Genomic DNA, 104,826 nt, shown 5'->3' with positions numbered 1-104,826 from the left:
TCCATGAAATCATTCATTAAAAGTTAGGGGCAACAATACAGGTTAACAGTTAGGAAAATGAACAGGCATATGCCTGAATAAACACACGAGCCCTCAGCTGACAACAAAAACACAGTGCTGAGAACTTGCCTAATTTCAGTGGAGAGACCATTCCACCTAGTAGAAACCACAACAGAGAATGGCCTCCCCTGTACCACAACCAAGGAAGCCTCGCTAGGCCTTAATACAGTAAGTAGAATGTAAGGAGCAAGAAAGGATGCACAAGAAAGCAATCACTCAGATAGCTTGATCCTAGCTATATGCAGTCGGCCCCTGCCATAGGCAGACTTGCCTTCCACTGCTTTGAGCTTATGCGGAAGGCAAGCCCTGGCAGAAATAATGGGGTGCATACTCTTGTCGTGCGCCCCACATGCCACCCCAAGCATGCGCCCCTTTACTTTCTATGGGGCTTGAGCATATGCACTTCCCCATAGGCGGGGGGTCCAGAACGGATGCCTGTGTATGGGGAGAGCACACTGTAGTTCCTTATATGCCAGAATGACAACTTGAAGATGTCTCTGTATCTAATAGACAATCAATGCTGACCTTTCAATACATGAGTTACATATACATGGTAAGAGACGTCATTAAGCAGCCTGGCAGTTGCATTCTACACTAGGTGCAACCCCCAAACCAAGCCCAAAGATAAACCCCAAATAAAGCACCTTTAACAATAATCCAATATGTATTTTGTGCCAGTCTAGAAAACTAAATACACATATAACCAATCAGTCTTTTGAGGGGAAAATTTCCCAATAATTAAGTACTGTGATGTATATTGATACTCAGCTGTTATTCTTGTGCCATCAGCTAGTTTTTAGCCAGTTGCGCCTTAGGTTTTGAGAGCTATTGCAGTTAGATTTGGTTGTGTGGTTGCCTGGGCATTTTAGCAAATAAATTGAAGTAAACATAATGATCAAGAGACGTATCAGTTATTGTTCCTAAAGGCATTTTATATCTTTTCATTCTAGGTCTGCAACAGTGTATTTAACAGCTGGGATCAGTTCAAGGATCACTTGGTAATACATACTGGTGACAAACCCAACCACTGTACCTTATGTGATGTGTGGTTTATGCAAGGCAGTGAACTACGGAGGCACCTGCAAGAAATCCACAACATTTCAGAACGGATAGTAACTGAGGACATCCTTCCAGTGGACAGTGACTCCGTTGCATCCATGACTATCATAGAGCAGGTGGAACAAGTCCATGTGTTGCCTGTAATTCAGGTCCAGGTGGATCCAGCCCAAGTAACTGTTGAGCAAGTGCATCCAGATTTAATACCGAATAATCAAGTAAAAAGTGAGCAAATAGCAGAGCTACAAGAGCAGGTAGAGATTAGCTACTTAGAAGTGGAGCACATTCAAACAGAACAAGGCACTGAAGTCCACATGGAGGAGTTAGATGTGGAGCATGTGAATCAGTTACAAATGGAAGAGGTTCAGGCACAGCTTATAGAAGAAACTGATCTAGAACAAGTACAATCAGGATACAGGGAACAAGGTGATCTAGAAGCCAATGGACCTGCTCAAGTGGATGAGTTGGAGGCACACACAGCAGATCATGAAGAATCTGATGAATTAAAAACTCAGCCAGTAGTGAATATGCAAGAGGAAAATGTGGAGACCTAGGAAATTGTGACTGCATTACTCGTCTTGGGGTGGGGGGGGGGATGTAATACCAAATTATTTTTGTTAATTTTGTTTGACATTTGCACCACCAGTGGATGGCTCCTTTGTATTGATGCCCTTAAGGAACTGGACAGGTGGACCAAAGTTAGGCTATTTGATTAAACTGCCCTTGTGCTTCTGGGAAAAAAGGATCCCCCCTTTTGGTTAAATGAAATACAACACCACAGTACTAAAACTTTCCTAGAGATGGACAGCTTTGTGTGAAGTTTTAATTGTCAAGTTCTGCAAGACTACTGCTAGGTTGTATTGTTTGTCATAGTGAGGGACTTCTGAAGTAAGTTCTGTTTTAAGATTATGAGTTTAATGCTTAAAATAGTAAAGTCCCAACATTCATATGGATTACCTAAGAACAATTGGGTGATCTGCTTCGACGGGTAATTCCTGGCCCCTTTAATATTTTGCAGTAAGCTGCAGGCTCCTTGTGTTTATGTTCTTAACTTTAACCACTGTCTCCTCAGCCTAGAAATTGATTGGGATGGAGGCAGACTGTACCAAGGTTTCTTAAAATAAAAAAGACCCCTTGTGCCTTCTCATAACTAAGTATTTAAACTTCCACAAAGCTTTTAGGTTGTTGACAAAGCTAATGCAAAAGAGACAATGTAGATATTGCTATGTAGTGCTTTGTAATTTAGCTTACAACTGTTAGTTGCCAGGTTTTTATTTTTTGTTTGTTTTGTTTATGTTTTGCATTAATATAAATGTAGATGGGGGAAAGGAAGTAGATTCAACACTGGCAGTTTTTTTAAAGGGCCAATTACAATAGGAAAATTCAGCTACATCTGCAACAAAGTATGAGATGGCTGAATGGTTGCACTGGCATCTTATCACCAGATTTTTATTTTTAGAAAAAAAAGTACATTTTATATTTAAAAACAAATCTTAATAAAAAATTCAAAGTAATTGTGTCTATTCAATGCATCAGGCTACTGTTTTATTATTTAAAGGTTTTTTTGACCCTTTACAAAAGATCTTGTGCTTGAAAGATTGAAAAAAAAAATCAAAAGCCATAAGTATGAATGTTTTAACTGTGGATTTATAAAAGTAGGAGTGTAAATATTTTAAATCAGTATTATTGAACAATAAAACAGTACCAACCACATGTTCTCAATTAATGCAGATTTTGTTTGTTCTGAAATACAGATTCTTAGGACTGTTTTGAATGTTACCATATAAGCTTGGATTTGTCACTAATGTAATTATTACGCTAGGGGTGGTATGTGGCCCAATCCCATTTTTTGCATGCCACAGATGCCCACCTCTACTATACACTGTGGAGTCTATAAGGAGATACAGCCTTTCCTTTCATGAGCATGCTTTATGTTGTTTTCAGCTTGATATTTATTGATGCCAAATGACAATTTACTGCCTGAAGTGGTGGGAGGGTGGTGAAGAGGTTTTCTGCTGCAGGGGGAGAGACAAGTGGTGGCTGGGAAAGAACAACAGTAGGAAAGGATACAGAAAAGTTCTCAGCCCAACCAAGGGGCCAAAACAGACGGCCCTGAAGGCCATTTTTCTAAGAAAGCTGGGTGGGGGCTGTGGCAGCCGTGGCCCCAATCTGGCCAGCTTCTGCCCCAAATAAGAACAAAAAAATTATAGTGTCTAGAAACTATAACCAGGTGTACAGAATTGGCGAGATTCAGAATTAATTACTGGATTTTAAGGAAACGTGTGTATTATTAAATACACTAGAGGGCAACGCTGGACTTTTTAATACATGGAGGACTGGAAAACCTAGCCAGGGCGTCACTACACGCTTTTCTTCATGAGAGAGGATTATGCCAAAGTCCAGAAAACCTATATTTGACACTACAACTCATAGAATCTGCTAGCCAGATGGCTATAGAGTTGTAGTCCAAAAAAGTAACTTTTCTAGACCGGGCTGACACCAGACCTGACACTCTGCAAGCCAGCATATTACAATCTGAACCATTTAAAATGTTTCTAGGATGCTTGTTTCAACCTCCAGTGGTTCTCAAACTAGTCTTCCAGATGTTCACAATGTCAGTTCCCACTATTGGCCATGTTGGCTGAGACCTCTGGAAGGTGAAATCCAAAACGTCTGGAAAATCAAAGTTTGACAACCACTGTTTTACATTACACAATATTCTTTGGATGCTGCAAAAGTTCACAGCTTTGTTTCAGAGCCTCATTTTATGACCCATAAGTCATAGAAAATACTGTCACTAATTGCTCTTTATCAAACATTAGTTAAGGGAACAATATAATAAGGTTTTTCTTTGGGAGAGCAAATATGTGCTACTGACTAAATGCAGTGGTATGGCAGGTAAATTTAGATCCTGTACAATATCTAATGGGAAATGAGGCTGGAGATGGTCTCTGGAATTGCTTCACTTATGAAGGACACAACTAATATTTCTCTTCTGCCCATTGCCTCATGTTTTACAATTGCATCTGCATTGTGAATATGTTACAACAAACCAAATTGTTTATTAACCCTGATTAAAAAGAAATACTCTGAGCATGTGCAGTTTTCCATTTGAAACTCACTTTAATTACAGCACAGTCATGCCTATAGACATGAAGTGGGATTTGCTTCAGCTCCAATTTTCAGCATATTTGTTTGCAGAGAATAAGCACCAGCTAAAGGGTTGTCTACTTTAAAAATAAAAATTGATAATGGCTCTAATTTTGTGCATGTCTGCTTAGCCATTTTGAGAGAATGTTGTAAAAAATAATAGAGGATAATAGCATAAGCAGTGCCAGTCCTTGTGGGTCATGGCATAGCCAAGGCTGCCATAATGCTGGGTGCTGTGTGAGGGGCATCCACCTTTCCCACCTCTACCACCAGACGGGAGGACCTCCACCTTTTCCACCACTGTAATACCAAATATGAGGACTGTAACGTTTCTCCACCGCCTCACAATTCTTTCCTTCTTTGTGACCCAACACCTCTGTGGATTTTTAAAGGTCAGTAGCATGGATGGATTTTAAATCACAGGCCAAGTGAATAGTTAAGCAAGAATAAAAGTTTATTTTAACACAGAATAGGCAAAGGTAACTTTGACATGAAGTGGTTACCATGTCTTCTTTTGTTACGTATATACAAGTCTGGTTTTAACTTTCTAATAATAACTCAGCCGCACAGGCTATACTATCATTCCAGAAATTAGGTAACCCAAACCCCTCTTTCTGAGTCTGGCTACACTGAGTCTCTCCTCCTAGACTCTCCAGAACTAATATTGTCCCTCTCGGACCTAACAGACCCTTCCTTGGTCTATTATCCAAATACTGTTCCCTCAGTCGCTAATCCTAACCATCTCCCCCACTGAACTCCAGCTTCATCCCTCAGGATTCCAAACCCCAACTGACCAACCCAACTGCCAAGTGGAATCTTCAAACTCCTCATCAGCACCTGATGGCTTAGGGTCTCTGGCTTCTGATGGCTGGTTTGTAAGTCAGTTTGTCACACACCTCCCCCCCCTTTAATAGGTTCATTGACACACATAACCAAACGGTATATGGCCAAGGAACTCTCAGTTATAAATTATACTTACCCATTATATATAACATTCTACAAACAACAGGTAAACATCATCCTAATTCCATAAATGTCACTTAACACATTATCATATCAACCTGGTTACAAACCTTGTCTCTCTTCCTTTTACCCCTCTTCAAATTGTCGCGAGACCATCGGCCACCACATTTCCTTACCCTTGACATACTGAATAGCAAAGTCAAAGTCCTGTAACATAAGACTCCACTGAATAACTTGCTGTTATTTCCCCGCATCTGATTTAAAACAACACAAGGGAGAGTGATCTGTTTGATCATGAACTTTCTTCCCCACAAGTATGGCTTAAGTTTATTTACAGTCCACACTAATAGCCAAACATTCTTTTTCTATTGTGGCTAAATCGTTTTTCTCCAGGCAGGATTTCTTACTTATATAGAAGATTGGATGGATCTGATCCTCTTCCCTTCTTGGCTTAACACGGCACCCAGACCAACATTACAGGCATCCGTAGAACTATGAAAGCCTTGGTGTAATCCGGAGCCATCAGAACCGGAGCCGTGGTCATCAGACGTTTTTAATTCCGTCACATTCTGCTGACCAGAGAACTTTAGCAGGATTATCTTTTTTTTGGTTAAATCGGATAATGGTCGGCAATACTGCTAAAATTTGGAAGAACTTCCTATAGGTCTGTTACAGACTGCCAAATAAAGCGCTTTGGGTCTCTTTGGAGGTATGCTATTTAAATGATGCATGGGTCCTAAGAGTCCAGAGGTCCGCCAAAGCCACACTCCATCCTAAGAACTGGAGTGCAGCTTTGGTGCAGCTTCCGGATTCTTAGGATGATGCATCATTTAAACAGCATACCTCCAAGAGACCCCAAGCAGCTTTATTTTGGCAGTCTGTACGGCCATAGTATCCTGCCAACCCAGGAATGACCGCACACCTTTTTTTGAAGTGGGCACGGGCCAGTTAATAATAATAAATAATAATAATAATATAATAAAAAATAATAACTTTTTATTTCTATACAGCTTTTCCCGAGATCAAAGCGGTTCACATATGATAAATTATATGAAATATGTCATATTACAGTATAAAAACAGCTATGGCTTCTACTTTAGAAGTTTCTGCCTTGATGGTCCCGCCACCCACCATACAGCCTAAATATCGGCTCTCTCTTTTCCCTACATGACACTTTGAACTTTTGACAGTCATTCCACTCTCTTTCAGTTTCCCCAGTACTTTAGCAAGATGTTGTATATGTTCCCCTCAAGAGTTACTGAAGATACCGATATCATCGATGTAGGCTACCACACAATGTTTTAACTCCGATAAGATGTTGTCTACCAATCTTTGAAAGGTGGAGGGTGTGTTCTTTAACCCAAATGGCAACACTGTAAATTCATATAAGCCCCTATGTGTAATGAAGGCAGTTGTTAACTGGTCTTTAGGGCACATAGGCACTTGCCAATACTGTATCCCTCAGTCAAATCCAGGGTGGTGATATACTGAGCCCATCCCATCTTTTCTAACTGACTCAACCCAACTGCCAAGCGGAATCTTTAAACTCCTCAGCCAGCACCTGATTGGCTAGTGGATCTCTGGCGTCTGATTGGCTGGTTTGTAAGTCAGTTCATCACAAGGACCTTCTAGATACTTTCTTGGTCCTTGTGTGAAATTTTATTTGTATAACCCCAACACTGGAAACCAGCACCCTTGAGTAACTGGTGCCACCAGACACTGGATGTCTGAACTCATCCAGGTGTGTGTAACCAGGGGCACCGGTGTCTAATAACAAAATGATGTATTAAATGGAAGTGCATCATATAGTTAATGATTACTTATTTAACACATCTAAATCCTAATTGACCCTACTAACTCTTTCTCCGTTTCCTCATAATCCTTGCTGAACCTAAATGCCCTGAGTCTAACTAATCCCAAATCTCCCTCTCTAACTCTAATTCCTAACTTTGACAGACTCATAGCTCTCACTTTCTGTCATACACACCAGCCTTTTTAAAACCTCACACACTCTGCCAAACCCGCCACTCACAACACTCCCTAAAACTCTTTACCTTAATACACACACACACACACACACACACACCATATAACCATAGTTTACCATGATTTCTCTAATATAACACAACAACCTTCCCCCCACAAAAGTCCATAACATCATATTGTAAACTGCTCAGGGAGTGCTAATTCACTGATAAAGCGGTATAGAAATGTTATTGCTATTGCTATCACAGCCCACACTTACAATGATAGAAGTATAGACTTGGAACTAAGCGACCACAAGGCCCATCCAGATCCAAACCCTGCCATGCAGGAATAAACAATCGAAGCACTCCTGACATATGCCCATCCAGCCTCTGTTTAAAAACCTCCAAAGAACCTCCACCAGCAGTAAAATAACAAATTTAATGATAATGAGTAGACTTTCAACCACTGTCTTGTGAGTGAGAATAGTCAATCTAACCATTGTGAGTTGCTGGCTCAATGATATCTGTCCACTATTTCTACATCAACTTCAGAGTTTTAGCTGCAGACCAAGGAGTTGGCAACTTGTGATCCAGATGTGATTGGACTGCAATTCTCATCAGCTAAGGGTGGAATTATGTCCTAGGGGTAGGAATTTTGCTGCCCTCCAGAAGTTGTTGCCATCCCAACATTGGTTATGCTGCCTCGGAATTAATGGGAGGTGTAGCTTAACAACATCTGGAGGATCACATGGAGGCTTACTCTCTGGCCTTCATAGACCTCTTCACTTCTACAACTGTGTCATTGTGGTTTCCCCATCATGGTTTAGGTGGAGGAGGAAGAGCTAATGTCCAGCTCCCACATCTGTCCCACCAAACTGAAAACAGCCCATTAATTTTGGAGGGTGGATAATCAGAGGCTCAGCAGATCTGCCTTTTATGGGCATCTGGTAAATAGGGGTGGCTGGCATTTCCCATGCTATGCTGCATGGCTGGGACCCCCCAATCTGGGTTGATAGAGGGGTTATTCACACGTTTTTTGTAGCAGAATGATGTTAATAACCTCACTCGTACTTTCTGGGTTTGTTACTCACATTATGGGAGGAAGTTGATCTTTACCTGTGCAAGTTTGGAGCAGGAGCAGGAGCTGGCAGCAGTTTTTCCACATTCATGGGAGGCCTTCACACCTAATCCCAGTGAATGTGGAGGGACTACTGTATTTGAAACCTGTTCAAGGTATGCAGAGTTTAATTTGGGTCTGTTTGCATCCATTAGTCACACTGCTGGTGATGCAAATCTTTTTCAAAAATTTAAGAAAAGACTTGGTATCGATTATCCCAGGCTAAGTGGGGGTTTTGGCAGCCCCCCCCCCCCAACAAAAACTGAATTGGGCACATTCGAGATGCATGTGAACAACCCAAATTCATCCTGTATTATTTTCAACATTCCCAGATTCTCAACTGTGTAAGAGCACTCTTCACAGTAGTCATATTTAATTCATTGAGACCATTAAAAGAAGTGGACTCCTTTGGCTTCATTTTACTCTATAGTAAAAATGGCAATACAGTAGTCGTTAGGTAAATACAGACAGACACGTGCACTAAAACCTACTAGATATTGAATATTTTAGAGTTCTCAGTTTCTCTTCATTTCTTGTTTTAGAAAAGCCATCCGTGAATGGAGCTGTCCATGGTTATGAGGGAGAAATAGCATTGCATATACAGTATAGCAAGCAGAGCTTTTAAAACCTGTGCTATGAATTTATTTCAAGGAATGAAAATTCTGCCTGAAACAGAACTAATTTTACATTTTTGGATTGGCAAACTTAGTCCCAACTTCTTGCTTTAAATTTTGGGAAGTCCCACTCATTTTCTTCCCATGCTCTTGTTCTCTTTTGTCTGTCTGAGGAAAAGAGAAAATTGCCAGGGACAGAAGAAGTAATATTAGAACAGCCTTTCCCAATCTGATCTTCTCCAGATACCAGGACTGTAACCTCCATCATCCGTATCCATTGTCGATACTGGCTAGAGATGCTGGGCACTGTGGTCCACGGCTCCTGGAGGGATGGAGATGTACCAAATGTTTCTAAAGCTTGAGATTTAAAAAAGAAAAAAGAAATTAGATTTTCCAGAAACATACGAAAACAGAATTCAGCTGTGTTTCATACGCTACCCAGAGATCTTTGAACTTTGACAACATATAAATATTTCTAAATAAATAATAAATACATGATTGTCTATGCTACTGCGTAACCAGATCTATTTTCCCAAACAGGCTTTAACCACAGCAACCTTAATGATGAAGGAGGTGATGATGATAAGTAATCACAATAATGGATCTCTGTCAAGAGAGCTCTGGTGCCACGGCAACAAACTACAGTTCCCAGGATTCCCTAGCACTGAGCCAGAACAGTTAACTTGGTCTCAAACTCAGTTGTTTCTGCAGTGTGTTTTGGACCTGAAAGAAAGCAGCGAGTAGCATGAGCTTTCCTAGATTGCATCTGAGGAAGCAGGGCCATGTCTATGAAAGCTCATGCTACCTGCGAAGGTGCTACAAGATCCCTTTGCATACATGTTAGATGATGTAGTCCAGCCTGCTCAACCTGCTCTGTTAGGTTTAAATTAAAATGGGAATTACCTCTGAAAAAACAGCTTTTAAAAAATGCAAGGATGGAGTTGTGGGTGTGTTTGCTTGGTTGTCCAGTCCTCACATAGGCTGCAGCCACACAGCAGAAATAAAGCACTTTGACACCACTTTAACTGCCTTGGCTAAGTTCTATGGAACCCTGGGATTCGTAGTTTGTTGTGTACCAGAGCTCTCTGACATGGAAGGCTAAATATCACACAATACTACAAATCCCAGAGCCAAGATAGTTAAGGTGGTGTCAAACTGCTTTATTTCTGCAGTGTGGATGAGTCCTTAAAGTGGGGTCAAACTGCATTATTTCTACAGTGTAGCTGCACCCCTTCCTGGTGCTCACAGACGTCTAGTTCCCCCTCTTTGACCCTTGCAGCAAGGGGTGAATCCTGGGATTTGTAGTTTGGCCAGAGTTCTCTTGACAGGGAAGGCGAAATCTCTCTGTGAGCCACCTTGGATTCCTCCGGGGAGAAAGCCGGCATATAAATGAAATAAATACTTTATAAAACAAACCCCAGCATAAACTACTGTGGCAGTTAAAGCAGTGCCAAACAGGATTGTTCCTGCCCTGTGACAGCATCTGCCAATATGTAGTGGTATTATTGCACTTTAACTGCTATGGCTGCCTTCTGGGATTTATATTGGCTTTCTGCCTGTCTGCCTAAAGCCAAAACACACTGCAGAAACAATCCAGTTTGAGACCGCTTTACTGGCCCTGGCTCAGTGCTAGGCAATCCTAATATTATAATTTAATAATAATAATAATAATAATCATCATCATCATCATCATCATCTACAATTATTATTGTATAGGGCCATGGGGCTATACAATAATAATTGTATTAAATAATTGTTAAATATTAATATTATTATTATTATTAGTATAACAATAATGATAAATATTTAATAATAATTAAATAAGTATTTTATTAATAATTAGTTTATTATTATTATTAAAATAAAATAATAATAAACTAATTATTTAGTTATTAAATATTATTATTTTATATATAATTAATCATTATTATTTAATAATAATAATAATAATAATAATAATAAATAAAGTTTTTATTTATATACCGCACCTTCCTCAGATCAGGGCGGTTTACACAAGTTACAATTACACATACAATGCATTAAAAACAAACACCATACAGTATACAATAAAATAAAGGGAATGGTGAGGGGGGAGGGAATCAGGTCCAGCATTCTTCTCTCCCTCTGAGGCCTGGACCAAGGCAGATGGACCGGAGGGAGGGCTCTTCTTCTTCAGGCTAGCCCCTGATGGTACTGGGCCAGCCTTCTCTCTCCCTCAGAGGCCGAAAGATGACAGGGAGGGAGGATTACAAATAATTACAAATAATTATTTGTAATAATACAAATTATTATTGTATAGGGCCATGTAAATTCATAATAATTGTATTTAATAATTATTAAATATTAATAATCATAATAATTTTTATTATTATTATTATTATTATTATTATTATTTAGGGCCATATAAAATAATAATTGCATCTAATATTTATTAAATATTATTATTTAATAATAATAATAATAATAATATTTAATAATAATAATAATAATAATAATAATAATAATAATAATAATAATAATAATAAACTACAATTCCCAGGATTCCCTTGCCCTGATTTGGAGAGAGGCTTCACTCAGCCAACTAGGCCTCCCCGGTTGCTATTGAAACGAGCCAACGCTCTCTCTGTTCGAACGCCTGCCCTGGACCACGCCCCCTCTGAAAGCGGATTGGCCAGTCTCTCCCAGACCACGCCCCCTAAGCGAGGTGATTGGTCAGCCTCTTCCCCGCGCTGGCTCGCTCTGGTTTTGCCCTCCTTCAGGCGCCGCTTGCGGCAGTAGCGCCTGGAGGGCTCTGAGGCAGCTGCAGAATCTGGCTGCTCCTGCAGTCAAGACCCGGCAGGGAGCTGTAGCATCATCGCCTCCTCTTCCTCCTCCTGGTTCCTTTTCTCCGCAGGTAATAAGGGTGAGGAGCCAGCATGGTGTCAGGCTGTGGTTGCATCCGCACTGCAGAATTAATCCAGTTTGACACCGCTTTAACTGCAATGGCTCAGTGCTGTGGGATTCTGGGAATTGTAGTTTTGCTGTTGTGTGGCTTTTGGCAAGGTTTCTTCAGAAGGGGGGAATTGCTATTACCATCTTCTGAGGCTGATGGAGTGTGACTTGTCCAAGGTTGCCCAGTGCGTTTCAGTGGCAGAGCTGGGATTTGAACCCTGGCCTCCAGAATCATAGTCCAGTGCTCAAACCACTATAATATTATGTGGGGTACTATTATTATTATGGGTGGGGTGTGCATATATATACATATATATATATATATATATGTATCCTATGTGACCTAGAGTCACACAGTACTATATACCCAACTCTCTTCCATGCCAGCATTCTCTGAAGATGCCAGCCACAGATGCCATCAGGAATAAACTCTTCTAGAACAGCCCGAAAAACCCATGAAAAACTGTCATACATATACATTATGTGTAAAGTGCTGTAAATTTACACAGCGCTGTCCGTACAATCGGTTAAAAACAGGTAACACACCATATTGCCTCTGAAATTACCTTCAATGGGTTTCATGGCTGTGCAGAATTTGAAAAGGTGGCAGAGTTCTGGAGTCCAGCCAGTTCACAGGGCAGATCTCCAAATGCTGAAGCCGAGAGAGTGTGACTTGCCCAAGGTCAGCCAGTGGGTTTTTACGCTCGAGTCGGGACTCGTCTCCAGAGTCATGATCCAACATTGAAACCACTGTCTCTGGCAGAGAAGGCTCAATGTCTCGCAAAACTACAGTTCCCAAAACTCCATAGTGTTGAGCCTTGGCACTTTAAATAGTGTCAGACTGGATTATTTCTGCATTGCGGATGCAGCCCAAGACTCTGGAGACCATGCAGCGCCATTGAAACCCAGTGGTGGACCTTGAGCAAGTCACACTCTCTCAGCCACAGAGGATGGAAATGGCAAAACCCCTCTGAACAAATCTTGCCAAGAAAACAACCAGATTGGGTTGCCATAAGTCGGAAACAACTTGGAGGGCACACAACAACAACAGCAGGGGTAGTGGTGCCTAGTGGGGCTTCTCTCTTGCCTCGGTTTCCAGCAGAGATGTGGTTGGAGCTCCTCCTTCTTTGCAAAGTACCATAGCATCCAAAATGCACTAAAGAATGATGCTTTTATTTGACCAACCAAAATGTACAAAATGCATGATGCAAGCTTTCAAAGCTCCACTGGCTTCTTTGTTAGGCCAAGGTATTAAAAATCATATGGAAGAATATATATGTGTGTGTGTGTCTATGATGATGATGATGATGATGAAACCATTGGAACTTTGAAAGCTTGCATTGGGCATTTTGGTTTTTCCGAAGAAAGGTATTGCTGTTTCTTGAGTTTTGGATGTTGGTGTACTTTGTTGTGTGGCCAACATGGCTATCAATGAATATTGTTCTTTGCAGGGTTCCTTGGAAGTCAGTAACCTCCCAAATTAGCTGTGAGGGTTAAATGGGGAAAACTGGAGTCCCTTTGGATGTCTGTGAGTACCAAGAAGGGGTGCATCTGCACTGTAAAAGTAATGCAGCTTGACTCCACTTTATCATTCACACTGCAGAAATAAAGCAGTCCGGCATCACTTTAACTGCTATGGCTCAATGCTTTTTAATCCAGGGATTTGTAGTTTTGTGATTTTAATCCAGGGATTTGTAGTTTTCCCTGTTAGAGAGCTCTGGTGTCCCACAAAACTGCAAGTCCCAGAATTACATAGCATTGAGTCATGGCTATTAAAGTGGTGTCGTCAAACTGCTTTATTTCTGCAGTGTGGTAGCAGCCCTAAGCAGTGTAACACCACCCTGTGGATCTGTGGGATTTGTAGTTTTGCAGGGTCTTCAGCCTTCTCAGCCTCACAAAACTAGAAATCACAGGCTTCTGTAGGATGGAGTCATGGGAGTTAAAGTGGTGGCAAACTGCATTATTTCTACGCAAGGAGACAGAATGAGTGTGGAAGGGGGTCTCTCTCTTTCTCTTTGCACCCTTCCTCCAAATGGTATCTCTTCCAAGTGTTTTGTACTACATCCTCCATCCTCCTCCTCATTGGTAATGCTAGCGGGGGGTGTTGGGAATTGTCATCCAATAGATCTGGAAGGGCAGACCACTTGGGACCAAAAACTCCTAGAGCCCTATAAATAATGATAATGATGATGATGATAATCATCATCATCATCATCATCATCATCATTTCTTACCCATCTCTTCCCATGGATAGCCTGGGTGGAGCAGCAATTTGGGGCATTATGAAAAGGGCAGCAAGCTGTTAGATATAATGTCGTTATAATTTTTTCCTGGGTGGAATGGGAAGAGGTGTTTGAGGTGTTTCTTGTCTGCTGTCCCAAAATAACTGTGCTGCTTTTGAGTACTATATACACTTTAGCTTGAATGGGCGGAGGGATGTGCATGCACCATTTGCATGTTTTCGGCCAGCCCTGCAAACTCCAAAATAAGTTACACAGGAGACTAAAAATCACATGTTGTGTGTGTCAGAACTGTTTTGTGATCTCCTTGTAATAAATGTCACTTTAATTATGGAGTATTGCACAAATAAGGCTCATGAATACTCCTTAAAATAAGGAGCAGGTTGCAAGCCTTTGCGATGAGGTTGGCTCTAATCCACAGTTTAGGCAGCAATGAAAGTCACCAAGGAACATTTTGCTATTCTGTTTGTGGGACTTAAAAGTTAGACAAATGATGTAAAGGGTGTGGTTGAAGGCATGGTACAGACACAGGTTTTTCATGGAATGTAATATACATTGCTGCAATCAGTTGTTTTACATGAAAAAAGTGTTTGCTACAGCTGGTGTTAGCAAGTAAGGTAAATGAAGATGGCATATTCTGGGACCCTGGCTCAGTCAGGTTTCGTAAAGATAATAATGCCAAGATGTTTGGAAAGAGACGTATGTCTAATGTCATCCATGATTGTGCATGCAAAAAACACACAGGTATAGAACACCCTGCTGAAGAGTATACAGTGGGCTCTTGGTATCCGCTGGGGTTTTGTTCTAGGACCCCCTGTGGATACCAAAATCTGTGGATGTTCCAGTCCTATTATATACAATGGCATGGTGTCCCTTACATAAAATGGCATAATCAAGGTTTGCTTTTTGGAATTTATATAGTTTTTTCATATTTTTAGTCGTGGATGCTTGCATCTGTGGATAAGGAATCCATAGATATGGGGATGTGTATGCTAGCATGACCACTTTGGTTGGTGGGGGTCTAAGAGAAAAAGAGCTTATTTATTCATATAAATCCAAAACACACTGCAAAAATAATCCAGTTTGAGAATGCTTTAATTGCCCAGTCTCAGTGCTAGGAAATCCTGGGAATTGTAGTTTATTGTGGCACCAGAGCTCTCCGGCAGAGAAAGCGAAATTCTCACGAAACTACAGTTTCCAGAATTCCCTAGCAGTGACTCAGGGCAGTTAAAGTGTGGCTTTAAAAGAAAATGCATCATTTCTGCAGTGTGTTTTGGGCCATAGAGAGAATGGCTGGATTGGCAACTTAATCTCAGTTCAGCTACTTGATTTACAGATTGATTAAACAGAAGCATAGAGTTGGAAGGGACCCAAGGGCAATCCAATCCAACCCTCTGCCAATGCAGGAATCCACCATTAAAGCATCCCTGATAGTTGACCACCAAACCAAATTTTAAAACACTCCAGTGCAGGAGAATCCACCACTTTCTGAGAGTCCATTTCTCTGTCCGACAGCTTTTCCCACCAGGAGCTTGTTCCCAAATTTTAATTGGACTTCCCTTTCTTCTCATTTGAATCCATTAGTTTGGGTTCTATCCTCAGGAGCAGCAGAAAACAAGTTTGTTCCATCTTTTAGATGATAGTCCTTCTGATATTCTGATACATAAATAAAATAAAAGTGCATAATCGTGAGGTGGCTTTTAGATGAGGTGTGTGTTGTTGTTGTGGTTTGTTGTTTTTTATTAATGTATGCAATCATATACTGTTTTTATTTGATGTTTTAATTGTTTTAAAACTTTGTGATTTTTTAAAGATATATTTTTATTTGTGAGTCACCTTGGGTCCCTTTCTAGGAGGTAGGTGGTATGAGAAACAAACAAACAAAGAAATAAAAGTATTTGGCTATTATATCACCTCTCAGGCATCTCTTCTACAAGCTAAAACCTTCAACTGCTCTGGTTTGTAGACCTTTAACCATCTTGGTCACCCTCTTCTGGGCATACTGTTTGATTTATGCTCTGCCTTTCCTCATAAGAGCTCTGACTAGCTAACAATCTTTCATTAAAGTGTATAGTTAAAATGAAAAATTACTGAAAATAGCTAATGATAGCTTGCACTGGACAGGAAAAGGCTAGATTATGAGGTGCTGGAGTAGTCTACATGTCTCTTTTTTGCCAACCACCCACAATTTTTTTACCCTGCTTGATGGTAGGGCCAGCCCTAAATAAGAGTTGTGGGAGAGGGTACCAGGCAATAGGAAAATAATATAATTGTGATCTGGCTTTTTAAAAAATATGTATTGTATGGAAAAAGTAGCCATAAGAAAGAGTTCACTGTACATGTAATGAAGAGGGCTGTTTACAAGGGGAAATGTCAGCCAGACACCTTTCTTCCTTTCACAGTTCACCTTGTTGGTAAACAGATGTGATCTTCCGATGAGTAATCCACCTCTTAATGAATCTGAGCACTGTTTGTGACTCAGCCCCTTGACACAAACAACAGCAAAATGTGTATGTTTGTCTTTGCTGACAATGCATCCTGGGCTAGCACTGCATGAAAACAGATCTGTTCTGAAGGGAATAATAGAATACATTTTCTGTTCGTTGTCCTGACAACTATGGCTGGACACAGCATTTTGTTAATCCAGGCAGATTAATCTAATTTCAAGATTAGCTCATTGGTATCAAGGATCAGAAGCAGGGGGAGACTCCTATCTGGGATCAATGCCATGGGATTTTTTTTTAAAGCCACACTTCTCTGTTTATGTGACACAATATACATTTCTGTCTTCCACTAAACCATAATTAAATATGACAAGAACAAACTTTCTATCTCTTTTTGGAAACACCAAAGAAGTTGCAGAACTGGATGGTTACCATCTGATCCTATGGTTTAGCATGACATCCAGATGGCAATTGTGTAATCCCAGAGTTTAGAAAAAATGTGCTATTTAGACATTTTAATTTAGAAAAGTTACTACCCATAGAATCTCTCAGAGAACATGGCTGTTGTCTCTGTAGGTTGGAGGAAATGGTGTATTCTGAGCAAGTGTTAAACATATACTGTAGAGTTAAGGCTGGTCTAGGACAATAATGAAGTTATTGTATGTGTTGTGTGTGTAACTGGAGTGTCATCAAATTGCATTCTGGATACAATGGAATTCCTTGCAAGTTCAAGCAGAGCATGGAGGGTGTCTTAGAAATGGCAGATAAAAGTAGTTTGCTCACCTGTATTCATCTCCATCTGTAATACATAATTACACATGTTGTAAAGAACTGGCTGTATGTGGTGAAACCAGTCTCAGTATCTTTTACAGTGCAAAAAGCTTGCACAACAAAAAAAGCAATGTAGGTAGTGTTTCCTGATGATAGTTTGAAAAACATTGCCTTGAACGAAATGATCAAGGAAAATTTGTCTGTATCGCTGAAATTTATAATCCCAGTGAAGACAGTTTTATCTGATATTAATTTCACCTCATCTTTGTGAAGCCAGGAAGTAAAAAGAAATTTAAGATTTACATCCCCCGGCACAGAGTTAGTGGGAGATCTGCTAAAATGGCTTGGTATGTTACTGATATTTCCTAAAAATGTTTTCCATTGTATGCTATATGCCAGTCATCTGATCTGTCATTTGATGCCAATCCATCTCTTGCTTATTCAATCATAATGTTGAATTTGCCACAGTTTTCCTAGTACCTGTTTGATGGACTCTTTCTTTTATGTTTTGCAATGGGATTTTTAATAGGTTATAATCAAATTTAAGTCTCACACACTCATATGGGAGTGTACATCATATGAGGTTTGGTTGGCATGAGAGGCCAGTATTGCAGGATTAACTTTGGAGGAAGATGATGCTTTATATCTGTGCATATAACCGAAAAAGTGGCCTAATGGGTGGTTTTCTTTTTGTTCTCTCTTGAATAACACAGTCTCAGGATGAGGCAGGCGGCTAATCTCTGGAGAATTAAGTAATTGCTCTCACAGCTTTGCCTCAGAGCTTGCCTTTTGCTGCTGTGCATGCATATGCCGAAGCACAAGGTTGTGGGAACTCTCCAAGGGTTATGGGAATTTTTCAGACGCTCTTTCTAAGGTGGTGATGGTGGCAGCCTGTGCTGTAATCTCATGGAGGAGTCTAAACCTTGAGGCCGAAGGGCAGACCATTTGCATGTTAATGCACTGGTAGAAGGCCTGTAGAACTGGGCTTGCCTCCTCTTTCCTCAATCTTTATGTTCTCCAGAACAATGGGCAGAATCAAGTCAGTGGCTAGAATTCAGTAAGAGCCCACTTTCCTTTCTCTCTCTTTCACAGCAATTGCTTACAAATGATTGATTTCTTTATTATGTTTCTCCTGCTCACCCATCCCTTTCTAAGAGAGCTCACAGCTTTGTATGTTAAATAGCCATCCATTCACAATTGTGGCTGAATGAACCAGATGTACTTAGCTTTGGAGAGATGTAGCAAAACAAGCTGCTATTCGATGTGCTGTTTTTAACATACACATCTGTTAACAGTTGGAGGTGTGAGTATGGGGTATTTAACTGGTCCATTAAGTACCATACTGACTTTCTCAAGTTAAGGAAGATACACCTTTTTTTAGACCATCCCTGTGTGTGTCAGGGATTACTGAGCAAAATATAAGGAAATACATATGAATTTTTACTTTGCATTGTAAGCTAGCATGTTGACTACTGTTCCACTTTTGGTACAGAGCAGGCTATGAACCAGAGGTGGAGACCACGTGATCTTCCAAATGATGTTGGATTGCAACTCCCATCATTGCTTATGACTGAGTGGTTGGGCAGATGGGGTTTCCATCCAGCAATATCTGAAGGGCCACACGTTTTCATCTCCCTTATGAATCTTAAATATGGAGATGAGGGATAATTTCCTGTGATATTAGGGAAAGATGAAGGTTAAGAGGCAGTCTCGTTTATCAGAATTTGCAGAGAAATGCACTGAATCCCTTATACATTCCTCTTAAGACTTAACTTCAATACAAGGAAACCAGGCAGTTTTCTCCATAGTAGGACTCAGGCAGTTCACAAAAGAATCAGTTAAAGCCCAACAATCCTTTTTAAACTGTTTATAACAGTATAGTGTTAATTAAAGTGCATACAAAAGTTAAACAAGGAAAAAGCATATCCCAAAAAAAGCCTCCCAGTGTCTGATTACATATTAAAAATCTGCTTAAACAAAAAAGTCTTTGCCTGCTGGCAAAAGGAGAGCAGGAAAGGGGCCAGTAAGCCGACATATTGCTAAGCTAGCTTTCGGGTTTACCTCCAAAGATGAAACTGCTTTACAAATAACAATACCATAACCAGCATCCACATTTGTTTTACATCAGGCTACAAGACCTGGGACTGTGAAGCAATTAACACCCTTTGAAGATATATATTTTGCTCTATGTGATCCACGTCAACAGATAGTGTTATGAATTGTTGTCTAGAATGACACATGCAAAATTATTGGGTTAATTACGCAAACATTTCAATACAACATGAACAGAAGCAGGGAAATCAGCTTTACAGTTGGTTCTCTGTATCCACAGATTTTGCATCCACACATTCAACCATCCATGGCTTGAGAAATATATATATATATATATATATATATATATATATATATATATATATATATTACAAAAACAAACCTTGATTTTGCCATTTTATATAAGTGACATCATTTTACTGTGCCATTATATATAATGCTGTGCCTAAGAAGTTTGACTCTTGTTGATCACCATAGCATCTTGAACACAGCCACTTCCATTTGATTATGGAAGGTAAGGGTATAGCCACTCTGCCCAACTATAGTAGTTTCATACCAGTTTAATTTAACTGGCCCGATCCTATGGAATGCTGAGATTTGTAGCTTTTTAAAGACTTACAATTCTTTAGGACGTTACCTTGAACAATAGCATTTGAACTCTTTAGCTGCCAGTTCTAAACATCTCCCTAAATTACAAATACCAGGATTCCTTAGGTTTAAAACCATGGCAGTTAAAGTTTTGTCAAAACTGTACTGCTGTGCAATGTGGGATATACTCTAAGTAGGCCAGGCCTCTTTTATTCTAGGACAGGAATTTTTTTGTTCTGTTCTTGTTTTTATTTTAGTACAAAGTGGCTTGCTTACATGTGTGCTTTTTCTTAATTTGTCCTGTTTCTCACTCTGGAGATTATCACACACAGACGGGATATGGAAGGGATCATCCCCCCCCCCCCATCCCATCCATGACAACAATCGCATGAAAGCCTTTAATAACGTAGCACTGATCCTGCCATTATCCTGCCATTGAAGCAGCACTGCATTAACACAAACTCCCAAATGCAAAATGCCAGGCAATGCCACTTCAGTGCCAGGACAATAACAGGTTCAGCGCAAGTCATATGAAAATCTTTCATGTGATCACTGTCACTCACACTTTCCAGACAGGATACTGTCTGGATAAATGCAACGTTCTCTGAAAGTCCTTTCAGCAATCGCGTGGGAAGGACGGGAGAGGGAGGGACAATGACACCCCGCCCCCGTGTGATAATCTCTTCTGTATCAAACTCAAAGCCAAACTAGACCAGATAGTCCTATTCTGATTTAAGGGGTGGGATGGGGTGGGTGTCTCCAATTTAATGTGTGTCTGTGGGGGGGGGGTGGTTAAATTGCTGATAGCAACAACGATATTTCACCTGCTTTGCTGCTCAGTGTTTTCCCCCTCTGCCTTGCATTTGCACTTGATTTATGTGGGATGTTATTACTGCTGAAGCCACACTAGGTCAGAATGAAGGTGCATTGACTCTCTCTGCATCCATCTAGGGCAGTGATGGGCAACCTTTTTGGCGTGGTGTGTCAAAATTCGGCAAAAAATTGAGCATGACTTGCGTGGTGTGTCACTTCGACAAAAAAACATAATTTACAAATGTAGGACACATTTTTTGAAAAATGGAGGACACGCCAAAAAATAATGATTTAAAAAAAATGTTAATATAAATGCATGTTTCTTAGACATGGTCAAAATGGAGGACACTTTGTTATTTAATAACAAAAATAAAATAAAATAAAATAACCAAGGCCGGGTCATATATTTAAAAATAAATCAAATAAATACAAAACCAAGGCTGGGTTGAATATATTAAAATAAAATAAAATAAGAATAACCAAGGCTGGGTTGAATAGATTTAAAAATAAAATAAAATAAAATAAAATAACCAAGGCTGGGTGGAAGTATTTAAAAATAAAATAAAATAAATAAAAACACAAGGCTGGGTTGAATTATTTAAAATAAAATAAAAAAATAAAAAAACCAGGCTGGGTTGATATATTAAAATAAAATAAATAAAATAAAAACCAGGCGGGGTTAATATATTTAAAATAAATAAAATAAAATAAAATAACCAAGCTGGGTTGAATATATTTAAATAAAAAATAAAAAAAATAAAAAACCAGGCTGGGTTGAATTGATTTAAAATAAATAAAATAAAAACAGAAACCACGGCGGGTTGAATATTTAAAAATAAAATAAAAAAATACAAGGCTGGGTTGAATATATTTAAAAATAAATAAAATAAATAAATAAACAACCAAGGCTGGGTTGATATATTTAAAAATAAAATAAAAAAAATAAAACCAAGCTGGGGTTGATATATTAAAATAAATAATCAATAAAATATAAAAAAACCAAGGCTGGGTTGAATTATTTATTTAAAATAAAATAAAATAAAATAAAATAACCCAAGGCTGGGTTGAATAATTTAATCAAAATAAAATAAAATAAAACCAGGCTGGGTTGTTATATTTCTATTTAATAAATAACGGCTGGGTGTGTTTTTAATAAATAAAATAAAAAACCAAGGCTGTTGGTATATTTTAAAAATAAATAAATCCATAAATAACACGGCTATATATTTAAAAATAAAATAAAATAAAATAACCAAGGCTGGGTTGAATATATTTAAAAATAAAATAAAATAAAATAAAAAACCAAGGCTGGGTTGAATATATTTAAAAATAAAATAAAATAAAATAAAATAACCAAGGCTGGGTTGAATATATTTAAAAATAAAATAAAATAAAATAACCAAGGCTGGGTTGAATATATTTAAAAATAAAATAAAATAAAATAAAAAACCAAGGCTGGGTTGTATATATTTAAAAATTAAAAAAAAAACTTTTCCCTCCCCCTGCCCCAGAGGCCTATCCTCCTCCTTTGCCGCCTCCTCCTCCTCCTCTTACTCCTTTGCCGCCGCCGCCTCCTCCTCCTCCTTTGCCTCCTCCTCCAAGGCTCCTGACACTGGCCAATGGCAGACTGGGGCTGGAAACTAGGCCAGCCCCTGCTCATCTGCCATTGGCCAGAAGGCTTAGGAGGCAAGCAATATTAAATAGGATTTTCCCATCCTCTTGTTTTTCTTCTTGTGTAGTTCATCTCTAAAACAGAAGCCTTGTACATTGTAGTATCACAGCATGGAAGAAGAAAAACAAATGTGAAACAAGATAGGGAACAGAAGTTATGGATTTTATTTTATTATGGACACAAAACACTTCAAATGTAACATTCTTTGTCAAGATGAATCAAATTCCTATAGCTAAAAATATGCTGGGATTTAGCATTGTTTACAGTTTACTGTTCTAGAGGTTCCCCCCCCCCTTTCCCCTCCAAACTGGAGCCCTTTCCCCCATCCTTTAATTAATTTCTGTTTAACTTTATTACATGTGCAACATTTTCAAACCACTGTTTTCTTACTTTCTTTTTATTTTCCTTGGTCAGTAATTTCACTAAGCTATTAAAGACAACTGACAAATCAGTCCATATAGAATAGTGAAACATTCAGGACATTGTTTACATTAAAGTGAAGCTATTTATAAAGGACACGAGAAGAGTATCGCAGCGGGACAGCAGAAAGTCGTCAATATTTATAAAGTGCTTTTCATCCCAAGAACTTGTTGCAGTCTACATACTCCCTCTTCCCAATTTTAATTTGTCAAAAACCCTGTGAGAGAAGTTACCATTATAGAATATGGCTGGCCAAACAAAGATCACTGCATGAGCTTCATTGCCGAGTGTTGATTTGAATCTGGATTTGTCTTAACTCCCTGACTACTCAGTTCCCCTCCCTGTACATTCTCATATTGTCCTGCTGTAGCGCATGTGTATTTCTTTAGCTGGGGTATGATACCGTGATGTCATCACTCTGTTGTCTTTTCACCTCCGATAACTTCTGGTAACCCGCTTGTGAGGTTTTAAGATGACATCCAAGAAGTTGTTTATTGATTTTATGTGCACTCTTGTGTCCATAATGAAGAGGGAAAGGGAGTGAAGAAGGCGAAGGGCTCGCATTGCCAGATCCCTTGTGCGTAATGTGCAATGGAAGGGGTGCTTTGGCCAGAGCATTGTTGTTGGCTGCCAGAGGTGAGGTTGCCTAGCCTGGGTAGCAACTTGGACTCGTATCCTGCGTTGGTGGGTTTGACCTCGTGAGCGGTCGAATTGGTGGCAAGAAGAAGTGCTTCAACAATGGGACGACAAGATGCGGATGTCTAGCTTTCGCATGAGGCGAGAGACACTTTTCAATCTAGCAAACATTTTGCGTTCAGAGCTTCAGTGCAGTGAGTCAAGGCTCAAAAGTCCCATCTCAGTGGAGGAGAGGGTAGCACTGACCATTTGGTGGCTTTCAAGCCCACTGCTATATCGGAAGGTGGCTTCTCGGTTGGAATTGGTGCTTCTACAGCAGCAGAAATTGCCATAGAAGTCTGCCTGGCCATGAAGAAGCTGTTATTAAAGAAAACTGTCCAGCTTGGAAACTACCATACGGTGGGTTTATTAATTTTTTTAAAATTGTTTTCATTTTCCACTCTGCAACAGCATATATACAGTGTGTGTGTGTGTGTGTGTGTGTGTGTGTGTGTATCTTACATAATACACACGCGCAAACACACACTATTTTTTTTTTTTACATTCCTAAAGCTGAAAGTACAGTTGGCCCTTCTTATACACGGATTTTTTATACACGGATTCAAGCATACAAGGTTTGAAAATGTTCAAAAAAAGTATAAATTTCAAATATCAAACCTTGATTTTCCATTTTTTATACGGGACATAATTTTGTTATGTCATTATATTTAATGGGACTTGAGCATACATGGATTTTGTTATACACGGAGGATCTTGGAACTAAACCCCAGCGTATAATAAGGGGCCACTGTAGTGTCCATTTTGATAGTTCTAGTGGTAGCTTCATCACCACGTTGATCAATATTTCTTTGAAAATACAGTACGATTTCAATCAGAGCTGCATTACGGTTTCCTGTGCCAACAGAGGATGAACTAAATCGTGTCTGGTATTGCACAACTTTGACAAGTCACACTCTCTCAGCCCTAGAAGAAGGCAATGGCAAAACAATCCTCCTCTGAACAAATCTTGCCAAGAAAACCCTGTGATGGTTTCACCTTAGGGTCACCATAAGCTGAAAATTATTTGAAGGCAAGCCCAGCCTTTCTCTCCTTCTCTTTCTCCCATCCCATTCTTCTCCTCCTGCTGTCTCCCCCCCCCCCTTTTTTTTTTTTTTTATCCTCATCAGCAACCTGCTTTCAGAGATTACTTGTGTGGAGCTTTTGAAATTAACAGCCTGAACAGACAGGTCAAAATAAAGCTGCTTTGGATCACTTTGGGGGTATGCTGTTTAAATGATGCATGCATCCTAAGAGGCTGGAAGCTGCACCAAAGCCACGTTCCAGTCCTAAGGACTGAAGCACAGCTTTGTCGCAACTTCTGGACTCTTAAGATGCATGTGTCATTTAAACAGCATACTCCAGAGTTACCCAAAGCAGCTTTATTTTGGCCTGTCTGTTCAGGCCCTAAGGGAAGGACTGCAGATTGCCCCTACCTGTTTTAAAACTTTGACTGATTAGATAACAAGAATTGGTACTTGCTAGGCTGAATTAAGGTGATCACAGTATCAATAGCAATAGCAGTTGTAGCTTCATTTATATACTGCTTCATACCACTCTAAGTAATCTCTAAGAGGTTTACAACTGTAAGCTAATTGCCCCATCAAGCAAGGTACTCATTTTAGCAACCTGGAAAGGATGCAAAAATGAATTCCCCTCTGTTTATCGATGCAAGTAACTCTATTGGAATGCCAGCTTTGTATTGAAATGTGTGAGGTGTGTTGTTGGTGGTTGCCTTGTCGTCGTCTTCCTCCTCAGTGGTGCCTTCCCTGAGCAGAAGTCACTCCATTTCAGGCTTGAAGGAGGTGGCAGGTCTAGGCATCCTCCCTTTTTTATACTCCATTTGGTATAGCCAAGCTGAAATCTAGGAAGCAGCAACTGTGATGTGTTACCTAATATACAAAGGGATCTTGTAGCACTTTCGAGACTAAATGAAAGAAAGAAGTGGGTACCATGAGCTTTCGTAGACCTCAGCCTACTTCCTCAGATACATGCTTGGAGGGGAGAACGTGCATCTGAGGAAGTAGACTAAAGTCTACAAAAGTTCATGCTACCAGCTTCTTCCTTTCAGTTAGTCTCAAAGGTGCTGCAAAATCTCTTTGCATACTGATTTTCCAGACTAACATGACTATACCTTTGAATGTTACCTACTATCCCACGCAATCTGCAGCTGGGAAATGGATGGCCAGTTCTCCCATTCTTGGAGGAAGGATGTTGCGGGAAGGAGAGATCTGTTAGAAGAAACAGCTGCTTTTGCACTTGTTCTTGCTGCTCTTGTCCACTGAGGTAAAGGCTCTAACAGGCCTTTCATTCCAAGAATAATCTCTCAACATCCATCCTCTCTAACAAGATCTACAGCCTCCCAGTCCCCAATTTCTCTACTAACATTGCACTACAAGTAGAGAGCAAGTGAGAGTAGTACCAACAGCAGGATGGGCCCTGAGCCCTGGCATTTGCTCCATTTGTTCCACTGATAATCCAGCCTTGGCTACCTGTTCAACAAAGACTGGCTAGTAACCATGATATCTGGGGTGTCATCCCATAAAGTAAGTGTTGCCAACAAGGCAATGTTACTCAAATTCATAGTACAATGATAAGTACCAGTCTCTAGCAAGTTTTCAGGAAGGAAGGAAACAGTTATAATAAATGGGCACAAATATGGTACCAATCCCTGGCATCCTGTGCTGAAAAATTTGCTGGTACCCCCACATCAAGTAGCTTGAGACACACTGTTATAAGGGATATCTTTATTCAAAAAATAATAACACATCCACCTGCAAGGATTTCTCGTGCTTTAATATTGGATGATTAAAAAAGAACGGTGCAAAACCAAATAAGAACAGTTTTACTTCTGCGCTATTCTTTATTATTCTAAGAGAGACTTTTTAAAATTCCAAAAATGGCTTTCATTATTGACATTTACTCTTTAGATATTAGACTGTCATTGTGATGTTTTATTTCCTAGTTTAACAGTGTACGTTATTTTAAAAGTTTTGAGTAGAAAAGTGGTATATAAATTAAAATTGTATTTACAAATAGGATTTATCTGGCTCTCAGTTCTCACAAATAATTTTTCCTTCAAAGAATTTGTAATTAAGTGTCATGGAGTCCACCAGATGTTGCTGGATGACAAGCCTCTAGATAGCAAAGCCAATGGTGAGGAATGCTGAGTATTGCAGGCTAACAATGTTTGGAAGCCCACACAATTTCCACTTCTGCCCTAAATATCAGAAGCCCTGGACTTGTGCTTAGCCTGCTTACTGCTTAAATCCAGCCCTGGCCCTGCCTTGATGTAAAAGTGGAGGCTCCCACACACTTATTGTTAACTTGTGGCTGCCTGGTATGAAGCACAGTATTAAGCAAATCCAGGATGGGATTAGTCAGTGAATGAAATACCAGAAGTACTGTACTAACATGGATGTAAAAATAGCTTTGGCTATTTCAGAATTTCGGTCATGCAGTATTAGCTTGCAGACTCAGTTGCTCTTTAAAAAAAACCAACCGTCACTCTTAGAATTTCCATTCAAGCTTGGCTTTTCAAGCAACAACCTTTAGTTGGCATTTTAGAGACAGAAGATCCAGATTCACTTTCGCAGAGGCTTTTTCTGCTCAAACTTTTTATAGCTTGGATCACAGCAGTTTATGGTGAATGCTGCAGTTGGGGTTCAGTTTACTTAACATTAGGTAAGTTAGTAAATGGGAAGATGGTAGGCTGTAATGAGTGTGGGTTAGGCAGAACTTGAAGGAATGGAAGCTGGCATTCTTGCCCTGTCTTTGTTTTTCAACTGATTGTAAAACTTTGTTGTTGTTACTGTTGTTGCAAGTGAATTTGTACTGTTTTTTACATTAACATTTTTTAAAAGGGGATATAGTTTTTGGGCATTGGTATGTTGACTAAAGCATGCTTGTGTATATTTTTCAAACGTATACATTTTTCCTGTTTGCATGCTAGAAAGATACAAATATTGTTGTGCATAGTTTTTCTTCCAACAAAGTGAACCTCAAAGGCTTACAAAATCTGCATTTTTCACCGGCAAGTTCACCGGGGGTTGTGAAATGGATAGTATTTTCTAACCCCACTACAATGGATGTGGAGTGAACAAAATAAATAAATAAATAAATAAATAAAATACCAAATGACCATTGAATTAAAAGCTTGTGGATGGATATGTTCTTTTCACTGGCATGATCAGATGTCACTCTATCTGTGACTGGGCAATGGATAGTCACTTAAAGAACCAAAGACAGCGCCCAAGAAAGGGCTGCATCTGCGCTGCAGAATTAATGCAGTATAACTGCCATTGCTCAGTGCTGTGGAATCCTGGGATTTGCATTATTCTGGGATATGTAGTCTTCTCTGTCAAAGAGCTCTGGTGCCATAACAAACTACAAATCCCAGGATTCCACAGCACTGAGCCATGGCAGTTAAAGTGATGTCAAACTGTATTAAATCTGTAGTACAGATAAAACTAGGACTCCTCCTTCTTTCGTACTTGGGTCTTCCTTGGCATGCAGAACTTAACTGAGAGCAAGGAGGGTATTTAGTATAACTTCTCTCCTTTCAGGTCACTCGAGCATGAAGCTTTAGGCAAACAGCTGGGTTGCTTGGCACAAGAGGAGTGCAATTTAAGAAGATTGACCTCTGCTGAAATCCCTCTTTCTCTCTATGTACAGTATGTGTCTTACGTGGAGGATTTTGCCAGGAATCCCAACCCCTCCCTCAACACAGATCCCTTCTCAAGGAACAGAAATATCAATGCAAAGAGCTTAGAAAAACTACTTTGTTCTACAACACACAGAATCCCTCAGCCACCATGAGGTGTCATCCAACAAGTAACATTACCAAGCTCTACCCGTGGACATCACTGCTGAGTTATTATAAACTACTGTACTCTGATACCCTAACCTTTTACAGTAAGCCCTTGGTATCCTCTGGAATTTGGTTCCAGGACCAAAATCTGTGGATGCTAAAGTCCCATAAGATACAGTGATGCAGTAAAATGGTGTCCCTTATATAAAATGGCAAAGAAAGGTTTCCTTTATAGAATATATATATATTCAAGCCGTGGATGCTTATATCCGTGGATACAGAGAACTGAATGTGCCTGGAGCGTTCATCATGGACTATACTGCATTAAGTCATTCCCTTCTAGCCACTACAGCCCTTTCTACAAGATTAGATTTAGGGCAAGAACTTTTTTCTTTACTCTTCCCTTTTATTTAGCAATGGGCAGTGTTGTTCCAGTCATAGCTGTGCAAATAATCTTGGATTTCTTTGCCCCCTCCCCCCATTTATTAAAAAGGGCAGCTCTCACTTTTGTTTATAGAGACTGTTTTTAAGATATTGGGTTTTTGTAAATGGTTTGAATAGCACCATAAGTTAGTTTGCATGTCACCATAAACCAGGCTCCCCAGAGCAACGTGCATCTTTCAAATTCTGTGTTGTGATTTCTAACTGTGCTCAATATAGCTCTTTCTCTCTCTGCCAAATTAAAGGCACCCAATAAGGCGAAATTGAATTTCTCACCACTTGGGGAAGTTGCAGGGGCAGGTGAGACAAAATATTTTTTATAGTTTTTTGTGGGTTTTTCAAGCTATGTGGCCATGTTCTAGAAGAGTTTATTACTGACGTTTCGCCAGCATCTGCTGTGGCTGGCATTTCTCTGAAGATGTTAGCCACAGATGTTGGCAAAACATCAGGAATAAACTCTTCTAGAACATGGCCACATAGCCCGAACCCCCCCCCCCCAAAAAAAAACTATGGATGCTGGCCATGAAAGCCTTTGACTTCACAGCAAATAATAGTCATCATATTTCGTGTGGATTACTGGAAAAAGTAATTTCAAAAGACTCAAGGAAATCAAAAGAGGAGACAATTGAACACAGTTTCCATTCTATGAGAAAACCAAATTGGTGTGGAGGCATAATTTGTATTTCAAAGAGCTGTGAGAAACCTGTATGATAGAACAAAGCTGGAATGGAGATGAGTGATAGCCATGAGAACCTTAAATGCCATGTAAGTTGCACCTGGTTGTCTTTTATTATGTAAAGTAGCCACTGGGTTTAAAAAGAAGCCATGATAAAAAAAAAATTTTTTTTTTTTAAAAAGGTTGTGATCTCCTGTACTTTGTGGCTCACAGGTTTTTACAATGAAGTTGAATATTTCTTTCAAAAACAAATTTTGGAACATTGACCATTATTTATGGAATTAAAAAAAATGTTATTCTATCTGTTCAAACCAGTAATTTACTGCTCCATGGGAAATTAAGGCCGAATTCTACTGCCTTCTGAGAAGTGGTCACATCCATAAGTTGGATCTCAAAGGTCATATAGTCCAACCCCATCACCAGTGCAGAAAGTCCACTGCTACAACGACATTCATGCATCATCATCGTCATCATCATTATCTAATATTACTAATATCATCTTACATTACTATGATGTAATGTAAAAGAGAGACACATGCTATCACTTCTTATTGTTGGAATGAACACATCCAGGAGGCATAGGAAAGGAGAGAAGATAATGGCCAAGCAGGTAGTGAGAATCATGCAGTTTTCCAGCTGTTGTTGAACTGTATGTTCTAGGAAACCTAGCCAGAATAAGCAATGATGGCGTTCCAGTCCTGCAATATCTGGAACGCCATATGACTCTCTTCCAATGTAATGCAAGACCAGAATAAAATCTACCCATTCTGATTAAACTGCTCAGTCACAAGTGGGCCATTTATGCCCCCCTAAATGTTTCTAGACAGACAGTCCCATTATCCTTCTCTGTTGGCTATGGGAGTCATAGTCCGGTACCATCTGCAGATCCAAAAGATGTTGAGCCCTGTCTTAAACACCTGATAATCCTGTACCTCAGGGGTGGGAAACCTGGGGCCTTGAGTTCCCAAATCACCCCCCAGGGCTCCCCGTTGGCCATACCCAGTCCTGCTAGATAAATGATTTGTAGTTTAAAGCTTTTGTATATTTTTTGTCCTATTCTGAAAGGCTGGAGTGCCTCTCCTAAAACTTAGTTACTGGTAGTGGGTGCTTTAGGCTAAAGTATGATGATTTTATGGTTGCAACCTTTTCTCTTTGGTCCTAACCACCATGGGAATGCCTCCCCAGAACGTCTCTGGAATTCAGTGTGGCCCACAGAGTGAATGAGGTTCCTTACTCCTGCTGTATCTGCTGTACTAACTGGGACTGTGAGGTCCTCTTTGCAGAAGCTAACTTTAAACATAGGATCTGACATACTGGCCCGTGTCGACCATTTTGTTCTACTTTGGAGCATGTTTGGAAAACGGTGTATGTTCCAATCCTTTTTCTTCTGTGTGTTTCATACTTAACCTCCAAACCTGTCCAATTGCACCCTGAAGCATGTAGGATCCAGCGTGGTGTAGCGGTTTCAGCATTGGACTGTGACTCTGAAGATCAGAGTTCAAATGCTGGTCACTGGGTGACTTTGGGCAAGTCACACTCTCTCAGCCTCAGAAGATGGCAATGGCAAACCCCCTCTGAAGAAACCTGCCAATAAAACCCCATGGTAGGTTTGCATTAGGGTTGCTATAAGTTGGAAACGGTTTGAAGGCACACAACAACAATTAAAATGAAGCCCAACAATATATTTTAGAAGAAAAAGAGGAAGGAGTCTCTTGTTTGGCCACAGACAGATGCCCTCCTGATTTTGCAGGGACAGTCCTGATTAAGCCTCTGCTGTCCCACTTTTTTAGCTGCTTTTAATATGTTCCAGTTTCTGTCTCCTCCTTCCACTTTCGCCCTTCATCCTCAGCTTACTTCATTTCCTGCAAACTGAATTCTAAGTACAAAAGTAGTTTGCTCTCAATTAATTCAACAGAGGAGAGGAAGGGGCAGATTCTTGCTGTTCCCAGTAGACTCAGGCAAAGGCAAACTGTTGCAGCCTCTCCTAGCTTGTCTGCTCTTCCTCATTAATAACTTTCGCCATCCGATCACACATTGATATTGCTTGGCTACATGTGCCCTAGTTTTTATCTGTGAAATGTCAGAAAGTGTGCTGTCTTTGCTCTATAACTGGTGTGTTGCTGGGGGACGGGGAATGAGAACATTGCCCTCCCAGAATAAGAATTCTGCATCCCCAGATGATGATTTCCTTCAGTTCCCACATTTCTAGCTTTACAGTAATAAATAATAATAATAATAATAATAATAATAATAATAATAATAATAATAATAATAATAATAATAATATTTATTTGTATACCGCCCTCTGGCAAACCAATCCGGGCGGTTAACAACAGTAAAATATAAAATATGACAATTAAAAACACTTTATCCCTCCCCCCCTTAAGACAGTATTAAATAGTATAACATATTAAAAATACAATATCAAGGATAAAAACAGCAATTAAAACTAAAAACCCTGATATCCCTCTGTTGATCCTCAACCATCTCTAAGATGGGGCCACGGGAGGAATGAGGGAATCAGGGAACCTGGGAACCTGGGCCGGGATGGTTAATCTGGAAGGGCCTGCCGGAAGAGATCCGTCTTGACCGCTTTTTTAAAGCTGTCTAATGATGTTATCTGACGGATCTCATCCGGCAGGTCGTTCCAGAGTTTGGGGGCGACAGCAGAGAACGCCCTCTGGGAGATTGCCGCAAGCCTAGATTTTAGAGGCTGCAGTAAGTTCCTCCCAGAGGACCGGAGAGCGCGGGGAGGATTGTACGGGAGGAGGCGGTCTCTAAGATAGTTTGGACCCAAGCCATTTAGGGCTTTAAAGGTGATAACCAACACCTTGTACTGGGCCCGGAAGCTGATAGGCAGCCAGTGGAGGGACCTCAAAACCGGAGTAATGTGGTCCCTCCTAGATGTACCTGACACAAGCCTGGCTGCCATGTTTTGAACCAGCTGTAATTTCCGAGTCAAGCACAGGGGTAGCCCCATGTAGAGTGCATTACAGAAGTCAAGGCGTGAGGTTACCAGCGCGTGCACAACCGTCTCGAGATCCCTTACTTCCAGAAAAGGGCGCAGCTGGCGTATCAGCCGAAGCTGATAACAGGCACTCCTGACCGTCGCATTTACCTGATTTGTCATCAGGAGAGATGAGTCAAGGAGCACCCCCAGACTGCGAACACAGTAACATAAAACTTCAATTGAATATTTAGAAATGCAGTTTAGGCATCCAAAGAGAAGGGGCAGGCAGCGTTACCAAGGTAATGCAAACACAGCAGTATAAGTGTTTGAGGTGTGAATGGTTTTTCAGTATCTTACTTCCTGGAATGATAGAAATCTGAGGATTCAGGGAAATTTCATGTGGGGAATTCACATGAGGAACCAATGTGCATTTTGCCTCTCCTGCAGCTACACCTCTGCTTTGTATGTTTCCTGGTAAACATGTAAAGTACTGTGCATTACTTACTTGTTTAGGTCACCTTCAAGTGATCTACATTTTAAGGTGTACCTATTGTTTTGAAAAGCTGTTGTGTGTTTATATGACAGAAACATGTGAATTGTACAGGTGAGCACATCAGAGGCAGCATCATGTAGTGGTTTGAGCATTGGACTATGACTCTGGAGAGCAGGATTTGAATCTTCTTTCAGCCATGGAAACCCATTGGATGTCTTTGGGCAAGTCACACATGAAAGGTGAAGGCAAACTCTAGTTAAACAAATCTTGCCAAGAAAACCCCATGATAGGATCACTTTGGGGTCGCTATAAGTCAGAATGACTTGAAGACACACAACAGCAACAACACCAGGAAGCTTAGATTATCCATGTTTCAGTGTGCTGTCCTTGGCAAATATGAGGTTTGCTGCCATATAATATTTGAAATGAGGCATGCTTCTGTGCCTTGAACTAAGTATTCTCCATGCTTTTACTCTCCCATTTCAGCATTGTCATCTTAAAAATCTAGAAAGACCCCACTGCATTTTCTTAGAAAGGGAGCTAGGGGGAACTGCCCCTGAACTTGACACTTCTTCAGAAGAGGAAAGTAAAATGTTCCTGATCACTGTACATGATTTCACACTGAGTTAACCATACACTATTGCATCTCCTTGAGTTAAAAGCAGTGAAAGCTAGGATTACTGCAGCAGGCTGCTTAAAAGCCAATCTTGCCAACTGCATTCAGAGATTAAAAGCCTGTCAAAGATATATCACGGGAGACTTGGTAATTGCTTTGTGAGGTCAAAGAAAGTATATTGCCTACTGCTGGCTGTTTTTCTTTGACTGTGTTTTCGCAGCTAGGTTTAAAAATGGATGTCATGCAAGTTCAGTTTCCTCTGAGTAGCCACATAGCTACATATGTAGTGACGGGCAAACTCCTCTAGTTCTGTTTGATCTATTTGAACATAATCTATTTCCCAGTCAATCCCCACTGGGATTCTAATCGCTTTCCCAGGAGCGGAACAAGGTCCCAACCCTGTCTGACCTGCAGCCGTGAGTCCCTACAATCTGTTATCCCCATTTTCCCTCTTAGCCAGCAATTTTTGCTAGGAAGCCGCCTATTTCCCCAGTGCCTTCTAGAATATGGCTAGGATATAGAGTTGCCTGGGCACTTGATGTCCACAGTGAGAGCTCAGGTGCCTTGGAAAATTTCCCTTAGTCACTAGCATACTGTATCCCACAAAGAGAAAATAGGCCTCCAGAAAAAACTGACAGACAAATGGTGAGGTGAGAAGAAAGCACAGGTCAACCGCCATATCCATGGAACTAACATTCATGGTTTTGGTTATCTGGCTGAAAAATTAGGGACACATTCCATAGCATCAGGCTGGGAAATGCCCAGAAAGGTGTCATATCTAGAATCTCTGGGTTCTCCGACATAACTCTATGATATATTTGTACATATGCCCTTATTTTAATAGGGTTCGCTGTTTCGTTGTTTCCAGTATCCACGGAAAGTCCAGGAACTGAATCTTCACAGATTGTCACACTGTGTAGACAATCACATTCCAAGCCAGATAACAACAACAACATTTCTTACCTGCCTCTCCCCCTGGATTGAGGCAGGGAACAACAACAATTAACAAACAAACGACATCAGTTAAACATATCAATATAAAAGGACAAATAAGATGTATGCATATTAAAACAATACACATTTAAAAGTCACAGTTTAAAAATCATCTGGATAAGTCTGCAGTAAGAGACTGGTCTTTAATGCTCTTTTAAACCTGGACAGTGTATTCAGCTGTCAAATCTCTTACAGCAGGTCATTCCACAGTCCAGGGGCAAAGAAAAAGTCTTCTGGTGGGTAATTACCAACCTAGTCCTGGCTGATGAGTAAAAGTCCACCAGAGGACCTGAACTCATGAGGCATTATTGAGGGAGAACATTGCAAACCATTGGGTTTCATGCTCCAAATTAGAAAATCATCAACTTTGATTTCATTATTTGTGCTCTTTTTAAAAACTTAAAGTACTGATTTCTAATAAGAAAATTTCAAGAGATAACGACAATTCAGGTTGACAAGGGCAGTAGCATTTCCCATATGAGGACAACTGAAACTAGAGTTACAGTATTATACTACCAGAACTACCTGGCTAGCATGTCCAGTGATGGTGGAGGCCGAGGTGTTCTTGGAGCGATATTCTAAAAAGGAACTCTGACGGAAGCATTTTGTTCTTATTAGTTCAGGGGAAACAATGAAAAGGAGAGGGAATGAGAGGATATAACCTGCAAAATAATAAGTTATTAAGAATATAACATGGATAAAATAGAGGAAATGGTTTAAACTCATTTTTTAAAGCAAAAGTGATTGTATACTGTGACATTATTACAATTAAACAAAGAGTAGAGGTTGGAAGTAATTTTATTGTTTGTGTTTTATTGTTTTGTGCTTATTGTCTCTGTCTTATTTTTGTTGATGTTATTACTGTTTTCTTATAAAATAAAAAAATAGAAAGAAAAGAAAGAGAGGACATAAGAGATTTATATAGTTATTCATGGTATTAAAGAGCAATGTATTTCTTGCTTTTCTTTGATAATAGAAACTGAAGTAATTCAATGAAGCTGAGATATGTAGTATTTATTTGAAGTTCAAATTCCAGCACCACATACTCATATCAGAGGAAATTCAAGCTGCATTTATAATGTGTTAATGCCAAGTAGATTGGCCTCCTCCAATTAAAAATTAGTTTACTAATTTAATGTAGCTTTTATTCATTCTCATGTTTTGTGCAATTGTCAGTGTAATACGTCTTGATGGCCATTTACACAGATGGTTGGGATAAAAAAAGTGGGGAAAGTAAGAAGTAAACATACATACCGTAAGTCATTTAATGGATTTATATTTCAGAACTTCACAAAGTTTGACATGGAACAAAACCACTAAGAATGAAAACATGACATGCCTTATACTTGTGGTCCGGTTGAGACTGCTTCAGATCATTCACAAAAAATATTGATTTTTTTATTATAAATACAAAAAAAGAGGGGGCAGGAAGTTGAGAACAAGATTCTCAGGTTGAGCCTCCCTTATTCAGAATTCCAAAATTCACCATACTCCAAAAACCAAAACTTCCTGTGTGGCTGAGACAGCGACACCTTTGCTTTTTGATGGTTCAGTGTACACAAACGTCATGTCATGCACAAAATTATTTAAAATATTGTATAAAATTTACCTTCAGGCTGTGTGTATAGGGTGTACCTGAAACGTACATAAATTTGATGTTTAGACTTAGGTCTCATCTCCAAGAAAACTCATTATATACTAATACAGATATTCCAAAATCGGTGGGGGGGGGTGTCAAAATATGGAACAGTTTTGCTCCCAAGCATTCTGGATAGGGAAGACTCAACTTGTGCATGGATATGAGCTGACCACTTCTCCACAAGTTGTATTCTCAGTCTATTTTGGTTGGTAAAAGCAGTATGCCAGGTGGCAGGGAATATGCAGCACTGCAGAATTTCTGAGACTGCAACTCTCATGACCTCTTGCCTTTGACTATGCAGTCTAGAGCTAACAGGATGGCAGTCCCACAACACCAGGAGTTCTGCATATTCCCTAAAGGTGTAGTATAGCGGGCTCTCATTGAGCACTGCAGTTGAAATAATAGTTCTGTAACATGACTTGTCGTTTTATAACTACTCTTCTCATGAACTGATGCACCATCTTTGGTTAGAAACTCAAGCATGTGTTCTGATTATGTAACAGTGGGGAATGAATGCTTCGCTACCCATGATGTGCATTTATTACAATTGAATCTGGCATGTGCAGCGGGATTAACGTCAGCAGTGAAACAGGAATGCAAAAATAGCTTCTGAATAATAAATGTGCCAGAAGGGGGGAAACTGTCTCCTTCTCTGCTATATCCATCTGCCAGTGTTGTCCTAAGCTGCACTGCTCTTAAGCTGGTCTGTTATTTATATCCTCTTTACTGCATATATAGAAAGACAGTGGTGAGTGTCCGCTTTTGCTTTGTCAGAGATCTTAGGATCCTGAAGCTTTAAAAGTCTTCATTGCTGATGCTGCAAGTTTAAAAATAATGTAAAAAACACTAAGAATTGGGATACTGTTTAATTGATGGGTCTTAATACTGTCAAAGCTAGTAGTTGTTGGGGAGTCAGGTGAGAAGATCGATGAAGCTTCTTGTGTTTATCTGCTTATAAGCAATGGAGGAAGGGAGAATCTCATTTTTTTTCTTTTGGGACTGAATATTAGATTTTCTATCTGAGATCCTTGGCAAGAATGTTTTTAGTCTTGTAGACTGTGCCCACTTTGAAGAGAACAAATACAGATTAAGTCTCTCTTATCTGAAATGATTGGAACCAGAAATATTTGGGATTTTAGATTTTTTTCAGATTTTGGAACATTTGCATATATTTAATGAGATATCTTGGGGATGAGACCCAAATCTAAACATAAAGACAAAATTCATTTATGTTTCATATACACCTTATACACTTGCCTGAAGGTAATTTTATATAATATTTTTAATAATTTTGTGCATGAAGCAGAGTTTTGTACATTGAACCATCACAAAGTGAAAGTGTCACTATATCAGCCACCCATGAAAAATTGGTTTTTGGAATATTTCAGATTTTGAAATTTCAAATAAGGGGGACTGAACCTGTATGTAATTGTCTTTTTGCTGCCAGGAACAGGGAGAGGTCCCTATGTGAATTTCTGCCTTATTTTTTCCATAGAAAAATAATTCGGCTGACTTTAGATACAACACACTTTGATTCATGTGGATGGAAATGGGGACACCCTGTTGCTGCTTTGGATAGCAAAATTGCCTCAGACCTGGGTTGTTGCTGAGTGACTGAGTAATAACAAAATATGTGCATCATGCCAGAACATAAGGGGTTGGGAGGAGATGTTATATGGAGTTAGAGATATGGAAAAACTTAACTTGACAAGCAAGTTTCAGAATTTGGAATACTGAGAAAATTCAGTAGATAAAATGAAAGGACACAGGTCTTGCCCACAGGCATCCGAGGGTCTTGCAGAGAAGCCACTGGGCTGACAAAATTATTATTTCATTGGTTATGTAAAGATACCGCTCTGCCCTTGTAAAAGAGGAGTGAATACAGCGGGCATTCGCTTTTCCAGCAGATGTCCCGTCTTAACTGGTAGAGATTCTGATGATCCCCAGATAGCCTTCCAACCTCTTGTGGTGCTCGGTTAAGCAAAGGAAATGTGAGAGTGCAGCCAAGTTCACAGGTTGCCCGTTAAGCCATATCAAATTGTGTGATGTAATTATGGACACAGAGAGAAAATCAATGGCTTGGTAAGAACTGTGGATGGTTACACAAGGCTTCTAACCAACTGTTTTTGCATCTTCTTCCTCTTAGGAACATATTGCAGCTGGAAACATTTTAAGAGGGCTCAAGAGAGACTTTGAAAGCAACCATCTCTAAATGGAGGAGGGTTAAAGTGACTGCCGTTATTTAATCCTTCGCTGTCCTCCCATGTGACTTAAGAGGTATTGAAAAACAGATCCCCTCCTTGCTTTTCTGCCAGCCTTCAGCTTACAGCCTTCCTAGCATCCTCCAGCGTCACCTTTTTACCGACAATGGCAACAAAAAGGAACATCAGCAAGTCTCTAACAGCAGGGCTTCAAGGGAGTGCTCGAGCATTCACAAATTGGGGCAGAAATGTTGCCAGCTAACTAAGGAATGTAACAACAGAATTTCCACCCTTTGGCTCTTGGACTGGGACCTGAATCAAGAAGGGGGCAGGTACCCTCTTGACTCCTACCTGATGAGGTCAGCTGTTCAAAGGGACCTGAAGATGCTGGGACCTGTTCTAAACAGTCACCTAGTCAAGTTTGTTTGTCTGCATGATGACTATTGTGTGGCAACCTGAATGCAGAAGTGTCAAGAAGGGGGTGCCCTTCTGTTTTTGGGCATCACCAGCGGCATGTACTCCCTCATTCCTTTGATGTAACAGTTCTACAGCTTTAATTTCAAATCTTTAATTTAAGCCTGTAGGCTCTGATCCCCCTTCTAGTCCTCACATTTGAAAAGGCTAGTTAAAAGTGGATCCAAGGGGATCTTTGTGTCATCTGTAATTTACTTTTTCTTGGAGAAAAATAGCAATGCATTTGCAGGGCTGAGAGGTCTATTTTGAATAAATGTAGCCCTGGACCAATATCTTGACCTTGCAGAAGTTTCTGCTTAAACTACCACCAGTAAATTGGTTACATCCAGATCACTGTTGCTGCATTTTCCCTGCGGACCATCGTGTTGAAAGCAAACAGATATGTGATTGCTCCAGACTATGACCACAGGACATATCAATGGCGGTCTAGGAAGCCACCGATACGTGAAATGGAATCGGGAAGACAGCGGAGAGGACTATACAACGAGCGAGGTCTACGCAGATGATGGACAGGGCAGGCAGCGCCGGTTGACCCCCTTTGAGAAGCTCACTTTGGATATGTCCCGGGATGAGAAGGTGGTAAAAGAATTAACCCTAGGGAAGAGGATTGGGTTTTACCGCATCAGAGGGGAAATAGGGAGTGGGAATTTCTCACAGGTGAAACTTGGGATTCATTCTCTGACCAAAGGTAAGCTGTAGAGTGCATAGAATATGTGTTTGGGTGATGTTGAGTTCATGGTGTCATGGGGAGGCACAGAATGGAGGCTGATGAATGATAAAAGTTGTGTGTGCAGAAAAAGCACCAGTGTGCTGCTTTCAGGGTTGAGTGAAATATGTAGTATGCATATGTAACTGAAGGGCATGCCCAGACCTGGTGCCTTTTCACACAACAGAGTTGATAGTACTGTGATTCCACTTTGACTGCTATGGCTGCTTCCTATAGGATCCTGGAATTTATAGTTTGGTGAGGCACTAGAACTCTCTGGCATAAACTGTAAATCCCAAGGTTCCATAGGAAGTAGCCAGGACAGTTAAAGTGGAATCATAGTGCTGTGATTATTTAGAGTGAAATAATGTTTTTAATTTGTTTGATTTATTTATGTCCTGTGTTTCTCCTATGAGGAAAGATGGTACAGATGTCTATAAAGCCATAAATTGTTTGAAAAGCACAGTGGGATTTTAAATTTAAAATACAATCAAAGGAAAATCCATTCCACATCCTCACATGAAATGAGTTTGGCTGCCAAATGCAGGCTTTTTAATAAAAAATATCTTTTGCCTGCTGGTAGAAAGACAACTTGAACTCATTTACTTACTGTCTCAGGAGGCTTTAAAATGGGGCGGCCGGGGGGGGGGGGTCAGCTGTGCTTTCACATGGCTTTGAACATGTCCTCTTGTGATAGTGACTTTTGGCTGCCTAGATGAGTAGATGTCGCCACTCCCCAGTTTTCCAGAATATGTTGTTTATGATGAAAACATACTATTTCAATCATAAGTAGAAGCAGAAAATGAGAGTACTATATGAATATTCTTTTGCAAAAATTGACAGTCAGGCACATGTTGGAGATCAAACCAAAGACCGACAAAGGATGGGTGAACATTCACCAGAAGGAACATTGTATATGGTCATCAGACTATGTAGGTGTGTAAATACTGGGTGACAATGAGACACAAAACCTGAGAACTTCACTTGCTTCTCTGATAACACAATCCTGTGATCTTTTTGTGCTGATACAGAAGTGCTGCACTGATAGAAAACCCATTTTTATCTCTGTTATCTGGTGGTCTTACTGATGCCAAGGACAAAATTAAACATTGGAGCCTGTACTGGTTTAGTACTGTGGGAGTGTATAGTAGTACATTTCTCAGTCAGATTATACCTTTTGCAGGGATAGGGATAGTCTGGCCCTCCAGATGTGGTTGGATTGCAATTCACAGCATTCCTCATCATTTTATATACTCTGCTGGATAGAGCTGCAGTTCAGTGACATTTGGAGGCTGCACAATTTCCACTTCTGTTTTAAAGCAGGCCAGGCCAATTCAAAGATACATCACTATGGTCCACCCTGTCTCATTGGTATGTATGTTAAACTGTTTTATGACAGATAATATGAAGAAAAATGAATTGTTTTTCTTTTTCTCTGTTCATAGAACATAGAGCTGTATAAGCATTTAACACCTGGTTCACTGCCCTTATGGTATAAAAATATATGTGGTTATGCTGATAATACTATGAATTTTATATGGTTAGGCATCTAAGTGGGCTTCTGTAGGGTTTTCCCTCCAAACTACAGCAGCTAATCATCTCCGGATTTCTAATGTAAACTGTGTTTTCCACTAATCAAGAAACATGTGTTTCACCTGGGGATGGAAATAATTGTGAGTAACAGCTGGATTTTATATTTTGAAATATTTTTGAAGAAATATTTTGGAAAATGGGATGAGAATAAATATTTGTCCCTTTGCTCCTGGGAGCCCCAGAGGCTGTGTTATGTGAAAGCATCACAATACTAGCTAAAACCTTATTGAAAGTCTACAGACCCTTCCCCATCCTAGTTTCATGTTAAGACTCTGATCATGCACACACCATGACTTCAGCATCACACACAATCCCTCCCCACATTATTCCTCTATCCACTTGCTTTTGTAACATTGTGCTTGATGAAAACATCTGGAGAACTCAAAATCTTGCCCTCTGATCTTTGAATTTGGCCCAATAAAAATGCTAGACTAGCCTTTCTCAAACTTTTTATCCCAGAGGAACCCTTGAAATAAGTCTCAGGGAATTCCTGCCCCCCCAAAAAATAAAATAAAATAAAATCTATAGCTCAAACAAAAAGGATTTTCCCCCCATCACAATCTCTTTTGGAACTACTAGAGACCTCTTGCTAAACCCTAGGGTTCCTGGTTGAGAAACTGTATGCTAGACTAATATGGATTTTGAATTTCTTTGTTATGATTTCTCCTTCCTGAATTTGATATCAGCACTATCTATTTCAAGGTTTTAGTCCCATAATTTAAGAGTTTTCTTGTTGTGCAGATACATAAGCTACAGTGAAATCTCTTAACATCTACAATACTTCAAACATAACGAAGGTGCCACTACCTCACACACTATTGGGGATCAAATCAACAACCCTGAAACTCATAGATCAAATCGTTTCTGACATATGGTGACCCTGAAGCTCATGGGGTTTTCTTGGCAAGATTTGTTCACAGGAGGGCGCCATTGCCTTCCTTTGAGGATGAGAGCATGTGACTTGCCCTGGGTCATCTAGTCTTCCTATGGCCAAACAGGAAATTGAACCATGGTCTTCAGAGTCGTAGTCCAACACTCAAACCATAATGCCATTCTGGCTCTCATTTTATGCACTGAGTTAAAAGCTTAGTTTGTTCACCCGCAGTATTGTATGTGGTTTAATTTGTGGTTCAAAAATTAGAAATTAGACTTCTTCATCCAAATGTAATATTACTTTTGTACGGGGTGTGAACTTTTCATCAAATATTTTCTAGGGGTGTGGGGCATAGAAAAGGCTGGGAACCACTGATATAGACCATTAGAAGGTTTAACTATAGTTTTTTGCTGGTTTTTCGGGCTATGTGGCCATGTTCTAGCAGAGTTTCTTTCTGACATGTCACCAGCAGCTGTGGCGGGCAGCTCTGCAGATGCCAGCCACAGAGGCCTGGCAAAACATCAGAAAGAAACTCTGCTAGAACATGGCCACATAGCCCGAAAAACCAGCAAAAAACTGGATGCTGGCCATGAAAGCCTTTGACTTTACAGAAGGTTTAACTGTTAACGATGGATCATGATGATGATTGATGATGATTTAACAGTGAAACGGTGAGATACTTCATCTTGTTGAGTTAGCAGAATATGGAAATGCAAGGAAAATTGCCCTAATGAGGATATTAGGATTTGCAAATTGTGTTCAAAATATTATTAATTATTTGTTGATTTGAGCTAAAATCATAAAGAAAATCTCAAGTAATGCAGTTAATTTGACTGGGCTTCTCTCAAAAGCTTGTCTTTCAGATCCGGTTTCCTCTGGTTTCAGATGGCTCATTAGCCCACTGGCGTATATTTAAAAGAGGGAATCTCTCTCAGAGATGGTACCAGTATATCTTCTGGCCATCTGGAACTAATCCTGCAATCCTATGTGTGTTTAAACATAACTAGAACATTACTTTTTTTTAAATGGTTCTCAGAATCCACTGGACAGCATGGCCACCAGCAATTATAGTTTGGGCATTCTGGGAGCTGTAGTCCAAAAAAAGGTACTTTCCCATGCTCTCTACTTGCTTAGGAAGAGTGACACACACACACACACACACACACCATTGAAGTGTTTCTGAGAAAGGACATATGGTATGTAGGCTGCATACATTGCAAAGAAATACCTCAAATTTACTCTAAACCAGGGTAAGCTGTCTCTAGGGATTGGAGGGTCACTCTAGCCTCTCCTCATGGGACCATGGAGAGTGTCATTCCTTTTTGGAGGATGAAAAAAGGTCTCAAGGGGACAAAAATGCAACCCCCACAATGGTGAATGTATATTACATTTCGGTCCAAATATTTTTTGGTCCTCCCCAAATTTAGGTAATGTGTGGTCCCCAAACTCTCTTGTGGGGTCTGCATATAATGGACCCGCTCCCCCATCCCACCAGTTTACATCTTCTCTCTGTCTCAAAGCCAAACCACTGCCAAGTACCAAAATCATGCCGTTACTCCTTATCAGTATCTCCAGACTTATTAATCTGCATTCAGTTACAGTCACACTTGCTGGGTTTAGAGATGCAGGACCCCGTGAAAGTGGGAAAGTCACAAATAAAAAACTACTTTAAAAAAAAAAAAACCTGACAGAACACCTCCTGGGAATCGATAGGTCCTCCAACACAACACCCACCGGAAGTTATTATTTATTTATTTATTTATATCCCGCTCTTTTCCCTAGACTGGGACTCAGTTGACCACAGAATTGTGCTGGAGGACCTAAAAATGCCAAGAGACATGTTCTGTCTAGGAATCTCTAGGTCTTCATGCAACATCTGGTGAAAATTGGCCATTGAGTCATGCTGGATGACCTAGAGATTTGTGGAGAGGACATATTAATCATTTCCACAAATAATCACATCTGCAAAAGTCAAAGCTGCAAGTGGGAAGGGCTGATTGTACATTATAACCAACCTCACCTTTGCTGTGTGTCTGGAGAACATTCCAGGAACCCTTCCACACTACACAGTTATAGCACTATGATTCCACTTTAATATCTATGGCTGAAGTCTCTGGGATCCTGGGGCTTGTACTTTGATGAGGCAGTAGAACTCCTTTGCTGAGTATTTTAAATACCACTCCCTAAACTGTAGAGTTTAGGACTCCATAGGATGGAACCAACGACAATACAATGGCATCACAAAACTATAATTGTGAAGTATTAAAGGCCCCAGGTAAGATTCTTCTGCAGTCAGGTACCTCTCACTCTGTTGAGCATCTGCAGAACTGGACTTTTTTTTTTATTAGTTCCTTGGCAGATTTCTTTCCTTCAAGGATCTGTTGTTCTGCCACACAGTGTGTGCTGCTTTGTGTAGCTTAGCTCAAATTCAAAATGGTGAGTACTGCAGACCTTCTACAAAGATCAAACCTCTAAGCTGGGGTTGTGGAAATTTGCCCTGAGTCAAGAGAAAGTTGGTTGTAGTTCAGTCCCCTAAAAGGAGAGGTTGTTTGTGACACCACATCTTTTAGTAACTCTTGGGCTGCAACTGCACTGCAGAGATAATCCAGTTTGGCACCATTTTAACTGCTATGGCTCTGTGCTATGGAATTCTGGGAATTGTAGTTTTGTGAGATATTTGCCTTCTCTGTCTGGTGCCACAAAACCCGACAAATCCCAGGATTCCATAGCACTGAGCCATGACAGTTAAAGTGGTGGCAACCTGGAGTATTTCTGCAGTGCAGCTGCAGCTTTGGCATGCACATCTGTTTCTTTGGTTGCTGCTTTCCTATGGTTGCACGTGTTTTCTCCAGAGAGCTAAATGTAGTTTGAAAGAGCAGTTGTTGATATGCAAACACCTCCTGTTTGAGCATATGAAGAGCATTTTGTATTGAGTCTCTCTGTCCCTGTGTCGTCTAATTAGACAGATAGAAATTCTCCAAGGACTCAAACAAAGACTTTTCACATCACCTGCAGTGGAATCCTTTTTTAAAAAATGAAGGTGCAAGGAACTGAGCCTGGGACATTCAGTAGATAAATCATATGCTCTTCCACAGAGTGATATTGAACAGGTTTTCTAGGTTCCATGCTCCACCAAATTTACAATCCTTTTTTTTTTACCAAGTGAAGTTACATTACATTGTACACAAGAGCTGGCCATACCATTAGACAGAATGAGGTAGCAAGTGCTGAGGGGTGTGAACTGGGCCATAGCTGAGAGAAGTTCCCAATGCCTTCCAAATTTTGCTAGTGGAATTGCTTTCATCAGTGGAAACATCTTGGCCTTCAGCCATCCTGATTTGGCAGAGATAGTCCCAATTAGTCCTCCGCCATCCCACATTTTCAGATGCTTTTAAAACATTGCGTTTCTCTCTCCTTTTTCTACCTTCCCTCTTTTGTCTTCAGCTCACTTAATTTGCTGCAAATTGAGTTCAAAATGCAAAAGTAATTTGCACTCAGTTAATTCAACCGAGAGAGGAGTGGGCAAAGTTACCATCCTGTCCTTTGCCTCATGTTCTGCTTACATGTGGTTCAACGTAACTGGACTGGGATTTTTCTGGTTCTCGGGGATTTCATTACTAATGTAAACCAAATGTGGGCAAAGTGTGGTCCTCCAGGTGTTTTTGGACTTTATATCCTGTTATCTTTCATCATTGCGATTGCAGTCCAAGAACATTTCCCTGTGGGGTTCCCCACCACAGTGTAAATAATTCCTACCACACTTTCTTGAAATATTAGAGTATCTTGCTGGTGCATGTAAGGTCATGTCTGTGTGGTCCCCCTCCCCTTGCCACAGCCTATCCAAGAATGCCTTAATAAAGTTGTCAGGTTGCCAGGCGTGGATTTATCTGGTGCACAAGCATGCTGGGTCTCCATGCTGGAGGGGCTAAATTACACTCAGAAGCCTTTGTAATCTCCACTGCTAATCCTCAGAAATGCAGATTGGTCAAAATTAGAATCGTAGCCTATCTGAACATGTCTAATAGAACCAGGGAGGCAACATTTATATGCCAGGTCTGAACATTAGTAGCTGAGTTTGGTCAAGACCTAACAAGATATTTCAGTCTCGTTCAGTGGAGTTTGGGGCCTGTATTCAATGTTGAATCTGGCTACCAGCACAATGGACCTTTTTTCTTCACCACCATTCCCTCCTGTGTCCTCCACACTGCCCAATATCATCTCTAGAAGGTCTCCCAGCCCTCTTGAGCAGGTTTTTGGAGATGTAGAGGTCACAGCTGAGAGAAGGAGTTCCCAATGTTTTCCCAGTTTTGCTAGTAGAATTGCTTCCATCAATGGAAGTATCCTGGCCTTTGTTTTCCTGTTGCATGGCTGGATTCCACCCCTCAAATCTGCCATTTTAAAATGCTTCTGAATTTTCTCAGTCACAGGCTCATGGTTTATCACATTATATTGCCTTACACTAAACATCAATTCCCATTCTTTGTCCATTTCATAAGGTCCAGAGGGCTATTTTTGGAGCTCTTTGCAGTCTGCTTTGCCTTGCCACCATCCTGAATAGTTTGCTGTAATCTGGCCACTGCTCCATAATTGAAGATGATTTCCTGAACAAGCTAACTTGTTATGCCCTTCCTTCTGGAGGAGTGTGTTGTTTCCTGTTGTTTAGCCAATTTAATGACACAGTGGATGGCCTTCCACCTTATCCCAAGACTGCCAGGTTTGCTCGGGGGCCTTTTATTTGACCTTGCCAATGCTTTTTGAAAGACTGAGTATATATTATTTACCAGATTGCCCTGTTTCAGAGACTTTAATGGAAACAAATTAGCTGGCACACTTGCTCATTAAATGTTTTGATTAACATATCCTATTATTTGTCCTTAATCATATTATGCCAACTGGGGGCCTTTTCCTCCAGAGACGGCAGTGGAGTGAGGAAGATGGTTGCAAAAAGTGCTTGGAACTCTCTCCAGTGTAACTGAGCACCATCTGCTTCAGTATAGTTCAGATTCCATGTTCTTCTGTTCTCTTGGACTAGGAGAAACTACTCCAGGCTCTGCAGTCCTGTCTTAAGAGCTCTCCCTGAGAACTCTATATAGTCCTCTCTTTACCAGTCCTTCTTGAGGAAGAGAAGATTGCTCCCCAGAAATGCCATCGAGCTAGGAGAAATTAAGCAAAGGGAGCTACATTAGATCCTTACAATAGAGGTTCCCCACCCCTGTTTGAAGAAGTTAGTAAAAATGACATGGGATTCCTTTGCACATTGTCTTGAGGCTCATCCACTCCTGTGCAAGCTCCCTCTGTGAAGATATAGTATTACAGTACCTTGGGCATTACTCTCTCAGCCTCAGGGGTAGGCACAGTCAAATCTCTGAACAAATCTTGCCAAGAAAATCTTGTGATAGGTTCACTGTAGGATCATCACAAGTCAGAAACAACTGGAAGCCACAAAACATTGACAACACATGATCAAGCACAAATTAACCAACATCCTGTAAACAGGAAGGTTATCCATTAAACTGGATGTTACATGTCTAGGTATATTTAGGTCCAAAACACACTGCAGAAATAATCAAGTTTGAGACTGGTGTAACTGCCCTGGCTCAATGTTAGGGAATTCTGGGAACTGTAGTTTATTGTGGCACCAGAGCTTTCTGACACAGTTCCCTGAATTCCCTAGCACTGAGCTAGGATGCCCCTAACCCTACCACGGACTGAGTCCGTAACAAATGGCGGCGGCCGTTCCATCTTGACGTAGCAGACGTTTTCAATTTTCTCAAGCAGTATAATGGGGTAGCCCTGGGCTTTAAGGATGCAGATTGGGCAGCACACAGCCAGCATTGACCAGTAGCCTGTTGATGCCATATGGTGGTCCAGTGCTTTGGTATAAGGCAATGGTCTCAAAGTGGTCGCCTATGAACTGGTGTTGATCTGTAGAAAGTTTCCAGGAAACAATGTGCATTATGAGAATAATATAGCACAACTATGGTAGCAGTGCCTGGGGCAAATTGTTGGTCCACCAGATCAGATCACTTGAGAAGCACTGTCTTAAGGGGTGTTTTAGAGCAGTATATAATCTTTGGGCGCTGGTCAGACAATTGACTTGGGCTGGAGTCCTGTATCAGCGACTTAAGTATACACTGGGCCCTCAATATCCACTGGGGTTTGGGTAAAGGCCCCGCTGTGGATACCAAAGTCTGTGGATGCTCAAGTCTCATTATATACAATGATGTAGTAAAATTATATATACCCTTATATAAACTGTGGTTGATTAAATTCGTGGATGCAAAACCCATAGAAATGAAGGGCCAAATATACTTAACAAAGGCCCGTTACACAGGGGCACCTAGGACGGACTCAGTCCATGCTAGGGTTAGAAAGGGGCGTCTCTTTCAGATGCCCCTAACCCTACCATGGACTGAGTCCGTAACAAATGGCGGCGGCCGTTCCACACGGCCACCTCCATCTTGACGTAGCAGATGCTCTGCGTCCGCATGTCGCACCCCAGAAGTGACACCGCGAGTGCGCGGCTAGCGCCTCGCAGCATCTCTTACGGGGCCCAGGAAGGAGCGCGATTTTCACACTCCTTCTCTGCAGCATCCGGGAACCGCGCCATTTGGCTGCTGTGGTTCCCGGATGCTGCAGCCGGCGGCGGCAGGAGACCGCCGCTTCTCAGCAGTCTGTAATGGGCCCAAGTAACCTCTATTTGCCCAACTACTCCTCAAACCTGATGGAAATGTCATTCACCCATGCTCCAATCCCTGGTGAATGGATCTCCTCCTTCCTGTGTAGCTGATATAGGTGCTTAATTAAGTACAGTAAGCAAACACCTTTCTAGGTGAACTGTGCCATGCCGGCTCTGAGCTTTGTTTCAGATAGTTACATCAGGCACAAAGATTAAGCTCTGCCTGTCTGATAACACAGGTGAGGTTGCAATCTTTCCTTCTCAAAGTGTCTGAGAGGCTGACTGTTTCAGGATGACCTAATCTCCTCTTCTCATCTTCTTGAAATAAAACATATAAGCAGCACTTGAAAAGCAACTTGGGGTAATGGGGAAGATCTCAGACGTGAGTGAAACTGTAAAGCTTTGCTGGATTTCATAATCCTTTGGTTTGGCTAATCTTGAAATACCATGAAAACCCCTCTTCCAAATTAATATTGTTGTAATTTTAAAAAGACGTGTGGAGCACCACTTTGGAAGCTTCTACAACAGTTTATCAGAGGTATTTTAATAATCTTAAAATTGTTCTGTGTTTTTACAGTATTTTGCATTATTGTCATTTTTATTGGTGAGACTGGTGGCTTATCATTAATTGCCTGCGGTTCCTTCAATGTGTAGCAGCTGGAGTACAGTACATCCATACTATCCAGAGCAATTTGATAGATCTGCTCTACCCAGATCAGTTTGCCATGATTCCATCCTACACAATCCTGTGATGTGTAGTTGGGTGAGGTACTTAAACTTATCTCTGTTCCACTCCACTCAACTATATTACTAGGGCACTCTAGCAGAAAACGCTCAGAACTTCATTAAACTATAAATCACATATGTGCTTCATCCAATAGGCTAGAACCAGGACAACTAATGTGGTATCCAAGTGCTATAATTGTGCAGTGTAGCAACACTGTAGGTTTGCTTTGGAAGAAACCTGACTCAATCCCATTGAATGATTGCTTTGAGAACAAAGTACAGCACACAAAGGCAACCTGTAGCACCTTTGAGACTGAATCAACGAAAGAAGCTGGTAGCATAAGCTTTTGTTGACTTGAGCCTACCCCCTCAGATGCATGGGGACAGCACACTTTCCAAGCATACAAACCCTGTCCAGAAATGAATCCCATTGAGTTGAATGGAAGGCGTTCCCCTCTAGCTGTTGCTGGGCTGTAACTAGCTGCCAGAGTCAGCAGTGATGGATAAAGGGAGGTGTAGTTCAGTACCTAGAAAATGATGCTTTTCCACAACTACTATAACTTATAGTAGGGATGGAAAATGTTTTGGGGTTTGTTTGTTTTATTTGGAGATTCTCAAGGGGTGGATTTTGTTCTCAGTGGTGTTATTAAAAAACAACAACAAGCAATCTGTAGAGTTAAAATCATTTTAGAATTCATTAAAAGGCCATTTTTGAAAGTAGTTGCTACTCAGAATCATAGAATCATAGAGTTGGAAGAGACCGCAAGGGCCATCCAGTCCAACCCCATTCTGCCATGCAGGAAATCTCAATCAAAGCATCCCCGCCAGATGGCCATCCAGCCTCTGTTTAAAGACCTCTAAGGAAGGAAACTCTAATACACTTCGAAGGAGTTTGTTCCACTGTTGAACAGCCCTTAGGCTGTTCCTCCTCATGTTGAGGTGGAATCTCTTTTCCTGTAGCTTACATCCATTGCTCCAGGCCCTAGTCTCTGCAGAAAACAAGCTTGCTCCCTCCTCAATATGACATCCCTTCAAGTATTTAAACAGGGATATCATATCACCTCTTAACCTTCTCTTCTCCAGGCTAAACATCCCCAGCTCCCTAAGTCGTTCCTCATAGGGCATGGTTTCCAGACCCTTCACCATTTTAGTCGCCCTCCTTTGGACACGCTCTAGTTTCTCAATGTCCTTTTTAAATTGTGGTGCCCAGAACTGGACACAATATTCCAGGTGGGGCCTGACCAAAGCAGAATAGAGTGGCACTATTACTTCCCTTGATCTAGACACTATACTTCTATTGATGCAGCCTAAAATCGCATTGGTCTTGTTAGCTGCCGCATGGCACTGTTGACTCATGTTCAACTTGTGGTCTACTTGGACTCCCAGATCACTTTCACATGTAGTTTCATTCAGCCATGTGTCCCCCATCCTATATCTGTACATTTCATTTTTTGCCCTCAGTGCAGTGCCTTACATTTCTCTGTGTTGAATTTCATTTTGTTAGCTTTGGCCCAGCTTTCTAGTCTATTCAGATTGTTTTGAATTTTGATCCTGTCCTCTGGAGTATTAGCTATTCCTCCTAATTTGGTGTCATCTGCAAATTTGATAAGTATACCCCCAATTCTGTCATCCAAGTCATTGATAAAGATGTTGAATAGCACTGGGCCCAGGACAGAGCCCTGTGGGACCCCACTGGTCACTTCCCTCCAGGAAGGAGCCATTGTTGAGCACCCTTTGGGTTCAGATGGTCAATCAGTTTCAAATCCATGTAACAGTTAACTTGTCTAGCCCACATTTTACAAGCTTGTTTTCAAGAATGTCATGGGAAACCTTGTCAAAAGCCTTAGTGAAATCAAGATATACTATATCCACAGCATTCCCTTCATCTAACAAGTTAGTAATTTTATCAAAAAAAGAGATTAGATTTTTCTGGCATGACTTCTTTCAGGATAGGCATTACATCTCTAGGTGGAGCATCCTGACTGTAAGGAAATGTGTATTATTTTCTCTCTTAAAGCATGATCTCCATTGTATTTACTAACAATATGAAAATAACAACTGTCTTTCCAGAAAAAGTAGCTATCAAGATCTTGGATAAAACAAAATTAGACCAGAAGACACAACGGTTGCTCTCCCGGGAGATTTCCAGCATGGAGAAGTTGCACCATCCCAACATCATCCGACTTTATGAGGTCATGGAGACGCTCTCAAAACTACACCTAGTGATGGAATATGCCAGTGGAGGAGAACTGTTTGCTAAAATCAGTATGGAAGGAAAGCTGTCAGAAGCAGAGAGCAAGCACATCTTCTCTCAGATTTTGTCTGCTGTTAAACACATGGTAAATTTATTCCTTTCGTCCTTCAATTGGTGTTATTTTGTGTATGTCTTTTTTGAATGAAGGGACACAATGGCTTGGTGGTTAAGATGCCAGTTCTGATTATTGTAAGGCCAGAAGGTTGGCAGTTCGAGGCCCAAATGTAGAGGTGGTGCTTGGGGTGAGCTCCCATCACTAATCCCAACTTCTGCTAACCTAGCAGTTCGAAAGCATGCAAATGCAAGTAAATAGATAGGTGCCACTTTGATGTGAAGGTAACAGCTCTCAATGCAGTGATGCTGGACACATGACCACTGGAGTCGTCTTTGGACAATGCTCTTCAGCTTAGTAACAGAGATGAGCACCACCCCTACAGTCGGTCATGACTAGACATTCACGTCAAGATGAAACCTTTACCTTTATCCTTTCTTTAAAGCGTTACTGTTGGACTACAGCTCCCATCAGCCCTAGCCAGAATAGTCAGCAATGAAGGATGCTGGATGTTGTAGTCCAGCATCATCTGGAGGGCCACATGTTCTCCCGGCTTTACCAAAAGAGAGTGGAAAGCTTGTTTTCTCTGTTGCACTTAGATTTTTAGCATGATACAGTAGTGTCAACAGTTCTTTCCATAATTAAAGAAATATTAATGTTCAATGTTACTGGGTTTGTAGGGTTTTTTAAAATTTTATTTCATATTTTAAACATGCAATCCATAACATTTTCCATATATATATATATATTTCTTACATTCTAATACTTTATATCTAAATATATTTTATATACCACCTCAGTGCTCCCCTTCCCCAGAGCCTTTACCATCGTTGTATTCCATCCAAAATTTCATTTCGTCTCGTGGAGGTAATATTCCATCTTTTCTTAATGCTTTTTCAATAAATTTTCTCCATATCTCATCGAAATAATTTCTTTTCCATAGTCCTTTCCTTACTTTCAATTTACATGTTAATTTGTCATTAATTGCTTATTTCCATACTTCTTTATACCAGTCCTCCAGTTCTACCATTATTTCTGTTTCCCAAAGTCTTGCAATAAATAATCTCACTGCTGTAAGTAAATTTGTTATCAGTTCCTTTTCCTCCTCTTTTCCATTTTCCAACATTATTTAACGGTAACAAAACTATATTTGGTTTCCTATCTATTTTTATATCCATAATATTTTCTGTTTCTAAAATCACTTTCCCCAAAAAATTTTGTACATATTTACATTGCCACCACATATGCATATAGGACCCTGTTTCTTGACAACCTCTTCAACAGTTTTTTGAGTTGTTGTTATCAATATTATATAATCTTACTGGTGTCAAGTACCATTTCCAAATCAATTTATAGTAATTTTCTTTAATCAGTATTGATAGATTTTTTTAGAAGAGATACTACAAATAAATTAAAAAGTTAAATTTATCAAATCAACGAGCACTCGGGGGGTGGGCAGTTTTTTTTCTGGGCCTTAGAACGTCTTCGCCACCCCTCCCCACAGAGGTAGTTTCAGCAACTGTGGCTAGAGCAATTTGCTCCAGCAAGAAGAAGTGGGGAGGCAAATGGGACATGGGGAGGGAGGGGGGGATAGGGTATGGTATGGGTATGGGTTGCAGAAATTGGAGCCATTAGAAATAGAAGTAAATTGTATTATGTTAGGTAAGCTGAAAATTTCAACTTTAAACACCAAAGGTTCAGTGGTTAAACGAAGAAGGATTGAAGCATTACTAAAGACGGACACAGCAGATATTATTTTTTTTACAAGAGACGCATCAACAAGAGGAGGGACAAAATGAATTAAAATTGAATTGGGCAAGGAATTAAGAAAAAGCATTTGGAAGTTCTAAATCAAAGGGTGTGGCAATAATAATTGCAAAAAATGTAATTTTGTAATAAATAAAGTATTAAGAGATGATGATGGAAGATATATAATAATACAGGGGGAATTAGGCGAAGACAAATATGTATTGGTAAATGTATATGCCCCAAATGAAAAGCAAGAAGAGTTTTATGAGAAGGCATTGAAAAAAGTGGAAAATGTACAAGAACAATATGTGGTTTTGGCAGGTGATTTCAACATGCAGATGGATAAGATTAAAGCTGAATTTAACCCTTCAGCAAAGGATAAACTTAGAAATATAACTAATTTTAAAAAATAATGAAAAAAAGGGAATTTAAAGATGTACGGAGATTAGTTAAAGGGGATGAAAGGAAATATACATATTATTCTGCTGTGCATAAAACTTATACTAGAATAGATTATATTTTTGTTTAAAAAATATGATAAAGTTTTAAATGCTGAAATAGCAAATATAAAAGTAACAGACAATGCTTTGGTGAATGTAGAAATTGTTATCAAGAAGGATTATGAGCAAGTAAAGAGATGGAGGTTAAATGCTAAGATACTGAATGATAAGGATATTGTAGAAAAAAATAGGAATGGCAAGAAACATGGGATATAAATGATAAAGATGTGACAAAAGGATGATTATGGGACACTATGAAAATTGTTACAGGAGGAATATGTATAAAGGAAACATAATCTTAAGAAAAGACAAGAAGAAAGAAAGAAGAAATTAGAAAAAGAAATAGAACAATTGGAAAATAGATATATACTAAATAGAGATAAACAGGTATATGTGGAATTAAGGGCAAAAAGGGAAGAATTGGATAAAATGGAAATAAATGAGATGGAAGAAAATTTGATCTATTTAAGAAGGGAATTTTTTGAGTGTAGTAATAAAAATTCAAAAATGTTAGCGAGATCCACACAGAAAAGGAAAATGGAAAGTATGATAAATATGGTCAAATATAAGTCTGGTAGAATATGTAGATTGATGAAATACAAAATAAAATATTTTGATGGACAAAATAGAGAAATATGTGGAAGAAAATTGGGGACAAAAAATAAAGGAAAAAGATAAAGACTTACTGGAACAACGCATTGAGAAAGTAGAGATAGCAGAAGTAATTAAGAACTTGAAAAATGGGGAAACTCCAGGAATTAATGGATTGGGATCTGAATATTATAAAGTATTTGAAAAGATACCAATTCCAAAATTGTTAGAGTGATATAATGCAATAATAAATGGGGAGAAGATTCGGGCATCATGGCATCAATCATTAGTCATATTAATACCAAAGACAGATAAAGACTTAACTGATCCAGGGTCATATAGACCTATATCACTAATAAATCAAGATGCAAAGATTTTAACAGCAAATAGGATGAATAAATCTATGTATAAATATATAGGAAAAGATCGTGAAAGGAAGACAAATGTCTAATTTGGTAGGAAGAGTTTTGAATAAAATATATGTGATGAGGGAAACAAATTTAAAAGCAGGGATATTGGCATTAGATACATTCAAAGCATTTGATTGTGTGGAATGGCCAACATTAAAAATAGTTATGAAACTATTGCTAGATGAGGAATTAAAGGAAAGGAAAATAGATAGAATAGAAAATTGGATAGATATAAAGGTAGGTAACTGGGTTTGTAGTTGAAGACAGCCCTCAGTATGTCTTTACCTAAGAACTAGGTGATACAAAGAGATGAAGTAGAAGCCCTCAGAGGACTTGTTTTGCTTTTATCTCCCTTTTATTTTGCTCTGCAGCACGACAGCAACATAATTCACCGGGATCTGAAAGCTGAAAATGTGTTTTATACCAGTAACACCTGTGTGAAAGTGGGAGATTTTGGATTCAGCACGATAAGTAAAAAAGAGGAAACCCTGAACACTTTCTGTGGTTCTCCTCCTTACGCCGCACCAGAACTTTTCAGAGATGAAAGCTACGTTGGGGTTTACGTGGACATCTGGGCTCTCGGGATCCTTCTCTATTTCATGACAACTGGAATGATGCCCTTTCGAGCCGACACAGTGGCCAAATTGAAGAAGTGCATTCTTGAAGGGACGTTTGTATTGCCACCGTTCCTTTCAGACCCTTGCCAGAAACTGATTCAGGGAGTCCTTCAGCCAGTCCCATCCGAACGCTACTCCATTGAGTACATCATGAGCAGTGAATGGATGAAGGGAGTGCAATATCCAAAGCCCTTGGAACCATTTAAACTGGATCCAAAATATTTGTCAGAGAGTGGAACACTAAGGGAGGAAGAAGCTGAGGTGAAGAACATCCTGAACAATTTGGGAATCATGGAGGAGCACATTCAGAATAACCGTGGGAGAAATTCTCACAGCTCAATAACTGGGATCTACAGAATTATTTTACACAGAGTTCAAAAGAAATGGGCCATGGAGGCTGTTCCTATAATCAGCCAACCACAAACCAGAGAAGAAGAGCCAAAGAAGGACCTGACTACCTATCAGGGACTCAAACACTCATCAAAACTCTGTCTGATTTTATAAACTATGGCCTGTTACAAACGGGCCGTTTTGTGCATGCAGAGCGCGCACTAGGGTTAGAAAGGGGTGGTGCTTCCGCACCCCCCTAACCCTAGTGTGCGCTCCACATGCACAAAATTGTGGCGGCCGTTCCACACAGCCGCCGCCATGAGGACGTCACGACCGCGCCGCCTCTATACGGGGCGACGCGGGCGTGACGTCCTTGCTCCGCACCAGGGCGCCTAGTGTGCCCTTAGCACGGAGCAGGAAGGAGCTCCATTTCGGAGCTCCTTCCTGGTTTGGTCCGCTGGGCGCAGCCTTCACATGGCTGCGCCCAGCGGACCCTCCTCCCCGCTGCCGCAGGGTGTCCTTGGGGCTTGAAGCCCCAGGGACACCCCTTTTCAAGCTGCGGGGAAGCAGCGTTTTACCGCTTCCCCGCAGCCTGAAAAGTGGCGGATCAGGGCCTCAGCGGCTGCCGTTCTGGCCACTAAGGCCCCGATACTCCGGAGAAAGGGGCCCGCCCCAAATGGGCGGTCTGTAACCCGCCTATGTGGCTGGCCTGGTATACTCCACAAAATCCATTTCTTTGGTACCACTCAGCTCTTGCTCTTAGCATTTTTTGTAATTTTGAAATAAATTTTAAAAGATGCCTTACGACTTCTCATGTTTAATTCTCATCTAGGAAAGAAAACAAAAACAAAGCGGTAATGGCCAAAGGAAGTTCTTTTTATAAGTATTTTTAACAATTTTTTGTCTTGCTCCAAAGCCCATGCGTGTTTTCTCAGGGGTTAGTCTGGTTTTATTCAGTAAGGCATATTCCCAGGGTAAGCGTACAGAGGGTTACAGTTCTAAGGCCAAGACCCTATTGGCTTGCAAATAAGATGGAAGCAGAGGTAAAGTCGATGCAGGTGTTCTTGGCCTGTGGGGAAGCGGACCAGCTTGAGATGTTATTTGCTGTCATTCCCCTGCCACTGATGTGCAGAATTTGAAAAGGTACCTTAGTGCCATCCTAATGAAATGGTATGCCAATTTTAATCACATGAGCTTTATCCTTAGGGTGGTTAGGGAAGTTTAGTAATCTAACTGGAAGTTGTTTCCACTAACAATTTTGGCATCAAGTTGTTCTCACCTGATTCATTTAGCATTTCAGTGGGCTGAGTCTGGAGTCCATCTCTAGGTGCATTAGTTTATTTTGCTTAATACTGTTGAACATTTCATTCCTTGGAAACGGGTGATTGTGGGGAACATTTAAGACATCTGCAGCTGGGAGACGTGTGCTCCGATGAGAGGGCCCTTAAAACTGGGGTCCCTCAAGGAGCCATTCTGTCTCCCATGCTATTTAACATTTACATGAAACCGCTGGGAGAGATCATCCGGAGACATGGAGCGCGGGGTTATCAGTACGCTGATGACACCCAAATAGTCTTCTCTATGTCTCCGACTGATGCAGTGACTGAGGATGGCGTCTCTCCTCTCGTGGCGTGCCTGGAGTCAGTAATGGGCTGGATGAGGGAAAACCGCCTCAAGCTGAATCCAGAGAAAACGGAGGTACTTGTGATAGGTTCCACTGGTCCAGGAATGGCGGTAGTTCCACCTGTCCTGGATGGGGTCATGCTTCCTGTGAAGGACTCTGTGCGCAGTCTGGGGGTGCTTCTTGACTCGTCGCTTCACCTGACTGCTCAGGTGAATGCGACGGTCAAGAGCACCTGTTATCAGCTTCGGCTTATTTGCCAGCTGCGCCCATACCTGGCCCAGAGGGACCTTGAAACTGTTGTACATGCTCTGGTAACCTCGAGATTGGATTTCTGCAATGCACTCTACATGGGGCAACCCTTATACCAAACCCGGAAGCTACAAATGGTACAGAATATGTCAGCCAGGCTGGTTACTGGTACTTCCAGGGCCAGTCACATAACACCGGTGCTCCAAGATCTGCATTGGCTGCCTATTCGCTTCCGGGCACAATATAAGGTGTTGGTGATGACCTATAAAGCCCTAAATGGCTTGGGCCCAGGATACCTGAAGGACCGCCTCTCCCCGTACATTCCGTCCCGCACCCTCAGAACATCTGGGCAGCAATTACTTAGGGTGCCAGGGGCTAGACTTACCTCTACCACGAGGAAGTCTTTCTCCATCGCTACCCCGGCCCTTTGGAACACGCTGCCCTCAGAGCTCCGCTCGGCCACCTCCCTGGCCCAATTTAGAAAGGATTTAAAAACCTTTCTGTTTAAGACCGCATTCCCCCAATCAGAGTCCTAGTAGGCCTCCCCTCCTTCGTATTCTGCAAGAGGATTGGCTAACGGGGCTTTTATCTTCTTTTATTACATGGATGTGTAGTTAATTTAAGATGTTTATTGTAACCTGTGTTGTTTTTATGATGTAAACCGCCCTGATCTCAGGAAGGGCGGTATATAAATAAAAATTTTATTATTATTATTATTATTATTATTATTACATCAGCTCATAAATGTCACTTTTCAGGGCTGCAACTCCCATATCTTTTAGACAGCACAGCTGGTGGACATACAGTGGGCCCTTGGTATCGGCTTGGGGTTTAGTTTCAGGACCTCCCACAAATGCCAAACTCCATGGATGCTAGGTCCCATTAATACAATGGAGTAATCAAACGGTGTCCCTTATATAAAATGGCAAAATCAATGTTAGCTTTTTGGAATTTATATTATTTTGAATATTTTCAAGTCATGCATGATTGAATTTGTGGATAAAGAATCTGTGGTTACGAAAAGCCAACTGCAGTAGGTGGGGCATTCTGGGAGCTGTAGTCCAAGGTTTGACACCACTTTAACTCCCATGGCTCCATGCTAGAAAAACCTGGGATTTGTAGTTTTGTGAGGCACCAGCAGCAGAGACCAAAGATTTTGTAAAAGCTACAAATTCCAGGATTCCATAGGCTAGAACTACAGCACAATACAATACAGTAGTGTCAAACTGCATTATTTCAAGTTTACTTTTATTCGAGGTCTCTGTAGCAACTTTTAGTGGCTTAACAAAACACTTCAAAAAATTGGAAGGAACAGGTTAAATACCAATAGTGTCTACAGTTTGTTGCTGTGACAACTGCAGATACCTATTAGATGTGCCAATGGCCAGTCACAAATCATGTCCCACATCTTGGGAAATGTTTTCAAAAAGTTAAGACACGTTATATTTGAAAATTAGACTGAGAAGCAAAACAAAAAACCAACAAAAAAACCCACAGTTCCTTCTTACCAACTGCTCAAGTACATTTTGGAAAGTTTTTCTAAGATTATAAACCAGAACTTGGAAAACTCAGGTTTTTTTGGACTACAACTCTCAAAAATCCTTACCCAGCATATGCAGAGATGGCTCTTGTTAATTTCACCACTACACTAAATTGTCAGGATGACTAAATTGGACATGTTTTTGTAGTAAATGTGGCTAATATTGTTTCTTGATGTTGTTCTGAGCCTTGAAATTATTTCTGACTTTTGGCGATCCTAAGGCAAACCTATCACAGGATTTGGTGGCTCCTTCCTAATGTTTTAGATGGCTGAAAATACGAACAGGTTCTCTCCTCATATTCTATTATATTTGTTATGCTTGTATGGAAACCAACCCAAGTATTGATTGTAGGTCTCTGAAGAAAATTCAGTGCTAGATCATCACCCTCAGGTTGTCATCTAACCTCTGATTGAAGACTGAAGTAAAAGGGACTGTTAAGTAACTGGTTCCAAGATTTTCCTAAAGTTAACCCAGAATCTTGCCTTCAGAGGCAACAGAGAACAAATCCTGTTTTATTCTGTGTAATGAGTGCCTGTGATAGCATCAAGGAGATGAAATTAATGCTCAGTGTCCAGGGTGAAAATGGTCACCATAGCAGGTTGGCAATAGGGAGAGATAATACACAGGGAGTTCAAGTTGAGATCTGTTCACCGTCCCAGAGGGGCAGCTAGGAACATATTAATGCTGAAAGGAAATCTCCCAGTCTTGAATTTCCCAGCACTCTGTTTCAGATGATAGCAGCCCTAAGTTTTACTTCCTGGTAGGTTTGCAAGCCAACCAAAATCAGATACTAGTGGTATGCATGCAGGAGCAAAATTGCAGCAGCTCAAAAAAGGACTCCAAGAGCTGGTACAATGAGATGTGGTTCACCAGGTATACCTGTGATCCATTTCATGGCCTTGACACTACCAGTAGAGCAGGCAGAGTAGTTTCCTCTTCGAGGGGAGGTGCTGTTGTGGGCAGCAAGACTTAGTGAAATTATCCCAAAAATGGCCCTCTCATTTACAGGCCCTAGGAAACATCACTGAACAGGTCACCAGTAAGTTTTGATGTGGTTTTAGGCTGTACATGTAGTAGATATGCTTCAACTTCATGAGTTTAATACCTTACTATCTCCACATATTAAGTATAGGCTGAGTCTCCCTTATCCAAAATGCTTGAGACAAATATTTTGGAGTTTTGGGGATTCTGGAATACCTGTCTTTACATATATGTACATGATGAAATTTCTTGGGTCCCAAGAAATCTAAACACAGAATTTTTTCCCCCCATATAAACATAACCTTTGGTAATTTTATACAAAATTTTAAATAATTTTGTGCCTAAAATGAAGTTTTTGTACAGTGAACCATTGGAAGGCAAACTATCTTAGGGATCCGGAAAAAAAGGTTTCGGTTTTAGAGATTTTAGAATTTTGGCTAATAGAGACTCAACCTATAGCTTGCTTACGTAAAGACACAGGATAACTGCATCACATGGCAAGAAAGGAAAGAACATCATCTCACTGAGAAATCTTGAGATTAACTAATTCTGCTCCTCCAAATTCCAGCACTTGCAGACTTGGATGGATGATGATGATGATTTAATTAGATCTGCCATCTGGAGTGCCTACAGCAAATTCTTCATAGTCAGGGTGCTATATGGTGATGCACAAAGCAAGACAACACCAACATGGATAGTTCAAACAGCTCAACATTTATTTTACAAGGCATCTGCCTCATCGCTTGTGAGGTTTATAAAGGTTACATTTTGTGCAATGGTTCTTAGCCTGTCCATTGCCTGCAATGGACTTGATATGCTTCTGACAATGTACAAACAAACATCAGCCTTGTCCTTCGCTCCTCTTGTCACATGTAGCCAAAGCACTTAGACCATTCAAGTTAAGTCAAAGCATGTCTAACATGATGAACTGATGCAGAAAACTGTCAAACCTTAGTGACTAACTTTTTAAAATGCAAACTACAGAACATCAGATCCTGCATTTTTGTAACTTAAGTGTGATGGGCATCAATTCTTGCAAAAAAATTTTCAGACAAAGCTTTTCGTAGCCTTTTAAAGCAGAATAAAAACAGGGCAGAATGTGAGTTTGGTGTAAATGCACTGTATTTTACAAACCAAGAGCTTTCTTTGCCTTTAGTTTCAGTTCATCTAGGACTATCCAACATGGTCAGTGGATTTCCCTCAATAGAGTCTATACACATGCTTACCGTGGCCAAAGCACAGTTGCAATAGCCAAAAAAGCCTTTACTCTGAAGCAGGTCTGTGGTAGTCAATGGACAATTAAAGAGAAGAACCTGCAAATAAATGGAGCACACAAGCCACATATCATGTCTGCTGGGAAGTTCAAATAACCCCTTCTCCTCCGTTGCTGTTGCCTTAGGCAGGCAGGCAACCTAAGTAGTTTTATCAAGTAAACCCTCAAAGAGATAGAGGCCTGTATTGAACCAGCACAGCTCCAATCTGTGTATGACTTTTCTATAATGAATGCTTTGAAGGGTTCAGCCTTTCAGTATTCATATATAACTGGAAATGGAATTTCAAATAAACTTGAAACAGAATGCTACGTATATATCAGTTCAGAGCAACTTCTGTTGTTGCACTATCACCCAGCACAAACATAAAACAGAACTTCAAGAGCAAAACATTCCAGAACTGACCCATTCTTAAGCTGAGCATTTGCAAAGTTCTTCATAGGCTGAGTATGCAAAACCTATTCCTAGGTAACCTTTATAAAAGATGACATACATTTGAAATAATTCATTTCCAACCAGCTTTAAAATGCCAAGCATCCACCTTTCCATATTCTGCCACATACACTTCAGGGGAATTAATGCTTGGCTAGTACTGCAAAATGGTATTTGAGGGATGGGGGGGGGGGGAGAGTAGTTTTTAAAATATGTACATACAACTGAAATCCAGTTTATCAATAGTCATCACAGACCTCCATCTTTCTGGTGAAGTTTGGTTTGAACTAGTAATAACAATTGGGAAAAAATTCTCCAGTTAATAGCACCTTGAAAAACAAACGCACTGCTCTTTCTCCAAACCCACAGGGGTTTTGAGCGGCAGAAGTTTATATTTAAGAGACAGGGTGCTTAAGATTGTTAAGGCACATAGGACCCTAACTTTGAATACTAAGATGACACATGCTAATGGCTTTAGATCACATTAATTCCTTTCAATAATGGCTTTAAAAAGAAGTCTTACTTCTTTGCTGAGCAATAATGTTACAAAATTTGCAAAGATCTTTGTTAAAATGGGGTTTCGAGGAAGGAGGAAAACAACTGACGTTTTCCGGAGCCTAAATTAAAGTACCTAGTTTTGAACCATGACTCTTTAGAAACAAGCTACGTTTCTCAGAAAACACTCTTGTAATTTCTGTTCCAAGAAGCACGAGAACTTTTAGTGTTATGAAACTACATGTCAACAAACCGCATCAAAAGACAGAGCCTCAAGAGTAACAGTTTTTCATGCTCTAATTAAGCAGTACTGTACAGCAGAATGTGAGTAATAACATTTAATCCTGTGTACCTCCCCACCTCTCCCCTAATCTTTTCAACATCCACCTCATAGAGGTGTTTTAATGCTCTCCATTGGAAAGGGAAACGGCAATTGCTTCAGAGTCTGCTTTTCCAGGAATTCTTGGTACTTTCTTAGCAGGGCTGGGGATGTGCTGGAAAAAGAAAAGGAAAGCCACACATCAGAAAACATTTAAAAACACAGGTCCCAGATTTATTAAATTAAGTGTTCCCTCTTAAAACAAAAGTCAAGCACGAGGGAACAAACTCAGTATTAATTTCTTCACCCAGAATTGAAGCTGATTAGACTTCAGGAAGCATTCAGAATTGAATAAAGCATGCAGACTTCTAGAGATGACTGAGCATCCCAGAATTCTCATTTGAGAAATTGTTCAACATTTGTCAAGTTACAGACATGTGCTTGTTTCTTTTCTTTCAAAATTTTCAGATACAGCTTTTTCTCATTGGCTAAATTACAACAATAGGATTGTTAATTATCTGAAATGGAGAAATTAGCCATAGAAGAAAAAAAAAAGATTATGTCCCAAATTTACAATTTATTAATGACAGTGAACAATAATGATTCAGCAGTAAGCAAAAAGCAACTGGGCATGTTTTCAGTTTGGAAGCATGGAAATAAAGATGTACCATGATGTATTCCAAATATAATGAAGGCCAATCTGCTAGGAGGATAGATAGTATATGAAGACACAAAGCTAAATTGAATTTATAGGGGAGATACTTTTACTAGAAAAAGTATGCTTTGCTTAATGCATTTTTTCCCTAGTGGTTCCAGACATTAGGACAAGATTGTTGATGTTACTTATGGAATTTCAGATGTAAGAGGTTAATGTAAAAAGAAGACTTTTTAAAAATCAATTTTAGAAGAAATTGTTTTATGTAAGTCACTGTGTTTGGGCACAGTGTAAGAGTAGAAAAAGTTAATTATAGAAATGAAGGAGGCCCACATTACATAAGCTCAGGAAAGGAGGAATTTGTGTGATTTGACAAGGTTTATCCATTGCTGAAAAGTAACTTACTGGAATAGCAAATACAGACATACTCCACTACATGCGCTTAATTTTCTGTAATTTATTTTTGCAACAAAGAAAAATAAAAAAAAAAAAAGAGGAAAAGTTAGAAAAAGAGCAACACTTGCTTGGGGCTCGTCCACACATAAGGGGACAGGAAACCACAGTTAAGGAACTGGAGATATATCAAAGCTTTGTTCATTCCCTTCCAGATAATGTTCCACCCCACCCTGCTCTCCACGCATGCCCTAACTTTAGTTAAACACATGAGCACTAATGTTATCCCAACTTGAGGCTCACCTATTGCTATGCATAAGGTGGAGGGAAACTGTGTGTATGATTTGGCAGTCTGTTGCCAGTATCTTGAAATAAAATTAAGGACAACCCTGTTAGGTGTGCACCTGCCCCTGTAATGAAGGGAATGAACAGCCATTACACTTACCTCATGAGCAAGGCCCATGTGAACAACTTCTTCTCCTGCTTCCAATGGCCCATCACCCAGCACAGGGCGACGGGCATATGTTCTTCTGTGTTTCTCATCCACTCGCACCAAATACCAAGTTCCATCATAGAGATCATCCACAGAACATTTTGGGATATAATTAGCTGTAAGAAAGAAAAAATCCAGATCCTCTAAAGAGACAGTTGATTCCCAGTATTAGTACTATTTCCTATATATATCTTTATACACAGAATCATTTTTAAGGTTCTGGTTCTTTTAATCTATAAAATGTTAGTACATTCCAAACTGACCAGTGTCACATGAAAGCACAGAGAAAAGAAGAAAGTCGTGCTTTCAGAGTAATGTGAAGTTCCATTATTCCTGCCAGCGACTCTCCTCAAAAGTAGACACACCTTTCATCATATAATTATGGAGGTGCAGCAGCTGGAAGCAAAATGTATTTATGCTTCCTATTTCTGTGCTTATATATCAGACCAAAACACTCAGCCGTGGAAATTGACTGGGTGATTTTAGGAAAGTCATAATCTTTCAGGGTCAGAGGAAGAAGCCCCTCTGAACAAATTCTGCCAAGAAAACCCTATCTAGATTCACCTTAGGGTAGCCAAATCACTTAAAGGCACAAAACAATAACAAAGATATTCAGGCCCTATAGTAACTAGTCAGCAGATGACCTGAAAAATTAAGATAACAAGAGAGGCTAGATGTAAAAATGATAAAGCTAAAAGTTTTCCCTTGACAGTTGGTTAATCTAGTCGTAACCAACTGTAGAGGGCAGTGTTCATCTCCATTACCAAGCCAAAGAATCAGCATTATCCAAAGACTACTCTGGTGATCATGCGGCCAGTAGGACTACACCAAACACTGTTTACCTACCCACTAAAATGGTACCTATTTATCTACTTGTATTTGCATGCTTTCAAACTGTTAGGTTGGCAGAAACTAGGACTAGTGACAGGAGCTCACCCCATCATGCAGCACTCGGGCCTCAAACTGCCAACCTTCCGGTCTTACAATCATCATAATTGGTGTCTTAACCACTAAGTCACCGCATAACTCTTTCCTTGTTGCTTAATGGATATTATTTCTGAATTTGTTGACAACATCTTAACTCAATTTCAGAAAAGAGTAGCTTAAACCCAATCAACGTCAAACTTTGTAACTGCTAACTGAGGTTCCACTAATTTCAGTGGGTCTACCTAAATACCTTAAAGGCACCACATCAGTTCTGTTATTGGAGGTTAAACAGGGTCAGCCCTGGTTAGTACTTAAAATTGGAGACCGCCAATGAATACCAGCTGCTGTAGGCTAGATATCAGAAAACAGAATTGGCAGAACCACCTTTAAATAGACCTTGCCTAAGAAAACCCTATAAAAGTCATGCGGTCACCATAAGTTGACAGGTGACTTAAAGGTAGGTACACAGACACACGCACAGATACAGAATGACTATGACTAAATCAAGCCCACTATAGATTCCTTGATGCTGCCACCACTCACCTAAATGATGAGTCTCTTGTCTAAGCATCATGTTTTCTGCGAACACCTCTGGAGAAATACGTTTCCTTGAATCAAGCCTTGTTTTCAAATCAGACATACTGGCCGTTATTTTATCCAGGGAAGAGCCTGCAGTACAAAACAGTAAACAATAATTTGTATTTTCTAGAAACTTAATATTCTGCTGAAACAATAATTAGTCAGGAAAGGCAACATCTTGATTTCCTTCAAGTAAATGACCATGCCAGCACAAAACATTTAACATTACAACAAAACTAAGCACCTCCACCACAACCAATATTTCAGCAAAGGTTTGAAATCTATGCACAATGTACCTTACAACAGTGCTTCTTGACAGCTCTCCCCCTAATGTGTCAAGGACAGGAATCATATTTGTGCCCACTGGCTACATTTGTTACTTTCTTTGGCTTGTGGACTGGTACTGGTCAGTGGACCATCACTTTGACTAGCACTGCACTGTAGCGTGTTACAGTCTCAACATGGCCATTTAGGTGGGAAATCTGTGCTCTTTCAGATGTAGCACTCCAACTCCCATCAGCTCCAGCTAATGACCAGGGATGCTTGGAATCATAGCACAGTAAGAGCTGGAAGACACAGAGTCCCTATTCCCAATTCAGGCCATCTCTCTATTCTTGACTGTGAAGCTGAAACAGAAGGCAGCCAATTCCCGCACAGAGGATTCTGTGACGGGAGGGAGAGGCCTCTGTGAGAGAGTGCAATTTCTAAAAAAGAGGATTGAAAGCAGTGAGTTGGAAGTTGACAATTGGATGACTCAGGCAGGAGTAAATGTGTACTGATTATCTGAACTGACTGAAAGGCAGTTGAATACTGTTATATGTTTGGAACTAAGACTGGAACTTGTTTAAGTATTTACTCTTCTATAACTTATAATAAACCACATTAATTACTGTATATACTCATGTGTAAGTGTAGAAATTTTAGTCAAAACACTTAACTAAAAAAACCGAGTTGACTTATTCACTGGTCAATATAAGTACTGTACTTTAACTCTTATAAAAAAGGAAACATCCCCTAGTGAAAGGCAAGACTATAATGTGTCCTGGAAGCACTGATCCTCCTCGGTTTTCTCATCCGCTCAGCCTTTTGTGGGAGCACAAACAGTTATGCCTGCTGGAATTCTGTAAGTTCTTTGACACTGTTTTCCTTTGCTTTATCATTTAGATCCTTTGTTACAGACCCCCTAAGGCAGGGGTTGGCAACCTCTGGCCCATGGGCCGGATGCGGCCCGTGGAGGCCTTTCAGCCAGCCCCTGCGAACTCCTGCTGCCGCCGCCGATTACAACTGTTCGCCACTCCGGCGCTGCCATTTTGTTTCTCAAAATGGCGGCGAAGTCTCACGCCACTTCGCTGCCATTGGCGGTCACCTCTAGGAGCCCCGTTGCGGTGTCCGGGGCCCTGCAACAGGGCTCCGGTGGTGGCAGCGGGCCTCTGGGAGGCCCATTGCGGTGTCCGAGGCCCTCCAATAGGGCTCCGGCGGCGGCAGCAGGGCTCTAGGACTTTTTTGCTGGTCTGTGATGGGGCCCGTCAGGGGCCAGCAAAGAGGAGGAGGCCTCCAGCGCTGGCGGCCCCCGCCGGCTTTTTTGCCAGCCTCTGACAGGGCCTGGGGCCCAGTCATGGGCCGGCAAAGAGGAGGAAGCCTCCAGCGCTGGCGGTCCCCGCCAGCTTTTTTGCCGGAGGAGGCCTCCTGCACTGGCAGCCTCCACTGGCTTTTTTGCCGGCCTCTGACGGGGCTGGGGCCACGTGAGGGGCTGGCAAAGAGGGGGAGGCCTCCAGTGCTGGCGGCCCCCACCAGCTCTTTCCCGGCCTCTGACAGGGCCTGGGGCCCCATCAGGGGCCGGCAAAGAGGAGGAGGCCTGGCCCCCGGAGGGTGGAAGCTCCGCCCCCTGGCATGCAGCTCCGCCCCCAGAGGGTGGAAGCTCCACCCCGGCACGCAGCCCCACCCCGGAGGGTGGAAGCTCCACCCCTCGGCTTTGGCCCCCCAGTTGTCTGAGGGACAGCAACCCGGCCCCTGGCTCAAAAAGGTTGCCTACCCCTGCCCTAAGGTTTACCCTAGACTTATCCATGGGTCATATTAAAAACTTAGTTTTGGCTCCAAAACCTGCCCTCAATTGATACAGGGGGTCAACTTATAGTCAAGTATATATGTTACCTTGTTAACTTCAGCCTTAATCCAAGGTGGTTCACACTCACCATAAAGAACACAAAACTAGCACACACACACTAGTTCACAGCGAGATCACTTGGAGACCCAGTCACCCTTAACCAAAGGAGGGATTTTCAAGGGGGACCTGGGGCTAATGTGACAGTTACAGGCATCCAAGACTAAGAACTGCAAGGCTCATCTTTATGTTTTGCCTAGAGGATGGTATTATCATATGGAAACTTTAAAGTTGTACATTGAAGGGCAAAAAATGTGACCTATTGAGACACTTGGATCCATAATGCAGCTAAGAATTACAGGTTGTTAAAATTGGTATTTTCTTATCTTGACCAATCCCCTTTTCTACACAGATTGAAATCACAGGTTATTCCAGAAATACAAAATAAGGAGTATGACAGCATTCCTTTCAGTCAGTATTTCTCTGATCACCTTTGAACAAAAATGTTCTCTACTGTGATATAATACTCATAGTCAGAGCTATGTATGTTCAGTGCTGTGAGGAGAAGGAAAAAGAAATAACTACTGTCAGAGGTCAATATATTTTATGATTTTCAGTAAGTTATTCTATTTTTTCTTAACCCACAAATCACGAAGGAGCTAGAGGGCCCTACATCCTGAGCTTTGCAAGTCTTACTCAGTCACTCCATGACTGCAAAAAATTCAAGAATTCAAGCATATTTATACCTCTGTCTGGGTAGCTATACAACCCAGGTACTTTCTAGAAAATGAAAACCATGATTCTTTAAAAAGGCTGTTAAGACAAATCTCTTCCGGCAGGCCTTCCTAGAATAGAGAACCCGGCCTTAGAAAAACATCTGGGAAAGATACTGCTGCTCCCACTGATTGTTTGCTGGTGTGATGTTGTTGACTTTCTGGTCAGTTTTTAACTTGTTTGTTTGTTGTTGTTTTTGTTCTGTTTTTTTTAATTTTTGCATTGGATTTAATACTTTTTTAAGGAGAGGAGGGTACCAAGGATTTTATATGTTTTGTATTTTTAACTTTGTTAGCCACCCCAATTGTTCTCAGAGGGGTGGGATACAAATGTTATTGTTGTTGTTATTATTATTATTATTCTCAGAACGCTGGATTCTGTGTTACTGTGGTTGCACAGAATCACAAAAAAGCAAGAGGTCATGAATAATTTCAATCAAGATTCTTCAGTATTTTCACCTGTACGGGGTCCCAATAGGAATTAAATAACATCGCACCTGTGATTCCCTAACTGCCAGAAATGATTTTGTATTTAAAGTGTCAAGAATTTTACTCACCAGGAGTTGCATCTTGGCTAACCTTGATTGAGTAGAGGGTAGCAGCAAATCCTGAGCCATAAGAGAAAACTCCAATCCTCTGTCCTGCCAACTGCTGAGGTGAATACCTGAATGCCAGAGAACAAGATGTTAGTGAAAAGGAAGGTTTAAGCAAGTCTGAACATATGGTCTTATTCTTAGATATTTCTCTGTAAGGTTATTAAGTTTGCTCCAGGCAAAGGTTCCTATTAGATGGATTAAATTAAATTAAATTTAAGGCAAACTGAGGAAGTAGCCTGAAGTCTACAAAAGCTCATGCTGGCAATTTCTTTCTTTCTGTTAGTCTCAAAGGTGCTACAAGGTCTCTCCACATACTGATTCTACAGACTAACACAGCTATATCTTAGAATTTTCTCTTTGTGCTTGTTTTTCCAATGCCAACGCCAGTTGCTCTAAGTAATGAGTTGGTCTTAGCCTCTACTGCCTGAAGGCCCCCCCCCCCCCCCCCCCGCAGTACAGAACTAGCAGGGCAAAGTCCTCATCTCCAATCAAACATGATTTTAGAAGTTATTCTTTCTCAAGTTGAAATGACCGGCATCCAAACTCTTTCTTCAGATACAAAGCACAAATGGGCACGTCAATTATATGGTGACATTTCCTGACCGAAACTATACATTAAGGAATGGAAAACTGTGGCCCGCACACAAGTGCTCAGGTGACTTGCCTTGATGAAGCCTACTTAGAAGCCCTCTGGGCATCTCCCTTATGGCCCACATACAAGTGCTCAGCTGGCTCATGAATGGCCCACATGCAAGTTACTTGTAGGCTCTCTCCTGAAGCCCACACATGGATCCATGTGAAGATCACCCTTCCAGCCAAAAGGCAAGTCAGGAGCAGGAGGATTCTTCCTTGTAGCCTGTGTACAAGACTTAACCACCTCCCATTATGGCCCTTGCTATCCCCTCTACTCTACACTTTTTTCTCCTTTTGGGAGCTAAAACACACTTTTTTGTTCCTCTGGTATGCTTTAGTTTCTTTCTCAAATGCAACTTTAACAGAACAGCTGCAAAGTATGGTGGCCTAGAGAACCTCTTCCTGCTTTTCTCTATAATTCCTCTTAAGAATAGCTTTCTTGAAAAGCAATGGAATTCAACTGGCTGGAATGTCAAAGGGCACTTCAGCCCTCTGTGCTTTGTGCTTTCTCCTTCTAGTATATCACTGAGAGAAGTCATGGAATAAAGTGGGTAGAGCAGTCTCCTGTTTTACATGCTCCACAAATGCTTACATGTGCTGGATGCTTTTCAGAACAAAAAATGGAGCTAAAATGCTAAAGGAAATAGAACTGTTCTTGTAGGGTGTAAAAAAAATCTAATCTTACGCATGGGAATAAGACAACATGGCTGGACTGCCACAAGTTGGGAAGCAGTATGTACAAATTCTTCCGATGCCCAGTTAGTACCTAGATGGTTTATATCTCTTGAAATGAGTTGCAGAGAAAGTCTGGACAGCAGATGTCAATAAACTAGACAAGGAGTTCACAAAAGGTAAGTTGGCTTTAAGTCACATGTACTTGAGAAAACATAACTACATCTGTGAATAAGCATTAGTCACTGCTAATCACAGTCATCACTTGTAACAGGCCTTCTCTGTGCTGGTTCAGTATTTATCATTCAAACCGTTTACTTTTATAGACAAAATCTATGACTCTGCACATCATCCTTAGAACCTAATTTCAAAAGGTTAAAAATACTGAATGTACAGAACATGCATACTTGGAGGTGTTCCGCCTAAAGATGCTTAACTCTAGAAGCTTCCAAAGACAGACTGCACAAGTGTAGACAAGCCCCATATGCATGAGTCACAGAGAACACAAAAAAGAACTAGTGTTAGCCCCTGAATGAAGGGGGAAAACACTCTGGTTGTTGCTAGTTCACAAAAAGGATATAGGATTAAAATGTGGTTCAAATTAAACCAGCTGAAAAACCTGCCACCCAAATCAATTAGATCATTTTTAAAAACCTAAACTATTTCACTTACTATCATCATACTTACTGAGCTAGGAGAGAAGCAAGGCAGCCATAGACTGAAGGTGTGTACATATTTCCATTTTGATTAGAAACAAGCAAGGAAGATTTTGTTTTGTGGTTGAACAGCTCAGCACTGGCCTTCATAAAAGCTTTCTCCACGTCTCGATCAAAGTATGTGTCTTCCAGTTTTATATCTCTGAAAATGAGAAATATTGAAAATAAATTTTATCCAGTAAGACTGTGGTAGACTTGCACACAACAAGCAACAGACATCTGCCATCTGTTCTATGTAATATCTCACATTTTCCCAGGTTCTTCTGAAGGTATCTAGATCGTGCCAGACACAATCCTTTCCTTTAGCTACACCCATTCAATATGACATGACTAAAGAATTACGTTTTAGGTTATATGCTGAAATGTTCAGTCTCAATATTAAATCAACAATGATAATGTTTAAAATGAGTTGTGTGTCCATGAATGCTGAAGTGTACCAGTTTGGGGACAGGCTCAGATTTTATAACCACAGTCTCAAGTTGTTTTAAGAGCTTGGTTTGTATTCTACATTGTTAACCAGAGTCTTCCAGTTAATACAAAACAAGAAACTATAATTAACTACACACCTCCATACTTTATTCAGGTGCACCAAGAAGATAGGGGGAAAAGCGTCTGCCTGAGGGGGCAAAATGCTCACTCCTATCTCAGCCTATTGCAGATGTGAGGTTAGCCAACCCAAGCCCAAAAATGACTTGACTTTCAAAGTGCAACAGTATTCTTTTTCTGCATTTGCCCTAAGAAACGAAAGGTTTTCTGCAAGTCAATACTGAATATGTGAAGTGGTGCCTTGCAATCCCAGCAAACAGGCCCCAGGCATTTGGTATGTAAGACCTAATGGCTGCATACATACCAAAACTCTGGGGTCAGTCTTATGGAAGTGAAGCTGATGTCTGCTTTCAAATATGAGATTTGGGACATCCCTATCACCCCAATACAAGACCAAACTTCACGACAATGGAAACCCTACACAATCCTAAACTTAGATTCTTTCAAGGCAGAGAGCTGCCCAATCAAAAATCCATGGGCAGCTATTACATTTTCTCTTCTATTGCTTTTTCCCTTGGTAAGGCAAGAGGGATACCCATGGATACCAAAATCTGTGGATGCTCAATCTCATTAAATACAATGGTATAGTAAAATAGTGTTCCTTATATAAAATGGTAAAATCAAGCTTTGCTTTTTTGGGATTTGTGTGTGTATGTATGTATGTATATGTATGTATGTACGTGTGTGTGTGTATACATACATACATACATATATATAATTTCAAGCAATGGATAGCTGAATCAGTGGATATGGAGGGCCAACTGTACAAATGAAAGATAAAAAGTAGCTAGTTAAGCTTCTTAAGAGCATGTCATCTTTGGGACCCCAGCCAAGTTTCATATATTGTTTGCAAGTAATCATTTTACATGATCAAGGAAAATAGTGACAGTTCTGGGGAAAACCCATGCTATTTTTTTGTTCTGTTTCCAGTTTTCCAAGACATTTTTTTTTGCAAAGAATATATCTTTAAGAGTGCCTCAAGTGTCTTTCACAACATCAATTTTACCTATAAAATAAAAACTGTATAAAAATCAGAACAGAACATCAACTTGCTGATGTTATGAATAAAGTGTAGCAGCACTTCCTATTTCTTATTTTTTTATAGTGTCTCTTTATTTTAAGTTGGCTATTTATGAATTTTACCTAAAGGCTTCCAGTCCACTGTAGATACCATTTTCATTAATGGATGTCTTGTCATTAAGAAAGTCATTCAACAACAGACGAGCTACTGATTTCTGTACAAGTTTGCAGTATGGAGAGTGAAATATCACGAAACCAAAGTCATTCAGTGTAAAGTCCTTGTCAATTCCCTCTGGAAAAAAAAAAAGATATTGGTAATCTGCTGCCTAAGACTGCATATTAAACATACATACACAACTGGGTTACAAATTTACCATTTCTTCAAAGGCTGCCAACTACTACCAACAGGCATTATAATTCATGACCTGTGAAAATCTGAATACCATTTACATGCCACTCTACCAGGAATGTCTCTCTTAATAATGTATTCTCATGCTGCCATACTGATTACATCTCTGCTTGGAAGATTCCACAATGCAGAAAAGGTTATAATATTTCTGTGTACTTTTATTTCTACAACATGAGATTCATTTTACGGAGGGTAGATAATAAAAGAAATGCAGTTTCAAGTTGGGATCAATTATTTGCTTACATTTTTATCCTTTGCTCTGGCTACCTCCTATCCTTTGCATCTTTTTATTTGCCTTTATAATTCCTTTTGCATGGCACAGCTTATCTGCTTACAATGTCCTTGTGCCTACCTACATATCCACACTGTTACATGCTACAGTCTCTCTCTACTGACATATTGCTTCCTCCCCTCAACCATTGTTTCCTCAGTTTATTCCAAAGCTCCAAGAGTGCATAAAGCATTAGAAGGCACCCATGAAACCTACTACGTTAAAAACACCCTTTCTGAAATCCTCATTACTACTCTACTGCTAAGAACTACCCCATTCTTATCATGCACTAATTGTTTTAAAATTCACCCTCCTTAAAAACAACAAGCCTATCACCAGTGAACTGGTTCAGTATGCAGTAATGTAATTCTACACTGCATGTGTAGAAGTATGAATAATGTGCTATAGGTGCAAAATTCTCTGCTCTTCTATATATAAAAAAGTAATGCTATATAGTCTGAGCAAAAGAACTGGAAAATGTTTTAGGGTCAGTAATAACTTCCTGCATACTGATAAAAATAACAGAGTGTAAGAACACAAACAAGAGTCCTTGGTTCTAGAACAGTATTTTCTAGCAAGACGCACCTTTCTGCCACTGAGCACAGATTTTCTTGCGATAGACAGAGTAGCAGCGATCTAATGCACTGAGGTAGCATTGTATGGATAATTTCCCATCAACCATGGGATACTCAGATACCATATCAGGCTTATAAAAGTCGTAGGCATGTTGCATGTGGGTCCCACGCAATCCTACAGAAAGAACAGAGACTTGAAGGAAATGCAGTACTGAAGTCCATTAATAAATTACATTTTATGTAACAGTATTTGTTTGTTCTAGTGATGTTCCAGCCAGCTCCCTTCCACAAAGTGCAACCTGCACAAACAATCCACCTGCATACCAAGTGGTAAATATGTGTGAAAAATCCTAGTTTTCATTCTGTGAACAGAAACACTGATATTACTTTCCTACCGACAAATGGAGAAAGAACAGTCAAGCACTAGTTTTGTGGTATCTTGCAACTGTAGAATGCTAGTACAATTTACACAAAGTGAAATGACTGAAATGGTGACAGAACCAGTAATATAAGCAGTTAAGTATTCTGCAGAAAGGAACTATGGCACTAACCTCTCTCAAAAATCAGAGGTGCATTTGGACCCACAAGCATAGCGACAGCACCAGCTCCTCCAGTTGGTCTGGCATTTCCAGTGGCATAAACAGCAATATCCCCAGCAACAACAAGTGCATAGCGACCTGCAAAAGAAAATGCAAATACTCTGAAAAAGCTACTAGGAATTTCAGCTGCAGCAATTTCTTGGTGCTTTGGACAATCTCATGAAATATAGTAGGACTTGTTTTTGAGTATGTGTGCTACAAATATGGATAAATAAATCCGAACCTGCTGCAGCCATTTAATATACTTGGTATTTAAGGGTTACAAAGCCTTGGTGTTACAGTTTGTCTTTAGGTACCTCATCCTGCTATGCAAAATTTTTAAGTAATAAAACCAGGAAAATTTCTAGATGGCATCTGTAGGAGGGAGCCATAATGTAACATGGAAAGAACCTGAGTGAAAATGGTTTCAGCTAGCACAAGGTGTAGTGCTATACTGACAGATTCAATGTTGATGTCATTAGCCTGTTTGTGTTGCTACTGTCAATTTGGAGGATAACACATTCGCTACATAGTTTGCATACCAACATTAACAGAAAACCTTCTGGCTTGGGGAACTGAGCCTTTCTAGTGTGTGATCAATGGGTCCACTATGCTGCAATGGTTTGAATCCTGTCTAAATACAACATTTTATTCACTAAACCAAATGGATTTCAAAAACAGATGTCAATTTTTATTTGTCTAGCTGTTACAGGTAAAAAGCTGGTTCAGTACAGAGAGATTATAAAAAGGTTTACAGGAATAAGTGCTTGCATGGGCCATTACTGGTAGATTAATAGTGGTCAATATTATGATGCACTATGGAATTTGTGCAAAATCTTTCACTACAGTGGGCTTTCCCCTTACATGGGGATCCATTCTGGATCCCTCCGCATAAGGGGAAATCCGCATATGCTGGAGCCCCATTACTTTTTCCAGGGCACATGAGGGGCTTTTCTGGTGTGGCTTTCAGCATATGCTGAAAGCCGTGTATGCCGCGCCCGCGTAAAACACGGGCACACTACTGTATAAACTTGGCCCTCTATATCCATAGATTATTTATCCATGGATTCAACCATCAATGGCTTGAAAATATTAAAAAATAAATTCCAAAGAGTAAACCTTGATTTTGCCATTTTATATAAGGGACCCCATTTTACTATGTCACTGTACTGAATGGGACTTGAGCATCCACAGATTTGGTATCCACAGGGGGGTCCTGGAACCAAACCCCAGTGGATACCAAGGGCCCAATGTACAATGACAAAACTAGCCACTACCTGTGAAAGAGGAAAGATGTCATAAACCAACTAGTTACAAAGGCACATCCTTGTGGCTTTTTACTCTTACTGGGTTTATTACAAAATCTGTCATGCACACAATGACCACTACACAATAAATGTAAGTTATTACCAGCTCCAATGAAATCAGACTTGACAGATTTAATCTCTGTTACACAGTTAGAAATGTAACCAACTCTACTGATGACTACTTTTCTCTGGAGGTTACATATCCATTTTCTCTGGAAAATGGTTGATATCCTCTGAATTCAACATTTCTTTATAACATATTCCCTGTTCAATCTGCTTTAAATGCCTTTTTTCTGTGAAGTGGAATACTGTATTCTATATCTTATTATATATTTTGAGGACAACATTCTAATTAGATTCAGAGTCACAATCAGCAGATTATTTTATGTAGAGTCGAAGGCTTTCATGACCGCCATCCATAGTTTTTGGTGGGTTTTTCAGGCTATGTGGCCATGTTCTAGAAGAGTTTATCCCTGACGTTTCTGGACCATGCCAACAACTATCAGGACAGAATGCACAGGGAAGCCACTGAAATCCACAAACACCATGACAGCTTAAACAGGAAAGAAGAAACCCTTAAAGTGAACAAAATTTGACTACCAGTCCTGAAAAACAGTAATATCAGGACTCAGCAAATGCCAATGAGAAACCATCCAGGATCAGGGGCTTTCCAAACAGACAATGATCACTAATTAAGCGGACACTAATCCTCTTTGCATATCCTCCCTCCCTGAAGCTTGGCCACCAACAACAGAACAATACACAGATTAACACGGAGATCACCCCTCCCTTCCCAGGGTCACACAGTATATATATACCCAACTCTCTTCCATGCCAGCATTCTCTGAAGATGCCAGCCACAGATGCTGGCAAAACGTCAGGAATAAACTCTTCTAGAACATGGCCGCATAGGCCAAAAATCCCACAAAAAAAACATTTTTATGTAGATTTCTTAAATTGCCCAAAGCAAGCTTCTTTAATCTGGTGTTTCACTTCCATCTTTCTGATCACTGACCATTCTGGCTAGGACTGATAAGAGTTGAAATCCAGAAGACCAGAGGATGGCACACCAGACTGTAGAGGCAATATTAGCACCAGCTGTCCATCTTTTATAAGTGCACTGGAGCTAATCAATCATCCTTGTTTCCAGCTTTTGCAGAGATTTGTTTGCAATAATCAAACTTACCATCCCAGGAACTGGATTCCACCCAGTTGATAGCATTGAAGAGTGCAGCAGTGCCTCCATAGCAGGCATTGGTTGTGTCAATGCCTTCCACATCTGTGTTACCAGATTCTTCAAAGAGCTGCATCAGGACAGTCTTTACAGATTTGGATTTGTCGATTATTGTCTCTGTTCCAACTTCAAGCCTTCCAATGCAATTGTAGGAGAGACTGTTCCTCTCCATAAGCTTCTGAACTACAGTGAGGCACAGTGAGTTGATATCCTCCCTGTCTGAGCAGAAGCCCATCTTGGACTGACCCAAGCCTATGGTGTATTTTCCAGCATCAACACCATCAAATTTCTCCAACTCTGCCTGATCAACATACTGGGAAGGGAAATAAATCTCCAAAGCAACTATTCCCACATCTTTTGGCCAACAGGCTTCAGCATTTACAGGGAGAGATCCAGGCATGGTGGTATAGCTGTAAAGGGAAGAAAAAGAGTCACTAATGTTTATCTGAGCAGAGCAAAGGCAGCTACATTGCTTAGTCCTATGAATATTTACTTAGACACTGATACTAGCAAGGTGAAAGCACTTTATTCTCATATGTTACCCTGAAGTAGCCCCAGACACATTTGGACTCATTGCCATGTATTTTCCAGCCTCCAGCTGGAATGTAGTTAGTGCCACCTCTGCTGTACTTAACTAGGATGATCTCCCACCAAACTGCAGACCACTGAAAAACTTTATAGGCTGGAAAGGAATGGTCAGCATCCTGCCCTGCCATACCAGTACCTAACTACAGTAGTATATATTGTTGTTAATTTACATTACAAGTCTGTACACATTTTCTCTAAAACAGTATTTCATAGGCAAGCATAACTATTCTATTCTGACCAAGATCATCTCTCATTCCAAACACTCCCCAATGAATTTCAAACAATAGGAATGGGTGAAAATATGTGTGACCGTATGACACAGGTCCCAACATGGAACATGAGGTCACACCCTCACAATCTGGTATTTGTTTTTATTTTCTACTTTAGAGTGTCCCACCAGGTTTATTGCTGCATCACTACCTTTACACTGTCTAGGCGAGATTTGTAGTAAATCTCACTTCATCTTTTATTGGCAGCTATGGCCAGGAAGAAGAGAGAGCACTCTTCTGGTAGGGAAAGAAAAATCGACCCTATGTTTGCTCCCCAAATAGTAGAACCTGTTCCTTTACAATAACCCGGCATGTGCTAGCATGTCTCAGCCTTTAAAAGAAGAGGCAGTGGTTCTCAACCTTCCTAATGCCACGACACTTCAATACAGTTCCTCGTGTTTGGGTGACCCCCAACCATAAAACTGTGGTGTCTCGGCTCCTAAGACCATCAGAAATATGTGTTTTCTGATGGTCTTAGGTGACCCATGTAACCCTGCTGGAATATAGCAATCTAAAGCCTCCCTGTTTGTACATAAGCATGAGTCCCTTCCTCGTTGAGGGCAGAATGGATATGCCAAAAATCTTCCATATAAGATGCTTTATATTGAACTAGCACTACTGTGTCTTCTCCAATATCAAAGGCAGTGAATAGGGGAACGTATGTCCAATAGTGTTATGGCCTCATCTTAAATAATAATAATAATAATAATAAAATTTTTATTTTTATACCGCCCTTCCATAGATCAGGGCGGTTGACAGCAAAACATCAAACAACATATACATCAGGGTTAAAAACAATTACACACAAACAGAATAAAACCCCCGTTAGCCAGTCCTCTTTGCCACAGAAGAGGAAGGGAGGCCCACTGGACTTTGATCGGGGAATGCAAGCTGAAATAGAAAGGTTTTTAGGTCCTTTCTAAATTGGGCCAGGGAGGTGGCCGAGCGGAGCTCTGTGGGCAGCGTGTTCCAAAGGGCCGGGGCGGCGATGGAAAATGTCTTCCTCGCGGTGGAGGTCAACCTAGCCCCTGGCACCTTAAGTAGTTGCTGCCCAGATATTCTGAGGGTGCGGGACGGAATGTACGGGGAGAGGCGGTCCTTCAGGTATCCTGGGCCCAAGCCATTTAGGGCTTTATAGGTCATCACCAACACCTTATATTGTGCCCGGAAGCGAATAGGCAGCCAATGCAGATCTTTAAGCACCGGTGTAATATGGCTGGCCCTGGAAGTTCCAGTGACCAGCCTGGCTGCCATATTCTGTACCATTTGTAGCTTCCGGGTTTGGTATAAGGGTTGCCCCATGTAGAGTGCGTTGCAGAAATCCAATCTCGAGGTTACCAGAGCATGTACTACCGTTTCAAGGTCTCTCTGGGCCAGGTATGGGCGCAGCTGGCGAATAAGTCGAAGCTGATAACAGGTGTTCTTGACCGTCGCATTCACCTGAGCAGTCAGGTGAAGCGACGAGTCAAGAAGCACCCCCAGACTGCGCACAGAGTCCTTCACAGGGAGCGTGACCCCGTTCAGGACAGGTGGAACTACCACCATTCCTGGACCAGGGGAACCTATCACAAGTACCTCCGTTTTCTCTGGATTCAGCTTGAGTCGGTTTTCCCTCATCCAGCCCATTACTGACTCCAGACAGGCCACGAGAGGAGAGACACCATCCCCAGTCACTGCATCAGTCGGAGACATAGAGAAAATTATTTGGGTGTCATCAGCGTATTGATAACCCCGCGCCCCATGTCTCCGGATGATCTCTCCCAGCGGTTTCATGTAAATGTTAAATAGCATGGGAGACAGAATGGCTCCTTGAGGGACCCCAGTTATAAGGGCCCTCTCATCGGAGCACACGTCTCCCAGCTGCACCATCTGGGACCTCCCAGAGAGGTAGGACCGGAACCACTGGAGTGCAGTGCCCCCGATTCCCACCTCTGCCAGGCGTCCCAGAAGGATACCATGGTCTATGGTATCGAAAGCCGCTGAGATGTCCAAGAGCACCAACAGGGACATGCTTCCCCTGTCGATGCCCAGACGGAGATCATCGACCAAGGCGACCATGGCCGTCTCAACCCCGTAACCCGCCCGGAAGCCAGTTTGAAATGGGTCCAGATAATCCGTTTCATCCAAGACCGCCTGAAGCTGGATTGCAACCACTCTCTCGATCACCTTCCCCAAAAATGGCAGCAGCGAAACTGGCCGATAATTGTTATGTACCAGGGGGTCGAGGGAGGGCTTTTTTAATAAAGGTTTTACTATGGCCAATTTTAGTTCAGATGGAAATTGCCCTTCCCTCAAAGATGTGTTAATAATCCGGCGTAGCAATAAAGTTACCGCCGGTCCCCCCTCTTCTAATTGAGGGCTTCCCATCTGACTGGCCACTGTGAGAACAAAATGCTAGACTAGATGGGAATTTGGACTGATTCAGCACAACACTTTTTATGTTCTTATCAGCAGAAGCCCTAAAAAGATTTTCTCAGTCCCTCTAGTCAAAGAAGCTTTTAACTGGATATGCTAGATGTGACCTTTAGCATGCATACCGTAGTTTCTTGTACTAGACTGCTAAAGGAACATACACGTGCCAATGTCTTAAAGGGCTTTTTCCCCAGAACAGTTTGGAGAAGTTATTTTATTTCAAAGAGGTGGATCACTTAAATGCTTCAGAAATTTCTTTTATTCAAAGAAACAGAAATCCTGACAAGTGATGAAGGACAGGTTAACCATGACGTTTTACTACACAGTTTCAATAGATACCAGTACCGTTACTGCAATAGCATACTTTGCATACTGTCGCGATTTAATTACACACTAAATTCAGGGCAGGAATAGGGAGGAACTTCTTTACACAACACATAATTAACTTATGGAACTCACTGCCATTAATAATGTGCCCACAACCACAGACTTAAATGCTCTTAAAAAAAGATTAGCAGGAGCCAACACGATGTAGTTTGGGGATCTACTGGTAAATCTCCAAGGATGTCTGACTTTTAACAAGAATGAAGGGATATATATATATATATATATATATATATATATATATATATATGACTAGTCTTGCATCAATGGTTTCTCTCTGTGTCAGTGCATTTCATCTATAAAAGAAGAGTACTAATTTGTAGCTTTTGATCACATATTTGTTCCCACAACACTACTGGGTTGTTTGTAGCGTGAACACTTGCAGTATATCATCACAGCCTTTACAGTCAATTAAGGGTAACACAAAAACAAAATTATGACATGGTAACAAAACACAGCATTTGTAAAAACAGCTATTTGTCAATCTGACTAAACTGTTTCCCCCCTAGCTAGCAGCTTACCAGAATCATGTCCCCCAGCAACAAAAACCTTTGTTATTAGAATGGTAATTTTGTAAAGGATGGTAAAAATGCATGTACCTGTACTGACACAGAACACTATCTCAAACAGCTCCACCAGCGATAAAAGTGTCTGATAACAGAACAAAACAAAATATCAAACTTCTTTCGCCTTCTGATAAGGCAGCCGAAACCTCTCCTGTCGTTAAGGATCTGTTCACAGTGTTTAATGCATTCTGTAATTACCTCAAATGTAACTTACTATTAATTTAGGAATGTCCTACACCCCAGGAAACACCCACAAGCAAAAACAATCTTAGCCACCCATCAGTTCAGTTGCTCACCTGTGACCCATAGTATCTTAGGAGAGCTTTGCTGCAACACTCCACTGAACAACAACCTCTGAAAGGATACTCAGATGGGTGTGTAGCAATGGTTCTTAAAAGCATGACAGAAGCTATCCTGCAGAAGATTATACTCCTCCCAAATTTCTCTAAACACCTCTCCATTGGGTCAGGGAGAAAAAAAGAATGCTAATGTACTTAATTTCACCTGATTTCTGCTTTGCTGAGTTCTACTCAACTCTGATCCCATTCCTTTTTACACTGCTTGCCTCCAGGTCATAGACCAGAGTGACTTCCAGAGGAAATGCCTTCCTTTTCCCTACTTCTTTCTGGGAGATCCATTCAGTGATTTGCTGGCCAAGGACAGACACAAAGCTTTACACCTGAAAGTTGTGAACACTCAGGGACAAGGAGATTTTTGGCAACAGCCAAAGATGCAGCTCTTTGGTGCCAGAGAGATGGGTCCTTGCTGCTTGTAAGTTTTGCTTTCCAAATGGCTCATGTAGAAAAACAATTATTCTGCTTAACACCAAATGTATGTTTTATTTATTTATTGCCTTTCTTCCAGAAAGGGACCTAACAGATAAAATAATGTTAAAATTTTACAATGAAAATTTAAAAACAATTATAATCATCTTGCTAAAACCATATAGTCATATAAAACATACAAAAGTTAAACCCTGAAAAGAGCACATACCCCATAAAAAAGCCTCCCTGACAACAATTATATATTAAAAGCCTCTGCTTGAATAAAAAATGTATTTGCTTGCAGGCAAAAGGAAAGCAGGGAGGAGGCCAGCCTAGACTTCTTTGGAAGGGCATTCCAGATGTATGACAAACAAACAAATATATGTTTGCTTGATTTCAGTCTTATCTTTCTCTCCCCCAAATGAAATTCAATACTGTAGACCCTCCTTTTTGTGGGGAATCTGTCCCATCCCACCTGCGAAAACAGAAAACTGCTGTTATTCAAGCCTCATTGGCTTGAATTGCTGTGAGCATCCCATTTTGTCCCTGTCTGTTTGCCGCCCATGAATGAGTAAGGGACGTGGATTCGTAGTCTGTGAAACAGAGAGGTGACTGTAATCCCTACAACAGCCTTCCCCAAAGTGGTGTAAATTGAGGGTGCTCAGGGTTGCAGGTTCAAGCACCAAGTTGAGGAAAGCGGTTCTACACCAAGGACTTCTGGGCAGTGTCCTCCAAGACTAACAGCAGATATTGCCACCTTAAAGTAAAGACAACATTAAAAGCCAACATAAGCTACAAATCTGTTAACTATCAATTGAATTCATGCTCTGCATAGCAAACCTAGTGCCATATTCCTGCCCTCTAAAAATATTTTTATCCAAATAATGCAGCAAACCTGACGTTCTTAGCAAGCCTCCAAGGAGAACACAAAAACATGGAAATAGCCTGCAATCTAAGTTAGTTAAGAAAAAACCAAGAAAACCTATGGTACAAAAACAGCAGTGACAAAAAGGGCACAGGTACACAACAAACTGAAACTGAACTGCCAAGGAAACCCCTATCATTCAAAACTGGGCTGTCAGATCGCTGTTAAAGGTTGGAAAACAAAATCACATCTCCACTGTGTGCCTGCTTACACAGGCCCCAGTTGAACTCAGTGGAACTTCTTTGTGAACATGCAGCGTAGGTTATTGCAAGTCTTGGAGTTCTTACTCTACATGAGAGTGTGTACTTTGCCCCAGGTTTAGTCCCTGGCACTTCCCAAATCCTGAGAGTGTGGCTGCTAATCACTGTAAGGCAACACTGAGCCAGAAGATGCGACACATTCTGACAACACAAAGTGTTGCACCAGTGGGATCTGGGCAAAATAGCACATTTTCATTATGAAGCAAATATCTCTGTTCCTCGGAGAGTGGTGGAGTCTCCTTTGGAGATTTTGAAACAGAGGCTGGATAGCCATCTGTTGGGGGTGCTTCAACTGTGTATTTCTGCATGGCAGGAGAGTTGGACTGGATGGACCCATATGGACGCCCTTGGGGTGTCTTGCAACTCTATGGAGTTTATCCGTGAATATCCCGGAAAAATTGTGTAATTACATGTAATGATTTCATACAACATAGAATCATAGAATCATAGAGTTGGAAGAGACCACTAGGGCCATCCAGTCCAACCCCCTGCCATGCAGGAAATCCAAATCAAAGCATCCCTGACAGATGGCCATCCAGCCTCTGTTTAAAGACCTCCAAGGAAGGAGACTCTATCACCCTCCGAGAGAGTGCATTCCATTGTTGAACAGCCCTAACTGTCATTGCACAAAACTCGCCATTAAACTGGTCACAAAGAAGCTTTAATGCACATCTTTTTACTTTTGGGATTTTTGTGACAATGCATTTGTGATATCACTTGATTTGCGCAACTGCGTGTGATAATCATTTGTGCAATTACTTGCCATTTCCACTTCATTTGCGGGATGCTTTAAATGTGTTTTAATCTCTCTTCAATGCTGAAATCAGTCCCAGTGTGATAAACTCCTAATCATCTTGCTAAAACCATATAAAGTCACATAAGACATACAAAAAGTCTACAAGTCCATGCTAAACTAACTCAGCTAGCTAAGCAAAGGAAATTAACACTGAAAGTGTCTTTTAGTGTCGCCAGCTTTTCAAAACGGCAACAAGGGACAATCAAACAACAGGACTGACAATCCAGGAAGAAGCTATGTTCACACTCTATCTAAATACCAAATAAAAACATTAATTTAACTTTGCCATGCGTTTCTCTCTAAAACTATATTGTCCATGTCTGTCAATTACATGATGAACACATTCCTATGTTTACGAAAGACCCATATGGAAAACTGTAGGCTCTTTGGCATTTCTTCAGCCTTTATAAAGGGAAAAGCTTCCCAACCCTCAAATAGGCAACCATCCTTTATAATAAGGGACAAGCACTCTGGCCCCTGACTGGACTCAACTGAAGGCAGAGATTCAGTCTCCATTACAATGAGGACTGTCACCTTACAGATTTAAAATACAAACAAACAGAGAGGGTTGCATGGGAGAGCAGTTTGAGCATTAGACTATGGCTCTGGAGACCAGAAACCCATCAGTGATATCTTTATTGGCAACCAAAATGCACAATATATTGTTGCAAGCTTTCGAAGCTCCATGGGCTTCTTTCTTCACCAGCTCCAGTTCCTGAAGCAAAAACATGGAGGCTTCTTGAGGAATCCATTGTTCTCTGCCTACAAAGAGGCCTCTGACCTGACTGGATGGAGACACACTGGGTTGCAAAAGAGGGCTCCCTGCGGAGATGCAAAGGGAAGTTGGAAAGCTCCCTATTGCTGCATGGCCAGAAGGAGCAGCCGCCTACCCGATTTTGGTGTGTGTGGGGGGGGGGGGCACACAAACCATGGATTTTGGTGTCCAGGGGGGGGGGAGCCTGGAACCAACCCCCAACAGATACCAAGGACCCACTGTGTGTATACACACCACACACACCACACACACAACACATTCTGGTGTCCATAGGTAGGTGGGGAGCCACACAAACTACAGATTTTGTTGCCCATGGGGGAGGGAGCCTGGAACCAAACCCCAGTGAATACCAAGGGCCCATATTGTATGTACACACCACACACACTGGAATTTGGTGCCCATGGGAGGGGGAGAGCCACATAACACACATTCACACACACCAGATGTTGGTGCCCATGGGAGGGGGAGCATGGAACCAAACCCCAGCAGATACCAAGGATCCTTATTGTGTGTACACAGCACACACAACATATTGTGGTGTCCCTAGGTGGGGGGGGAGCACACAAACTGCAGACTCTGGTGTCCATCGGAGGGGTGGGCAAGCCTGGGAGCACCCCCCAACAGAGACCCAGGTCCCAGTGTTGTTGAACTACACCACAGTTACTAACTACTCGTTCCTCAGGGGAACCCCCCCTCCAGTACTCCTAATCCAGCCCCACTGCCTCCTCCTCAGAGAGCCAGGCTGGCTCCCAAGAGGCCTAGGCCTTTGCCCCTTCCCCTCCTCCTCCCCCCCTTCACTCACACACAGCGGAATCCCATCACCGGCTCTGGACACTAGGACAGGCATGGGGGGGGTGACGCCACCGCGCATGCGCGCGCACCCCACGCCTTCCCGGCTCAGGACTGAGGCTGTCACCTTGAAAACACAGCACTGGGCATGCGCAGTACGAACTCACACTCTCTCTCTCTCTCTCCGCCACAGCCACGCCCACCCTTTTCCTTCTCTTTCATCCCTTCCAGTCATTAGTTCGAGGCTCTGCCGGTTGAGAACGTCCCGCGCACGGCCACGCCCACTTTCTCCCTCCTCCCCTGGGAGGGAAAAGAGCGCATGCGCACTCTGAGGCAAGCCTAGAGAAGAAAACCAGGCTCGGTCCTCCTTTTCCAGGACGCGTCCTACATTTCAGCCTCCATTCCAGGAGGAAATCCAAAAGACCCTCTATTTTGAGCAGGACTAAGCAGCAGGGGTTTATATTTATATGTGGGTTGTTATTACTACTACTACTATTATTTTAGCTTTTATTTTGTCACACCATCCTCAGAGTGACCAGAAGTCCTCCTTTTCCAGGACACATCCTACATTCCAGCCTTCTGCCCAAGAATTCAAAACCGTCCTCCATTTGGAGCAGGACTAAGAAGCATGCACTGACATTTATATAAGTGGATTGTTATTATTGTTATTATTATAGCTTTCATTTTTCCATGTCCTCAGAGTGACTACACTTGGGTCCTCCTTTTCCAGGACCTGCCCTACATTTCAACCTTCTGTGCAGAAGGAATTCCAAAAACCTCCTCTATTTTGAGCAGGACTAAGAAGCATGCATTTATATTTATACTAGTGGCATTATTACTATTATTATTTATAACCCTTATTTAGGGGCTGGATTATTCCTGCAGTGCGAATGCAGCATAAATCCAATCAGTACCTTAGTCTGGTGTTTATGTAAGAACAACTCTCTCTCTCTCTCTCTCTTTAATGCTTTGAGTTAACGTTCACTTTTAATTGCATTCTTTTACATTGGACCTTATCAGACAAGGGGAATTGGAAGTATAATCCAATGGCAATCCAAACGCAATCGTGGGGTTTAATGTTATTGCGTGATAGACTAACACACACAATTTTGGGCAATGGGCAGTCAGTCCGAACGCAATTCAAATTATTTTTAAACTGAATTTTAAATGTGGATTGTTTTAACAAGTGCACATCTTATTTCTCTTTTATTATTATTATTATCATCAACATTTATTTATAGAGCGCTGTAAAGTTTGCAGAGCGCTTTACACAGTAAGGGTCAAATAAAATAAAGAAGGGTAAAAAGAATAAAAACCTGCCAAGTGGCGTACAATCTAAAACAACAACACTACATGATTAAAATAGCTCTAAAACAATACTGATTAGTATACAATAAAAACAAAGTAAGTAATATTAACAACCAGTCATTTGGAATGCCTCCCTAAACAAGAGTGTCTTCAATTCGGCCTGAATTGGTGTTATTTGTTGATTGTTGTTCCCGGCCTCAATCCGTGGGGAAAGGAAAGTAAGAATGAATGAATGAATAATACAGCATTCTCACTGTATGCAGAATTCAAAGATATAGCCGTGTTAGTCTGTCAAATCAGTATGTAGAGAGATCTTGCAACATCTTTGAAACTAACTGAAAGAAATAAATTGGCAGCATGAGCTTTTGTAGACTTCAGTCTGCTTCCTCAGATGCATTTGGTGGGGCAAATGCATCTGACATTTACGAAAGCTCATGCTGCCAGTTTCTCACTGTATGCACTTTAGGAAGCTGGGTAAGTGGCTTGGGCAAGGACTAGGCTTGGTAAGTAACACGCTTCCATGGAAAGTGGTGCAAAGCAGCATGTTTGAAAACTGAATGGTGAAAAAGCCATCATGGGTGTTAAGGTGGTACCTCTGCTTCTGGATCAAACAGTGTTTCTCACCTTGGAACAGCCTGGGCACAAACCAGCAGGTGTTAAACTGTGAGATCACAGGTGAGGTAGTCTAGATTAGAGCAGCTCAGAAAGCTGGTGGGAGCCAAAGTCCAACAACATTGCACACCTATTTCAGGCATACATATAGCAAATAGGAAGGGTTTGAAAAGGCACCTTGAAAAGAAACTGAACCTCGCTCCCTCCTCGCCTCTACATATTTTGGATCCCCCCTCCCATCCGTCATTAGGGGCTCATGCTGTGTGTGGCTGGTAGGCATTGTGTGCCAAGGTATCTGCAGGGCAAAATGTTCTCCAGTTCTACATGTACAGGACACTAGGGTTCTTGCATTACAAAAGGATCAAAACTTCAAAAGGGATGTTTGAGCAATCCTAAATCCACCCACCCTTTCCCATGAAATCACGTAAGTGTTCAGCTTAATCTACTTAACATGCTGGTCAATTATCTAGTACATGGTTGCACCTGATGTTCCAAGAAAAAGCGAATAGACAAATTTAATAAATATATAATAATCTCCAGGGAGGTAACTACATTCTCTTGCAAAAGCAAACCAAATAACAAACAAACAAGAATCTACTGGCTCCTTTAAAACATTATTGATGTTTGTTGTGTGCCTTCAAGTCATTTCCAACTTACGGCAACCCTAAAGCAGGTATTTCTGGGGTTTGAGAAAGTGTGACAGCCAAACTCACCCAGTGGGTTTCTATGGCCAAGCGGGGAATCGAACCCTGGTCTCCAGTGTCATAGTCCACCACTCAAACCGCTATGCCACACTGGCTCTCCCCTTAAAAACTAGCAAGTGGAACAATCTTTTATGGACTGCAGTTGTGGTCCATGAATAGTTGTGCCTAAAATTGGTTAGTCATTAAGGTGGCACAAAACATTTTGGTACTTTAAACATACCCTGACATCTAGGTCCAAAACACGGTTCAGAAATAATCGAGACCACCTTAACTACCCTTATTCAATGTTAGGGAGTTCTGGGAACTGTAGTTTAATAAGACATTTAGCCTTCTCTGTCAAGGAGCTTTGGTGCCACAACAAACTACAGTTCCCAGAGTTGGCTCTGAGCCAGGGCAGTTAAAGTGGCCTTGAACTGAATTATTTCTGCAGTGTGTTTTGGCCTACAGTTACCAGCAGGAAAGTGTAGACTCCATTTCTTAACACTACTCTTTTAAAAAAAAATTACACTCAGTAAATTGGGAGACTTTTTCTGACCTTTGCATGGAGTCCAGTGATTAAGCATGAGCAATAGGATTAGAGTTGTCTATTTAATGTACACTTGCTGTATTTTTTTTTACTCTAGTGAAAATCCTAGTGTCCTAGATGAATGGGACCAATAACCTATTGACAACCACAATTACATTACTTTTGCAATGTGATTTTCTTAAAAAATGGCATGGAACACTTTTGTCCCAATATATTACATTGCCTGGGTGAAAATATGTAAAACCCCCCCCCCCAATATCAATAATAAGCAATAGATTTGTTTTGATCTTTTGATCCTAGTGAGTTTTGGGGGTTGGGGTAAAACAATATTTGTGCATGGAAAATGCCTGGAGATTCTGCAACAACATAAGGACTAAAGGGTTCTGCACAGAACTGTTGCATGTGGTTTAAAAGTAATACACTGAATCTAGGTTTTTAGTTTGCCACAAGGAGCAGCCCTTGAGTAGTTCTGCTCAGAGCATTCCCAATGGAGGGGAGGGGGCAATATTCACAGATTTCCTTCCACCAATTCTGCTTCCTCTTCCATGTCCCAGAACATGCTTTAACCCTGTCAATTAGATTGTCAGGCTTCATAAAGACTGTGAAGAGGAGGGAATAGGAAAATCATTTCCCCCTTCTTCCATCAGCAGGGATTTCCCAGAACAAGTCTCCTAGTGAAGAGGAGGCAGCTTAAGCGCACTTGCTGGATTCAACCCACAGTCTGTTTACACCTGCTTAAGAAAAACAATCTGCTTAATAAAAGGATTTCTTGTTACTGGAATGCTCTAATTACATAAATTGGCCCTCTGTTATTGTTTTTGGCAACCTTCACTGCTAAAACTCAACACTATCATATTCAAGTATTTGACATTTACACAAAGTGTCTCTGTTACTACCAGTTGCCACCTTTGTTATTGTTACTCATTTTATCTGCATTTGAATCAAATAAACCAGGATCCAACAGACAACCAGCTATTCTCTGTTGATGGGAATCAGTGCTACAGCTGCACCCTAAGAATTTGTCAGGTAGCTAGGAGTTGTTGTTGTTAACTGCCTTCAAGTTGACAACCCCAAGAATAAGAGACCTCCAAGTCATCCTATCATCAACAGCCCTGCTCAGGTTTTGCAAATTCAGGGATGGATTGAACCTACATATCTGGAATGTGGTCTTCCTCTTTTCCTACAGCCTTCTGCCTTACTAAGCATTTTTGTCTTTTCTTTCCAGCAAAGCCATCACAAAGGGTTGTGGCACCTTAACAGCCCAATTAACTTCAAGTTTTACTTGGTATAAAAGCTTCTGTAGACAACAGGAGATTGTCAGGTGCTAACATTTTTAAATTTTCACCCATGTACAGACCTTCCTACTTGGTTCTGCATCTAGCTTTGTCAGATGGCCTCCAAAGGATGTGTTTCCTAGTTCCAAGAACACTTCATCCTCCCCTCTTTACAAAACCATCAGGGGTAAAACACACACACACATATATAGTAAGTAATGGTTTATTTTCATTAAACCAGCTCATGTATCTATAGGACATTTGAAGAAGCATATGCAAATCTGAACTCAAGCTACAGCATTGTGGTTTGGGGTAAATTTGCATGCCTCACAAATGTTTAAATTCAAAGATATAGCCGTGTTAGTCTATACAATCACTATGCAGAGAGATCTTTAAGCACCTTTGAGACTAAGGTCCAAAGTACACTGGAGAAATAATCCAATTTGAGACCACTGAGCACTGGCTCAGTTTTAGGGAATCCTAGGAATTGTAGTTTATTGTGGCACCAGAGCTCTTTGACAGAGAAGGCTAAATGTCTCACAAAACTACAGTGCTGTTCTCTTGCTTCAGTATTTACCATTACACCAAGAGTTATCAAGAGTTAACATTTGTAGATGAAATTTGAAATTTGGCACTAGACAAAGCCAGAAGGTGTTGCTCTTTCTCATCGCTCAGCATCATATATTCCAAGTAAAATTACCAAGCCTCCCTGCCCTGACTCCAAACTTTAATGTAGGATTAAACTCAGTTCAATCTTACATTGTCTTACTCCTAAAGTTGGAAGCACTCCACCCCAGCACATAGTGGCAGTCCACAAATCACTTGCACATTTGCAGGTCACCTCTTTTCTATGGTAATTGCCAATTCCATCAGCTCAAACCAAAAAATAATAATTGTATGAAAGCCAAAGGCATCTTCCGCAAAAAAACCCCACCATCTTGAGGGGGAGAGAAGCAGGCAAGAAACAACAGGCCTCTGCCTGCTAAGAAGACAAGCCCTCCTCCCGACCGCCATCTTGCTTGTCTTTATTGCATGTTGTTCGATTTTTACTGGTTTTTGTGAGGTTTTTATGATGTGTAAGTTTTAAATGATTCTGTGAACTGCTTTGATCACCTCAGAAAAGCGGTATAAAAATAAAGCATATTATTATTAATGTCATGTGTCCCGCTCTGGGAGAAACATGGCATACAATGAAAATGAATAAATAAATGTGTCTGATGAAGGTGGCCCTGACCCATTAAAGCTTCTGTTGCGTAAATCTGCTACAACAAGGCTTTGGTTTTCCTTCTTAGAGCACACTAACATGGTTTTCTCTCTAAAGAGGCACTGTGCCCAATTAACTTCAAGTAAGGAAGCTGCTGTAATAATTTATCATCTTTTCAAACCCAAGCAGGAAAAGAAGAACGTTGAAATCTCAAAGCTTATACAAGACTTAGCTGACCTGTCTGTTCCATTTTGCATATACTTATTGTTAATTTTGAATAAAAAGATTGCTGGAACATGTTGCACTGCTCTTCTTTTTTTGTAATGAAGGAACCCTATCCTTGTTCTTTCCATGTTATTTCTGCCTCTGGTACCAAATTTTCTGTTGAAGATGTAACATCCAGGAACATGCCTACTTTGTTAACTAATAATAATAATAGTAATAATTTTTAATTATATTTCCCCACCTTTCCCTGTGGATCGAGGCGAGGTTACAGTCGGATGGGTAGGCCTGCCGGAAGAGCTCCGCCTTGACTGCCTTCTTAAAAGCGTCCAAAGTGGTAATAAGACAAATCTCTTCCGGCAGACCATTCCACAATTTAGAGGCACCAGCAGTAAAAATTCTTTGGGAAGTCACAGTCAATCTAGTCATTTGTGTTTCCAATAGATTCTTCCCAGATGTTCTGAGACTGTGAGGCGTATTATGTAGGGAGAGGCGTTCCATCAAGTAACTTGGGCCCAAGCCATATAGGGCTTTAAAGCCTTGTACTTGTACTGTGCCCGATACAGCCAGTGAAGTGATTTTAATACAGGCGTTAAGTGGTCAGATCTGGAAGTACCAGTGACCAGGCTGGCTGCCATATTTTGGACCAATTGAAGCTTCCGAACTTGGCACAAAGGTAGCCCCATGTAGAGTGCATTACAGAAATCAAGACGAGAGGTTACCAGTGCATGTGCCACTGCTTCAAGTTCCCTTCGGTCCAGGTAGGGTCGCAGCTGGCATATCAATGGAAGTTGATAGCAAGTAATCCTGGCCATCGCATCCACTTGAGATGACAACTGTAAGGATGAGTCCAGGAGTACTCCCAAGCTGCGAACTTTGTCCTTTAGGGGAAGTGTGACCCTCGTCCAGGACAGGCTGACAAATTTCCTTCCCTGGACCTGGGGTTCTTGTCACTAGTACCTCCGTTTTCTCTGGATTCAGCCTGAGTCTGTTTTCCCTCATCTAACCCATTACCAATCCGAGGCAGGCATTCAGAGGAGAGATGCCATCCTTAGTCACTGCAACAGTCAGAGACATAGGTCTGTTACAGACAGCCAAAATAAAGCTGCTTCGAGTCACAGTGGAGGTATGGTGTTTCAATGATACATGTGTCCTAAGAGTCCAGAAACCACACCAAAGCCACGCTCCAGTTCTTAGGGCTGGTGCGTGGCTTTGGTGCGACTTCTGGACTCTTAGGACGCATGCATCATTGAAACACCGTATCTCCACTGTGACTCGAAGCAGCTTTATTTTGGCTGTCTGTAACAGGCCATAGAGAATCATATTTGGGTGTCATCAGCGTACTGATAACACCATGCCCCATGTCTCCAGATGATCTCGCCCAGCAGCTTCATGTAAATATTAAACAGCATGGGGGACAGGATGGCGCCCTGAGGGATGCCAGATGGCAGCTCTCTTTTAGAAGAGCAGCTGTCCCCAAGCATCACCATCTGGAATCTGCCCAAGAGGTAGGAACGGAGCTACAGGAGTGCAGTGCCTCCAATTCCCAAATCCCTCGGGTGTTCCAGAAGGATACCATGGTCAATGGTATCAAAGGCTGCTGAGATGTCCAAAAGCACCAACAGGGTCACACTTCCCCATCAATGCCCAGACAGAGATCATCGACTAAGGCGGCCAAGGCAGTCTCAACTCCATATCCCAACCTGAAGCCGGGTTGAAATGGGTCCAGATAATCGGCTTCATCCAAGACAGCTTGGAGTTGGAAGGCAACTGCTCTCTCGATCACTTTGCCCATGTGGTCAGACTTGGAAGTACCAGTGACCAAGAATGGTAGTAGGGCGACCTGTCTGTAATAGTCTGTATTCAAGGGATCAAGGGAGTTTTTTTTGCAAAAGTGGTTTGACCACTGCTTGTTTTAATTTTTCCAGAAATTTTCTCTCCCTGAAGGATGCATTAATTATAGATTTTAAGAGTGTTTTTATTGCATCACCTTCTTGAATGGTCAGCCATGATGGGCAAGGATCAAGGGGACATGTTGTCTTCCTTACATTTCCAAGAAGCTTGTCCACTTCATTGGTATCTACAAACTCAAAATGATCCAGTGAGGTATACTTGTACAATGAGGTGTTACTAAGTAAATCCATTACAAAAAATGGCACAATTCGGCAAGAGTTTGCTATGAGTAAGCATTAAGCTCAATCATGAGGTAAATTAAAAGTACACACTATAAGTAGGCATACTCGGAAGTAAAGCCGAACAATTTCCAGGGTGGGTATCTTCTTGTGATGTATATACAGAGGATTGCAGTTTAGGTTTCCTCCTCGTAAACTTTCAATGAAATATCAACTGCAAGTGACAAAGTAACACCTCTTACAAAACCAAGAAATATTTTTATATTCCACAACCAGATATGCCTTTGAATTTTTTAAATTCTAGCACAATCCTATTTGTAAGGATTTTAAAAAAATCACTTTGGAGGAGCATTTCTTCTTGTGAGCTCTAATTGCTCTCTGAACTATCTAATCTAGACTACCTCATCTGTGATCTCATGGTTTAATACCTGCTAGTTTGTGCCCAGGCTATTTCAAAATGGGAAACACTGTTGATCCAGAAGCAGAGGTACCACCTTAACAAACATGATGGCTTTTTCACCATTCAGTTTCCAAACACGCTGCTTTGTACCACTTTCTATGGAGCCATGTTACTTACCAAGCCTAGTCCTTGCCCAAGTCACTTATCCAGCTTCCTAAACGTCATACAGAATAAAAAAATATATGCCCATTTTTTTAGATTTAGAGAAGGGTTGGTGAATCTATAGTCCTTTTTGTCTTACAACTCCCATTGACTCAATTCAGCATGGCCAATTGTAAGGGATTTGTAGACTGAGTGGTAGTCCAAAACATCTGGAAGACCCAAAGCTGCCCACCTTTGCTTTAGAGAAACACCCAGCTTAGTCAATAGGGATACACTGAATTATATCTCTGCTAGAGATCAGGGAGTTCCCTGCAGAATTGTCAGGCTATGTTCCCAAGGGTGATTTCAACAATGGACAAACTATCATAAAGGTTTGGCAATTTGACCGCTGTAGCATTTAGTTATCTGACTGGAGATAAGAATAACCAACTAGATTTAAGGGGGAGAGGGAACTCTTAAAACAATAAGGCTAGCTTTAAAGTAAGCTACATCTTGCCCCCTGGATCCTACCCATCCACCATCTTCCTCTACTTCATTTCACAAACTACCGTAGTTTACATTGGTTTGGCCATGGAATTAAGAAGTGATAGTTATTCGAGAGTCAATCCTTTGCTACAAATCCTGAGATGAATTTTAACTGAATGATGAAATGAAGAAAGTTGCAAATGGCACATAGTTCAAGGAACAAGGAAAACAGGGCCCAAAAGTAGTAATTCTAGCTTTGTGGGTGGAATCCAGCAAAGGCTCCCAGGATCAATGGCTGTAAGTCGTTCATTCTAGGGATTGACATTAGACCTACATTTCTAAATTACTGTGACAACATTTTGACAACAGCTTTGAGGATTATTCATGGATGTGTGTGGGTGTGTTTTAAGGGCTAGTTCCCTATTCCACAAATTCTACAAATGGAGGAATGGAAAGGAAAAGGACTTATTTGAAAGACACAAGCTCTCCAGAAGACTGATGGGGAGAGGGAAAGGAGCTCAGTCAACAAAAAAGGAAAACACTTACTGTACAAAATTCCAGCAGGCATAACTGTTTGTGCTCATACTAAAGGCTGGATGGATGAGAAAATAGAGGGGGTTCAGTGATTCCAGGGCAGATGACACTCGCCTTTCACCAGGGGATGATTGCATTTTTAATGAGAATTAAAGTACAGTACCTACATTGACCCATGGATAAGTCAACTTAGGTTTTTTGAGTCAATCTTTTGACCTGAATTTCTAGACATACATGAGTATATGTAGTATTCTCTCTGCCTGATGTCAGTGGTATGATCAGCACAGCTAGGCTGAATTCATATTGCTTTTAGAGGGAGACCACAAGCAAGACACAGTTGTCCCTAGCAGGAAAAAAAAATCTGGGTTCAAACTTATTTTCTTTTGTAATATTATTTGCAACATAGATGTCATCATAAGCCAGAATTCCCCCCACTTTCCAGCCCTCATGGAGTCTTGTGGCATCTTGGAAGGCGACAGATTTTTATCATGAAATTTCACAGATTACATATCCAGGGGTAGCCGTGTTGGCTGTATAAGCAAGGTATAATAACATCCAACATCCACAAAACAGTGATACCTTTATTCAGAAAAACCAGCATGCACACAATACATGCTGCAAGTGTACTGGTTTCAGTGTTGGACTGTGACTCTAGAGAACAGGGTTTGATTCCCAGCTCAGTCATGAAATCCACTGGGGGGCCTCAGGCAAGTCATATACTCTCAGCCTCAGGGGATGGCAATGGCAAACCCTCTCTGAACCACTCTTACCAAGAAATCATCTGCAGCGATTCCCAAACTTTGGTTCTGCAGGTGTTTTGGACTTCAACTCCCAGAGGCCCCAGCCAGCTTGGCCAAGTCATAAATTCTGGGAGATGAAATCCAAAACATCTGGAGGACCAAAGTTTGGGAAGCCCCATAAATCAGAAATAACTTGAAGGCATACAACAACAACATTATTTGCAATCTAGATCTTATTATCAGAAATCAGAATTTTCTCCATTTTTCAGTCCTTGAGGAGTCTTGTGGCATCTTGGAAGGTGACACAGATTTTAAAAATGAACAAGTCATGCCAGACTAATCTTATCTTTTGGATAAAATTACCAGCTTGGTAGATAGAGGGAACACTGTGGAGGTAGCGTATCTTGATTTCAGTAAGGCCTTCAACAAGATCCCCCACAATATTCTTGCAAACAAGCTAGCAAAATGTGGGCCAGACAATGCAACTGTTAGGTGGATTTGTAATTGGCAGACTGGTCAAACCCAAAGGTGCTCAGCAATGGCTCCTTTTCATGCAGAGGGTTGAACTGGATAGCCCTTGAGGGCTCTTCTAACTATATGATTATATAATAATATCCCAAACAGGGATACCTTTACTGACCAAACAAAATGCACCAAATACATGATGCAAGCAAAAGATTCGCCTTAGGGTTGCTATAAGTCAGAAACATCTTGCACACAACAACATCATCATAATGGATTTCCTGTTTTTCTACTGTATGTTTTCAATTTATGCTTTTGAATTTACTTTTTTATATGGTTTTAACTGATTACACAGTTTAATATTATTTTAATATTAACTTTTTGTATGATTTTATCTATACAGTGGGCCCTTGGTATACGCGGGGATCCTTTCCGGACCCCCCCCCCCCCGCGTATGCCAAAATTCGCGTATGCTCAAGTCTCATTTGTTCCCAATGGTGGTGCACGTGCACGCGCGCCGCCATTGGGCACAAAAGTCCCTATCCTCCCTTCCTCTTTCCCTCCCTCCCTCCCTCCCTCCCACCTACCTATCTACCTACCCTCCCTCCCCCCTCCCCGCTTACCTGCTCCATCGCCCGCCACCGCCTCCAGCATCCTCGCCGCCTCCACGGTTTAAGGGCCAGGGGCAGCTTGGAGGCCCAGAGGCCTCCAGGCTGTCCCCGGCCCTTCTTCCACAGTGGCGGCGGGGAGGACGGGGCCTAGCTTTGTCCTCCTCGCCGCCGCCGCCGCAAAAGAGCCGAGTGCAGCCTGGAGGCCTCTTGGCCTCCACAAGCAGCACCTGGCCTTTGAACCACGGTGGCGGCGGCAGAGGCGGCGGCATGGCGACGGAGCAGGTAAGCAGGGAGGGGAAGGGGGACGGAGGGAGAGTAGGTAGATAGGTAGGAGGGAGGGAGAGAGGGAAAGAGGAGGGGAGGAGAGGGACTTTTGTCCCCCAATGGCGGTGCGCATGCACGCGCGCAACCATTGGGAACAATTTCCCCGGATTTGCCATGCATGTATGCTCAAATCCGTGCATGGCAAATCTGCGTATGAGGAGGGCCGACTGTATTTGGTTTTACTTGCATTTAGTTTATTCTGTAACATGCCTCGAGTCCCTTTCTTGGGGAAAAGGCAGGATATAAATAAGTGACTGATAGACAGATTGATGTAGCAAGGATTGCCCAGTATTGAATATTGGATGGATACCACACTTGTGGTACCACTGAGAAAGTGTAACTGGTTGCATTGAAGACGCACAACAACAATGATGTTTAACGCTTTGAAAGCTTGCATCATGTATTTTGAGCGTTTAGGTGGCTGAATAAAGGCATCCCTGTTTGGTGGATTTGGGGTGTTGTTGTACTTGTCATTGATTACAACTCGCTCACCCCCAAATTCACTGCAGAACCCCATAAGCCCCAGACTGTCATAACCACAATGGAGGGCAAGGCACCATAAAATGTAGGACCTTCAATAAAAAGGGGGGGGGGCATTACCAAATAAAAGCTATTAACACTTAATATAAATTCATTGCTCGTGGTTTATTTACAGCTATATTACATATATTGTATTTATTACGTATTCAACTATATTTTTCTGATGAACATATCTTCATCAAAGTGCCTTGTTGGCTTGGACTATACTTATAGACCTCTGAGCAAGAGAAATGATTAAAGCTGTCCTTTATTAGCAACAAACTGGACTGAGTCTGCATTCCTTTCGTGCTGAAATTAAGAGCAATAAACCTTTTCAACGTATCCTCAAGCAGCCCATTGCCTAGCATCCCATGTGCTATCTTTTCCCCCTCAGAGAAACAAATGTGCCCTAAGTTCTGGGTGCGAGTCTCGCCTGCTGTTGCTGCTCTTAGGAAAAAAGAAGCTTAGAAGGATTCCTCCTATTTGCAGCGGACAGGCTGCCAAGTGGGACGTTATCAGACAAGGGGAATTGGGACTCTGAACGCAATCATGGGGTTTAAGATTATTGCGTGACAGACTACCACACGCAATTTCAGGCAATGGGGAGTCAGTCTGAACGCAATTCGAATTCACGTAAACTCGCTGAACCAGAGAATTCACATGAATGCGTTCTGGCCCCACTTTCTTTTCATTCGAAATCAAGAGCAATTCCTCCTGTGTGATAAACTCTTGAAGGGAACACAGCAAATGGGTCTCTTCGGATGCATCCGCACTGCAGAAATAATCCATTCTGACACCGCTTTAGCCGTGGGACCCTGGGATGTGTAGTTTGCTAATGCGCCAGAGCTCTCCTGACCAGGGGATGCTGAGTGTCCCACAAAACCACAATGCCTAGGAATCCATAGCACCCAGCCATGGCAGGTTAAAGCAGCATCAAAGTGGGCTATTTCTGCAGTGTGGATGAAACCTTTAAGTGCCATGGAATCCTGGGATTTGTAGTTGTGGCAGCACCAGACCTCTCTGTCAAAGAATGCTAAGTGCCTCACAAAACTACAGTTGCCACAATCCCACAACACTGAGCCAATGCGGCATCAAAGTGTATTGTTTCCTAACTGCTATGGAATCCTGGGATTTGTAGTTCCTGGAGGCACCAGACCTCTCCGACAGGGAAGGCTAAATGTCTCAGGAAAAACTGCAGTTCCCAGAATTCCCTAGGGTTGGGCAATGGCAGGTTAAAGCGGTATCAAAGTGGGTTATCTCTGCAGCGCGAACGCAGCCCAGAGCCTGGCCCTGGAGCCGAGGGACCCCCTCCGCCCCCGAGCCCCATTCTTCTTCCCCTTCTCCTCCCCACACACCTGCGTGCGTCAAGGGCTCCTCCTTTTGCGCCGTGGGTCCGCGATCCTTCTCCGTCTGAGCGAAAGCCTACTCCGCTTCAGAGAAGCGCCTTTAAACCAGCGCCGCCGCCGCTGCTTTAGAAGCCGGCGGCAGCTTCTGTGCGTCGTGTCCAATCAGGAGCCGGCTCTCCCAGCCCCGCCCCCTCTCCCTCTCTCGGGCCAATGAGCGGCGCGAGAAGCAGCAGAGGAGCCGGGGGGATGGTGTGAGAAAGTGACGCCGCGTGGCCAGAGGCACGCCGGACCAATGGGCGCCACGCTGAGGGCCCGGCCGGTGACGTAATGCCCCATCAGCCAATCGGAGCCCCGCTGGTGATGGCGGGGTGAGAGCGGCCAGGCTCTGCTGGTCCTCGGGTGAGAAAGAGGAGACGGTTACTTAGCAACGGGAAGAAGGCGCTTGTTACTCGAGCCCAGGCAGGGAAGGCCTCACAAGAAAGGGTGGCTCTTGCTGCTGCTGTTGCTGATGAAATAACCTAGTTTGACACCCCCTATAACTGCCATGGCTCGGTGCTATGGAATTCTGGGAGTTGTAGTTTTGTGGAACACGTACTACAAGTCCCATAATGCCATAGCATGGAACCATGGTTATTAAGGTCTTCATCCACATTGAAGAAATAATCCAGTTTGACACTGCTTTAACTGCCATGGCTCCATGCCATGGAATTCTGGGATTTGTAGTTTTGTGGGACACAGCCTTCCCTGTCACCAGTGACTATGGATCCCATAATGCCATAGCATGGATCCATTGCTTTTAAAGTCTTCGTCCAAATTGAAGAAATAATCCCATTTGACACTGCCTTAACTGCAATGGCTCTCTGCTGTAGCATTCTGGGATTTGTTGTTTTGTGGGACAGTTGGTTGTCCCTGTCAGAGGGACTTCCACACACAACATGCACTTGACCCAGCAAGGAAGCACGAGTGAAAGTTATTACACAAATGTTATTCAGCCGCTTGGGAAGTGTGAGTGAATTGCGCAAATCACTTTCACATGAAAGCGGGCAGAAAAGCGCTATCAGGCGTCGTTTCCATTCGTTTGGAACAATGGAAGAACCCCTGTTTTCCAGCATCTGGCAATTTCTACAGGGGCTGCTGTGATGAAGAAATCAGAGGATTTTGTTTCAAATTTGAATTTGTGTCCATATATGGATAACAAAACCATTTCCGGACATAACTTTACTTCTTGGCTGGCAATCCATGAAATTTGTTAAAGTACCAATTGCCAAAATGTGTTTATTTTGGGGCAGTCTAGCCAGATGCGTAGAAATATTCCTTTATCATTACAACCAACATTTGGAGGAAAATTACTACCTTTTCTATTGAGTCATGCTAGGTGATAGGTCCAAAATGTGTCAACCTCAGTTTAGTCATATAGGCTTCTAGGGGGAGTTTATGCTTGATTTGTTCTTGGACCAATTTATATGTTCTTTCTGGCATTCTACAATATCCGTAAAACTATCCTCCAGCATCTCGTTTCAGATTATTTTCTTCCTGCAAGTTTTTTTCACTGTCCAGCTTTCACAACCATACATCAGAAAGTGGAAATAGGATGGCATGGATAATCCTGACTTGGGTAGAAGAATATGAATAAAGGAGGCTTGGTACTGTATTTGGCACTGTTTAGGAGCAGAGGAGGAAGTGGTGATGGGGTCAGCTCAGTGGCGTGACAAATTGGTGTCACCTGGTGTGAGGGAGTAGCACTGGGGCAGACTACCAATGCTTCCAGAAGGTGCTAACCCCCATCAGCAGCCACCGCCACCGGAGGGGGAAGTGCGAAGGCCTTTTGGGCTCTGGCATGGATTCAGCATGGCCATTGGGTAAGCGAGAAACATACATTGCACACTTTCTCACTCGCTCAGCAGTCATGCCAGTCCCACCATGTGTGTCACACGGTGTAGTCTGCACCTCTCCACCCCACTACTGATGCCACTGGGTCAGTGAGGAGCATCATGCAGGTGTAAAAAGGTAAAGGTAGTCCCTTTACATGAATCCCTAGTGGTATCTGACTGTAGGGGGCAGTGCTTATCTCCATTTCTAAGATGAAGAATCAGCATTGTCCGAGGACTGCTCTTGTGGTCCTGTGGCCAGCAGGACTGCAACGAACGCTACCTTCCCATTGAGAAGGGGTACCTATTTATCTACTTGCATTTGCATGGTTTTGAACTGCTAGGTTGGCACAAACAAGGACTAGTGATGGGAGCTCACCCCATCATGCAGCACCCGGGCCTCGAACTGCCAACCTTCCGATCATCATGCTTTGATTTGGATTTCCTGCATGGCAGGGGGTTGGACTGGATGGCCCTAGGGGTCTCTTCCAACTCTACAATTCTATGATTCTATGATCACAACTGGTGTCATCACCACTAAGCCACAGGATCATGTAGGTGTAAGAACTGAAAAAAAAGCAATATATTCTTTAGACCTAAACTTAGGGCCTATACACACGGGCACTTTGTCCCGGCCTGTGGGCGGAGTTAGGGTCCAGCGTCCTCACGTTGGATGCCCTACCTCCGCCCCTAGGGTGCCATTTTGGTACGTGCTGGTCTACATGACACACGCCATCATGGCATGACTGGCGCTGCATCCACATGATGCAGCACCGAAGGGGTGACATAAAGCTGCACTGCCGTGGCTATGGCACCCCTTGAATGCTTTTTGCAGCTAATTTTTGCGCTCTCCAGAGGCCAGATCAGGGCTATGGCATGAGGTTGCCGCCACCCTGATCCAGCCAGTAAGGGGCGGCTGCAGACCACCCCTTTGGGGCGGTCTGTATAGTCCCCTAATTGAGTTTAGTAAAGGTAAAGGTTTCTTTCCCTTTCGACAAGATGGTCTAGTCATGTCCAACGGTAGGGGCCAGCGTTCATCTTCATTACCAAGCCCAAGAGCCAGCGTTGTCAAAGACAACTCCATGATCATTTGGCCAGCATGACAGCACAGAACACTGTTACCTTCCCACTGAAGTGGTACCTACAGGGACGTAGCCAGGATTTTGGAAAGGCGGGGTCCAGACTAAGTGCTACCATTTTGAGAGGCTAAGAGCACCCCCCAAGACACAAAAAGAGGGTCGAGTGTTTACCTCACGATGGCACCACTTTAACTTCCGTTATGGCTCTGTGCTATAGAAGCTTGGGATTTGTAGTTTTGAGGAGCTGTTTAGCCATCTCTGTCAGATGCCACAACAAACTACAAATCCCAGCATTCCAAGGGCAGTTAAAGTGGCATCAAACTGGATTATTTTTCAGTGCAGATGCAAACTGAGTCCTTCCTCTGAAGGTGTTTACATCAGATAAATTCAGCTCGATAAAGCAAAGTGCAGCTGCTCAAGCAATAAGCGGCAGCCACTCTGTTCGCTCGAGACACTCTGCCATGCTTTGAGACAACTGCTCCAATTCTGAGGCGAGCAAAGAACCCAGGCTGCATCCACACAACATTTCATTCCAACTTCCAAGAGGATTTTTAATTCCAAACATACATACTTACATACATACCACACACACACAATTTTTAATTCCAAGACTCATCTGAGCTATCTAGCTATCTATCCATCATTTAAAAGTCCAAGACATTATACGTTCCTTTCTTTTTATAAAAACAAACCCCTTAAGAGAATCCTATTTGGAGAAAGGCAGGATATAAATCAATCAATAAAATTTAGTGCAATAGTCCATCAGTGCGTGGCTTGCATATAAGACTTTATGACTTTAAAACTTTAAATTTAAAAAGAAAATTAAAATCACAGTAGGATCAGAGTGCTATAGAATCATGGAATCATAGAGTTGGAAGAGATCCAAAGAAGGGCCCTGATCCAGTCCAACCCCATCTGCCATGAAGGAAGTCTCAATCAAAGCAACCCCACAAATTATGTTAATGGGGTGTCTATCTATGTTGTAAAAAGAACATACTTTAGATTAATGCTAGGAAAAGTCACCACCTTGCGTCCGTATTGGGAGGAAGGCGGGATATAAGAAAATAATAACGAACAAAAACAACAACAACAACAATATGTGGGTATGTAGTTTTGTGAGACATTTAGCCTTCTTGTCAAGAGAGCTCTGGTGCCACAATACTACAATCCCAGATTTTCCATAGCATTAAAGTGGTGTCAAACTGGATATTTCTGCAGTTGTGCAGCTTATTAGACTGCAGTTCCCAGCAGTCTGTGGGGTGCTGCTGGATGATGGGACCTGCAGTCTAGCATGCCTGGAACAGGGGCCTAGGACTCAACAGCCGGATTCACCTGGCAGAATTTGGGGGAAACTCCTTAAAAGGCAAAAATAAGAAAATAAAACTCCTTGCCAGTAAAACCCCAGGAGTCTGCCAATGGGACTTTGCCAAGGCAGGAGGGCAGAAAGGCCCAGACCTGGCAGCCGACCTTCATTGATGACCCCTAGATTGATTTCCTTATGTAATAATTAATCATAGAATCATAGCGGAGTTGGAAGAGACCCCAAGAAGGCCATCCAGTCCAACCCCATCTGCCATGCAGGAACTCTCCTCCATCAACATCCCCACTGACATGCTGAAAAGGGGCCAGCTAACTGCATTTTATTTTTATTTTGTCTTTTTTAAAAGAGAAAAACAAGGCTGGAAGGAAGCGTCTTGCTTTTGCGTCACAGACCTCCTCTTTTTTGTTGTTGCAAAAATCGCGAAACGACTGTTTTTGAAAACCGGAGCTCATTATAGAAAGAAATGCACAGAGTAGAGTCCGAGCCTCTTTATCTGGACTCTGAAATCTGAATTATTCCAAACCCAAAACTGACCCGAGAGCATCTGTTTTCGTTGTTCTGACCCCAACTCAAGGATACCTGGGAATCCTGAAGAGGTTGTAAATACTGAATTATTGAATTATACAAGGAATAGTGGTCTCAGGATTTTGCTGACAAGCTCAGTGTACAGAAGCACAAAATTATTTAAAAAATATGTGTATTAAATCTATTCAGCCTATGTCTATGAATGCATATGAAACAACATGGATTTAATGGTTGGACTTGGGTCCCATCTCCATATATCCCTTCTACAATAAAATAATACCAAACTATGAAAAACTCAAAAATCTGTCCCTCAGAATTTTGGGTAAGGGGAGACTCACTGTAGTTGATAAAATTTTATTATTATTATTATTATTATTATTATTATTTTATATTATATTTTATTTACGATATTGTATATGGGATATAACTGCTGAAAGGAAGTCAGGAAGTCAACCTTTTCTTCTTTTATATTCCCTTTTAGAATCTTCCTTCTTTCCCTTTCTTTTCTTCCCTTTGCTGTCCTTCTTTTGTTTTCCTTCTTTTCTTCTTCAGTTCTCCTCCTTCCCTTCCTATATTTTCCTTCCTTTTCCCTTCCTTCCTGTCTTTCCTTCCCTTCTTCTTCCTCCCCCTCCCCTACTCCTCTCACTTCCCCAGGAAGGGAGACTT

General features: G+C 41.4%; 3 protein-coding genes across 10 annotated transcripts in view; 2 read left to right on the top strand and 1 right to left on the bottom strand.

The window, feature by feature from the left end:
• Positions 1 to 2,829, top strand: part of ZNF131 (zinc finger protein 131) — a 26,263-nt gene extending 23,434 nt beyond the window's left edge. For all 4 annotated transcript variants that reach the window (XM_042447394.1, XM_042447392.1, XM_042447393.1 and 1 more), the window contains one exon: positions 1,011 to 2,829. In XM_042447394.1, the coding sequence (XP_042303328.1) occupies positions 1,011 to 1,670 (660 nt within the window). In that variant the 3' untranslated portion in view covers positions 1,671 to 2,829. The remainder of the gene's footprint in view (positions 1 to 1,010) is intronic.
• An 8,889-nt stretch (positions 2,830 to 11,718) lies between these two features.
• Positions 11,719 to 56,161, top strand: NIM1K (NIM1 serine/threonine protein kinase). Of its 4 annotated transcripts, none has more exons than XM_042455493.1 (4): positions 11,719 to 11,820; positions 38,295 to 39,511; positions 51,472 to 51,740; positions 55,329 to 56,161. In XM_042455493.1, the coding sequence occupies exons 2-4, from the start codon at positions 39,223 to 39,225 to the stop codon at positions 56,076 to 56,078; spliced, it is 1,308 nt and encodes a 435-aa protein (XP_042311427.1). In that variant the 5' UTR covers positions 11,719 to 11,820; positions 38,295 to 39,222; the 3' UTR covers positions 56,079 to 56,161. The 4 variants fall into 4 exon arrangements, with proteins under 4 accessions (XP_042311427.1, XP_042311428.1, XP_042311425.1 ...); XM_042455494.1 differs by lacking the exon at positions 11,719 to 11,820 and adding an exon at positions 23,497 to 23,893; XM_042455491.1 differs by lacking the exon at positions 11,719 to 11,820 and adding an exon at positions 36,810 to 36,896.
• Positions 56,162 to 60,992: 4,831 nt separating this feature from the next.
• HMGCS1 (3-hydroxy-3-methylglutaryl-CoA synthase 1) lies at positions 60,993 to 99,519 on the bottom strand. 2 transcript variants are annotated; one of them, XM_042447308.1, is made up of 10 exons: positions 99,377 to 99,519; positions 77,247 to 77,704; positions 74,727 to 74,852; positions 74,186 to 74,350; positions 73,044 to 73,212; positions 71,326 to 71,496; positions 69,295 to 69,401; positions 65,828 to 65,953; positions 64,310 to 64,473; positions 60,993 to 62,991 (listed from the first exon to the last, which is right to left on the bottom strand). In XM_042447308.1, exons 2-10 carry the CDS (start codon positions 77,692 to 77,694, stop codon positions 62,899 to 62,901), a joined length of 1,569 nt encoding a protein of 522 aa, XP_042303242.1. In that variant the 5' UTR covers positions 77,695 to 77,704; positions 99,377 to 99,519; the 3' UTR covers positions 60,993 to 62,898. The 2 variants fall into 2 exon arrangements, with proteins under 2 accessions (XP_042303242.1, XP_042303241.1); XM_042447307.1 differs by lacking the exon at positions 99,377 to 99,519 and adding an exon at positions 63,877 to 63,921.
• Positions 99,520 to 104,826: the final 5,307 nt, after the last annotated feature.

This window comes from Sceloporus undulatus, chromosome 2, assembly GCF_019175285.1.
Source record: "Sceloporus undulatus isolate JIND9_A2432 ecotype Alabama chromosome 2, SceUnd_v1.1, whole genome shotgun sequence".
NCBI classification, from domain to species: Eukaryota; Metazoa; Chordata; class Lepidosauria; order Squamata; family Phrynosomatidae; genus Sceloporus; species Sceloporus undulatus.
Note: the sequence above shows the minus strand (reverse complement) of the source record. Positions and strands in the feature narration are given on the sequence as shown.

Bases quoted from the DNA above. Each gene is read 5' to 3' on its own strand.
- NIM1K (XM_042455493.1), top strand. From the start codon at position 39,223: ATGACCACAGGACATATCAATGGCGGTCTAGGAAGCCACCGATACGTG. The intron at 39,512-51,471 runs GTAAGCTGTAGA...CTGTCTTTCCAG, and splicing joins GATTCATTCTCTGACCAAAG to AAAAAGTAGCTATCAAGATC. The intron at 51,741-55,328 runs GTAAATTTATTC...TTTGCTCTGCAG, and splicing joins TGTCTGCTGTTAAACACATG to CACGACAGCAACATAATTCA.
- HMGCS1 (XM_042447308.1), bottom strand. From the start codon at position 77,694: ATGCCTGGATCTCTCCCTGTAAATGCTGAAGCCTGTTGGCCAAAAGAT. The intron at 71,497-73,043 runs GTAAAATTCATA...TCTCATTTTCAG, and splicing joins AGTGGACTGGAAGCCTTTAG to AGATATAAAACTGGAAGACA. The intron at 62,992-64,309 runs GTAAGTGTAATG...TTCTTTTTCCAG, and splicing joins ACATGGGCCTTGCTCATGAG to CACATCCCCAGCCCTGCTAA.